The sequence below is a fragment of the Lampris incognitus genome, chromosome 16 (genome assembly GCF_029633865.1).
Source record: "Lampris incognitus isolate fLamInc1 chromosome 16, fLamInc1.hap2, whole genome shotgun sequence".
Classification (NCBI taxonomy): domain Eukaryota; kingdom Metazoa; phylum Chordata; class Actinopteri; order Lampriformes; family Lampridae; genus Lampris; species Lampris incognitus.
The window spans coordinates 10698318-10800180 of NC_079226.1; the positions used below are offsets into that span (position 1 = coordinate 10698318).

Sequence of the window (101863 nt, forward strand, 5' to 3'; positions counted from 1 at the left end):
TTCCGGGAGGAAAAGACTCTCACTAAAATCTCCAACTTTCCCTCCTGTCGTAAAGGTCAACGGTTTTCCTCCTGCTTTTTTTTTTTTTTGACTACATGGCAGAGGTGGAAAAACCCGGTCCAGAAAGTAAAAACCCTAACTGTGTCTTTACTCCACCCATGTACTAAACCATCAGATTGCACTGACTAGTTTCCCAAATTAGCTGGTTTAATACATGGATGGAGTAAAGACACGGTTAGGGTTTTTACTTTCTGGACCGGGTTTTTCCACCTCTGCTACATGGAGGTGACGCAAAGGAGCGCCATTTGGAAAAAGGTGCCACACAAAATGATGGGTCAGGACAGATTCAGTAACACTGTTGTTCAGAGACTTTTATTTCTTCAGAATGGAGGAAAAATCTGAGTCAACGACATGACCAAAGTATCTCTCCTCCATTTCCCTCCATCCTCTCTTTGTTTTCTTTTGAGTGGCACGTTCGGGTACAGAGAAACAACACATAAACGCACACGGTTAACATCAGATTAGATTGACACGAACAATATCACAATAAAATCGAACCACAGAAACATGTACTCGAACAATTGAAGTAGCTATTGAGCAATATACTTCACAACCTTTTATTACAGCTACAAAAAAAAATGACGACAACTGACTGAGGAACTGCTATATCCCACACTGGAGAGATTTAAAAATTCAAATGTAAATATTCCAAAGGACACTTTTTTTAAGAAATATCTCATTGCAGATGCTGGTTTTCTAAAGTCACTTTTTGGAAATACATTGTTTTGACTCAGGAATTCATTTTCAAAAAGAGGAATGTGCAAAACGAACAGAGTTCCTGCATCATTGCTTGGTGTACTTATGGGTTTTTGTCTTGCCTGTCTGTCTTCCTGTCTGTCTGTCTGCCTATCTGTCTGAAGTGGGCGGGACTTCCTGCTTGGTAAGGTAAAACAGGTTCACTCCAGAGGTTCGCTGTCTTCTGTGAACAGGTCCGCCAGGTCCGCCACTGTCAGCACAGCCGCCTCCGAGTGCTTCATGGCGGTGGTGCTGTGACTGCAGAATTTAGAAAAAAAAAAGAACAAATCCATTTTAATCAACGACATGATGAACAAATTTCTCCAGGTTACAGTTTACGCTTCTGTCAAGTCAATCTATTTACATAGCCCTAAAGCATAATTCAGTCTAAGAGAGCTTTACAATCACTTTACATTCTCCAACAGATGTAAATAGATGAAATGACAACGTATGGCACACCCTGTCATTTGACCCTCGATTCAGAAGCGGAAAAGCTTCAGCAAAAAAAAAAAATAAAAAAAATAGAGAAACCTCAGGAAGAGCGTTACACTCACCTTTTTTCGGCAGTCTTCAGCATTGCCTGCATTCTCTCCTCAATTGTGGATTTGATGAGGAATCTGTGAACAAAAGTGGGTCTGGTAGATAGAGAGAAGAAGAATTAGTGGATTGTGTTAAGACGCCATACAATCCAGAGCATTAGTTGGTCTAGATCAGTGGTTCTCAATCAGGTCCTCATTTAACATCAGTATGGCTGGTTTTCTCATTCTTCCAGGTAGGTTCATTACATTCGCCTATTGTTATGGGTCTAAAACCTGCTGATTAGACTGCTATTGCTATTGAACACCTGGCAAAACCTCTCAAGAGAAGCCATTTTACTTGGTGGCCATCTTGGAAATGCTCCCGGTCAGTAAGTTCTTGACCAAGACTAGAACTCTATTTTTCACAATGGGGAGTTGTATATATCTCAAGTTCTGAGACCGATATTATCATTTCATATGGTCAGGGAGAATACTTGTCTCTGATTGGCTAGAGGGTGTGCGTTGAAACCATATAATACACACACAGTTCAGATAAAGCTAAAATCACTGTTCTAAATTCATGCGCTGGCAACAGTTCTGCCATGTAATCATATTAACACACTGGATCAGTAGCAAGTGCACTGAACATTCAAAGTTAGCTCAGCAGCTAACTTTTAAATCATTTTGCGGCACAGTGGCGCAGTGGTTAGTGCTGTCGCCTCACATCAAGAAGGTCCTGGGTTCGAACCCCAAGGTTGTCCAACCTTGGGGGTCATCCCAGGCCGTCCTCTGTGTGGAGTTTGCATGTTCTCCCCGTGTCTGTGGTGGGTTTTCTCTGAGTGATGCGGTTTCCCCACCATCAAAAAAGACATGCATGTTAGGGTTTATACTCCTGTCTGTCCCTTGACCGAGGCATGGCAAGACGAACTGGAGTTGGTCCTCGTGTGCTGCACGGTGGCTGCCCACTGCTCCTATCTACACAGCTAGGATGGGATAAATGCAGTGTAATTTCCCTACGGGGGTCAACAAAGTATCTAAAAAAAAAAAAAAAACTAAAAAAAAACCCCTTTAATTCTGAGTCCAAAATATTAAACAAAAAGTGACTTTTTTTTTGGAGGGGGGGGGTTCCTCCTTTTTCTCCCCAATTGTCTCCTGCCAATTTCCTGACTCTTCCAAGCCCTCCCGGTCTCTGCTCCAACCCCTCTACTGATCCGGGGAGGGGTGCAGACTACCACATGCCTCCTCTGATACATGTGGAGTCGCCAGCCGCTTCTTTTCACCTAGCAATGAGGCGTGATCCTGGATCACGCTATTCCCCCCAGTTCCCCCTCCCCCCGGAACAGGTGCCCCGACTGACCAGAGGAGGCGCTAGTACAGCGACCAGGACACATACCCACATCTGGCTTCCCACCTGCAGACACGGAAAATTGTGTCTGTAGGGACGCCCGACCAAGCCAGAGGCAACACGGGGAATCGAACTGGCGATCCCCGTGTTGGTAGGCAACAGAATAGACCACCACGCAACCCGGACACCCAACTGTTTTTATTTTAATTCTTCGGTAAGTGACCATGGTGTAAGTGGGATAATAACTCCAAGGTGCTAGTTTCAGGATATTAACACACACCGCTGTTTGTCGGGCGGTTCTTTGCCTCTGCATCAAGCATTAAAATCCTTTAACGCACACCTCGTCGTTGCATCCCTCACTTGCATTTCATAGAGTACAGTAACCCTGGCAAATTGTACACAGCATGGAGTGTTAAAGTTTGCTCCATAGAATGCGGTTGTCCAAGAAAAATATATTTTTTCCACCTTACCGATGCTTGTACGTATGCATGCGCTATCCGCCACCTCAGGAATCATTGAAATTAGGACATTTAATTCAAGTTTAGTTTATGGCACTGCGTCTGCATGAAACTGAACATGTGATTTGTGGATTTTCTTTATGGTATGCATACAAAGGTGGCTGGATTTGACGACCGTGCCCTCATCTTAGTGTTTCAAATTGTCCTGATAGAGAGCACCACTCGTCTCCAACATAATTTAAGTCGTCTCTGCCGGGTACAGGCTCTGCACAGATACAACGCCATTTTGGATGGTTGTCCTTTTCTCTAAAATCCCTGCTTTCAAACCTTCCCTACTAGATAAGACTTTCGTAGATTGGCAAAATTCAGGTATTTCAACGTTAAATGATGGTGTCTTCCTCTCTTGAACGACTTTGCTCTCAAGTCAATCTGCCTACAAGTAATTTCTTTCCTTATTTACAAGTCCAAGATTCTGCACGTAAAACACTGCCCCAGTTCCCTTCTCTACCGCCATCCAACCCATGTGATGCTCTGTTAGAGCACTGTGGGAAATAATTTTTTTGAAGTATTTACAACCAATAGGCTTATTTTTATACAATGTATGATTCTTTTTTTTATTAACCAAGAATCAGATGCTGGATTATAATGGTAACTATTGTAGGTAATCAATTATTTTTCATTAAATATGTAAGAAGCGTGGAAATAATGGTGTAAAACATAGCAGGATAAGAATTGTAGTATAATGTCAATACCACTAGATAGCAGTCTGTGTAACAGGCCACATTGCCTAAAAAGATTGAGACGCCATATTGTTGTATCATTTTGTGGATTATTAACAGTAAACCTACTCACATCAGACTTGTAAGTATTGGACATTGATTGATTGATTGATGCTTGAACCTTGATTGACTGACTTTGACCCACAGCGTGTCGAGAAGAAATTCTCCCACATTTAAATGGCAAGCCAGCCAGGAAGGGTTCGGGGAAGCTGGACAGCGTGAGCTGTAGCTCAGAACAACAGGGCCCAGCAAAAAGAGGTAAAGCAGAGCCTACTTACAAAATCTGCATTACTGGTTGTTTCTGAGAAGCGGTGTGTGGCCGCCTGGATTAAAGCATTACTTGGCCTCTCCTCTAAACGAGCCTAAAATTGCTACAAAATAAAAACTGGTAAGGCTACTAAAGAGTCTGATGTGATAGTGTGTGTACGAGGGGAAGAGAGAGTCAAGGCCAGAGCAAGCTCAGGTGAAGGGGGTGGGGGGGGGGGGGTGAAGAGATAGATGACTGAGCAAGCATTGAAGGTGTTGCTAGTTGGATGGTTGTTTCTCTGTGTTGTGTTTGCTGGAGAACTGATACATTTGGCCTTGAAGTATTACTGGCAGTGAGATTAGTGTGGATAGATGGCTGTGTTATTCGCTGTTGTCCTGCATTTTCTTGTGTGTGTGGAAAACTGTAGATGTCTGCTTTTAGCCAGTGTAGCCCCTGTATATACCGTTCTCTGTGTTGGGGGAGCCCTGATAGGGATTCGAGCTCTCTCACTCTCTGAGTCAGGGAGCGTGGTTCCCTGACCGGGATTCGAGCGAACGGCTCTCTCTGAGTCGGAAGGCATAACTCCCTGACCGGGATTGAACGGGCAGGTGGCGTAAAGAATATAAAGCATGTGGATACCACTCTTTTGTGTGACAGAAAGAGGCCTGAATGGGCAGGTAGATGATTAATAAGCAGAAAGAAGTTGGACTCGATGCGTGTGTATGGGAGTCAGCCCAAATTCTTGTGTGGGCAATTAAAAAGATAAGAGTGACTGGGCAAGCCGAATACACTAATGATACACTAATGATACACTTTGATACATTTGGCCTTGGGGCAGTGTAATCCGAGACAGGGAAAAATAGAGGGAGAATAAGGCCGTGTTGGCCTGAGTCTGTGTGGAAAAGTGATTGTTTTTTTATTATTACCCCCCCTCCCTTCTACTTCCCCCTTCAATTGTACTTGGCCAATTACCTCACTCTTCCGAGCCATGCCGGTCGCTTCTCCACCCCCTCTGCCGATCCGGGGAGGGCTGCAGACTACCACATGCCTCCTCCCATACATGTGCAGTCACCAGCTGCTTCTTTTCACCTGACAGTGAGGAGTTTCACCAGGGCGATGTAGCGCATGGGAGGATCACGCTATTCCCCCCCCCCCAGTTCCCCTCCCCCCGAACAGGCGCCCCAACCGACCAGAGGCGGCGCTAGTGCAGCGACCAGGACATATACCCACATCCGGCTTCCCACCCGCAGACACAGCCAATTGTGTCTGCACGGACGCCCGACCAGGCCGGAGGTAACGCGTGGATTTGAACCGGCGATCCCCGTGTTGGTAGGCAACGGAATAGACAAAAAGTGATTGTTCTGTGTTCTGTTTGTGAATAAATGTTTATGTATAAAGAAGAAGAAGCAGCAGAAACACCACTCCGTTTGTGTCGAGGAAGTGTATCAAATAGAGACCTACTTGTGTCGAGGAAGTAGGTGCCAGAAAGCTGGTAATCAATAAAGTCATTAGGAGTACCGGTGACACTGGCCAGAGATCTGAGGAGTACTCAGAACAGTGTGCATGTGGAGCGAATGTGCTAGCAATATGCATGAATGGAAAGTGAGTCTTGTGCATTGAACCAGCTGACTACTTGGATATCTGAGACACTAAATTGGGACAGGGAAAAGTGTCAGCCTTCATTTGGAGTCATAACACTAAAATAGTACATGAGGAGGAAAGATTTCAGGATGGGGGTTATTTCGGTCAATAGAACAAGGGTTGAATTTAGGCTAATTTGGGAAGCAATAGTGAAAAAAAATCACAAAGAAGGGGAAAATACAGACAAAGAAGAGGCAGTAGTAAACACTGTAAGGATTGGTGTGGGACATTGCACAATTTGGAGAACTCGCGGAAAACGAGCAGAAAAGGAGCTGACTTTATTGAAAGAAGGACACCCCGATAAATTTTTATTCTATACGGACGACATACCGTGGACCCCATTTAGTGAGATTCAATAGGAAAAGTGTGTGGCCTCACTGATGGGACTGAAGTGTCCACATTGCAGTGCGAAACACATCTACTGTTGTGTGCCTGAATGGTTAGAAGAAAAGTGACATGAACGGTTAAAGGGAAAGGCATATGATTGGTAGAAGAAAAGGGGGTGAAATCAAACAACAAAAACTAAACAGAGAACTTATATTGTTAACTGCTTTTGCCATTGCAGTCGTGGTAACGTGTATAGCAACAATTAGGTGGACAATAAAATACAGATGGGAGATCTAGAGACTCAAGGGATTAGAAGATGGTTTTGGTTAGAACGCACATACAAACATTCAGAAGGGGAAGAGGATTGGCAGGGCGAATTCTTACTCGGGTTGAAACTGGCAGATCACCTCGTGGGTTAACTTAAAACAAGTTCAAACCGAATTCCCTGCCATACGGTGGGAACACCTTTTGCGACAATTGTGGACAGTTGAAACATGGTGGAAAATATTAGAACGCCTTTGCAAGAACCGAAAGGAGGAGGTAACTCTCCCGTTCAATCCGTTTCTTGGGAGTCCCCGAGGGATACGCGATGGACGGTCCGAACAGACAGCTAGTAAATCCCAGGTTGGTAATTAACATAGTCCCTAGGACAGTTAAGTGGGAAACAGGAAAGTGGGGAGACATTATTAGGTGGGAAAGACCTGACAGCGCAGAGGATTTCACATCAGCAGAAAATATAAAACTGGTGTCACAGCAGAGAAGATGAAAGTGTTAGTCAGGACACGGGAATCAAACGAAGAGCCAGAAATCCCCAGATCACTAGCGAGTAGTGCAGGACAGGGCTACATTGGTGCAAACAAGAAGGAGGTGTGATGGGCGTGATGAAAATCACCCCAAGGGAGGTGGTGATAAGACGTCACCCAGAAGGTAAGAAACAAATCGAGAGATGCATGACAAAATGGAACAAGAGAAGGAAAAGGGCATCTCAATGGCCAAGAGAGGCACGTTTGAGCTTGCCTGCTGTGAGGAGGTGGAAGCTAGCATCAAACACCACAAAAGCCAAGATACCAGCGATAAGCGTGAAGGAAAAAGGGCAAAGGTGTTAGGTTGGCTCTGAAAGGAGGGAGAACAATACACCCACCAACTTTTAGAGATATCAACACTGCATAGTAAGTTTTCTCAGGTACAGTACTCCTCTTCCTCAACAAAGACAGACTGGGAATTAGATCTGTGTGAGGTATGACAGACGAACTGTAGCAGTCCATCTCAAAAAGAGTCCATACCTCTTCAGTTTGTGCCAGGGATGGTCTAATGCAGTAAAAAAAACAAAAAAAAAACATACACCGCACCCACTGGACAAAACAAAAGTTGTCAAAATACTTCCCAGATGTGAGCCCTGCCTGCAGTCATTGCAATTTTATTCCAGCTACTCATGCCCTTATGTTTTGGTCATGTGGTGAACTTGAAGAACTTTGGTCTCTTATATTTAAAACTGTTTTAGATTGCCTGAAAAAAACCCACTGCTCCATGCTCATTCGTAGCTATCTTTGGGGCTCCTCCAGACACACTCATACTGTTACAGGCAGAGGCCGACTGTGGCGACTTTGTCACCTTGCTTGCCAGGCGCCTAATATTACTTAGATGGAAAGATGCCCGCCCACCCACCTCTGCACACTGGAGACGAGACGTACTCTATTTTTTGAAACTAGAGAAAATAAAATAGTCTTTGAGAGGCTCCATAAAGACATTTTATAAAACATGGAATTCCTTCCTGAACCACATTAAAGAAAAGATTCAACTGCCTGCTGTCCCATTGTCAATATGTTTAAGCCCTGCCCACACAAATTTAAAAACCACCATACTTGATTCTCCCTGATTTCAACGCATCTCTTATGACATTGCCTATATGACTTTTTTGTTTTTGCACTTTTACTTTATCGGGGTATTACTGTTATATTGTCATCTTTTTTGTATTTTTTTGTGCTATTTTACCTGTTTATATACAGAACGTGATCTTGAACGTGTTATATTTTTTTATCAGATTTTGAGAAAATCTTAATAAAGTATAAAAAAAAAACCTTGTGGTTGCGGTGATTCAAAACCTTTAAAAAAAAAGTTCTCGCTACCGCCGCTCCCTCTCTTCATTCACTCTCTAGCTTGCTCGACCAACGCTGCCCTCTGTCGCTGCCCGATCTAGATCAACCATAGATGTGAGTCACAGATGCGCACAGTCGATTTAGATCAGGAAGCAACAGTGTCAAAACATTATGCATTCGGTTATGAGTCTTGAAAGTAAACGAGAAGTCGATCATGTTTTGCAAGTCAACATATCATTCACTGCTGATCTCAGCACAGGAGAACTGGAGGAAAACTGGATGAACCAAAAATAATAACTTCTCTCTTTATTTTCATAATATAACAAAGCTGGGTAAACCATTAACACTCGCGCATGCGTGACTCACATCTACGGTTGACTCAGATCGGGCACCGACATGATCAACAGTTATTAAAAGAATTTTGATAATCAAAAAAATGTGAACGTTAATAAGGAACAACATCCTCTAGGTTGCAGTCAAAACAGGAAGTGGTGCATATTCTTGTCGCTGCCCGATCTGAGTCAACCGTAGATGTGAGTCATGCATGTGCGCGCATTAACGGTTTACCCAGCTTTATTATATTATGAAAATAATGACAGGCTTAGGATGAGACCCAAATGGTGGCATAGCAAACCTTTTCTTTTTGGAAAGTCCAAGTTCATATTAGACTTGGTCGCATTCATGTGAGGGTCCACCTAGGATGCTGTGCATCCACAGACTGACAGACAAAACGTTTTTATTAGGTAGATTTTTTTAGTTTGAGTACTGCATATTAAAAACTTTTTTGTCCATATTTCCCGTTCAGTCGATTTGAATGGTTTGGATCCTTCCCCAGGCCTGCGTTGCATCCCATCCCCTCCATCTTCTATCACTTTCTATTTCTGTTTCTGTTTATAGAAAAGCAAAGATACATCAAAAGAGAAGCCTTGTCCTGCCGGGAGAATTTCCTGGGTAGATTTATAAAAAAAAAAAAACCTACCACATTTCTGCCCACCGATGTCTACCAGACTCTGGTACTCACTTGGTTTGGCCGATGCGGTGCACCCTGCCGATGGCCTGCAGCTCATGGGCCGGGTTCAGTATGGGCTCCACCAGTAAGACGTGCGTGGCCTCGATAATGTTGAGGCCATTGGAGCCCGTGTGGAGAGGAAGGAGCAAGATGTTGATCTTGTCCTCGTATTTGAAAGAGCTCAGATTCTCCTGGAATGTTCAAATGAGCCAGTGAGAACGATAACCCTGGTCATGTGGCGTTTCTTTGAAATTAAAAACAAAAAATGTTTAAATGAAAAAAGAATCTTGAAACCTGCTTGAAAAGCCAAATATGTGGCTTTTGGCAAATATTGGGTAATAAATATTGGGTAAATATTTGAGGGTAAGAACTTTTCAATGAATGACAACATACAGGACACAATCTACACCTCTCTGGTACACCAAACGGGTTAAAACAAAGCACCAATTTGAAAATATTACTTGATAAATAGGCAGTTTGAAACACATTCATTCAAACTTTATTTCAGACTCAGGGTCCAGATAAAAAAAACGGGACATAATAGAATATAATACATAGGCCCCATAAGAGATCAATGTTTAGGAAAAAATATATATTTTAATGTCCTACAAAGAGACAAGTATACCAATGCCTCCACAGCTGGGATTAGTAGGGTGGAGTAATTTGATAAAACCAAGATGATCTCATTTACAGAGGCACTAAGCCGGCAAAAAAAAAAACCAAACATGAGATACAGAAACACAGATTTGATACTAAGACACAAACCCACAAAAGAGGAAATGAACTATGTAAAGACGTGTGTGGGTATAGAGATGGTTAGTGCATAAAAACACACCTGGAATTTGTGAATCCCGTTGATCTGTGAGAACTCCATGGTGTTGTCAAATAACGCCTTTGCAATAATATCCAGGACACTCTGCCACTGGAAACAGAAGGAAAAAAATAGAAATAAGCCTGATGTTAAACCAATGAATTTTTTTTACATTTCATGGCATTTATTTTTCTTTTTACTTATACTTCCTTTTATGTGAATCAAAGTGAATGTGAATTCACTTTTGTGTTCACACTTCATCCTCCTGGATGCAGAAGGGTGGCACTGGAGTGGGAGTGGGGGGGGGGGGTCCTGGTGGAACAGGTTTTTCAAACCTTGCATAAAACTCATTCAATTAATCTGGGAGGTTGTGGTCATTATCTGGAGGGGAGCAGGGGTGTTTTTTATAATCTGTCATTTCCTCAAGGTTTTTCCATCTTGATCGGGAGTTGCTGGAAGAGAATTGTCGTTTAATGTTGTTGTGTAGCTGCACTTTGCTTTTCTTATTGCAGCACGCAACTTACACTTGGCTGCTCTGTATTGATCCCTGTTTCCGTTTTTGTACGCCCAGTTCTTTTCTGTGTGTAGGAGATGTAATTCTTCACTGTTGTGGTAGGGATGCACATTTCCTCGCAGAACTTGATGTATGACGCCACTGTGTCAGTGAGTTCATCCGGGCAGTCACAGGCTGCACTAAATATATTCCAATAAGTGCATTCAAAGCACCCTTGAAGCATTTCAATGGCATCCATGGACCAGGACCTGACAGATTTGGATGTTTTTGTGTGTATTTTGGGATGAGGAGTAACACAGCGTGGTCAGACTTCCCCAGTTGAGCCCTTGGGAGTGCATGGTAAGCATTTGAAATTGAGATGTAGCAGTGATCCAATGTTTTGTTTACTCTTCTATGGCAAGTGACTTGTTGCTTATAGTTCAGGAGTTCGAGGGACAGGTTCATATGGTTGAAATCACCAACATGACCGACGTGTCAGGGTTGGAGTTTTCAACAGAGGAAATGTGTTGTGAGAGTTCACTAATGGCTGTGTTAGCATTAGCTTGTGGTGGAATGTAAACACCAACTAAATGCAATTGAAGCGAATTCTCTCGGAAGATAACATGATCCGCATTTCAAACTGATGAATTCAAGATCATAAGAGCAGTAGCGATGAAGGATTGTTCAGTTGTTACACTAGTGCCGATTGACCATGAGACACATACCCCCGCCTTTTGACTTGTGAGATAGTTTGGATGACCTGTCAGCTCTGAAGATAGTGAAGCCGGGGGGGGGGGGGTTACTGCTTGGTCAGGGACCAACTATTCGAGCCATGTCTCGGTAAAGCAGAAGGCTGAGCAGTCTCAGTAGTCTCTGTCGGTTTGTGTTAAAGACAAAATACCCAAAGACATAGCTATCGCTACAAAAGTGAACTTTATTATCTCATTATAGTTAACTGTATATCACTGCAACAAAGTGTATTATTCAGGCATTTTCAGTGGTGTAACTGGGAAACTGGGCATGCTTTTGTCATCATAGAAATAGATAATAATTGTGGTGAATGATTGTGGTGTTTTCGAAATTTCAGCATAGAAGACTGTGACATTTATTGCAACTTAAGCAATCCTGCTTCCTTACATTCGAAATACAGCTCTGCTCGCTCACCAGAGCTGTTCCAGTCTGCATATGCATGTTGATAGGCTATTACTCGTGACGTGTAACCAATCAAACCGTGCTGTGGGAGGGACACTGCTCGAGATCAGAGTAGTGACTACAGTAAGAGAGAGAGGCGGCTGCATTAGAGCTAAAGTAGCACATTTTTAAATGAATTTATTTCATTGGCAATTGGATAAAAAAACATAACGATTCAGATAATCATAAAAATGCTGAATATCGGCTCTGATAATCGGCCAGGCCGATAATTGGCCGACCCCTACTGCAATGCACTCTTCATCCGGATTCCTGGCAGGAGTCTCCAGAAGCTCCAGTACATCCAGAACAGCGCTGCCAGGATTCTGATGAGAGTGCAGAAACACCGCCACATCACCCCCATCCTGGCTTCCCTGCACTGGCTCCCCATCTCCCACAGAATCAACCTCCAAATCATCCTATTAACCTTTAAATGCATCCACAGCAATGCACCACCATACCTCAAAGAACTGCTCATCCCCCACAACCCTTTCCACACTCTCCAGTCTGGCAGCAGCTTGCTCCTCCACATACAGAGGACAAAGTTCTGTTCAGTGGGAGCCGGGTATTTTACTCTGCCACCCCCATCTCCGGAACGCCCTCCTGCACCACCTAAGGGATCCCCAGACTCTGGCCTCCTTTAAAACAGGCCTTAAGACACTTTTATTCAGACAAGTCTTTAATTTAACTGAGCAGTATTTTTGTTGTTGTCTGTTGACTGTCAAGCACTTTGAGATTGTCTCTGACAATGAAAGGTGCTATACATATAAAATGTATTATAATAATTATTTTTATTTATCCATGTTGCAGATAGAAAGACAAGGTTGAAAATGGACAAATTTGCCCTTTAAAGGTTACCGTGGAGAAGACGAGGCACTTGGCTCCAGGGTCAGTCGCTTGAATGTTCTTCAGAGTCCTCACCACTGCCTCCACTTTGGTGGAGTGACTTCCCTGACGGACAGAAACAGAGGGAACATTCAGCACAAAGCTTGGATGACAAGACATCAATATAAAGAAGACTAAACTGCTTTAAATCACCAATCACTGGAGTCTGCTCTACTCAGGACCATCAATGCTGAAGTGTTTTTACCATGGGTATAGCTTGGGGTACATTTACAGTAGATGTAGACCAATATGATCTACATCTATGGTCTACATTAATGAAACTACAAAGGTCTTAACTTCAGCTTTAAAAACAGTTGTGTAAATACCATCTCATTCTCTTTGTTGTAGTGATGTCAAAATCCAAGTGAGTGTAACACAAGACACCTCAATTTTTTATTTATTGGTGTGTAAATGCCGTAGTCCTTCATAGAGTCCCTGAGACAAGCCAATATTAGAGCTCGATAGGGCTGTCAGCGGTTACTAATAACGAGGCTCATTACACTATACTCTTACATGGCCTCTACAGATCATGTGGCTGCGATTATCCATTATTTGCTCAGGGACGTTTTCAAAATTAAGCATCATATGTGAAAAATATTTAGAATTTTAGCCAGTTTGAATATTCTCAAAAATCAAATTCCAGCCACAGATGAAATTAAAGACTGAATAATAAAATAGCCGATCAATAGCTTCTGGAAATTTGCCTTGAAATAGTAAAAATGCATATATGATATAAAAGCTTAGTGTCTCATTAGGCACCCACAAAAAACTGAGTGAAAATAAATATTCATAACTATTAGATAACCTAGTTCAAAAAATAGCTCATTTTGCTGTGTGGACCATTTCTTAAGACCGTGTAGGAGTGACAGATCAAGTTTTGATAGACATCTCCCTCATTTTGATTGACATCTCCCACCTGAGGTACATAATTTTTCCACCTGAAAACCGGTGCAGTGTGCATGTAAACAACTCTTTTCTAGTCTGGACCTCCATCTTGACCAGGCTCACGTGGATCCCCCATGCTCCAGTGGCACCACTAACGGCATCTGTTGTGCTCCAAAGGCTGACGGAGCGGCAATGGGGGGTTTCCCCCTTCCGGTGCGTTCCGGATTTGGGGCTTAGTCCCGAACAAAACTCTCGAAACCATATTCTTAAGTGCAGTGTGGGTCGCCTCGCCCTGACGTCCCCACCGCGCTTCTGGGTACTCTCCTCTAATGCCTCCCCATGCTGCGGCCCCAGAGCGCTCTAGCTAATTGCAACAGGCTATGTAGAGATGAGTTGGCTCCAACTTACGTGGATTTTTTTTTAAGATTGGTTCGTGAAAACAATAGCATCATTTTCGTGATAAATGTCCGAGCATTTAACCACAACATAAGATGGGACACATCTGGGCGAAGGAGAAGGAGAGGGGGAAAGCATGTCCAGAGGCAGCTAGAGAGGAGGAAGGGTAGGCATGTGGAGGTGAGAGTTGGAACTTTGAATGTTGGCACTATGACTGGTAAAGGGAGAGAGCTGACTGACATGATGGAAAGAAGAAAGGTAGGCATACTGTGTGTGCAAGAGACCAGGTGGAAGGGGAGTAAGGCCAGGAGTATCGGAGGTGGGTTCAAACTCTTCTACCATGGTGTGAATGGGAGGAGAAATGGGGTAGGGGTAATTCTGAAGGAAGAGTATGTCAAGAGCGTGCTGGAGGTGAAGAGAGTGTCAGACAGAGTGATGAGTATGAAGCTGGAAATTGAAGGTTTATTGCTGAATGTTATCAGCGCATATGCCCCGCAAGTTGGGTGTGAGATGGATGAAAAAGAAGAATTCTGGAATGAGTTGGACGACATGGTGGAGAGGGTACCCAAGGAGGAGAGAGTGGTGATTGGAGCGGACTTCAATGGACATGTTGGTGAAGGGAACAGAGGTGATGAGGAGGTGATGGGAAGGTATGGAGTCAAGAAGAGAAATGTGGAAGGACAGATGGTGGTCGATTTTGCGAAAAGGATGGAAATGGCTGTGGGGAATACATATTTCAAGAAGAGGGAGGAACACAGGGTGACGTACAAGAGTGGAGGAAAGTGCACACAGGTGGACTATATCTTATGTAGAAGGCGCCATCTAAAAGGGATTGGAGACTGCAAGGTGGTGACAGGGGAGAGCGTAGCTAGGCAGCATCGGATGGTGGTCTGTAGGATGACTTTGGAGACCAAGAAGAGGAAGCGAGTGAAGACACAGCCGAAGATCAAATGGTGGAAGTTGAAGAAGGAAGACTGTTGTGTGGAGTTCAGGCAGGAGTTAAGACAGGCACTGGGTGGTAGTGAAGAGTTGCCAGATGGCTGGACAACCACTGCAGAAATAGTGAGGGAGACAGCTAGGAAGGTACTTGGTGTGTCATCAGGACAGAGGAAGGAAGACAAGGAGACTTGGTGGTGGAATGAGGAAGTACAGCAAATTATACAGAGGAAAAGGTTGGCAAAGAAGAAGTGGGATAGTCAGAGAGATGAAGAAAGTAGACAGGAGTACAAGGAGATGCAGCGTAAAGCAAAGAGAGAGGTGGCAAAGGCAAAGGAAAAGGCATATGGTGAGTTGTATGACAGATTAGACACTAAGGAAGGAGAAAAGGACTTGTACCGATTGGCTAGACAGAGGGACCAAGCTGCAAAGGATGTGCAGCAAGTTAGGGCGATCAAGGATAGAGATGGAAATGTGCTGACAAGTGAGGAGAGTGTGCTAAGAAGGTGGAAGGAATACTTTGAGGGGCTGATGAATGAAGAAAATGAGAGAGAGAGAAGGTTGGATGATGTAGGGATAGTGAATCAGGAAGTTCAGCGGATTAGCAAGGAGGAAGTGAGGGCAGCTATGAAGAGGATGAAGAATGGAAAGGCAGTTGGTCCTGATGACATACCTGTGGAGGCATGGAGATGTTTAGGAGAGATGGCAGTGGAGTTTTTAACTAGATTGTTTAACACAATCCTGGAAAGTGAGAGGTTGCCTGAGGAGTGGAGAAGAAGCATACTGGTACCGATTTTCAAGAACAAGGGCGATGTGCAGAACTGTAACAACTACAGAGGTATAAAGTTGATCAGCCACAGCATGAAGATTTGGGAAAGAGTAATAGAAGCTAGGTTAAGAGGAGAGGTGACGATCAGCGAGCAGCAGTATGGTTTCATGCCACGAAAGAGCACCACAGATGCGATGTTTGCTTTGAGAATGTTGATTGAGAAGTATAGAGAAGGCCAGAAAGAGTTGCATTGTGTCTTTGTAGATTTAGAGAAAGCTTATGACAGAGTGCCGAGAGAGGAGGTGTGGTATTGTATGAGGAAGTCAGGAGTTGCAGAGAAGTATGTAGGAGTGGTGCAGGATACGTATGAGGGAAGTGTGACAATGGTGAGGTGTGCGGTTGCAATGACAGATGGGTTCAAGGTGGAGGTGGGATTACATCAAGGATCGGCTCTTAGCCCTTTCTTGTTTGCAATGGTGATGGACAGGTTGACGGACAAGATCAGGCAGGAGTCTCCATGGACGATGATGTTCGCGGATGACATTGTGATCTGTAGCGAGAGTAGGGTGCAGGTTGAGGAGAGCCTGGAGAGGTGGAGGTATGCACTGGAGAGAAGAGGAATGAAAGTCAGTAGGAGCAAGATGGAATACCTATGCGTGAATGAGAGAGAGGACAGTGGAATGGTCAGGATGCAAGGAGTGGAGGTGACAAAGGCATTTGAGTTTAAATACTTGGGGTCAACTGTCCAAAGTAACGGGGAGTGCAGTAGAGAGGTGAAAAAGAGAGTGCAGGCAGGTTGGAGTGGGTGGAGAAGTGTGTCAGGAGTGATTTGCGACAGAAGGGTATCAGCAAGAGTTAAAGGGAAAGTTTACAAGATGGTTGTGAGACCAGCTATGTTATATGGTTTGGAGACAGTGGCACTGACGAAAAGACAGGAGGCGGAGCTGGAGGTGGCAGAGTTGAAGATGCTAAGATTTTCACTGGGAGTAACGAAGAAGGACAGGATTAGGAGCGATTATATTAGAGGGACCGCTCAGGTTGGACGGTTTGGGGACAAAGCAAGAGAGGCAAGATTGAGATGGCTTGGACATGTGTGGAGGAGAGATGCCGAGTATATTGGGAGAAGGATGCTGAATATGGAGCTGACAGGGAAGAGGAGAAGAGGAAGGCCAAAGAGGAGGTTTATGGATGTGGTGAGGGAGGACATGCAGGTGGCTGGTGTGACAGAGGAAGACGCAGAAGACAGGAAGAAATGGAAACGGATGATCCGCTGTGGCGACCCCTAACGGGAGCAGCCGAAAGTAGTAGTAGATAAGATGGGACACATCTATGACTGACACATTCATACAAAAATGTCTTCTCCACATCTTTCTGTAGCCGTTTCAGCCATTTAAGGGTCTCGTATGGGGACTGACCTTTGACCTTTGTTTGCTGTTGACTGACCTTGACTGGGATTTCTTGGTCCTGGCTGGAGGACTGGGCGGTGAACACATATGAGATCTCGGTGTGCGACGTGGTCTGCCGGCAGATGGCGCATTTGATGGCGCGGCGCCGTGAGCCCACGCTGTACTGCTCTACGATGATGGCGATGCACTCATTACAGAAGCAGTGGCCGCAGGTCAGCACCGCCCACTGGAAACACAGATTAATATTTAATGATGATCATCAATATTATTCTTACTGGACCCTGAGATCAACATCCGAGACAAATCCTCACCATCGATAGGGCGCTGACACTTGTCTTGAAGCTGACTTTTTTGCGAAACTACAGATTCGATGTCTACTTTTGTCAGTTGTCGTTTTGTCAGTCCCCCTACTAAACATGCAGGTTCACCCTGCATGTTTAATAGGGGGACTGATGTCTCAATACAAAAGAGGAGACCCCCCCCCAGTCATGCACAGACTACCATGCACATTACACATGACGTGTCAGATACAAAATACACTTCTCTTGACGGAGAAGGAAGGAGTGTCAGACCAGAAGTGATTACAGTCCCTGACTCTTTCATCTTCCTTTCACCATCAGCCATTCTGTGTCTTGCCTGTCTACCGGGAACAGGTTTTTATGAGCGCCCATAACTTCAGGTTTGTCAAGGCAACTATAAACCCTTCTGTCATGATGAAGAGAAACGAAAACAAAGGGGGGTATGACCGTAAGTCTGCGATCAGGATATTTCAAATGGATAACAATACAGATAAAAAGTAAGACTCTTTTTTTTGGGGGGGGGGGGTCGTTTCTCCCCAATTGAACTTGGCCAATTACCCCCCTCTTCCGAGCTGTTCTGGTCACCACTCCACCCCCTCTGCCAATCCCGGGAGCGCTGCAGACTACCACATGCCTCTTCTGATACATGTGGAGTCACCAGCCGCTTCTTTTCACATGACAGGAGTTTCACCAGGGGGACGTAGCGCGTGGGAGGATCACGCTATTCCCCCCCGACCAACCAGAGGAGGCGCTAGTGCAGCGACCAGGACGCATACCCACATCCGGCTTCCCGCCCGCAGACACAGCCAATTGTGTCTGTAGGGACTCCCGACCAAGCCAGAGGTAACACGGGGATTTGAACCGGTGATCCCCGTGTTGGTAGGCAACGGAATAGACCGCCATGCTACCCGGACGCCCCAGTAAGACATGTTTTAAACAGTAATTACTCTGTAATAGGAACTTCTTCTTTGCAGCTTCAACGAGGCCCACGCTGTTATACTGCATACAAATTAATTCTTGTTCCTGCTTGTTGGTGAGGTTATTATTGGGTTAAAAAAACCCTTTCCCATGCTGAGGTACGGAGGCTTTCCCTTCCATTAAAGTCCTAATCATGAATCCCATTAACGGACTCTAAAGAATCATCATTAAGAGGCTCTCCATCTTCCGTCCAAGTGGACACTCACCTCCTGCCCCAAAGGACGAGAACAGATGGGGCACGGCTCGGGGTTCAGCCCTCCTGTCGACTTGTCCTGGGACTGAAACAAAAAGGAATCAATACCATTTTGAGTGAATTCAGGCCTAAGGGGGAGATTCATTTTCTTTTTTAATTAATCAGTGTAGGGTTCCTAGGCAATCGGGGGTCAACAACAATCCCAACCCCGGCTCCCTGACTCAACATCAACCGCCGGCACACTCATATGCACTTACAGACATCAGTACACTGAAACAGACACTCATCGACATCAGTATACTCACATACTCTCTCACATGCACACTTACATTATATGATTGATTTTGATTGGCTGGTTAATTTATACTACTGTGATGCCTTTTTTTTTTACCTTCTCTAAATTTGTAAGATAAAGAAACTGGCCAAGTTTCTTCTGGAGCTGGGACTTTGCCATCGCTTGGTCATTCAACAGCTTGACCCGGTTCTGCTCCACCTGGAACCAAAACGACCCGCAGAAAGAAGTCAGGAATGCAGTGAAACGGCGTTATGGGGAAACATCATGTCCTCAGAGAAACTTAGCAACAGTGAGCCAATTGTTCCCAATACTGGGTCAGAGTAGCATTTGAACCTATGACTCAACCAGCTTTGTATCAGGAAACAAACAGCCGTATTCCACCAAGCAACACTGTAGAAACAGCGATTCAGATTGGAGGTCTTAAACCCGAAGAGAAACCAGAGTTTTGGAGGGGGTGCCGAGATCAGCACATGAACACTGAATGATACAAATGAGATGGAAAAACCAGTAACGCTTTAAATTTCAGGCCATCCATATGCAGAAATAACAGTAATATACACATAAAATGGATGCAATCAAACTGATGAGTGGTCATTACTGAGTAATATATAAGTAAAATATGGGCTTCTCTATATAGTTTGATTCCATGCCATCATAATGTGCTATTTAATCTATATATACATAATCTATATATATTCTACATCAAACATTGTATGAGATGAATTCATAAATCATACTGTACCAAACACAAGTATTTTATCTGTTGAACTTGACTATAAGGTGATTATTGAATGCCATGCTGAGTAACATAACCATAGTAAAGATAGCAGGACATTACCACTCATTATAGTTCAATTATGTATTTTACTCTTAAGTTACTCAATCATTTCTGTGTAACCAAAGCCCCATAGTTTAAAAGGTTACCAACAAATCTTTTGCTTTCATTTGTGGGTTGAGTTAATACTGGTCTGGGGGCAGGGCTGTCTATTCTGACCAGAGGCACATGTAACTGACCCTGTTACAATGGTTCTACGACTCACTTTGGGCCAGGAGCCGCTGACTGTGAAACCGCAGGCACAGATTTGTCACCCAGCTCACCTCATGTGGCTCGATGATATGCAGCACTTTGGGTTTGGGCTCATCGGGCAGACGCACGCGGAGTCTCTCGGTGGCCATACCCAGCTCGTCTATGGCCGACACGTGGTTCCGCAGAACCATCCAGTACTCGTGCAACACCTGAGGAAGCACACAGTCCAGTACAGCACACAGCGTGTTCAGTATTACCACTAACTGTTCTTTTTATGAAAACGGGCCAACTTTGTGAATCCAATGATTCAGTATTGATTTCACTTATCAAATCCCCTGTCATTTAAAACCACACTTTTTTTTGGGGGGGGGGGCTTTTCTCCCCAATTGTATCCGACCAATTACCCCACTCTTCCGAGCCATCCCAGTTGCTGCTCCACCCCCTCTGCCGATCCGGGGAGGGTTGCAGACTACCACATCTCCTCCGATACATGTGGAGTCGCCAGCCGCTTCTTTTCACCTGACAGTGAGGAGTTTCACTAGGGGAACGTAGCGCATGGGAGGATCACGCTATTCCCCCCCAGTTCCCCCTCCCCCCTCAAAAGGCGCCCCGACCAACCAGAGGAGGCGCAAGTGCAGCAACCGGGACACACACCCACCACATCCGGCTTCCCACCCGCAGACACAGCCAATTGTGTCTGTAGATATGCCCGATCAAGCCGGAGGTAGCACGGGGATTTAAAACCACACTTCTGACCACATTACAGGTCTCTTACAGCAACATCACCCCATTCAAGTTACAAAACTTATTGAAAAAGTCTGACAAAATGAGGTGAAATTTTCTGCACTGGTTTCACTTCCTGTCTAAGAGGAGATTCAGATGTGCAGCAGCGTCATTGTGGGCACTGAGCATTACCTTACCTTGTACTCTTTCTTCCAGTTTTCAAACAGCTCCATGAAAGTGTTGCCCTCCTCCACCACCTCTGGGTCCATGCGTTTGGCCTTAGCAAAGGACAAGATGGCCTTCAGGGTGCGCTCGGTCTCGCTGGCCGCCCACAGACCGCGGCTGGTGGTGGGGAGGCGGTCGTCCACGAGCCCCTCCTCGTCCTCGATCATCTCCTCAAAGATGGCCATTTGACCTTTCACCCTGTGATAGGGGGGGCAACCGCGAGACTTTTCAGGCCCTCGGTTCAATCAACCGTGTGCTGAATATTTAAAGATTTGTCCGATCTTTATTTTGAGCACTTACGTGTGAGAGAAAAGCTTCGACTCGTAATCCGTGAATAGCTCGTCCGCTTTGCAGAAAACACAGCTGCGGTGTATGACAAGAGAACACAATGAACCACAACTGAAAACAAGACTGAGATGTTCCGTTAGGTTTGACGAGAAGACACTATAGAATTCGATGTTCATGTTCTACAGCTGACCTTCATATTTCTTCAGGTTTTCAGGGTTTGCAATTTACAGAACACACCTCGTGACTGCAGGGCTTATAAAATCAGAACCAATCTGTCACGCCAGTCAGAGATGCACGGGCATCCATCTAAACGACAGGTTTCCATCTGCATTCCTGAAAGGTTACTTATTCTGGCGCAACGTTTTCCTTTAACAGTCGCAACAAGCTGACCAGAAAGAAAAGCTGTTTCTAGGCGTTTCGGGTGTGACATCATGTCATCACAGCTCAAGTGTAAGTGTCATGTCTTGGGTTCAAATCCTGTGATGCGTATCTTCCTCTTTCTGCACCCTTTCTTTCCTGAAAACATGCATTTACCCCCCCCCCCCAAAAAAAAACAATAAAGAAAGCAAGCTTGTTAGTGTGCAGGAGGTGATGGAGAAAGCTTTGCTCTTACTTGTTGAGGGGCAGGCGTACAGGCCTCAGGTGACACAGGGTGGCTTCTTCGATGACCTCTTGCGAAGCCGGGCCCTCCAGCCTCTTCACTGCATCCTGTACGGTCTTCTGGGATTTCGTCAGACTGTCCATTTGTGTGGAAAGGAGAAACTGCAGCCCGTGGCCGTCACGGAACCTGCGCACATCATCATTCCCTTTACATCCTCGTATACATTGTGGGTGCAACAGGGTTATCAAATCAGTCTCATAAATTTACCAACCATTCATTTTGATGTTTAATATTTTATAATTAAACCATTAAAACTGATCAAAGAAGGTTGAATCAGTTCATCTGGATACAACGTTTATTGACGGATACGTTTCATCCACCCATCCATCCATTTTCCAAGCCGCTTATCCTAATTAGGGTCACAGGATGCCGGAGCCTATCCCAGCAGTCGTTGGGCGGGAGGCAGGATATGTTTCATCCCTCATCTAAGTGACCTCTTCAGGCTCAACCATTTATTAACCATTAACCACTAATTTTGGTGTTCAACTGTTATAATTGAACCAGTGTTGTAGTACTCGTGACTCGACTTGGACTTGAGCACGGATGACTCGGACTCGGACTCGAGCAATGAACTGCATTCGGACTCAGAAGTTGGACATGAGGACTTGGACTTGTTAATTGATAAAGAGGGTTTTTTTGTTTTTGTTAGTTTTTTGTTTGGCTATTGTGTCACAAAGTCAATAAACTCCCTTTGAAATGGTGACAGCTGTGTCATGTTTGTTTCATGTAGAGCTTTTTTATTTGTATGTCAGCTTTTTTACGGTGCCAGAGTGGAGCACTGGAGCCCATCTTGGAACTTGACTCGGACTCAACCTTGATGACTCGGACTCAGGTAATGGGGACTTGACTCGGACTCGACTCTGACTCTTCTTTGGAGACTCAGACTTGGACTCGGACTCGAACACTGGGGACTCGAGACTCGACTCGGACTCGAGGTTTAGTGACTCGACTACAACACTGAATTGAACCATTCAAGTTGATGGCCTAATCAGTGCTGCACCAATTGGAGTACTTCACTTGGCAGAGGACGGCTCCAGTGAGTACTGTCACAAAACAGGCAGGGCAACGACTTACTTCAATGAAAACAATTTATTAGAACAAAAAAAAAAGAAAATCGACTAATACTAATCAGTTACAATCAATAATTGAGCAGCAGTGTGATGACCAGGCACAAAAGGTGAGGCTAGTAAGGCTGTGCAAATATTTTGTGCATATGTGTGTGCATGTAACAGTGTGTGTGTGTATGTGTGTGTGTGGGTGCTGCCGCACAGTGAGGAAATGCACCAAAAAGAGTGTTTGTGTATGTTAGGGGTCGACCGATATGGTTTTTACAGGGCCGATACCGAAACCGATTATTAGTAGGAGACCGATAACCGATACTTGCAATCAATACACATTTGCAATAAAAATGAAAATCTTGGGTGTCAAGATTTAGAAAAACACAAACTCCAACACAAAGCTTTGTTGAGATGCCTTCGAGCATATACGTTTAATTAAAAGAGAACTTTTCATCATCTTAAAACAAAAAGACTCAACGTTAGCTTACGCTATTACGACCATCGGCCACCCAGCTAACTAACATGGAGGGAGTCTCTGTCTGTACGTCTGTCCTTGGGTTTCCACCTCTATGTGGTGAAATAAGGGACGCCCGCCAAGCTCCCCTCCCCCTGCTGCAAGTCCTACGTCCCCCCCCCCCCCCGATGATGTAATGACTTTTTGGGAATCCAATACGCCGAAACACATGGTTTGAAGATCTTTACTGCATGACAAAATAACAAAAGTGCTCAGAATTACAAGTGTAACAAAAAGATCTGTATTGTACTTTGGATTTGTAATAGGGACTGGTTTGACACAAACCAGATTGAAACATCACAAACGTAACATTGTGTCCGCCACAAACAAATGGAAACCATCAGTAACTGCAAGCAACCGAGGGCGACATTTTTAAGGGTACAAAAGAACCAGCTAGGCTTAATGGTACTGATGACGTCATGACGCTTACAGGCAATCACACACAGCTTGTCGGTCTGTAGCTCACCACAGAAATTACACTTGTCCACTTCCTTTGTATAACCGGTTTGATTTGACTTGATGTTATGTTATTCTCAGCCCTTTGAAGACCTAGTGCACATATTGTAGCGAATTCAGGGGGGGCTGCCGGGGAACCGCCACAGCCGGGACACGAGCCCGCGTCTCCCGCACCATGGGCAACTACGTTAACCGGTCGACTAAGGGGTTCGACCCGTTAGCCAATGGCTAGCGAGTCTACACATCCGTGGTCGTTACACTACCCCCCCTCCTTCGGGCAGCATACCAGCTCCCTCACACCTCTGGGTGCACGTGCTTCCTCACGGTCTCACCGTCCCACTTCTGACAACAATGTAGCGAATTCGGGGGGGGGGCATCCCGGAGGGGAGGGGGGGCATCACGGATGACTTCAACTAAGAGATCGCTCTTTCGCGGCTACAAGAGTCCTTGTTGTCCAGCGGACAGCGCGGGCTGCAGGTTCGGGTAAACGGTTTCTGTTCCTGATCGTCCCGCGTCGAAGTGCGGCTCCACAGGACAGCGAAGTCTCCCCTTCTTCCCGGGTGGCTCGCCAGCTGAAAGATCTTCGATGCTCTGTCGGTTGTCGGATGATCTCGAAGGAGTCTCAGCTGCGATCGCGTCGACCTCTAAGAAATGAAAAGGGATCCAGTCGCCTTCTCTTCCTGGGAAAACTGCGTGGCTTGCAGGAAAAGTTAACCGCTAATCCCAGCTGGTTAGCGGATGAACAAGACTAGGTTATCTTCCATCTGGAGCGGTGTTTCTCAACCGGGGGTCCGCGGACCCCTAGTGGTCCGTGGTGTAATTGCAAGGGGTCCGTGAAAATAAAATATCTTTAAAAAAAAAGATCCTATGACATTTATAGAAATAGGATTATTTTACTCAGATGTGACTGAGACCTTTATCTACCTAAACTATAAAGGGTAACGGGACTTTTTTTCTAATTACATCTGTTTCACAAGTGTAATTTATTGTATTTTAGTAAGAGATCTCGCTCCCGTTTGCATTGTTAAAAGTTACTGCATAAAAATTCTGTTTTGTTACATATATCTGAAAGTTACTGAATACATATTCTGTGTTGTTACATATATCTGAAAGTTACTGAATACATATTCTGTGTTGTTACATATATCTGAAAGTTACTGAATACATATTCTGTTTTGTTACATATATCAGAAAGTTACTGCATAAGAATTCTGTTTTGTTACATAATATCTGAAAGTTACTGAATACATATTCTGTTTTGTTACATATATCTGAAAGTTACTGAATACATATTCTGTTTTGTTACATATATCAGAAAGTTACTGCATAAGAATTCTGTTTTGTTACATAATATCTGAAAGTTACTGAATACATATTCTGTTTTGTTACATATATCTGAAAGTTACTGAATACATATTCTGTTTTGTTACATATATCTGAAAGGTACTGAATACATATTCTGTGTTGTTACATATATCTGGAAGTTACTGCATAAGAATTCTGTTTTGTTAACTATATCTAAGTTGCAACTGAAAGCTCTTGTTTTTGCCCCAAAGAGTGAATAAATGCTATAATGCAATTTAAAATGCAGTTTCTACTGTTTCTATCCAATTGCAACCCCCCTCCCCCAAGATCAGGTGGAGGGGTCCTCAGGGTAGATCAAAAATACGCAGGGGGTCCAGGACCCCAAAAAGGTTGAGAACCACTGATCTAGAGACACCCTCTCCTGTACAGAGGGTGTCTCTAGATGTGTGTATTGTGCACGGTTCCACACGAGAGAGATCGATTTTCAATTCTACTGCGGTTTTAAGGGCGAAACTGCATCACCGGATACAGTATTGCTGGAACCAATACTGAGCACAGTAAAGGCGAGAAGATGGATGGAGATTACCTGTGAGGTTGAGCAGGGGGTTATGGGTACTGTAGGCTATGGGCAAAACAGCCCCCTACGACGTCTTTAGAAGAGTAACCACATGACACTGCTGTTCAGCTGAAAGTCAGTAAATTTAGCTTTGCTTATTTGAAGAACGCCAACCAAATGTAAAATCCTAGCCTCAATGTGCATGTCTTACTCATTTGATAGTTTTATTGATATTCTTAGATCACGCATGGTCGAGCAAGCTCGACCAATCTCGCAAGTTGATCGCGTTTATCTTTCTCAGAGATCAGGTCTGGCTTCCCTCTCATTGTGAGCGAAACGCCATAACGCAGCAAAAAAAGTTGATGGTCCAATGACAGACTGTAAGATTGATCCACCAGGCCACATAGTTGAGACACAACACAGCAGAATTGTAAGCAATGGCAGCGGTGGTCAGAAGAGTTAGTTGTGTCGAGGAATCCACATCATAGAATCAATCACATGAAACAGCCACAGGTCACAGCATGCGAGCATGTACTGGCTGCTGATGTGAAACTCAATCAGCAGTGTGAAATGTACGATTGTCTCTGCAGCCATTTTCGTTTACAAATCTACTGCATCGTGTCACAACAGCCATCTTCAATCAGTCTCCAAAGCCGCGATTGGCCCGTCCACTTTTTCGAAGGGCCCACCTTTTTGAACTCACTCTCAATTTAAGAGGGACACGGTCCTATTGAAAGATCACCAAAACTGACCCACAAGATTGGTCTGGCTCACAAAGCTAGGCTGGGTGAACCTTCTGTCTTGCTTTGTATTTGGTTCTGACTGTGTGTTTTCAAACAAGATGTCAGATATGGAGCAATTAACAATGAAATAAGGGCGTCACTGCAATTTTCATTGTATCAGATTTAATAAAAAGGAAATTACTTGTCAGCCATGGAGAACTTGTGCGCCTCTTGTTTATAGCTGGAGGTAAGCTCGTTCTGGATACGAGACACCAGGTCGTCGTCTATGGAGCACTGGATGGCCCGTGATATGACATCCAGCCACCAGGGGGAGCGCAGGTTGACCTGGAGGAAAAAAAATGACAAGGGATTGTTTTATTAAAGAAAATAATTGGAGTTTATCTAATTTTCTAAATGGTGGGCATAGTCATGAATGTTGTGGCGTTCCGGCTTTGTCATGAATAAAGCTTGAAAAAAGTATCTAGAGTGTATTATCACTTAAAATGTTCCAACACATCATGTTCTTCATAAATTTTATGTCCATTATAATTCTGTTATCCTCTTTCAATGTTGTATTATGTAAATTTCCTGAACACAACATCCATTGCACGCTGTCCGTCTTGGGAGAGAGATCCCTCCTCTGTTGCTCTCCCTGAGGTTTCTTCCTATTTTTTCTCCCTGTTAAAGGTTTTTTTTAGGGAGTTTTTCCTTATCCGATGAGAGGGTCTAAGGACAGGATGTTGTGTTGCTGTTAAGCCCACTGAGGCAAATTTGTAATTTGTGATACTGGGCTATACAAATAAAATTGATCTGATTTGATTTGATTTGAACACATCAACTCTGCCAAGGATAGAACCAGTATAGTATGGTTAACACCAGTATGTTACAGTGGCAGTGCAATTAAGATGTTCCCAGAAATATTATCTCAATTAAACATCATGGGGATAATAATCAGCTTGTGAAAATATAATCATATTAGGAATGCTGCAGAAATGGCAATAATGCAATGAAAGTGTTACGAGAATAGTCAAAACACGGACATTTTTACAAACATTTACAGGTTGCTCTTGGTTTCAGCTGAAAATATCAGCTGTTTACCATTTGGAGTAAAGCAAAATCCTAAATCTCAAAAAAAAAAAAAAAACAACAACTATGAACCGCTACACTAAAATTAAAGCCTGGGCGAATGACGGACAGAAAACAGACTTCACAAATATATCTTATTAACTAATTAAGCCTCGACAACCAGGCAACATCATGTAAGACAGAATGATATAATGGGTTGGATCCCACAACATTTCTACACATGTAGTAAAAATATTCACGTGATAATATCGTAACATGATATTATTAAGGGCTTCTGACTTTGCGTTTGAGCTCTCGGATGTTCTGCAGCACCGGCTGGAGAGCCTGGTGGGCGTCGGACACCTCGGAGTTGTATTTGGTCATGTAGTGCTGTCGCAGCTGTTCTGCCTGTAGCAAACAGAGTGACAGATGGAACAAGTACCACATGATTCACTGAAAAGAGTCAAGACCAGAATGATTTAGACCCGCGGTCAGAATCGGTTTCATCGGCCAAGTGAGTTTATCCATTCAATGAATTCGGGCTCATTGGGCTGTCGCAAAATAAACACACAAGAAGTAACATGAGATTATAAAGTCAAACATCTAGAATAAAGTAAATGTATGAAGTAATACATTTCTCCTGTACAGGGGGCAAAAGACATTTTCCTGAATAGAAAACGTTCAAGGATTGTGGCTCTATAGTACACTGTATATTCACATATGACTATTGCTATGATGAGAAACATAACAGGAATATATTCAGATTCATGGAAAGCTGACATACGCCAGTAAGCAGTTTTAATTGCGGTGTACATATAAGCACAGAAATTTACATTCATTGCATTCAAAAGTTTGATTACAAAAACCAGCATTTAAAGGTTCAAGTATGACGCGAAGCCGTCACAGGTTCGCAGTATTAACGGGAGAAAGTTCCTCTCTGCTTGTGACTGACGACTGATCAGTTTATAGATTACCTCCTCACTCAGACGGTCATCTCTCAGTGTGGGAGGTATCCCAGGATGCTTTGCGTTCAGCAGTTCCATCAGATTGTGGGTTGCGTGAAGCCTCTGTGCAACAAAGATGGTGAAGAAGAAAAGTTTGACCATGTGATGGCCCCCTGGCCTTTTATATAAGCAGTAACTTGCCATACAAAATATCTGGCTCTCTCCATCTGAGAAACCTAATCATCCCCTGTGTAACTGGCTCGATGATTCCTCCCTCTCCACCTCAAGCTGATGTGTGGTGAGCGTTCTGGCACAAAATGGCTGCTGTGCACCACCCAGGTGGCGCTACACATTGGTGGTGGTTGAAGTGAGTTACCCCCTTCAATGTGAAGCACTTTGGGTGTCTAGAAAAAGCCTAGTATAAATGTAATCCATTATTATTAATCATTTACCATGGAGTATGGTGCAAGGGTAATTACAATATCCTGTGTTTTGGCGAATGCACTCTCGTAAACGACAATCTTTAAACTGCCATCACTCAGGACCACAGTTAGCTACCGTCTTTTCAGAAAGCATCAGAAGGACTTTAATTTTGTGGTTGTCCTTTCGTTCATGCAGATGATTGTTCTATGAACTTGTGGCTGTCTTTTCACATGTTAATTGGGGACCAATGAGATGGACATGGACAAGATGGGCCTCTGTGTACCTGTAAGGAATCCGTCTTCAGCTGTCCTTTGTGCTCCTCTGACGAACGCAGCACTTCTCTATACATCTCCACCGCCTCGACAAACTCATCTGCAGGTGGTAAAGGCAACGGCCGTCATTACTGACACTCAGCATCACACACTGAGTTAATGAGGTCTGCTATACAATCCACCCGATATACATTGTAGATGTACACAAAACACTGTGAAAGACGAGGTGTTTGGGATGCAGCAGAGTGGTCATGGATCTTGTTTGTCTGGATTGTTTCCCATGGGAAACACTGAGCGAGGCGGGATGGTGGGGGGGTGTTTTGTGTGTGTGTGTTTTTGGACAGAGGAGTGGGTTTCCATACTTCTGATGATGTGGATTCCTGCAAGGCCGTTGAGAGCGCACACCAATTGTCTGTGGGCTTCTTCACACTCCACTCGACATTTCTTCTGCAGCGACTTCAGGAGCTCCTCCATCGTCATGGTGCTGAGAGGGGACATGGGAGGAAGGGGGGGGACAGAGAGCAAGAGAGAGCTCAACAAACTCTCTACCAGTGTGCAATACAAAGCGGGGTTAATCTATAAATAAACAAAGGCCTCCACCGTTGTGACTGACAGGGTTTACGGCGGTCTATTAGGTGCACTAATCCTGCGCTTTTGTGTTTAGATTGGCTCTGATTGTTACACAGGTCATGCAGACGCCATGAGAAGAACCCCTCTCCTCTTAATCCTCAGAGAGCACACTTTCTTCTATCGGGCTCCTTATGCAAATTTTAAAGGTGGAGAACAAAAAGAAGACAAATGGAAACCACCAAAATTTGCATAAAGAAACTTTTTAAGACTGATGGAATACGAAAGTTTTTGTGCTCACTTGAGGTGGAAGCATTAACCTCTGCAAAAAAAGACAAGTTTCTCATGAGATTTTATCTTGTTTTAAGTCTCATAATGGTTATTTCAAGATGTTGACAGTAAAACGTTCTGACCCCGCTGGCAGATAATGTTGCTCATTTCAAAAAGTGTAGGCTACTGGATTCATGATAGTAGAATTTGTTATATGGACTTTTCACTAAACAAAAGAAATTTAAAACAAGAAACTTGATTTTAGATAGTCTTTCTTGTTTTTGTTTTTTTAGCATAAATATCTTGAAACAAGGGCGTCTGGGTGGCATGGTGGTCTATTCACATCATATTTGATGCTTACCTGAACCATCATATCAACTCCACACACACACACACACGTGTGCCTGATTTCTCTGTATTTTCTGTTTTTTGTATGTATTTAGAGGAGTATATATATTTTTTACTATCTGTTTTTTTTTATATATGTGAACTGCTCTTTCTTATGTAACAAACAGGCTATATTTAAAGCTGAAATCCTTGATTTTCCTCCATTAATAACCGTTTATTGTCTCCATGTGTATGATGGAGTCAGGCTCCATAACACTACCAGTCATCTTCACCATGGTTGGAGACACTTTCCAGTCTCTGTATACTGCTGCTGAGATGTTCTGACCGAGTAGGACGAACACTGGTGCCGCAGCAAACATGTCCGTGTTGGAAAAAAGACTGAGATGTGATGCTGATGTGTCCGTGACAACCAATATGACTGTACAGCAGTGTTCCCATATAGTGTGATGTAATTTGTAATACTGTCTGCATTAGCTTTGGTCCCAGGATCCATTTTTACAAGGGTGGGAACTGTTTCCTGCTCAGCTGATGGCATACCAGCCACAATGGCTGCGACACTTGGTGTGTAGTCCTGCTACATCTTGTTTGTAGTCGTGACTGGCGGAGGGTGGGAAAGATCGGGGAAATCATGGATTTCAGCTTTAAAGTTTGATCGATTGACTGACAAACTGATTAATTGATTGACTGATTGATCGCTTAATGGATTGACTAAGTTTCTGACATTAATATTGACTGATGGATTGACTAATTGATTTACCTTTTCTGCAGGGGCAGGAACTCTCCCCTGACGGCCTGTGGGTGGCAGCAGGCCTGCCGGAGCCTCAGCAGCGGGTACAGGATGGTTGTGACCGTGCGCCGGTCTAGACTGCCCAGCTTTAAGCTCCAGTCAGAGATCTTGCGGAGCTTAACCAGTGCATCCTGCGAGCAGACCTCATGCTGCCGGTGGTAGAAGTGACCCTCCACAGGGGAGAAACGCAGCCAGTGCACTTCCTCCGTCTGAGGGGGGATCTGGATCTGGATCAGACCCAGAGAAAATAACGATAAATAAAAATGAGACTATTCTTTAAAGCCCTTGAAACTTTGTCACCTAATTTTATGCACCCATATTTCGGCAAAAGGAAATGGGTATTATTATCATCAATCATTATTATTATCATTGTTATTATTATCATTCCAAGGGGACTCCTGAAGGATTAATAACTGTTTCCTCCTTTAACTCATGAGGATATTTAGTGATTCACAATAAAGATAGATACAAATAAATACAGACGGATAGATAATAAAGTAACAGATTAGTAACTGAGAATCAAGCACTTGGTATTTTAGTAGGTATTGCAGTAATCCTACCTGATCAATGACATCTTTTTTAGCTGACCGCCACAGTAGCTGACCGATCAGGTTGTAAAGCGACTCAGTGTTTCCGCGGCGGTACGGGCGATAAAGCAGCTGATCCCACCAGTGTTTGACCCAATACGGGTCAACACCCAGGAACAGAACCAAGCCATACAAATCTGCACACAGGAAACCATTCTGTATAGATTAGCTCTTTAGTAGCAGAACAGGAACCACTTTAAATCACTACATTTACGCACACAAACCAACATTAATGAATCATAATACATTTATCAGTTTTCCTGTAGCTGCAAGTGAGACACACACAAACTCATGTGGAGTCCTAAGTGTGGCGCTGCTGGACATGTCTTTGGTGTCCAGTGCCTTACTTTGACAGTAAGCCCATACACGTAAGTGACATTGTACTTGAGTGGAAATAGCACAGGTGGATGCCATAGAACAGTGGTTCTCAGGTAGGTCCTCGGGTACCACCAGTAATGCTGGTTTTCTATTCCAGTGTTTCCCAACCCAGTCCTCAAGGAACACCTATCCTGCAGATTTTCTTTGCAACCCTGAATAGGTACCTGTTTGTAGTTATTCAACCAATCAGCAATGAATTATGTCAACTGTTGCGCACCTTGCATAATTAAGTGCTGTAAGATGATTGGATGAGTAAGTACAAGCAGGGCTACCTATGCAGGGTTACAATGAAAATCTGCAGGATAGGTGTTCCTTGAGGACTGGGTTGGGAAATGCTGTTCTATTCTACCAGGGAGTTCATTGCATTTACCTGTTGTTCCAGTTATTCCAGCCACCAATCAGGGAGGCTGTTACACCTGGAACAACAGGTGAATGTAATGACCTACCTGCTAGAGTAGAAAGCCAGCAGTCATGGTGGTACCCGAGGATCTGATTGAGAACCACTGCCAAAGAGAATGAAAATCAGACAGACTTTCTCTGCTCATTTGTTTGTGTTGTAGCAAGAAGTTATTTCTATGCAATGAATTCCTCAATAATCACCCTCCAACCCTCTCTGGACGGGAGTACCGCTGACACACCAGCGGTTAATCGACGTGAGCCGCAGCGCCATTTCTGCAGCCTGACAGGAGAAAAGAGCGCAGTTCAAAATCAAACAGTTTTGTTACAGATTTATAATACAGATTACATAATAAAGATGTCTCAACCAATTTCTGATGCTAGAACTCACTTTAGCAGTGGTGCATTCGACCATCTGAGCCTCATCCAGACAGATGCGCCACCACTCCACAGCCACCAGGGGGCTGGGAACCGCCATGTAGCGCTTCTGGTTGCGGAAACGGCGCCCGTCTTTGCTGTTGCTGTGCGGGATGTCGACATAGTTGAGCTCTGACCGCAACACATCATAGGTGGTGATGACCATGTCCTGCTCAGCCAGCATTCGAGGCTGAATGAATCCATGCTTCTTCACGCCGTGGTAAATCTGAGAGGAAGTGGATGGATACATGGACATGTGTTAGCAATGAGATGTTCAAGAAAACTGTTTTTGTTTTTTTTGGGGGGTGGGGGGTTAACAATAGATTTTTTTTTTTTTTTTGGGATCTTAACTATGGTCCTTAGTTCCCCCCACTTTGCTTTCCATTCTAATCTTCTATCATTTCAATTCCAGACATCTAACTGGGGAGTTTTTAGACATGGGACAACAGGTAAATTTAACCAACCATAAATAAATACCATTTTATTTAAATACCATTAAATAAATAAATACCATTTTCCACCAATGGATTTCAATGACTTTTCCATGACCGCTCCATAACTTCTACCTTTATTTCCATGATGGAAAAGAGTGTTTTTCAGCACTGCCAATGACATGGTGTTTTTGAACACTTTATATGAAGTATAACTCAGTCTATTTCAAAATATGAGCCACTATATTTTTGCACTTGTCGATTTGAAGTCACTGCACTTGCCCGGTATACTGTCAACAATACAGCTAGCTAACTGATATGTAGGCTAGCCAGCAGAGGCAGACGTTAGCATACCGACAGTGTTCCTCCTACTGTTACTTTGTTTTCAATTGATCGATCAATCTTAAACAGAATTGACACTGCTTTTGTCCGATTTCCATGTCTTTTCCAAAACTTTTATGAAATCATAATGTGCCATAACTTTTCCAGGACCTGGAAAAACAGCACTTTAAAGGGAAATTTCACCTCTAGGAATCTGTACATCCAGTAAGTGCTAGTGGTCTTTCTAGTATTTTAAAAATATAACCACTTCAGGTGCAATTCATTTTGACAGAGAAACTCCTACTCTCCTACTCACAGAGCTGCTCTACATTGACTACATGTACCAGAAAGCATTCCATGAGAATTTCTAAATGGCGGCAATTAGAAAATGAACATTTCAGCCAATCAGACTTGTAGTTCTGTCATCCACTGACATCAGTGGATGACAGAAGTGAGCAAGTTTACTATAGCAGGCTACAGAAATACAGACAACATTGACAAGTACTATGTATGTCATATAGATGTCACCGCTATGATTAATACATGGAAATATGGTTGAAAAATCGGCAAAATTTCCCTTTAAAGCCTTTGGAATAAATAACCCAACAATACGGTTGCGTCACATCACATCCAAGTAGCGTCTCACCAGCACTCGCAGCGAGGAGGACCTGATGTGTCGGTTGATCTCTTCCACCCACTGGTGGCAGATGGAGCTCGGGGAAATGATGAGGGTGGCGCCAGTGGACACGGGTGTCATGGCAACCAGGCAGTGGGGACAGTAGAAGGGAGTGGTGTCCACACTCTCCTCTTTGTAGTTTACGCACTCCGCATGCTGCCACAGCTGGCAGTTCATGCACTGCACACGGGCCTTGTAGTCGATGATTCCCAGCTCACCACAGATGCACTCGAAGCGGTAGTCTGGCGTGTTGAAGGGCACCACAGACGCCCTGGTGGGGAGAGGCGGAGTGTCCTCTCCGGTCAGGTTGAGTGACGGAGCTTCGTCCTTTTCTTCAGCTGGATTATCACCCAACCTCTCTGTTACCCGAGTTCCCGGCTCTCTTTTATCCTTGGACGCCTCTGAGGTTTCTTCACTTTCAGGTTCAGTGTTCATTGTGGAGCCAAGGGGTACTTCCTGCGAGGAATCAGGTTTATCATCCATTTGAACTGCTTCATCTTTAAGCCTTTCATCCACTTTCTTCTTTGACTCCTTGTTCTCTGGCGCGGGGTGGCTTAGATCTCCATGGTCCTCTGAAGGAGAAGTTTGCGAAGCCACTTCTGTCTTTTCCTTTGCTCGTCTCTGGGAAATTCTCCTGGGCATGTTCTCTTTGCTTTTTGAATTCTGAAAGAAAAATAAAAGTCTTTTAGAGAATAGAGTTATGCAACATCTGTGGCAGAAACACAGATCAAGGCAACAGGGAACCAACTGTCCTGCTGAGCAGACAGACCTGTCTCACTACCCTCATATGCAGAGATTTGACTGCATTAAATTTATGGTCACAGAGGCTAGAACACCAAACTCATGTAAATATTTCTACTACTATTTCCACTTTTTATTTTACATTTAAAGGTCCCATGAAACAGCATTCAAAGCAATGAACATCTGGAATTGGACATCTATTTGAACGCAGAATATTCGCGATTTTGCTAGGGGAGGAGATTAATTTGACTGACAGCCAATCACGGTCGGGCATTTTTAGAAGCCTGTGGACATCGATATGCTGTTGGCTAGTTTCAGTTTGGTGGTAGAAGATCACTTATCATTTCTCAATGCCGCTCCCATTCATTCATTGGACATTTTTGTTAGCTTGCGTTCACAAGTGCAGGATGACGATACAAAAAATGGTTTTGTGAATTTCCCAAACACAGTGTTCAATAGATTAAATTAAGCGCAGATAAGAGGTATTACTTTAATGCTTTGTGGAGGAGGGGTGTTGTTAGGAAGTCATCTGCAGACTAAGAGCATAGGAGTTAACTGCCGGTTGGTAGCTGCAGTTAGATGATTGACAGCTAATCTATTTCTGTGTCTGCTTGCAACAAAACTGGGACCAGAGTTTGACTGGAGACATACAGAAACAGAGAACCAAGAGATCTCTGAAAAGGATTCGGTGTGCTGTAGTGCCTGAGTGACTGTTTTGTGGGTGACCTGTATCACTGTGTGCAATAAGCAGCAACTGTTTTCAGCGACATATCAAGTCATATCCAGTTATGAGATGACTTAAACTAAATAAAACCTGTTCTCATTCATGATTCTTTGTTGATTCTTACCGACTTGGTTGCCGCCAATGACGTCCTCTTGCTTTCTTTGTAGTTCTTTCCCAGTTTAAATGAGCCAGCCAAACCGCGCCCTTTTACCCGGTCGACCAGACCTTCATCAATCAGCTTTGCCAGGGTCTTCCTTATGTGGTTGCGATTCTTCAGGAGGTCATAGTGGTAGGTGGTGCGGATGTAAGAGAAGATGGCGTTGACCGATGCTCCTTTGCCGGACCTCATCTCTTTTATTGCGGTAAGCAGCATCACGCGTACAGCTGCATGGAGAAAAACAAAGAAAAAGCGTTACCTCCATTTCAAAACCAATACAGTCACAGAACAGATATCTGTTCAAAATGGTTTTCATGTTTGATTACTTTGATAAATATGACACAGGAGATGATTTATGCCCGTTGTGGCTGTTATGAAAACCTGTGCTAACATGGATGTGCATTGAAAGTGGGGTAGAATGCTACAGAAGTAGAACAAAATTCACAGCTGGTAGAAATGGTGACTTTAGGGTAGAAATCTACATTGAAGATGACAACATCATAGCCTTTCTAAATATACTTCATTAATCTCCCAGGGGGGTAAATCCTCTTTTGGTTAGCCAGTCAGAGTGGCACCTCTTGACTAAGCAGGATTAATCATCTTGTTAGAAGATACTTTGCCAGGTATGGCAATGAGGGAATCAAACCTTGGACCCCCAGTTGGGGAATGACCACACAAACCAAACCAGGCCATGTTGCTGCTCTTATTATGAGCAGCCAGTCGCTAATGAAAGAATATCTGCAATATGCAACAGTAATGTGAGAGACTTACTTGGGTACGATATCTTAACTTTGGGTGGAACTTCTGACTTGAGGTGGATGACTTCATCTTTTTCCATTGGCGGAGGGGGTATGAAATAATTCACAGATTTTCCCTACAAAACAACAGAAACTTGGCAGTAAGTTCAGATTTTCATTATTTACATGAGACTCTCTTACAGACACCACCCGCCTAAGATATGACAAGAGGTCAGCTAAGATCAACCCCAACCAAACCAACCCCCCTCCACTAAACCAGGTCTGTATGCTGTCCCAGCACTGTATGTCAACACACTCACATACACACATACTATGTGTGGTCCTCATCCTAACCAGGGTTCATATTCACCCTCTACACACACCCTTCTCCTTTGTGTAGGTATGGAAAACACACTGGACTACATTTTTATGTGAAATGTGCTTTATTAATAAAATTTGACTGATTGATTGAAACAGTAAAAATGAACTGGTTAAAGCCACAATCCCCAGACAAGAGATGGAACAAACGTCCTACTGTCCTTTGAAGGATTACGCTAGATAGAACATGCTGGACGAAAATTAATAAAGGACAAAGGCAAACTGGTATTCATTTTCATCAACATTTTCATCAGCAGATTTTTGGTGCCATGGCGTTTTTTTAAGTATTATTTTTATGTCCTATTCTATTGTATTGTTTTATTAAGACAGGGTGGTGAAGGGGGTTTAGAGAGAGGATGTGATGTAACACAGGTCCTAGGCAGGTTTTGAATCCACAACATGGGATGAATTTGATCTATTTAAAAAATTTAAGGAGTCTTTAACACCTGCACCATATGGTCTGGAGTGAATAATCTCTTTGTTTCAGGATCTCTTTAACAGGTCTTGAAACGCCACGTGTTTTGGTGCAGCCCAAAACATTCGTGAAAAATCAGGAATCTGAGTCCACTTCCAAGCCGACCACAGTTTGGGCCATTGCTGGTAGGAAAGCAGTTTTTTTGTTGGATTTTCACTCTTTTTCTCTCCAATTGTATTTGGCCAATTACCCCACTCTTCTGAGCCGTCCCGGTCACTGCTCTACCCCCTCTGCCGATCCAGGGAGGGCTGCAGACTACCACATACCTCCTCCGATACATGTGGAGTCACCAGCCACTTCTTTTCACTTGACAGTGAGGAGTTTCACCAGGGGGACGTAGCGCGTGGGAGGATCACGCCATTTCCCCCAGTTCCCCCTCCCGCCCGAAGAGGCGCCCTGACCAACCAGAGGAGGCGCTAGTGCAGCAACCAGGACACATACCCACATCCGGCTCCCCACCAGCAGACACGGCCAATTATGTCTGAAGGGACGCCCGACCAAGCCGGAGGTAACAGGGGGATTCGAATCAGCGATCCTCGTATTGGTAGGTAACGGAATAGACCTCTACGCCACCCGGATGCCAGGGAAGCAGTTTCAATGGTGTAACTGTCGGTATACTCTGCAGAATGTTTCAATTCTTTCAAAGATCCAAAAACCAGAGAAACAGAACAACAACAACACATCCTGTTTTCCAAACGATGGTTTGGATCTCATCTGTAAGGGGTGTTTGGTATCGGGCAACATGAGCCGTATTAATACAATATTCATGTCGCTGAGTCTGCTTCCGAATTTGTAAACAGAGATACATGAGAACATACAGAAAGCGTGTAGCAATTTTCTTACCACAGGAAGTGTAAGGATGTCCTGCTTCAGATCCTGACGGGTGTGAAAAAGGATGAGAGCCAAAACCTCCACTGTCTTGCCGAGTCCCATCTCATCCGCCAGGATTCCCCCAGGCCACTCCACTCCAGCCAGCGGGAACTCCCGGATCAGACTGAAACAGTCAATATTGTACACTGATCGATGATTTTTAGTCACATGACACAAGGCAGGAAAAAGACTAACCTGTCCAAAACTCCTAAAATCCGGAGGGGGGGGGGGGAGTTTAGGCTTCACTCATCTTTGATATTAATGACAAAAGCATTCATTACCATTTTATTTAAGTAGCACATTTCTGAAATAATATTTTCAAAACTACTTCAACACAAACAAAAGACAAAAAAAAAAAAAGCCACTGCTTCAAAAGAGAAGGATTAGACTAAAACCAGAAAGGCATAGCAGATAGATAACTGTCCCATCACTCATCAAACACGCAGTAAGAGGATCAGCAGCCAAAGGTCTTACCAGCCGGTAAAGGGGTTGTAAAACAACTTCTTCCCACACAAAGTGACCAACTCCCGCCAAAGAAAATGTAGACACTGTTCTTTAAAGAGAAAGCAAAATAGAAATAAAAATAGATTGTATATACACACCATTAATACTCACTACTAATACCACCATATGGGAGTTCTTCTGGTTCGCTAAAAGAACAACCACATGATGTGAGTCACTGTTAAAACCATGATTTTTTTTTCCAAAAAAAAATAAAATAAATAAAACTTGAATTTTGTTGTCAGATATTAATATTTCAAACATCCTCTCATCCCTGTTCCCAATTCCTAACTGCAAAAAATGTCTAATCTTCTCCAAGATATTGCCGGCAACCATACTGTATATGTTCTGTACACATAAATCCGGACCAACCACTCCAGGACCACTAAATATGTCCTGGACATAAATAACAACATAAATTACAGTTAATAATAAGGGAATAAATCCAAACAAGCCCAGGGGAATCACTACGAGAATGTACAGCTATGCCTTTCCCACACACAGGCCTTCCAAACAGGATGTATTTGGAAAAAAATTCACAGTTTGTGACATCCCTGGAGGTTGGTTCGCACATGTTGAATAATCCAAGGCCTGACACTGTACATACCTTTGGGCAACGTGTTCCTGTATTTCTCCCTCCTCAGCATCCAGTTGACAGCCTGGCTCTGGTAGGGCCGGAGCACCGGTATCAGAGCTTTGTGTTGGACGTCGTACGTCACCTCCGGCCTCTCCGCCTGGTGAAGGTGCCTGACATAGTCATAGAGCTCTTCCACATTCTGCCGCTCCAGATCCGTGTCGCACTCCTCCTCTTCCTCGTTCTCTACAAGCTCTACAGGGAGACCACACCGGTGAAAAGAAAGCAGATTATGGTGCCATTGTTTATCCTTTTATTTTCTAAATCAGTAAAATATGACATTTTTATAGCACCCCGCTTCCCATCCAGATTAGAGCTGCCCAATTCAACAACCTCCATTGAGGATAATGGTTTATCCAGACCTTTCATACAAAGGTGCGTTCCAAAATGGAGACCTTTAGTTAAAAAAAAAATTAAAATGAATTTTTCCCCCACTTTTTCTCCTCAGTTGTACCCAGCCAATTACGAAGATTCTCGACCGACCAGAGGAGGCGCTAGTGCAGTGACCAGGACACATACCAACATCCGGCTTCCCGCCCGCAGAAATGGCCAATTGCGTCTGTAGGGACGCCCGACCAAGCCGGAGGTAACACGGGGATTCGAACTAGCGATCCCCGTGTTGGTAGGCAACGGAATAGGTAGCAGTCTATGAAATGAAATGTTTTTTGACCAGGTAGGACGAACACTGATGCAGCAGCAAACACGTACGCGTTGGAAACAACTCCAGCAGGGGGAAGAAAAAAAAAAGAAGACTGAAACCTGATGCTGATGTGGTGTCCATGACAACCAATATGACTATACCACAGTGTTCCCATATAGTCTGATGTAGTTTGTACTACATTCTAGGGGTGGGGCGATACTGGATCGAATTCCGAATCGTTCGATATGGCCCTCACGGTTCAAGACGCTGCCAATTTCGGGAGATCGTGCGTTATCAACACGAGAACGACGGGATTTCAAACGACAATGGGCAGTTTTTAAACTCTAAATTCTGTCAAGATAAATACCCAATTGAGATATTAACGCATTGCATATATTAGTATGTCTGTTAGGATACGGCTGACACCAAAATTAACATTTTAACACTGTAGCGAATTCAGGGGGCAGCTGGGACTCGAACCCGGGTCTTCCGCACCACGGGCAACTACGTTAAGCGGTCGACTAAAGGGCTTGACCCATTAGCCAGCGGGCTAGCGAGTCTACACATCCGTGACCGTTACAATACTGTTTTTCAAACAATTTAAAATTGTCCAACGCCTGTAAACACTGCAATGCCTTGGTGGTAGTCATGGTGCGTCTGAAACGGCGTCTGTACCCAGACATGTTGGAAATAATACCTGAAAAACCAAACGGAAAACACATATTGCTAATCTAACAAATGTAACAAGGCCTATAAAACGTGAAATGTAAAACAAAAAAAAACAAAAAAAACTGAACATTGCAAAGGAAATGACGTGACCAACACGTCATGAATAGTGACATGACGCGCACGATGACGCGCAAATTACGCGCGATCATTTTGACCGCTCATGGTCGTTTTAGGTCGATCTTATCATAACCTTTTCTGTGCAATTGATCTAAAACTCATTTTAATGCAAATATATGACATTTTAGGAGCATTCAGGGGGCGGCAGGTCTGTATCTTATTTTTTTCACAGAGTTATTAAACTTTGAAAATCCAAAACTGTCAAAATGACCGCCTTGGTCGTTCTAGTAGTTTAAAGTAAAGCAATTGTGTTACACGACAAGAAAAGATGGCACAACATTTTGTTACAACTTTTGCACTTGCGTTACGTTTTTTTTTTTTTATAACTTTGTTTATTGAATTTTCCGCATAATCAACATTTACAAAATAATTGTCCTCGTAAGTTGTACAGCATGAACACAAAACACATCCAACAATACACTAACACACCAGAATACAATGAGGAATAAAAACACACCCTCAAAGGAGAAAAAAAAATCAAATCAAATCAAAACAAATTAACTAAAATAATTAAAAAAATAAAAAATAAATAAAAATAACTAAATAAATACAAGTACACATATTCCAATGCACTTGTCCGCAGGCCAGCCAACCCAGCACAGTCCCTCACAGACATCATGTACACATACACCCTACCTCCTTCATCACCGGAGCTTGCCACGCCCCCACCTCCATCCAACAAGGACATCAATAAAAAGGAAAAAATATGCATATATATATACACACACATCACTCTGGAATAACAGGGAAATGAAGTCGCTTAACATAAGAAAAGAAGGGGGTCCACATTGCCCAGAATTTGTTTAGGGACCCTTTGAGGGTGTGCCTAATTTTTTCCAGCTTTATACAATTTAAAACAGACTTAATCCAAAGAGCATGAGAAGGGGGTGCAGAGGATTTCCAACTAAGCAAAACCAATCGTCTCGCCAACAGGGTAACAAAGGCAATAAAATCCTTATTAATATTGGTCAGTTGCAATGTGGGCGAGGGCACCCCAAATAGCGCAATAAAAGGGTCTGGCTTGATCTGTGTGTCACATACTTCTGAAAGTGTGCTAAAAATATCTTTCCAAAAACCATCAAGAGATGAGCAACACCAAAACATGTGCACATGGTTAGCAGGAGACTGGTTACACCTCACACAGTTAGGATTTATGTCTTTGTAAATTTTCGCTAGTCTCGCTTTGGTCCAATGAGCCCTATGAATGATTTTGCATTGAATGAGACCATGTCGGGCGCAGACCGAAGAGGTATGTACCCTTCCGAGTGCCCTCTCCCACAGCCCATCAGATATTCCCTCCCCCAGTTCCTCCTCCCATGAGGATTTAATGTCATTAAGTGAGGCAATTCTTAAAGAACAAATTTGTCTATAAATTATTGACAAGGTACCTTTCAGAGTGGGAAGCGGGGTAAGAAAGGTGTCAAACTGTGTTTCACCAGGAAGGGTGGGGAAATGAGGATCCAAATTGCGGACGTAACTCCGGATCTGTAAAAATCTAAAAAAATGATGCCTGGGAAGACCAAATTTAACTGCTAGTTGCTCAAACGTACTAAATGTATTGTCAATGTAGAGATCTTTAAACCTTTTTATACCAAGACTAGACCATATTGAGAAAGCACTATCAACCATAGATGGGGCAAAAGCAGGGTTCGAGGCCATCGGAGCAGAAAGAGAGGTTGTCTGAAACCCAAAATGGCGTCTAAATTGATTCCAGATCCTCAATGTTGTTTTGACACACACATTCTTGGTGAAAGAGGAATAAGGGCCTGTAATGGAGGAGTGAGCGAGGGAAGACAATGATGCCGGTACAGACGAAGCAGCTTCCATCTTTAACCAAATTGGGGACGGGGACATCTCTCCACCTCGCAACCAGAACTGAATGACCCTAAGATTAGCCGCCCAATAATAAAATCTAAAATCTGGTAGCGCCATACCTCCGTCTGACTTGGGTCTCTGCAAGAGCTGTTTTCGTATCCTAGGAGTCTTCTTATCCCATATGAAAGGTAGAATTAGGCCGTCTATTTTTTTGAAAAATGTGTTGGGAAGAAAAATCGGTAGGCACTGAAAGAGATATAAAAATTTAGGGAGTGTGTTCATTTTAACAGAATTAATTCTCGCTACTAAAGAGAGGTGCATCACTGACCAGCGTTCAAAATCATCCTTAGTGCGGGTTAAAAGCGAGGAAAAGTTGGCCCGAAAAAGGTTTTCAAATCGACTCGTGACCTGTACACCAAGATAAGTGAAACAACTATGAGCAACTTTGAATGGCAAGGTATGTAATGGGAATTTTTCCGCAGTCACATTAAGCGGCATCAATTCGCTTTTACTGAGATTCAGTTTATACCCTGATAAATGACCAAAGGATGTAATAGTAGCAAGGGCAGCAGGAACAGAAACAGAAAGATTAGATGTGTATAGCAATAAGTCATCTGCATATAAAGACACCTTGTGCTCATGTCCGTATCTAACTATCCCTTTGATAAGAGGGTTGGAACGAAGTGCTATTGCAAGGGGTTCTATGGTGAGAGCAAACAATAAAGGGCTTAGAGGGCAACCCTGGCGTGTTGACCGTTGCAGAGGGAAACAGCCTGACTGAGTGTTATTAGTCCTGACAGAGGCTTGGGGGGACGCATACAGAAGTCTTACCCAAGTAGTGAATTTTGAACCAAAGCCGAATTTATTTAGTGTATAGAAAAGGTACTTCCACTCCACCCTGTCAAACGCCTTCTCCGCGTCCAGGGATATAATGGCCTCCGAGGTGTTGGTGTCAGAGGAATTGTACATGATATTAAATAGTCGCCTAAGATTGAAGAATGAATGTCTATTTCTAATAAATCCTGTTTGATCAGGAGAGATAATCGATGGGAGAACTGTTTCCAGGCGTGTTGCCAGAAGTTTGGCTAAAATCTTATAGTCAACATTTAACAGGCTAATTGGACGATATGATGCACATTCAAGAGGGTCTTTATTATTTTTAAGAATTAAACAGATAGTCGCTTGAGTGAGAGTCTGTGGAAGAATACCATTAACAAATGCTTCATTATACATTTCAATTAGAATAGGGGCTATTTTGGGGAGAAGCTTTTTATAAAACTCTGTCGAGTAACCGTCAGGCCCTGGGCTTCTCCCGGATTGAAGGGATTTGACAGCTCTAGACAGTTCTTCAACAGTGATTGGTTGTTCTAATTCTTTAACCAAATCCTGGTTGACTAAAGGTACATCAAGGGAGTGGAAGAAGTCATCAAATTCTGATAAATCAGCATCACCTTCAGAAGTATATAGAGACTGGTAGAAACTTCTGAACTCATCATTTATCTCCCTAGGGTCTAATGATATTCCGGATGATGTATGAATTTTGGGAATTTGATGTGATGATGAAACTTGACGCAACTTGTGTGCTAATAACTTACTGGCTTTGTCTCCCTGTTCATAGTAGGTGCTCCTAGACTTGACAAGCAGCTCAGTAACTTGATCTGTTAGCAAAGTGTCAAATTCTGCTTGCAAAGTTAAGCGCTCCTTATAAATATCTGGAGATGGTGAAACGGAATATGCGTTATCTAATTGGGCAATGCGGCGTGTTAGCATGGACAATTTATCTTTTTTAAGTTTGTTCTCATATGTGGTGTAGGAAATAATTTCACCTCTAAGATAAGCTTTCAAAGTTTCCCATAGGGTAGACGCAGAGATACCTGGGGTTCTATTTGTATCCATAAAAAAGTCAATTTGGGCCGAAGCAAAGTTAATAAAATTTTCGCTACTGAGTAATTGAGTGTTAAGCCGCCAAGGCGGTCTCTGATTATTAGCTGTTTGAAAGACTACTCCCATAGTGACAGGGGCATGGTCCGAAACCACAATTGGATTATATAAGCACGAAGATATGGAATGGAGAAGTCTATCATCTACAAGGAAGTAGTCTATGCGCGTAAAAGTGTGGTGTACCGAAGAGAAAAAAGAGTATGCCCTCCCAGATGGATTAAATGTTCTCCAAGGGTCTGAAACAGCGAAATCAGACATAAAGGTACGGACAACCCCAGCTGAGGTTGATAAAGTAGTAGATTTAGTGGAGGATCGATCCAAATGTGGGTCCAACCAGCAGTTAAAGTCACCGCCTATGATCAGCATATGGGAGGACATATCAGGGAGTGTGGAGAAAACCGATTTGAAAAAATCCCCATTGTCCCAATTAGGACCATAAACATTAACAAGAACCACCTTCGTATCGAATAACCTACCACTGACAATTACATATCTACCATTGGGATCAGCTATCACATTAGAACATGTAAAAGGTACTGATTTGTGAAGTAAGATAGCCACCCCTCTTGACCTACTCTGAAATGAGGAATGGAACACCTGACCCACCCATCTGCACCTAAGTATTGAGTGTTGTGGTACCTTGAGATGAGTTTCTTGGAGGAAGATAATGTGAGCTTTCAACTGATGGAGGTGGTGGAGAACCTTACTGCGTTTAACTGGGTTGTTAATGCCCCTACAATTCCAAGTGAGAAAATTAAAACCATTCCCTCCAGCAGGATGAGCTACGTCAGGCTGAGTCATGTCTTAAGAGAGAGAGTACATGTTAAGGACAAGGCATAATGCAAATTAAATATTTTGGCTGACCTCAATAGTGCAAATTCAAAAAACAAAAACAAGTGACAAAACACAAGAAAACAAAACACAAATACAGAAGGAAAAAAACCCTCCCACAAAATCCCTCTTGCCGAAGCATCTCCCCAACTGAGATGCAAGCAAACCCCTAAATACAAAAAACCTTTAGAGCAACGCATACCAACTTAGCTAGCTTACTCTTAGCTACCTGAGATTTGTGACCATTGAACTAGAATAAAGCAAATGTGCATAAGTCGGTCTCCAATAACATTAGGACCCGAGGAAAACTAACTCAGTTAAGAGAGGTACAAAATCTATAAAGTGGCAAAATTGAACTTCAACCATGTAAACAACCAAATACTGGCAGTGCAGGCAGCTCAGATCAAAACAAAATGAAATGAGAATGACACAAATAGTAGGCAGTAATGTAAGTGGAATAAAATATATCTCCACATTATATCACCTTAATGTGAGTAGTCCGCTGTATACTCATCAACATGTATTGAAAATAAAAATAAAAAACCCCACTACATTCAAGTGTCAACAATGAGCACTGCAAGGCTAGCTTCACTCTCCAACATGTGCTGAAAATAAAAAAACAGCTGCGTTCAAATGTCAACAATGAGCACTGCAAGACCAACTTCACTAGCTAATCTGCCTACCAGCCAGCCCGCTAACTAGCCTGCTAACCAGACCAGCCAACTGATATTTTGAGCTACAGACCCGGCGGTGGCATGACAGCTTTTTTCACCCTGTTTTTGATGAAATCGGCCGCAACAGCCGGGTCCTCAAACCTGTGTGTGGAGCTGTCCGGCAGGGTCAGTCTCAGAACCGCAGGGTAGATGAGACCATATTTCACGCCGGGACAGGCGCGCAGCTGGCGCTTAACATCTCCGAAGCTAGCCCGCTTCTTGGCCACAGCCGTGGTGTAGTCCGGAAATATCGAGACTCTTCTGCCCTTGTAGAGGAGAGGAGACGCATCTCCAGATCTCTTCAGCATGTCGTTCCGGACGTGAAAGAAATGCACCCTGATGACAAATGGTCGCGGAGGTTCACCCTCCCGGGGTCGGCTCCGCAGGGTGCGATGGGCCCGGTCTAGCAGCGGCTTCTCATCCAGGCCGAGCAGCTCCTGAAGCAGCCCGGCTACGAATTCTGTCGGTCGCGGGCCCTCCACTCCCTCCGGTATTCCCAGAAGACGGATGTTGTTCCTCCGCATTCTACCTTCCAGGTCCTCGCATCTGTTGTCCAGGTATGTCACCCTAGTTGTTAGTGAGCCGACGTTCGCCTCTAGCTCGGTAATCCGAGTGCTGTGATCTGTAGCACTGCGCTCCAGCTCTGATAAAACGACTCCATGTGCGTCGAGTTTATTCTGGATCCTCTCGATAGATCTTTTAAGCTCGTCTTTGACCAGTATAATCTCTGATCTGAGAGTGGTAGCTGAAGTGTCAATCTTACCGAAAATATCGGTTTTGAGGGAGCCCATCATGGATTGTAGCATTTCCGCGGTCAGTACTGTCATGCTGTCAGCACTAGCTGTAGCACCCGATGTTGGGAGCGGATCAGATTCAGGAGAGGGCGCAGGCTTATTGCGGCCTGCTCTTGCAGACTCCGTTTTCGGTCGATTAGATGTCATTTCACCTTCAAAGTCCTCAAATATAGTGTGAATCGTTTAAAGGACTCTTTAGACGCTTGACCACCAAAGACATGCACGATTTAGCGAGATTAAATATATAAATTTGGTCACTAACTCAGGAGCAATAGAGAAACGTGTCCTACATCCTCGACGTCCCGGCCACGCCAGTCCCACTTGCGTTACGTTTGAATACGTGTCTTGATAATGCCAAAATGTTGGGCTTAATTCTTAAAATAAATGAAAAGTAGAGAACGGCAATGGTGTTTTGTCACTGCTTACCAAGGCATCCACTGTATCGTATTGAATTGTGAGACGTATCGAACCGTGAGATTTGTGAATTGTCCCACCCCTACATTAGACTGACTGTTAGCTTTGGTCCCAGGATCCATTTTTACAAGGGTGGGAACTGTTTACTGCTGAGCTGACAGCACACCAGCCACAATGGCTGCTACACCTGGTTTGTAGTCCCAGAACATGAGAGTCAACAGGTCTGTTTCTCTCTACCTCCTACATCCACTATACCACAACACGGTGCTGGAATACTGACTGTCTGTCCAACACAACCACCACATCATTGTTCTATTCAAATTGATAACACAACATCATAAAAATGGCAATAAATAAAGATCGCAGCTTTAACACCATCACCTCTATCATAGTCCTCCCTGGTCTCCATGTTGTCAAAGAGTCGCAACGTGCAACTACGCACAAACAGTAGCATCACATTATCGAGCCTGCACCCTGACCATGCATGCCAACAAACCCGCCTGCATCCTTGAACAAAAGGAGAAAAAAAAATCACCCTTTGCCCCTAAGTGTTGTGCGACTTGCGGGCCACCTTGCCCTGTGCAGTATCTCTACCTCGAGAGCATCCCAACAGCAGATGTTAAGAAAAGCAAAGAGCTTAATAAGATATTGATTTTTACTGTGAGTTGGTGTCAAGGGTCTATTTGAGCACTTGGATCATAGGATGGCTTTTGAGTGAGACACTGACCTGGGATAATGAAGTCATAGAAATACTCCATTAGCTTCTGCATCAGTTGATTTGCTTTCCTCAGTCGAGCATTGCCTTCACTTAGGAACTCCGGCTTTGCCAATCCAGTTTCCAGCAGGTATATCCCCACCTGCCACAAAACATGATGCAATAGTTTGTGTTTAACTTAAGAACGCCTTTTTCATCTACAGCCATGTCTGTTTGTTTGGCACAACAACTTCTCTTCTGTTTCAAAATCACTGCTATCTGCCTTCATCTTCCTCATTTGGCTGCTATGAGGAAGATGTCAAAAACTATGCACCCTACCATTTTTCCCAGGAAAGTCCGATCGGACATTAACCATTAAATTATGCGACTAAAAAAGTGTTCATGATTTGGATTGTAAAGTGGTTATGTTCATACACTGCCCACTGTTGACATCTGAAATGTTGCACCTTTTTTTGATTAGTCACTGGTCCATAATACAATTTACCAATAAGGACTGTTACAGTTTATCTTATCTCATGAGTTTGGATTTTGTGAAAAGGATGGAAATGGCTGTGGTGAATACATATTTCAAGGGAGGAAAACATGGACTATATCTTATGCAGGAGGCACGAGCTGAAAGGGATTGGAGACTGCAAGGTGGTGACAGGGGAGAACGTAGCTGGGCAGCATCGGATGGTGGTCTGTAGGATGACTTTGGAGATGAAGAAGAGGAAGAGAGTGAAGGAAGAACCAAGGATCAAATGGTGGAAGTTAAAGAAGGAAGACTGTTGTGTGGAGTTCAGGGATGAGTTAAGACAGGCACTGGGTGGTAGTGAAGAGTTGCCGGATGGCTGGGCAACCACTGCAGAAACAGTGAGGGAGACAGCTAGGAAGGTACTTGGTGTGTCATCTGGACAGAGAAAGGAAGACAAGGAGACTTGGTGGTGGAATGAGGAAGTACAGGAAAGTATACAGAGGAAGAGATTGGCAAAGAAGTAGGATAGTCAGAGAAATGAAGAAAGTAGACAAGAGTAAAAGGACATGCAGCGTAAAGTGAAGAGAGAGATGGCAAAGGAAAAGCCATATGGTGAGTTGTGTGAGAGGTTGGACACTAAGGAAGGAGAAAAGGACTTGTACCGATTGGCTGGACAGAGGGACCGAGCTGGGAAGGATGTGCAGCAGGTTAGGGCGATCAAGGATAGAGACTGAACTGTGCTGACAAGCAAGGAGAATGTGTTGAGAAGGTGGAAGGAGGACTTTGAGGTGCAGATGAATGAAGAAAATGAGAGAGAGAGAAAGAGAGAGAATAGAGGGGATAGTGAATCAGGAAGTGCAGTGGATTAGCAAGGAGGACGTGAGGACAATTATGAAGAGGATGAAGAGTGGAAAGGCGGCTGGTCCAGATGACACACCTGTGGAGGCATGAGGATGTTTAGGAGAGATGGCATTGGAGTTTTTAACTAGTTTGTTTAACACAATCTTGGAAAGTGAGAGGATCGGAGAAAAGGCATACTGGCACCAATTTTCAAGAATAAGGGTGATGTGCAGAACTGTAGGAACTAGAGGTATAAAGTTGATCAGCCACAGCATGAAGATATGGGAAAGAGTAGTAGAAGCTAGGTTAAGAGGAGAGGTGATGATCAGCGAGCAGCAGTATGGTTTCATGCCATGAAAGAGCACCACAGATGCGATGTTTGCTTTGAGAATGTTGATGGAGAAGTATAGAGAAGGTCAGAAGGAGTTACATTGTGTCTTGAGGATTTAGAGAAAGCATACGACAGGGTGCCGAGAGAGGAGGTGTGGTATTGTATGAGGAAGTCAGGAGTGGCAGAGAAGTATGTAAGAGTGGCGCAGGATATGTAAGAGGGCAGTGTGACAGTGGTGAGGTGTGCGGTAGGAGTGACGGATGGGTTCAAGGTGGAGGTGGGACTACATCAAGGATCAGCTCTGAGCCCTTTCTTGTTTGCAATGGTCACGGACAGATTGACGGACGAGATCAGGTTTCTCCTATCAGAGATCAGGAGTCTCCGTGGACTATGATGTTTGCGGAGGAAATTTTGATCTGTAGTGTGAGTAGGGTGCAGGTTGAGGAGAGCCTGGAGAGGTGGAGGTATGCAGTGAAGAGAAAAGGAATGAAACAAGAGGGAGGACAGTGGAATGGTGATGATGCAAGGAGTAGAGGTGACAAAGGTGGATGAGTTTAAATACTTGGGGTCTACTGTTCAAAGTAACGGGGAGTGCAGAAGAGAGGTGAAGAAGAGAGTGCAGGCAGGGTGGAGTGGTTGGAGAAGAGTGTCAGGAGTTATTTGCAACAGAAGGGTACCAGCAAGAGTTAAAGGGAAGGTTTACAAGATGGTAGTGAGACCAGCTATGTTATATGGTTTGGAGACAGTGGCTCTGATGAAAAGACAGGAGGTGGAGCTGGAGCTGGCAGAGTTGAAGATGCTAAGATTTTCATTGGGAGTGACGAAGAAGGACAGGATTAGGAACGAGTATATTAGAGGAACAGCTCAGGTTGGGCAGTTTGGAGACAAAGCAAGAGAGGCAAGATTGAGATGGTTTGGACATGTGCGGAGGAGAGATGCTGGGTATATTGGGGGAAGGATGCTGAAGATGGAGCTACCAGGCAAGAGAAAAAGAGGAAGGCAAAAAAGCAGGTTTATGGATGTGAGGGAAGACATGCACGTGGCTGGCATGACAGAAGATGCAGAGGACAGGAAGAGATAGAAATGCATGATCTGCTGTGGCGACCGCTAATGGGAGCAGCTGAACGCAGTAGCAGTATCTTATTTCATATTAATCTATGAAGAATGTCACACACTGCTTCATTCTTCCTATTATTTCTCAAACCATGAACAACATTTCTGTTCAAGGTCTTCCATCAATATGATGGAGGGCGAACCTTTGTAAACAGATTGACAACTGATTGCAATGTCAGAAGCACTGTGCTGCCTTCTTCAGTTTAAAAACATATACGACATGAAATTTCCTAAACACCTGGATAGTTTCTTCTTTTTCTCTGTGGCAAAGCTGCACCACCCTCCGCTTCTGCAGCCAGTCCAGGTCCTCTAGTGGGATTCTGCCTAGGCTGCACTCCACTGTGCATGTGTCCCCACCAAGCTTTGGCTGCAGTCCTAAGCTCTCTTCCCGGCTGGCGTACACGAGACAAAGCTGTTCTCCTGTCCGGATGAAGGTGAAAGCAGACTGCTCCCAGTCGGAAGGGACCCACGCCGGCCGAATGCTAAACTCTCCAACCAGAGACCTCCAGACGTGACCCAGGTTAGCGACGGGCACCACGGCGAGCGCCAGGGACGCTGGAATGAAGCTTGTGTCTGATGATGTACCTGGAACCTCATGTGCCAGATCTACAAATGGGGTGATGTTAGTGCTGCCAGCCGGTCTCGTTTGGTCCGGGTTGGTGGGGAGAAGGTGTCCAACAGGCGGCATCAGATCAGCGGGTAAAAGGGAGCAGGTTGGCGTCTCCTCATCACCCTCCTGCATTGCCTCCTTCCACCGGTCCTCCAACATGTTCCACCTCAGCCGTTTCTTGGCCTCCTCGTCCACCCGGACCGGGGGAACCTTCTTTCTACGGCTGCTCATTTTCAAATCCTAAAAGAAGAAACACAATGGAAAAGTATACATTTAAAAACTTTGAAATCCTTTATGATAGATGATACAGCCAAGTGTTTGGCAGTATGGGAACTATTAGCACAATAATTATAGGGAATTGTACACTATATTAATGTACATCACAATATCTTCTTACATTTGCCAAAATACAATGCTTAACAATCCAACTGAGGTTCGGCACATCGAACTGTTTGGCAATTTAAAGTACAATTAATAAACCAAAACTAGTTTTCAAATAATGCTCCCTCAAATATTCCAGACCTAATTTTGTGAGAAACGCCAGGTCATAGATTCTCATTATCGCTTAGTTAAACAGCAAAATTGTGTAACATGATATGACAACGTCTAAGTTCATCCCAGTCAAATACCACAGAGAGAAAATAAACAATATTATTGAATTATTGCCCAACTGCAACAAAGCCTGAGATGCACCACAATCTAATGCATGTGGATGAAGTCAACTTCCAAAGTAATGGCACTTGGCAAGGTGAAAAGAGATTTGTTTGGTTACCCCCTTCAATGCGAAGCGCTTTGGGTGTCTAGGAAAGGGCTACACTATAAATGTAATTATTATTATTATATCTAAATGGTGACAGAATGTGGAAATTCTTTATGCCAAGCTGCCCCGTCTGTAATTACTGCGCTTGCACACATCTGCAACAAACTCAGTGTGCAGCAGCACACTGGCACAGCATGGCAGCAAGGTACAGCAGAAGACCCAGCATTACTAAAGCGCCCCTTCGCAGCCTAACCCCAACAACAAATCCCCTCTAGTCGCAGCATACGCACAGTCAGCAGGTCTACGTCGCTCAATAACGACACTCCTCGTGTAATTATTCCCAAACTTTGACAGGAAGAGGGGCAGCAATGGGAAATGCTACCAACGCCATAACAAAATCCACCACTTCCACACTCTGTGATGCCTATCCGGGTTCACTGATTATCGGATAACGAACGGGGGGGTGGGGGTGTGGGTGGGGAATAAACGCATCTACTTTTAGTGGCTTCAGAGCAGGCACACCGGCGTCCTCCTCCTCCCCATCAGATGCCTGTGTTATTCTGACAATCCCGGTCGAACCATGTTGGTCATCGTCAACAGACTCCGGCGCTGCTCTGCGCCATTTTTAAATACGGGAAGTGACGTCGAGAAGCGCAACATTGCGTTTTTTCCCTCTCTCCCGGACGCAACGGCGCAGTACCAAGATCGGCCGCGAGATGGCGGCAGAGTCCGCCTGTCGCTATTCTACTGGTGCGGCAATGCGTGGCGGAGTGCGTCGATATCCAATTGCCTCTCAGAAAGAGTAATGTCGTGTAATGTGAGCTCAGGAGTTTAGGTCCAGTCAAGTTAAATAACAATCCTATTGCTTTCTCCAACAGTTATAAACAGAATTAATACGACACCCCATAGCTTTATGGATCCCCCTTTTTAAACAAGGGAAAAACCTTATCAGGGGAAAAAGAATGGGAGAAACCGCAGAAAGAGCATCAGGGGGACGAGGGGTATCTCCTCCAGGACGGGGGAGGGGGGGCATTTATTAGAGTAGACAAGGAGTGACCGGATGCGATATCCACACCATTAAGTTTTTATTTAACAGGCTCTTTGACTTCTCATTGTGACGCACACCTCGGTCTCCTCCAGCATCGCCCGGTGCGTGGCATCATCACGTCATACACTTCGGCTCTCCCCAGAATTAAAGCAGTCCCACGGTGAAGGGTGCGAGAATTGTTGCTGTTGTGTTGTGTGTGTGTGTTTTTTGTGTCTCTCGTCGCCGCTGTTTTACACTGCGAGCAGCACTCAAGTTGTAAACGGGGGCACTGCAGTCGCCGTGACCCGTTTTCAGGATGCGGGGGTGAAGAGGAGAGGGGGGCAGCTGACGATCAGCGGAGGAGGAAGAGAAGGAACGAAGCCAGCGCGTGTGTCTGCGTGGGGGGTTTTTCTTCTTCTTCTTCTTCTTCTTCTTCTTCTGCTCTTTCCTTGCCGGTCGGAGCTTCAGTCCAGTCCGCGAGATTCGGAAGACTCGCGTCCACATGGATGCCCGCCGCAGGTAGGTGATGTCAATCAGATGCGATGCGTTTGCGGCGCCTGCTGCACTGGCACCTGCACAGGAAACGCCGCCCTAAAACCAACACTTCGCCCAGTCAATTAAGTCGGCATAATTAATTAACACGCGTGCTTTAATTGGCACTGTAACGTTACGATCCTTTAATTGGCTTGTTGGGCGGTCGACGCTGAAGGCATTTTGCTTGAGCGCGTGGCGGCGGTGGGTGTGACTGGGCGTGAGCGCGGCCAGGCGGTAATAACGCGTGTATAACAACGCTATTATTCCGTTCGCCGTCGTCGTGAGTGTAAAGTTGAAGCACTCGCAGGCGGTCGCCGATCCGCGCGGAGGACACGCGGCCGGCCGGAGCTACAGCGGGCGGCTCGAGCCGGCTACCGGGGCTCGGACGCACCCCCCGACATACAAAGTCTTAACTTTCCACCTTTCCATCTGCCCCCCCAGGCTGGAGTCATGGGGGGGCAGATGACGTGTGTCTCTTTTGCATGCGTGGCGCTGTGCAGGTTGTTGTGCACAGCCTTGTTTTAATTTGCTCGTTTTGAAACGATTCTGATGCAGCCTTTCGTTTTTCTGCAAGAAAAAAAAAAGGAAAGAAAAGTGGTCAGACTGGGAATGTTCCCGATCTGAATCGGTTTAGTGACCACTGTGCGCATGCTCAATGAGTTGAAAACGGTACTTTAATTGTATTAAGTGGAGAATTGCGATGAGCCACACGTAAAGAAGGTGCCTTGTTGTTGTTTGCAGGGGGAGCGTGCTCGAGTCCGCCTGCACGTCATAGGGAAGCGGATGCATGGACCTCCGCCATGGTCAAGTGGACGTGATTCTCTGGTCAGCGCCCGTCACACAATGTGGACTATGATTCGCCTGACTGCGATAAGCGCCCTGTATTTCTCCGTCTCACTGTTCGAGGCCTTCGTGTCGTCCCATGGCAAATACGAGAGGTCGCTGGTGCCCCGGGCCGCCTCCCGCCTGGTGGCCCGCATGGACGGCGACATCATCATCGGGGCCCTCTTCTCCGTCCACCACCAGCCCTCCACGGAGAAGGTGGCGGAGAGGAAGTGCGGCGAGATCCGGGAGCAGTACGGCATCCAGCGGGTGGAGGCCATGTTCCACACCCTGGACCGCATCAACGCCGACCCCAACCTGCTGCCCAACATCACGCTGGGCTGCGAGATCCGGGACTCGTGCTGGCACTCGTCGGTGGCGCTGGAGCAGAGCATCGAGTTCATAAGGGACTCTCTGATCTCCATCCGGGAGGACCGCGACGGGTCCAGGTGGTGCATCGAGGGAGTGCCGTCCAGCCAGCCGCCACCCTCCAAGAAGCCCATCGTGGGGGTCATCGGGCCGGGTTCCAGCTCGGTGGCGATTCAGGTCCAGAACCTTCTGCAGCTCTTCAACATCCCGCAGATCGCCTACTCCGCGACCAGCATTGACCTCAGTGACAAGACGCTGTTCAAGTACTTCCTGCGGGTCGTGCCCTCCGACACCCTTCAGGCCCGGGCCCTGCTGGACATTGTCAAACGCTACAACTGGACCTACGTGTCGGCCGTGCACACCGAAGGTAAGGCCCGTTTGGTTCGACTGGAATAAGCCAGTACCCATACGCGGGTCCAAGGTCCGGAGGAGAACCGGCTGCCCGCTCCTCTGAGCATATCCTCATGTTTTGGGTTTGGGTTTTGGTTTTTTTCAAGTATCAAGCATCAAGTAGGTTTTATTTTCATCATTAATATTATTAATTTATATTTTATTAATTTATTTATTAAGAATTAATGTATTCATATATTTCATTACCATTATTTATTTCACTTTTCTAATGCATTTTCAGTAAAAATGCATATCAAAATAGCGCGACAGCGTGCTTGACATTGCAGATTTTCCAGATGTTTCCATCACATTATGCTGAGCCCCGTCTCAGAACATCCACCGGGTCCCAGCCGGACAGCAAAGGGAGGGAGGAAGATCAGAGAACAAAGGACAGAATACAAATAACAAAAAAACAGAAACGAAAAGAAGGCAGAAGGTTGGTCAGAAGGTAAAGTAAAGTGGGTTAAAAGGGGCTCCTTGATGCTCTCGGCCTCAAAGAGAAACAGAACATCTGGACAGTGGCAGGAGGGGGCTGCTCAGGCTCCACAGCAGTAAAAGTCTACTTGCAAGTCTTTGGGAATCCCACATTTGAACGGACACGTTTGCAGACCGGTTTTAAGTGTTGTAGACCAACGGGTCCCGGTCTGCACACAACAGAAGAGCACGTGTTGTTTGGAGACAGAGAAGTAAATGCATGCAACTGCACTGTTATATGGTGAGACCCGGTTAGACGTCGACGTCTCGTCTCTGGCACGTGGCCGTCAGTGGGCGATGACTGAAGACTGAGAGGGGGGGCGCTGCAGTGACGAACAACATAAAGGAGACCGTTAATTAGCTGGCTTTTGGACCGGTAACGAGGAGTTACTGCTTATTTCACTGCACCACATATCAGAGGGAGTGTCAGCACGGAGAGGTTTGGACCTCTGATTTAGACATAATCCTAAAAAAACACAAACACACACAGCAAGAATTCTGACCGTATTACACAGGAATTATACAATTCTAGAACATTTCGCTTTGCATGAATGAATTTGATAAAAACAAAAAGTAAACTGTGTGAAGCCTGCACAGAATGTTGTAGAACGATGTGCAGCCTTATGTCTTCGTTCCTGCTGCGATCCGAATGTATTTTGGTTGTTGTTGAAATGACAGACAGACAGACAGAGAGAGACAGACAGACAGAAAGAGAGAGACAGAGACTGAGAGAGAGTGAAAGTGAGAGAGAGAGAGACAGAGACTGAGAGAGAGAGAAAGGGAGAGTGAGAGAGACAGTGAGAGAGAGAGACAGAGAGTGAAAGTGAGAGAGACAGAGAGCGAGTGAGTGAGTGAGAGAGGGAGAGTGAGAGAGAGAGGGGAGTGAGCGGGAGAGTGAGAGAGGGAGAGAGAGAGAGGGGAGTGAGCGAGAGAGACAGATTGAGAGAGGGAGTGAGAGAGACATGAAGTGAGAGGGAGTGAGAGAGAGACAGAGTGAGAGAGGGAGAGTGAGAGAGACAGGAAGTGAGAGGGAGTGAGAGAGACAGGGTGAGTGAGAGAGCGAGACAGAGTGAGAGAGACAGAGTGAGAGAGGGAGTGAGCGAGAGAGGGAGAGAGGGAGAATGAGAGAGGGCGTGAGCGAGAGAGAGAGGGAGTGAGCGAGAGAGACAGTGAGAGAGGGAGTGAGCGAGAGAGGGAGAGTGAGAGAGACAGAGTGAGAGAGGGAGAGTGAGAGAGACAGGAAGTGAGAGGGAGTGAGATAGAGTGAGAGAGACAGGGTGAGTGAGAGAGTGAGAGAGAGACAGAGTGAGAGAGGGAGTGAGCAAGAGAGGGAGAGAGGGAGAATGAGAGAGGGCGTGAGCGAGAGAGAGAGAGGGAGTGAGCGAGAGAGAGAGTGAGAGGGAGTGAGCGAGAGAGGGAGAGAGAGAGTGAGAGAGACAGAGTAAGAGAGGGAGTGAGCGAGAGGGAGAGTGAGAGAGACAGGAAGTGAGAGAGGGAGAATGAGAGAGGGAGTGAGCGAGAGAGAGAGAGAGGGAGTGAGCGAGAGAGAGAGAGTGAGAGAGGGAGTGAGCGAGAGGGAGAGTGAGAGAGACAGGAAGTGAGAGGGAGAATGAGAGAGGGAGTGAGCGAGAGAGAGAGAGAGAGAGAGAGAGGGTGTGAGCGAGAGAGAGACAGAGTGAGAGAGAGTGAGAGAGAGAGAGAGAGAGAGAGAGAGAGAGAGAGAGAGAGAGAGAGAGAGAGAGAGAGAGAGAGAGAGAGAGAGAATGAGAGAGGGCGTGAGCGAGAGAGTGAGAGAGGGAGTGAGCGAGAGGGAGAGTGAGAGAGAGTGAGAGAGAGAGTTTGTATGTTATAAACTCTACTGTACTGCTTTGTACCACCAGGTGCTTTGGCAATACTGTGTAACTGAATATGGTCATGCCAATAAAGCCCTGTTGAATTGAATTGAATTGAGAGACAGGGCGTCAGAGACAGAGACAGAGACTGAGAGAGACAGAGACACACACACACACACAGACTGAGAGACTGAGAGTGAGAGACAGAGAGAGACAGAGTGTGTGAGAGAGAGACAGACAAAGCGAGAGAGACAAGACAGAGAAGAGGAATGGAAGTCACTAGGAGCAAGGCAGAATACCGATGTGTGAGTGAGAGGGAGGACAGCGGAATGGTGAGGATTGCAAGGAGTGGAGGTGACGAAGGCGTATGAGTTTAAATACTTGGGGTCAGCTGTCCAAAGTAACGGGGAGTGCAGAGGAGAGGTGAAGAAGAGAGTGCAGGCAGGGTGGAGTGGGTGGAGAAGAGTGTCAGGAGTGATTTGTGACAGAAGGGTACCAGCAAGAGTTAAAGGGAAGGTTTACAAGATGGTGGTGAGACCAGCTATGTTATATGGTTTGGAGACAGTGGCACTGATGAAAAGACAGGAGGTGGAGCTGGAGGAGGCAGAGATGAAGATGATAAGATTTTCACTGGGAGTGATGAAGAAGGACAAGATTAGGAATGAGTATATCAGAGGGGCAGCTCAGGTTGGACGGTTTGGAGACAAAGCAAGAGAGACAAGATTGAGATGGCTTGGACATGTGTGGAGGAGAGATGCTGGGTATACTGGGAGAAGGATGCTGAATATGGAGCTGCCAGGGAAGAGGAGAAGAGGAAGGCCAAAGAGGAGGTTTATGGATGTGGTGAGGGAGGACATGCAGGTGGCTGGTGGGACAGAGGAAGACGCAGAGGACAGGAAGAGACGGAAACGGATGATCCGCTGTGGCGCCCCCTAACGGGAGCAGCCGAAAGCAGTGATAGATTTAACCCTAAACCAAAACCCAGCTGTTAGGAAAACTTCTCTAGGAAAACGCCGATACACAAAAATATCCACTGAAAACAAAAACCATCTCCATGATTCAGGTGGTCAGCCTGGTCATTATGTTTGTTGCCAGTAAAATAAAAGGGGTTATGACTTACTACATTAAGGTATTTACATTCAATAGTTAATCCTGGTTTAGAAGTCCAGTTTGCAGTATTGTAATCAGGACTGCTTCTGACTTTAAAGGAGCGCTGTGCTTATAGCGCGGTTCCATCCATGGGACCATTCGCCTCTTCAGACCTTTACTGGTCCAGGCGATGCGAGTGGCGTCGGCTGCTGTTGCCAACTGAATTTGACCTCTGTGTACGAGACAACACACATTTTGGTCCGATTTCCCAGCATATGTTTATAGGATCAGATGCAACACGAGTCTCAGGTGAGATGGGAACCGGAAATGTGGTTAGGTTTGAGAACATATGCCTTTCAGACATACTATGACAACTTGCAAAGAATGTTTTAAATGACAGATGCAGTTTAAACACATCTAAGAGTTTTTGCACTGAGTTAGATTATAACAATCAAGCATTAATATGTAAATCCAGAATCTGTCTGCAAACGATGGGCGTCCGAGGAGTTGTGATGGCCTTGTCAAAACCCAATTAATATCCTCAGTGAGCTCGTAGTGAAAACCTGTGGTACTTCTACAAGTTCTTCTTCCCACTGCCTTGCTCAGGGACCCAGGCAGGAGTATTAACCCTAACACGCATGTCTTTTTGATGGTGGGAGGAAACCGGAGCACCCAGAGGAAACCCACGCAGACATGGGGAGAACATGCAAACTCCACACAGAAAGGACCTGGGACAGCCTGGGGTTCGAACCCAGGACCTTCTTGCTGTGAGGAAACAGTGCTAACCACTGGGCCACCGTGCTGCCCCTATACTGTTCTATAATAACTACCTACAGTACATCGTCATGATTACTGCTGGAATACTGAAACTGTATAAACATTTTTCCTTTCAAATGAGTCAGGTTTATCAGCAGCGCCGCCGCCGCCACCACGTACACCTGCATCACACGCTGTGCGTAGGGCACCAAGTACCAGAGGGGCCACCAAAATAGCCTATTGATCATCATAATAACCATAATGATAAATTGTTTAAATTAAAGATGAAACACAACTAAAACAGGCAGCATTAGTGCACATCCTCATCCTTGAAAGAGTGGCCACTGGCCTGTAGATGACTAGACTGTAGAGTCCTGGCTTGATGCCTTAGCTCTTGTGCTGTGCCATCCTCTTGACCAGCGTCTGTTTAGTTTCCGCAATGTACAAGTCACGGCAATCCTCCTGGCACCATATTGCTCTGTTACACAACCATAAGTTGTGTTTTTCTATGAAATGATCAAGTCTTTGAACAGAAAGTTTTTTTCTCCAATTTTTGAGAACTGAGGAAGTAGACAAACTGGTCTGTAGTGTGAAAAAAGTGCCTATGACTTTTACTATTTTCATTTTGTTGGGCAATACGCCTGTCTGGAGAGACTGCTTATGGATAGGAATCAGGAACATTTATTTGTTTTTTCATTTCAAGCACTTGCATACATGAAATGAAACAAAATACCGTTTCCCCCAGCCCACAGCAGTGCAACACAGACAAAAGCACATATCCAAACTGCAAGAACACATATAGAACACCGGAGGGTGCGCTCCAATTATCGGGGCATCACACTGCTCAGCCTCCCTGGGAAAGTCTACTCTAGGGTGCTGGAAAGGAGGCTCCGACCGATTATCGAACCTCGGATCCAGGAGGAACAATGCGGATTCTGTCCTGGCCGTAGAACAACAGACCAACTCTTTATCCTTGCGGAAGTGCTGAGGGAGGCATGGACATTTCACCGGCCAGTCTATATGTCTTTTGTGGACTTGGAGAAGGCTTACGACCGTGTGGGGGGTACCGCGGGAGTATGGGGTACCGGAGCAGATGCTTCAAGTCATCCCGTCCTTGTATAACCAAAGTGAGAGCTGTGTCCGTATTCTCGGGACAAAGTCAAACACGTTTTCGGTGGGTGTCGGACTCCACCAAGGTTGTCCCTTGTCTCCGATGCTGTTTGTGATATTCATGGACAGGATCTCAAGGCACAGCCAAGGTGAGGAGCGTGTCCATTTTGGGAACCTCACAATTGCATCTCTACTCTTCGCAGATGATGTGGTTTTGTTGGCTTCATCAGAATGCAACCTCCAGTGCGCACTGGGGTGGTTTGCAGCTGAGTGTGAACTGGCCGGAATTACAGTCAGCACCTCCAAGTCTGAGGCCATAGTTCTCTACCAGAAAATGGTGGACTGCTGCCACAGGGTTGGGGATGAGTTGTTGCCTGAAGGGAAGGAGTTCAAGTACCCAATTTCCCCTCAGGGATGAATAAAGTATTCTGATTCCAATTCTGATTCTGATCTCAGGGTCTTGTTCATGAGTGAGGGTAGGATGGAGCGGGAGATTGACAGGCAGATTGGTGAAGCATCAGCAGTAATGTGGACGCTGTACCGGACCATTGTGGTGAAGAGGGAGCTGAGCAGGAAGGCAAAGCTCTCAATTTACCAGTCAATCTTCATTCCAACCCTCACCTATGGTCATGAACTTTGGGTAGTGACCGAAAAGGGTGAGATCGCGGATACAAGCAGCTGAAATGAGTTTCCTCCGTAGGGTGTCCGGGCTCAGCCTTAGATAGGGTGAGGAGCTCGGACATCCGGAGGGAGCTCGGAGTGGAGCCAGTTGAGGTGGTTCGGGCATCTGATCAGGATGTCTCCTGGGCGCCGTCCTTTGGAGGTTTTCCAGGCACGTCCAACTGGGAGGAGACCCCCGTGGTAGACCGAGAAATCGCTGGAGGGACTACATGTCCAATCTGGCCTGGGAACATCTTGGGATCCCCAGGAGGAGCTGGAGGGCGTTGCTGGGGAGAGGGACATCTGGAGTGCCCTACTTAGCTTGCTGCCACCGCAACCCGACCCCCGAGAAGCGGCTGATGATGAGATGAGATGAGATGAGAGGAACATGTATTCCAAACTACAAAAAAACTACAAAAACACATATATCCAACATATCTACAAAAAAAACAATCAATGTCCAAGAGAGCGAACGCCAAGATGACTGTCGGAACTGCGGGTCTGCATGGGCTAGCAGTTAGTTTAGCCTGCCCCGCTTCCGTGTCCTGTCAGACCGCCCTCGGTGTTTCCTCTTCGAGCACAGCTCCAGGCAGGGCCGTGGTCCCTGGGCCCACAGGACGCAACAGACCAAGCTCCCCCACCCGATCCAGCGCCAGCTCTTCCAGCCATCAAACGAAGACACAAACTTAGACGCAGACGTGGACAAAGACACTGCATGGGTGGTACTGGGTGAGGCCACCGCAAACGTTAAGTTCATGCCAACATCTTCCCACACTGGTACTGGGTGAGGCCATTGCAAACGTAAATTCACGCAGCCACCTTCCCACACCAGAAGCGGAAGTCAAAGGTTTCTCTATCCATTCCATTCATTCCATTATCCAAACTGCTTATCCTGCTATATACTCTTAATATTTTTTTACTGATGTCATGTCAATATCAGAATATCAGTACAATTAGTGGAGTTTCGATTCTTAAAATTGTATACCACATCAATTAGTTCCTTCACTTCTCCTCAGGAAGATGGTGTTGGAATTCATATCAATGCCTCATCATCTACAGCCTCCTTCATGTTACTGGGTCCACAATATCATTTGCTAAATTATAGCCTACGTTCACAAAGTAATCATTAAATTCATTAGCAAAATCTGTTTTTTCCTTTGAGTTTGATTGGTTGATTATTTTCAGTAAAGTAATTAGGATAATTTTTTAATTATGCTTTTGATGTAGTACCTTGTATATTACTTCTATGCTGTTCCAATAGTTTGTCGTCATAATGAACATGGTGTCTAATATTGTTGATTCACATATTCAGGAACTGTCTGGTAACACTGCTAAATAACAGTTTGTTTCTGTTTAGTCCCTACATGTTCCCTGCTAACTACTCAGAATTTTGTGTGCAGTATTATAAAGGTTTATCGCTTTAATGTAGGAATGAACCTCAGTGCCGGGCTCTCCTGCTCTGTCCTCAGGTAACTACGGGGAAAGCGGGATGGAGGCCTTCAAGGAGCTGGCCTCTCAGGAGGGCCTGTGCATCGCCCACTCTGACAAAATCTACAGCAACGCTGGAGAGAAGCACTTCGACAGGCTGCTGAGGAAACTACGAGAGCGGCTGCCCAAGGCCCGCGTGGTGGTCTGCTTCTGCGAGGGCATGACGGTCCGCGGCCTGCTGATGGCCATGAGACGCCTGGGTGTGGCCGGAGAGTTCCTCCTGATTGGCAGGTCTGTTATCCAATCCCCCTCCTTCTCATTCTCCTCCTGGCTATTAGAGTTATCACTTAAAAAAAAAAATTCATCCACAGAATATGAGCACTTTAGGGGTCAAAAGATCTCTTTGCTGTTGAAGATCAAGCAGACGATAAAAATTGCTGCACCGACAGAAAGGTGAATAGAACTGGTAGAAGTAATACAAAATAATAAAAACAGATTTTTAAAATCTCAAGATTTTAAATTCCCATAAAAAAGCTGGAAATTACACTTGTGTCATTTTCATGATAGCAGTGCCACAGAAGGATGCTATCTGCAGGAAGTCACGACGACGTGACTCCTGCAACTGTTCTTCTGACTGACGTTGACCTAAGATTTTGAATTTGCTATCTTTTCTTATGCTGTGGGTTCTCGTAATTTTATGTGATTGATTTTGTGTAGGCGTGTGTGCACAGGTCTCCCTTGCAAAAGAGATTTTGATGTTAATGGGGCTCACTTATATAAACAAAGGATAAATTAAATGAAATTAATATTAGGAAAAGTAACTATGCACACCACCTTTTAACTGGATTAGCACTGCTGATTTTGCAACCCCGTCTTTTGACGCTTGGTGAGACTCACCGTGCTTCACAGAGTTCAGGTGAGACCAAAATAATCATTTTCCTTCCTTCTCCTCCTCCTCCTCCTCCTAGCGGGAGTAGACCTCCTTCTGAAAGCAAATGGTGGAGACGCTTTAAGTCAGGCTCAGTCATGAATTATTCATCCACGTGCAGCGAGTGCTGTGTCAGATCACACACACAGGTTGGGCTAATATGGGACGGCACCTCCAGCGTAAGCCGGAGAACAAGGACGAGCGAGCATCAAAGCTCATATCAGCACCTCTACCCACCACCACCACACCTCTCTCTCGCTCTCTCTCTCTCTCACACCTTCGGTCCATGTCAGGAGAAGTGAAACAGGGGAGACGGGGGGAAAGCTAGCGGTGATAGATATCCAGAGAATATGTAAAGGGTAATGAAGGAGGGTATTATTTCACAAAGGCAGGGGAGCGTGCAGGGCTGATGGGAAGGAGGCGGTGTCAGCCATGCGTGGTTAACACTTCAGCAAACCTCCTGACTCCATCCAGTCCAATGTGAACTACCAGCCCAGGTCTCCGAAGAGGAGAAGGACGAGAGATCGGTGTGGCTGTTTTCTGTGTGTGTGTGTGTGTGTGTGTGTGTGTGTGAAAATGTTGCACTTGTGTGTGTTTCTGTATGTATCATGTGTGTGTGTGTGTGTTTTTGTGTGTACATGTGTATGTGCCTGATTCTGAGTGTGCGTGCATATGTGTGTGTGTGTGTGTGTGTGTGGTATGTGTGTGCCTATGCCTCATTGAGTGTGTGTGTGTGTAGTATGTGTGTGCCTATGCCTGATTCTGAGAGTGTGTGAACATTTTCACACTTGTGTGTGTTTCTTTGTGTATCAGGTGTGTGTGTTTTTGTGTGTACATGTGTACGTACGTGCCTGATTCTGAGTGTGTGTGCATGCATGTGTGTGTGTGTGTTTCAGTACTCGTGTATCTGTTTCTGTGTGTGTGTGTGTATATATCTGTATGCGTGTGCGCACTATGTGTGTGCCTATGCCTAATTCTGAGAGAATGTGTGTGTGTGTGTGTGTGTGTGTGTGTGTGTGTGTGTGTGTGTGTTTCTGGGTCAAGGAGACTACAGAAAAGAGAAAATGTGTTTTACAGCATTGCAGTAACAGACCATCTGAGCCGCTACAACAGACAAATCAGGATGGCCGAGGTGCTGCTGTACACCATCCATCCCTCCATCCATCCATCCCTCCATCCACCCATCCATCCATCCATCCATCCATCCATCCATCCACCCATCCAACCATCCATCCCGGCTGACGAGAGAAAAAGGCATGTTGGGTAAGGAGAGAAAGAGACCTATAGAGTTAGGAGAGAGAGATGCAGTTAAGTCCTGAGGCAGACCTAAAACCACCAGGCCTTGCTGGTGCCATGAGAACAGTCTGAGCCACAAGGCTGGAAGTGATACATGATCTGGAGAATGATGAAACTGTGAAATCAACAGATGATTTTTTCCCCCCTCATGCAGTCCTGGCAAACATTTGAATGAATCCCGTGTCCTTTTTGTCACATTTCACCCCAAAGTTAAAACGATGAGCCAGTTCTGTGGCGCTGCTGTGAGAGTCTTTACCAACACATTCACATTGATCGAGGTTTGTACCTCCAATGTGCGATGATGTCGGAGTTGTGGATTCTCATCTGTCAGTCAGACAATGAAGTGAGCTCATCAGCATGGTGCCAGACATGGAGCTCAGGGTTTGTATTGTGTACTACTGCACCGTACTACAATGCTACAGGTACTCTGCTGGTAAGACCCCTGGCAGAAGTCTTCTGGCCACTGTATACAGGTTTACTAAACAACACGTCCACAGAAGCAGTATGTCTAGCAATGCTTTTTGGGACAACTCGGCTAAAGATCAACAGTCAACACACACACACACACACACACACACACACACACACACACACACACACACACACACACACACATTATACATTCTGCAGCATCTATCTTCTACAAATCTCATTAGTAGAGGAACCGTTGTGTTGTGTTGTGTTGTGTGTGTGTGTGTGTGTGTGTACGTCAGAGTTGCGGGGTTCTGCCAGAGAGGCTGTTGGAACAGGACAGTGGGATGCTGGGAAACAGATGGCAAGGTGCTGCCGAGGTTGTCACACAGAAAACAGTTTATTCTTTAAATGCCTGCTCGACAAAATGTGGACAGTTGGCGTACGACACTGCCCAGTGTCAAGAAGTTTTTAAATCCTTGGTTTTCAAGTAACCGAGTCATGTACGAGTAAAGTCGATGGAACTATGATGAGTGTAATTACTGAGTAGCATAGAGTAAAATAGGGTCTTTTCTATATCTCTAGTTTGCTTTCTTGTCATTATAATGTGATGTTAAATATAAATACTTCAGACACTGTATGGGGTAAATATAAATACATCAGACACTGTATGGGGTAAATCCACACTTCACATGGTACCAAACACATTATGAGTCCTCTGTGTCACAGTGATAAATAGTAATTATCTGTTAAACATGGATATAAGGTGAATATTGAATGCGGTGTTATTAAAGGGTCGGGCCCTGTAGTCGACTGGTTAACGTGGTGCGAGAGACCCGGGTTCGCATCCCGGCTGCCCCCGTCCGTAGGGTTTAGTGGTTGTGTCAGGAAGGGGCATCTGACGTGGAATTTTGCCAAATCATTATGCGGGTTGACAAGACCGCCATCGGTGCTGTGCCCTCACAGGGTACCGATGGAAACTATCAAATCAGCTGGGGCAACCCCCGGGAAACGGGGAACAAGCCGAAAGAAGAAGAAGATTGAACGCAGTGTTATCTTTACTATGGTTATGTTACTCAGCAGGGGCATTTAATACTCACCTTATATTCAAGTTTAACAGATAATTAATATTTATCACTGGGACACAAAGGATTCAAAATACTGTTTGGTACAACGTGATGTGTGAATTTATCCCATACAGTGTCTGATGTAGAATGTATTTAACGTCACCTTATAATGACAAGGAAGCAAACTATAGAAAGAGAAAAGACCCTATTTTACTCTGTACTACTCAGTATTTACCACCCATCATAGTTCAGTTACATCTATTTTACTTGTTTGTTGCCTGGTTGTTTCTGTAATGGCCCGTAATGTAAAGTGTTAGCTAACGTTTAAATGTCCTATGAAAAGGCATTTAGAGCTTCTCAAACATAATCTGATGTTTAGCCAAATTAAGCAGAATGGGGGGGGGGGGGTTGGTTTGACTGACAGCCATTCATGACCAAGGATTTCAGAAGAAAGTAGACATCTATATGCTATTGGCTAGTTTCAGTCTGGTGGTGGAAGGTCACTCGTCTTCTCTCAATCTCATTTCCATTCATTCGTCGCACATTTTTTGCGTATGAACGCTAGTGCAGGACGACGTTGCTAGAAAATATTGTGTTTGTTAGAAAGAGAAAAACATGACTCTTATGAACACAGAAATGATACCTTTTTGTGACTTTCTAGAACATGGTGTTAAGTAGATGTAAATCAAATGCAGATTAAAAGAGGTAACAAGCGTGAAATTACATTTTCTATTCCAGCCCTTCATAATGGATAGTACCTTATAGGAAACAGTCCAGCAGTATTTGGAAATCAGTGGCACATGAACATTTCTCTCAGATCCAGCAAAAGCCTTTGTCAACATGATCTGCTGTGAGTAGATTAACTGCAAAACTGAATCAGGTCTAAGACTTTTACAGATAGCTCACCTCACGGCCTGTGCTCAGAAAACCATCCACTGTACTGTGAACCGGAGACAAGTCCTTCTCAGACTGATGCCTTAAATTCTTCATGTCAGTCTGAAGGATGGGATGGCCAGATTGCTGACCGGATCTGTGAATTCTCACTGGAGTCGTGATTGTGTCTGTGGACACTGAGACTTCTTTTTTTCCTGCAAGTGGTGTGAGCAGTTCTGTGATGAGCCATACTGGTAAAAACTGAACGGGAGACAAAGAGTGTCTCTTAAATGTGAAATAAACTTGTTTTTTTTTCCCATGCACTGATGTGAAAACATGCTGGTATTGATCTAGGGTGGTAGAATCGCTTGTCTTCATGATAAATTTAAAAAAAAAAATTACATGCATCACACGTTGGAAGTTGTTCCTTTATAACTCACAATTTTTGGATTGTCAAAATTCTTTTAATAACTTTGGATCATGTCGCTGCCCAAGCTGAGCCAACCGTAGATGTGAGCTGCGCATGCATGCACGTGGTTGGGTCAGATCGGGCAGCGACAGAGTGCAGCATTGGTCGAGCGAGCTAGAGAGTGAATTAAGAGAGGGAGCAGTGGTACCGAGAACAAACGTCTTTCTGAGGTTTTAAATCACCACAACCATGAGAGGTTCTTCATCATGGTGTAACGTGCATGGATAAGTACACACGTTGGTCCTCGGCTAACGGGTCTGGCGCTTTAGTCAACTGGTTAACTTTGTCGCTTGCGGAGTGGGAGATACGGGTTCGCGTCCCGGCTGCCCCCCCGAATTTGCTGCATTGGTGCCAGAAGTGGGATGGTGAGACCGTGAGGTCATCGGAAGCGCGTGCGCCCAGAGGCGTGAGGGAGCTGAAAGAGGGGGGGTACGATCTCACCATCCCACCTCTGACACCAGTGCAGCAAATTCCGGGGGGCAGTCCGGGAAGGGGGGGCAGTGTAACGTACACGAATAAGTAGACTCGTTAGCCCGGGTCAGACTCTTTAGTCGACTGGTTAACGCTGTCACCCGAGGTGTGGGAGACATGGGTTCGCGTCCCGGCTGTGGCGGTCTGGCCGGGCTGCCCCCCCCCCCGAATATGCTACAATATACTCCTAACTGTGTGCTGAGGCATTCACGACTGCTACGTGTTAGTAGTCTTATTTGAGTACTGTAACGTGCATGGATAAGAAGACACGCTGGCCGCTGGCTCGGGAGTCTGACCCTTTAGTATAGCGGTTAGCGATGCCTCCTGCGGTGCGGGCGATACAGGTTCGCTTCCCGGCTGCGGCAGTTCCTGTGGTTGCGTTGTCCCCCGAATTCGCTACAATACGCATTCAATTTTTTTGAAATTACTTTTAATGTGGGGAAGAACACTGATCAGCAATGTCAAATTCCTAATTAGAGGAATTTGACATTATAACGTTACAGGTTAAATGACTGAATATGGGTCACCTTCCGATTGAGGATGCGGTTCGTTTCCCATATTACCCGGGTTACGAACGAGTTCAGTTTTTGAGTCTGTTCTTGTGTCAAATTGTATGTAAGTCGGAACAGTTACATACACGTCTAGCGTCAATTAATCAAATGTTTGTCTTAGTATACATTTTTCCTAAAACATCATTAATATCATAATGTAGTTGTAGTGGACTTATGGATTATTTGCGCTACTCCCTCCCGGACATAATTTACCATTGCTGGCTGTTTATATGAAGTTGACGCGCTCACTTTAAGGGCTTAGGGCGTGGCCACGGGGACGCGGGGCCATGTGATTGGGCGGGGGCGGTGCTTATAAGGAAACAAACGATACGCGGGGTGGTGGTCAAAGAGAGAAGCTCGTCTGTCTTGTCCCAACTTCCACACAGTAATAACAAATCTAACTACAGTACAGTATTTAATAACAGAGAGAGAGAGAGAGAGGGTGTGTGTGTGTATAGGTATAAAAAACTTGAAACATTTCTTACATTTCAAACTCCTGCCCTGCCGCCGTCCCGGTCCGGCGGAGGCCGGCCGTTCGTTCGACGCCAGAGACGAGAGCCCGCTCAGCGCTCGCCTCGCCGGGTAAGTGAAAAAACAATAGGAGCGTTTCACCTCTCTCTCAACACTTTATTATTCCCACTTTTGTTTCAGTCGTGATCGTTTTCCTTTTCTCCGGCGCATCACCGTCAGATTTACGCTTAGAAGCCACGATTATGAGGGTAAAAAACGAACAACTTTTAGGTGAACACGCAACGTACGCAACAACGTTTACGCGACCCGACTTAAAATGGCGACGGTGGCGTTCTTCTCCCTCGAGCCGACGAACCGCCGGAAACGCGCAGTGTTTTGAGCGTCGCGCAAAGTAGTCCGTCCCGTTCGTTAGTACGAACCATTGTGTGTAACTCGATTTAAAAAAATAAAAAGAGGCCGGTTCGTGTGTCGGGCGTTCGTAACCCGGGACTATCGCGTTACAATAGGCGAACGAGTCTTGCTGAGCACAATTTAACTGACGTAAATGGTTAGCGTAGATATTAAACACTGTATTTAACAAGTCTTAAAGACAAGTTAAAGGCTTTAAGGAAGACACTGTGTCAATGTGTTCTGTTTTCAACAGCTGCCATCACGCAAGTCACTCGTTAACCCGAAACACAGGGATCGTGGGAGTCTTTCCTTCTCTAATTGCCTTGAATTCTGTTTATTTAACGTCATTGTTCAAACAAATCTGTGTAGGAACCACAGCGCCCCCAGCTGCATATCTGCTGTAGATGCATTGCCATTACTTTATTACTGCATTGCTAAAACCACAGATGAAAAATTAGTCTACAACTATGCACAGTGTTGACTAGTGGGTTTGATAGTTGACTAGTCGAAGTCCTATTGTGTGTAGCCCTTAAAGTGCACCAAAAATTGTAGGCTGATAGGTTCAGTAGTTTGAGAGATTAGGCACATATACACACACACACACTCGACTAAATGCATAATCCCCTCCAGATTTATCCACCTGGGGGGAGGGGGAGAGAGACATAACAAACTGTATTGACTGGAGGCACCCTGTGGCTCACCTGGCAGGGTGCACACCACATATCAAGACTGAGTCCTTATTGCAGTGGCCTGGGTTTGAATCCGGACCCTGCTTTGTCTTTTCTGTCGTTGTCAAAAAAAGATGGAAAATTTCAACAACAAAAAAAAATCTTTACAAAATTTTTTTGACTCTAAACAACAAATCACCATGATTTCCAATTGACCACAATGGGCTCGTTAAACCAATCTTTACGATGAAACGAAAAGCAAACCATAGTAAATCTCTCCACATGGCAACAGGGTTGACCACAAGCAGAGGTGTGATGGAGGAGAAAGGAGAAAAAGATGAGGAGGGAAAGAAACAAAGAAGGACAGCTGATATTAGTTACGTTTCCATGCAACTTCTGAATAAATTTGCATGGTGCGTTTCCATCAGACTTGTTTGAGGATGAAACCCCGACTGTAGTTTTACGTATCCTACCTCATGTGTCCATACGTCGACATCCACCAGTAAGCTGGACCAGTTGAGATGAAGGAACAGATGATCGCATGATGAAACTGTAGTCACTTTTCATTTTCTATTTGCCAGACGTGATTCCACTGTAATATATCCCATTTCTTTTTAGCGAATAAAAGTGCTCTCTACCTCAAACGAGGGTGCAAACGTTAATGCAAAATATTGGACATCTTGTTTGATATTTGCCATTTCCATAATCTAATTATAATGAAAATGGCAAAATTCGCATGAAAACACTTGGGAATTTGGTTAATGTCTTAGAAGAGTCCAAAGTCTGCGAGGAAAGAAGAGTGGGGAGCAGAAAAAGAAGAGAAAGGAGACGATTGTTTCTGTAAGAGGAGGAGGAAAGGAGGTGAAAGTAACAGTAAAGAACAAAGAGAGGCAAAGAGAGAAAAACCTAAATGAATAAATAATATTGCATGGCGTCTTCCAAAACCACCAATACGTTTTCTCCAAAACAAAACAAGTGGAGTACGCTCAGGGGTTAAAGTGGGATTTGGTAAGTGGGGGATCTCTGTATTAGAGAGGTGGGCAAAAGTGCTAGGTAGCTAACGTTAGGCTAGCTAACCACTGGTGCGGTAGTCCCGACGTTAGCATTGTTAGCTAATAATAGCTACCGGTAGCTAACGTTTGCTAGCTAGTTAGTTATTTGAATGAAAATATTGCATGGCCAGAGCTAAGGTTGGACAAACATAACTAGCTAGCTACCGGTAACGTTACCGGACGCTACCGATAGTTAGCTTGGCTAGCAGCATTCAAACAACTAGCCAGCAACGTCAGCAACTAGCTAGCAACGTTACCGGGTGGAAGATAGCTAGTTAGCTAGCTAGCTAACGTTTCGTTCGCTAACGTTAGTTGCTTGAATGAAAAGCACAGCAGAGCTAGACAAAACTATTGGAAATACTATTGGAATACACTGAAGATACTCACTCTTTATGCCCCCCAGTCCAGGATAATAGCGCAGGTAGCAGGTTGACGCTATCTCGAGTCTTGTCTGCCTGGTGCGGTGAACTGACCCTGACCCTTGAGTGTGAAGCCAGTCTCTTCTGACGTCATGTCTGGTCAAGCCAGACAGCAGGCAGGTGCGGGTGACGTGAGGACGCGACGTCATTCAAACTTTTAGAAAAAGTAAAGTAGTACAAAAATAGAAGAGCGACTTTATTGGCGATTTATTTTGTAATGCTTGTGAATTGGCTGCATCATGTGTTTTGTTTTAAATTTTACTGTGACAAAAAGGTTGATATTACTCCTGTCTACAGAGTGCCGGATCTCAGCTCCGGTTGACTCGGGGGGGGGGGGGGGGGGGGGGAGGAGGAGGGGAAGTGTCGGGATCCGGGGAGCTCCGCCCACTTTAATCACTGTGTACGCTGACTAATAAGACGATGAAAATTCAGTAGAATGAAAATTAAAAATGAGGAAAGAATCTCACAAAGATATGAAAATGAAGATGTTTGAATATGTCAAAGACTGCACACAGAATATATTTGCTCCTATCAAAAACCTCTCTGAACCAAATCGCTTTCTTGACTACAGAGTTTTAATCCGGAGGCCATTCTCTAGATGCACTATACTGAATAACGTTTCCCCCCCTGCAGTGACGGCTGGGCAGACAGAGACGAGGTGGTGGAGGGGTACGAGCAGGAGGCGGTGGGCGGCATCACGGTCAAGCTGCAGTCAGAGGACGTCACCTCCTTCGACAACTACTTCCTGAAACTCCGTCTCAGCACCAACACCCGCAACCCCTGGTTCCCTGAGTTCTGGCAGTACCGCTTCCAGTGCCGGCTCGCTGGACACCCGCAGGAGAACACCAACTACGCCCGGAACTGCTCAGGTAGCTGACATGTTGGTCTGACTGCTGTGATGTCATTTCCTGTAGCCTGTTTGTAGCATTTCAAAATAAGGTGTACTTTACAGACTTCATAGAACGGTGAATGGGTTCGTCTGGACACAACGTTTATTGAGAAAAACGTCTCATCACTCATCTAAGTGACCTCTTCGGTCTAAACTGACAGCAGGTATCCCCACCTTTATAAAGAATACAGTGGCATAACGACCGATCAGCATAACGATCAGTTTCATATGCAGATCGGCATGACCATTAACTAGAGTTTCAATGGCCATGTGTACTACTCACAGAGGATTGGGGAATAGTTGCAATCACAGCATTGTAAGATGGTGACAGATGTACTCTTAGACCCCCCCCTCACTTCAGGGATGGTGGTTCCCTCTTAACATAGATGGCCTCTTTGACCCCCCCCCCCGTTCAAACCAGCATTCCTCCCTAACAAGGATGTGCACATCCTCATCCTTGAAAGAGTGTTCACTGGCCTGTAGATGGTGTAGACCAGTGTTTCTCAACCGGGGGTCCGCGGACCCCTGGTGGTCCGTGGTGTAATTGCAAGGGGTCCGTGAAAATAAAATATCTCTAAAAAAAAGATCCTATGACATTTATAGAAATAGGATTATTTTACTCAAATGTGACTGAGACCTTTATCTACCTAAACTATAAAGGGTAACAGGACTTTTTTCTCTAATTACATCTGTTTCACAAGTGTGATTTATTGTATTTTAATAAGAGATCTCGCTCCCATTTGCATTGTTAAAAGCTACTGCATAAAAATTCTGTTGTTACATATACCTGAAAGTTACTGCATAAGAATTCTGTTTTGTTAACTATATCTAAGTTACAACTGAAAGCTCTTATTTTTGCCCCAAAGAGTGAATAAATGCTATAATGCAATTTAAAATGCAGTTTCTACTGTTTCTATCAAATTGCAACCCCCCCTCCCCCAAGATCAGGTGGAGGGGTCCTCAGGGTAGATCAAAAATACGCAGGGGGTCCAGGACCCCAAAAAGGTTGAGAACCACTGGTTCGTGTTGACGTGTTGGCTCTCCTGTGTTGTGCCACACTCTTGGCCAGCGTCTGTTTAGTTTCCCCAATGTACAAGTCACGGCAACCCTCCTGGCACTTACCAGGGTACACTATATTGCTCTGTTTGTGCCGGGAGCCCGATCCTTGAAGTGGACCAACTTCTGGTGCAGCGTGTTTTGGGGTTTGAAAGCAACTGAGTCACAGTTTTTGGAAAATATATAAGCTCTATAAAATATAAGGGTGGTGATACCTGCAGTCAGTTGAGACGGAAGAGGTCACTTAGATGAACTGATTCAACTTTCTGTGATTTTCTTACCTGGGTTATTGAGCATGCATACAGACACTTTATATATAGAGTTATTACATGGTTACTAATTACTTTAGAAATGGTTAATAAGTCATTTATTAATGTTATAAATCTGTAATCTAGTATTACAAGTGTTTTTCAGTTGTCAGGTCTGGGGTCCACATTTTATCAATACAAGGGAGACGTTCTCTTATTCATGGACATTCTCTCAGAAACCACATGATTAGTCAGACACGATCAAACTGCTAGCCGCCACCTAACCTTAACCCCCAAATTTAACCGCTAGCTGATCTCAACCCTAAAATTAATCAATGTGACTGTAGCTGCTGTCACCAGTGTATGAATTGTATGACATCTTCAGGTTGTGTTATTTGGGAGCCATTCGCTGAAAATGTGAATTCGCAGTCTTGCCAGTCAAGTGGTTTCTGAGAGAATATCTGTGGAGACTCTCATATTGATAAAATGTGGGTTCCCAACCGGGCAACCCAAACTATACTTTATTAATTCAGTATCAAAATTATTATTGATTTATGACACATTAATTAATGAGTTATTAACTATTAGTACAGGGATTACAAACTATTAGCACAGGGATTACAAACTGTTAATGAAGTGTGGTATTGTAAAGAACAGGTCAGAATCGGTTTGTCTTGTGTGACTCGTGTGTTCAATACCCAAAGGATGATGATGCCAATGGGCCTCGTAAAGTAGAGCGTTGTCTTTAACTATGAACTAGACTGATGCAGGGTCAAATACCCTGCAAGACCAGCCAATAATGCAGATGTTTTTTCCCACACTGTTCATTTCTGTGACTTTTGGCTCGACAGAGGATGACCTAGGTAATTTATATTCTTTTTGCTTTGGCACTTAGAGGGGATGAAAGCAAACCCATCGGTTTTGAATTCATTGTTTTCTAGAAACAATGCTCAGTAAGCATGTTTCTGCAAAAAAAAAACTTTTTCACATTTTCCTTTTACATATCCTTCTTTTTAAAATACTGGCCTATATATTTACGTTTTCAAGCTAAATGTTATCAGGCTTCAGCTGATGCCTGTCCTGCATCATCAAGCAGATGGACAGGTAGGTGTGATGATGACAAAACGTAAATATAAAACGATGCATGCAGCAGCGCTCAACACACAAACCATCCATGAGCATTTCAGCTGAAGAGCCCAAACTGCAGCGCCTCAAGTGGATGAATATTGTTTTTTTTTAGCCATCAATTTTTCCCTTGCAGCTGTTTTAATCTGACGTCTCCTGCAGCGTTTGAACGTTATTTGTAAATGCAAAGCTTCATCGCCTCCTCATGGTCACGCCACCAGCTTTCATCCATCCATCCCTCCATCACTTTATTTCTTATGCTGGTGTTAATGCGAACTTTCTCTCTCCTAAGCGAAAAATAGAGATCCAGTTGTTGTTGGCTGTTCTGTCACCTCTGTTGTTTTGTGTTGTTATTGTTATTTTGTGGTGTAGAGCTCCAAGATGGTGAGTGTATTCTTCCCGAATGGACACATAGATGCACCTCACTTTGGCACTGAACATAGAGGTCCACTGATTTTAAGCTGTTTCCACATCAGGGGGCTTAAGAAGCCCATTGACATCCTAACCATCGTATTCTGATATTGATAATAATAATAAACACGTTATTAATTTCAGTTGACCTCTAATATAGTATGAAGCTATTGGGATGTTTTTCTTGTTTCTTTTTTAAAATAAAAAAAAGACTGCCGTGAGAGCACAGCGTTTGGTTCTGGTTCTGGTTGCTCTCACATCCCTTCAGACCTGCGTGCAGCTTTGCAAAACAGCCCAATAACGTGGGAATGAGGCGCCGGCGAGCTGGTTTGGCTTCAGTTGCATGCTGGCACAGAATAAGTGGAGCCACTCTGAAACAACACACCTGCTTGAATTTAGACCCAACTTAACTCCTTTATAACATAGTTTCACCAAGGCAAGAGAGTGGGTTTTTTTTTTTTTTGTAGTAGCCTAAATGTGTCCTGTAGATCAAACCGGCCCCTGGGGGCCCCCAGTACTCGCTGGTTTTATATTCTGCTGAAAACCTTGGCTTTAGAATAGACACACAGGGTTCAGCACAAGACTCAAAATCACTATTAATATTGGTGTTATTTGGGGCGTCCAGGTAGCAAAGCGGTCTATTCCGTTGCCTACCAACACGGGGATCACCGGTTCGAATCCCCATGTTACCTCCGGCTTGGTCGGGCGCCCCTACAGACACAATTGGCCGTGTCTGTGGGTGGGAAGCCGGATGTGGGTATGTGTCCTGGTTGCTGCACTAGTGCCTCCTCTGATTGGTCGGAGCGCCTGTTTGGGGGAGGGGGGGTAGCATGATCCTCCCACATGCTACACCCCCTGGTGAAACTCCTCACTGTCAGGTGAAAAGAAGCGGCTGGTGACTCCACATGTATGGGAGGAGGCATGTGGTAGTCTGCAGCCCTCCCCGGATCGGCAGAGGGGGTGGAGCAGTGACCGAGACGACTCGGAAAATTGGGCAATTGGCCAAGTTTAACTGGGGAGGAAAAACTCCATTTAAAAAAAACAATTTTTTTTTTGGTTTTATTGGCCATGTAAGCTGTCACATGACAGGATTTGGATTTCACTGTGATGCTTAGACACGTCGCAGAAAAGCAAAAGTTATCCAAATACGTATACATACTATGTTTGTAGACATATGTGTACAACTTCATTGTTCTCTGACTGGAATTTACAATTTATTATTGGAATATGATGAGTAGAACATGGATTTCTGTGTGTTTAACAGCTAATGCATGCACTAGATACTGTCCATGAAGTCCACATCTGTCACAGATAAGACAGGTTTGCAGCAGCAAAGGAAAGGCTATGCCGTTGTATGGAGGCGCTAGTATGAAAAGCTTACGGAGGTTATTATCCACGTCTGGAAGTGGTCACGTGAAACGTTGACATCACGCAGTTGAAGTCATGGCATTGAAGGCACAATCTGACATGGGGAAAGTAGGCGGTCTGTTTGCATGCCCCATGTTTGCTGATGACTTCAGCTCCATCCTCTGTGTCGGTGAGTGAGGAGAGGGTCAAACCGAAGGGGAGGTTTAAATGGGCCAGTTCTCCTCTCCCACCTGACGCTCACTCTGCTAGCCAGTGCTACCAGTGAAGCTATCATTTTGTGTTTGTCTGCATCGGCATTCAGTACGCTGTTGGTTCCCTCTGAAACGACATCGGTTGGTTTAACGTGCAACAAACACCTCAGCCATGGATCATGCACGTGAGGCATGTGAGCTCTTGGATATCTTGATCAACCACCGTGTAGTCTTTCCAGTTAAGTCTTATTGGATGCATTTGGGAATCAGTTCTTACTCTGTTGAAGAAAATAGAGGCACTGTGCTGTTGCTATAGAAATAGAGCATTGCATGTTAAAGAGGGGCGGAACGGTGGGGCAGTGGTTAGCACAGTCGCCTCACAGCAAGAAGGTCCTGGGTTTGAGCCCCGGGGTAACCTAGGGGGTCATCCCGGGTCGTCCTCTGTGTGGAGTTTGCATTGTTCTCCCCGTGTCTGCGTGGGTTTCCTCCCACAGTCCAAAGACATGTAGGTCAGGTGAATCAGCCGTACTACATTGTCCCTAGGTGTGAATGTGTGTGTCTTCCCTGTAATGGACTGGCGGCCTTTCCAGGGTGTCTCCCCACCTGCCGCCCAGTGACTGCTGGGATAGGCTCCAGCATCCCTGCAACCCTGATTGGGATAAGTGGCTTGGATAATGGATGGATGGATGGATGGATGTTAAAGAGGAATTTGGGGAAACCTTTATGTGGTAGATGCAGCAATGGCAATATTACAATCATTCAGTTTTTTTTTTGTATATTTACACTAAAGGACCCTCCTGAAATGCAGAATTGCACTTGCTGGTGTAAAAATTAAAGCTGGCAAGCAAGCATGTTTGATATCATTTGGATAATTTTTCAGACAGTTGTCCATTAGAGTACCCACACTGTGATTTCATTGTTCATATTTGGCCATGCTTCGAATATACTGTAGCGAATTCACGGGGGGCGAACCCGGGTCGGGCAACTGCACTAACCAGTCAGCTAAAGGGTCCGACCCGTTAGCCAACTGGCTAGCAAGTCTACTCGTTCATGGTCGTTGCAATACCAGTTGTGTAAATTGTTTAGAATTTACTAGCTGTTTCATGAGTGGACACAACCTGTTATTCAGAAAGGTGTTTTTGTTTTTTTAACAAATGCATCCAATGCTCTGGAAACTTTGCACCAAGGGATTGGGATTAAAAAAAAAGAAAGAAAGAAGTATTTTCATCTATCCAAGAAGCTGTTAACCTTACACACATGGTCCGTTGTTGAGCTGAAACTGCTACATGTTGACGATAATGTTGACTGATTCAAGTCATTTACAGTCACAAAGCCACTAGTTATGTGCTTCTACCGCTGCCAGCTTCATTACACTGAACTGATAGGGTGTGTTTGACTGTCACTCAAAGTCTGTATCTTGATTATCAAACAGTTTCGTCTCATTTCATGTTGTTTGTTTGGGGGGGGACCAGGGAACACAACAGTGTTTGAATGAGTCGTGGGAAACAGCTTTCGTCCTTGTACGAGTTGATATGTCAGCAGCATCATGTTTTCGACCCTAATTGAGCCCTGAATGGTGAACAGATGGTGAATAGTGGCTCTATGTTGACAGGCTGTCTTTGAAGCCACTTTCTAATGATCTCAGATCTTTGATGCACTTCACCACAGAGACGAGCATATAGCCTGTTACCGTATCCCCGGAATTATTATCATAATGCATCTTTGAACACCCTATCACTCCTTTGTAATATACTGTACCCTGCTGCATAAACCCGTATGGAAGGCCCACAATTTGCAACTTGTCTAGCAACACTGTGCTGCATATAGGCCTAATATAGTAGTATACATAATATGCTAATGCTTGCAGCAGTGAACTACCTCCCGTCATGCACTCTGCAGGTTTTTCACTGCAACAATGTATGTCGTTATCTTTATCGTTATCCGATATGTTTACAGGTTATGAAAGCCTGGAGGACAACTATGTTCAAGATAGCAAGATGGGATTTGTCATCAATGCCATCTATGCAATGGCCCACGGGCTGCACGACATGCACAGTCACCTTTGCCCCGGACACGTGGGGCTCTGTGATGCAATGGACCCGGTGGATGGGAGTCACCTTTTAGACTTTCTGCTGAAGACGTCCTTCACAGGCGTGTCTGGAGAGGACATCTGGTTTGACGAAAATGGAGACTCGCCCGCGCGGTGCGTCAAATGTTCCTTACCATTACCTCTCGGCTGTAATTCTGAATAAGAAAGTGATTTGTGAAATAGTGTGGGTAGCGATCAAAACAGGGAAAAAGATGAATTTTATAAAAGTCCATCTTAGAATATTTTGAATTTTTTCAAGTATTTGGGGCATTTTCTGGCTCTTGTTTAAACAGGAAAGAGAGTTAAGAGAGGTATGGGGGGGGGCGTCGGGGTAGTGGTCTATTCCGTTGCCTACCAACACGGGGATCACCGCTTCGAATCCCTGCATTACCTCCGGCTTGGTCGGGCGTCCCTACAGACACAATTGGCCGTGTCTGCGGGTGGGAAGTCGGATGTGGGTATGTGTCCTGGTCGTTTCACCAGTGCCTCCTCTGGTCAGACGGGGCACCTGTTTGGGGGACTGGGGGGAATGGCCTGATCCTCCCATGCACTACGTCCCCTTGGTGAAACTCCTCACTGTCAGGTGAGGAGAAGCGGCTGGCAACGCCACATGTATCGGACGAGACATGTGGTAGTCTGCAGCCCTCCCCGGATCGGCAGAGGGGGTAGAGCAGCAACCGGGGCGGCTCGGAAGAGTGAGGTAATTGACCAAGTACAATTGGGGAGAAAAATGGGGATAAATCCCCCAAAAAAAAGGAGGTATTGGGATACAACACAGGTCCTTAGCAGTATTAGAGACATGGCTGTTAGTATGCCTCTAAAAATGTCAAGAAGTTCTGTAGATGTATTGATATGGGGACCAGGTCCAGTTTAAAGAGTCTAAATACGGGTTTTGCAAGGTGGTTAGGGATGCTAGATGACTGTACTCTGAGACTTCAACAGTAGTTCTCAGAAAATATTTCAGCCTCTGTCTGGAAGGGCCTCAGACAGCACCAGCTACAAACCAAAAGCCCCCCCACTCCACAACTGATTTGTGGCTGGCCAACAATCTGAATGAGTTCTATTGCCAATTTGAAAGATAATGGAACAGTCCTAACTCAATCCACCAGCTCCTGACCCACCAGCTCCTCCTCCCCAGTCTCAGCAGGAGCCTGGGCCTCTCCATGACTGCCCACCTTAGAGGCACCCTCCTCCCCTACCACAAGGATGACTCTCTCTATCCTGAAGGGGGACGTTAACAGACTATTCAAGAGACAGAGCCCCCACAGAGCTGCTGGACCAGACTCTGTCTCTTATTCCACCCTGAAGCACACCGTGAAGCAGCTGTCTCCGGTGTTCACAGACATTTTTTAACACCTCATTGGATTCATGCCAGGTACTAGCCTGCTTCAAGACCTCTACCATCAACCCCATCCCCAAAAAACCAAGGACCACAGGACTAGATGACTACAGACCTGTCACCCTGACCTCTGCAGTAAGGAAGTCCTTTGAGCACCTTGTTCTGTCCCACGTTAAAACTATCACTGACCCACACCTGGACTCTACAGTTCACCTACAGAGCCAACAGGTCTGTGGATGATGCAGTAAACATGGTGCTCCACTTCGTCCTCCAGCACCTGGACTCTGCAGGAATCTACACCAGGATCCTGTTTGTGGATTTCAGCTCCGCCTTCAACACCATCATGCAGGACAAGCTCTCCCAGCTGCGCATGCCTATCTCCACCTGCAGGTGGATCACCGACTTCCGATCTGACAGGAAGCAGAAGATGAAGCTGAGGAAACGTGTCTCTGACTCCCAGACCATCAACACCGGTTCCCCTCAAGGCTGTGTCCTCTCTCCTCTACTCTTCTCCCTGTATATGAACAGCTGCACCTCCAGTCACCAGTCAGTCAAGCTCCTGAAGTTTGCTGATGATGCCACCCTTATTGGACTCATCTCTGATGGGAATGAGTCCACCTACAGGTGGGACATTGACCATCTGGTGTCTGGGTGCGGCCAAAATACTTGGAACTCAACATTCTCAAGAAAGTTGAGATGGTTGTGGACTTCAGAAAGTACCCAGCCCCACCTGCCCCCATCAGTGGCTCCCCAGTCGACACTGTGGAATCCTTCCGCTTCCTGGGTGCCATCGTCACCCAGGAACTCAAGTGGGAACTGAACATCATTTCCCTCACCAAGAAGGCACAACAGAGGATGTACTTCCTGTCGAACTGAAAAAGTTCAACCTGGCAAAGCCAATAATCATGCAGTTTTACACTGCCATCATTGAGTCCATCCTCACCTCTTCCATCACTACCCGGTACGCTGCTGCCATTGCCAAAGACAAGGGCAGACTGCAGCATATCATTTGCTCTGCTGATAGGGTGATTGGCTGCAACCTGCCATCCCTCCATGACCTGTACACCTCCAGGACACTGAGGCATGCAGGAAAGTTCATGGCTGACCTTCCTACCCAGACCATGGTTTTTCAAACACTCCCCTCTGGCAAGAGGCTAAAATCTATTTAAAAAAAACAAACTGAACTTCACGCCACAAGAACAGCTTCTTCCCTGCAGCAGTATGCCTTTCTAACAAGACCCCAGACACCCACAGATCCTGACATTGCTGCCCACCCAGCCCCCCTCCCCCTTTTATCTTCCCTACTCTGCTCTCTGTATATGGACACCCTGCATAAAACCTGCACTACTCTGTAAAAAAACTCTTATTCTGTAAACAACTTCTTAAAATTCTAATTTAAGTTTTTGCAAATACAGCTCCTGCCCCCCAGTGCTGGGAATCGGGGGCTGCCATGTTGTCTCATGTTCAACTCTGAGCCGGTGTTGATTGCACCTTATGTTCATTTTTATTTATTTTATCTTGTATATTTTACTTACTATTGTTTTCAACGTTTATCTTTACTATTTACTGTTAATTTTTCCCTCTTGCGCCAACATACCAAGACAAATTCCTTATATGTTCTTGTACTTGGCAATAAATCTGGTTCTGATTCTGACATGGTTATATAAAAGATAAGGCCACACTCACTACAACTGGAGACATTCTGAATGAGTCTTAATAGTTGTCCGTAAATTTGTTTTTATGTAATGAAAGTTGCTTTATATAAGTCTAATTCATTAAATCTTTTCCTCCATTGTTCAGCCATGTGAATAACAAGAGCAAATTATGAGACAAAACAAAAAAAAATTAAATAGAAAGATAGTGGCAATAGCTCTTGTTTGCCGTCATCTGTCATTTTTTAATGCCCAGAGTGTGTCAAGTTTTGGGGGGGCAGCCCGGCTCAGTCTTTGAAAGTAGAAATTTGGGGAGTGGGAGGGGGGTGTAAGTCATTTTCTTTGTTTCAGGCATAACCATTCAGCAACCCTTGATGATGTTTTTTATTCACGTTATGCCTCAAGAAAACAGACATATTAAATGTGGCACCTTTTAAGACGTGATTCACAACTTTCGTTTGTAGGTTATTGTGAATGTAATTGTTGCTTTCTGTTGAAAACCAGGTATGAGATCATGAACCTGAAGTATATTGAGCCAGGGGTCTTTGACTACATCAACATCGGCTCATGGCACGAGGGCGTCCTTAGCATCGATGACGACCTGATACAGATGAACCTCAGTGAGATGGTGCGCTCTGTCTGCAGTGAGCCCTGCTCCAAGGGCGAGATCAAGGTAAGCTGCAATTTATGTAGAAACATATATATGTAAATGACAAATATATAGTTTATATAGCCTGTTCAACATCCATCTAGGTAATACATCTTATCACTGAACATTTGAGCATTACTGAGCTGTGTAGTTGGCATGAAAATGAAAAGAATTAGCTTTCTTTTTTATTTGAAGATAATTTTTTGGCAGTTTTGGCAGTATTGGAGAGATCAGTGAAGAGAGCATGGCTGGGTGGGATGGAAAGAGACAGGATGTCATGCAAAGAGAGAATCTGGGCCAGGTTTGAACTCAGGACATTGCTGGCAGCCTGATCTGAGTTAAGCTGGCTGAGCCAAATGAAGTTTCGTTTTCTCTCCTCGTACTTTAATTTACTCAAACCTGCAGCAGTTTTCTCACAAGGGTACATCATTTAGAATTTTACTTTGTGATAATTGTACTCGATCACTGACGGACAGACAGACAGACAGATGTTTGTCCTCTTTGTCTTGCCTTGCCATCATCCTTCACTATCCTAATTCCTAAACCTTAGATCCAGAAGGTGGTTTTAGTTCTCAATGTCATGATTGACTGTACTGGTATTCAGACACGGCTGCTGGGAATTGTTGTTTGTAGTATTCTGAGTTTCTGTCTCTGCATCCTGTTTGGTGATCGTCCAGGTGATCAGGAAGGGGGAAGTGAGCTGCTGCTGGATCTGTACAGCCTGTAAGGACAACGAGGTCGTCCAAGATGAGTTCACCTGCAAGGCCTGCGAGCTGGGCTGGTGGCCGGACGTTGAGCTGGAAGGTACAGAAACCTCTGTTTTGTTCGTTTATGGCTGCTGTTATTGTCATTGTCATCGCTCCCTTTACTGCTGAGTGTTTCATCGCTTCTGTTTACGGAAACTTCTTAGATTTTTGACCTATCTATGTATCCACAACAAGACTAGCATATGAAAAACACCTGCCGTTGTTCAAGTGACGTAGGTATCGTGACATCAAGAAAAACTACAGAATAGCTTAGCTTGAGCTTTTAATTTCCCCTCTCATTTAAAGACGCCGTTCAAAAACACATCCTGATCCTCACAGCTGAGCTATGTTTTCAATGGTGGAAAAGACATCCTAAGCTATGTTTTCCATGGCAGAAACAATGTCCTAAGCTATGTTTTCCATGGTGGAAATGACGTCCTCGGCTATGTTTTCCATGTCAGAAACGATGTCATAAGCTATGTTTTCCATGGTGGAAACACCGCCCTAAGCTATGTTTTCCATGGTGGAAACGATGTCTTAAGCGCTGTCTTCCATGGTGGAACTGACATCCTAAGGTATGTTTTCCATGGCAGAAACAACATCTGTCAAAACTTGCACAGAGCCATTAATTAAAGACTCAATCTGTGATTTATTTTTGAGATATATTTACATACCTAATTGAAGAGTTTGAGTTGTAAATTAAAATAAAGCATTTTGTGTCTTTCTCACCAGATGATAATAGAAAATATGAGTCCGTTTTACTTCAATCCAATCAACCATTAATAATGTGAATGAACCTTTTACAGCATCAGAAAACATTAGGAACTCAGATTTAGTAGTTGTTACTGTTAGTCCTTGTATTAAGAGACCTATCAATCAGTCTGGGAGTGACAGCTGCTTCCTGTGCTATGGTTTGTAGTTTGGTAGCACGACGACCCTTTTGTTTTCATTTTAAATCAAGGATTGTACCTTTTATAAGGCAAATTCATATAAAGTAAATACATGTATTCAACTGAGTAAGCACATACTACTTTTCTAAAAGTCTGGATTGACAAGAATCGGATTTTGGCTCCTTGATCTCCGAGAGAAGCGGAGGGTGTCTAGCCATACTTAAGCCAATGAAGAAAGTTAAGTTCCTCAAAGACTTGACCCGCTCGTCCCTCCTGTTCTGTACAGTTTGTCCTGCCGTGAAGCTATTTCACAAACCTGTTCCGTCCTACTTTCCAAAGCCTTCCCATGACACCTGGGTACCATTCATCATGTTCACCACGTCTGCGACAGCGGCCTGCTTCCCTGCGTGCTCCTCTGGCCCACTTTCAGAATGCCTCCTGAAAGACACTGACACTTTCAGAGGCCTCCTGAAAGACACCAACACTTTCTCAGCCGGCGTCTCCTCCCGTCCCACACCTTCACACCAGGATGAAAATGCAGAGCATCCTGAACACGGGGCTGTCACAAATATTGTTCTGCATTGTCTTTTACTTTTTTTTCTTGCCACAGTTTGGGTAAAATACTGCTGAAAATCTGGAGCCACACATTTTTCTGTGAAAAGTAAAATGTCTCATGTCACATTACATTTGGGAGCAGCAGGATGGCCTGATTGTTTTTTGAGGTTGTTTATCCTCTGAATGCAGGGTCCTTAAAAAGTCTTATTTTGTCTTAAATTCAGTTATACCAGTAAAAGGCCTCAATACGTTTTAAAACGTCTTAAATACAATTTTACAAAGTCTTAAATATTTAAGCTCATGATATCAATTTAAAAAAATGCCTGATTTGAATTAGGATGTGACTGAATCACTTGTGTAATAGTTTCGAAACCCTTGCGGAAAAGGGCGGCAGGCGTTAAAACAGGAGAGATGGTGGTGTTTTATTCAGTAATAAAATCAAGAGTATCCTTATTTTCCCTCCATAGTTGAATAAATAAGGAGTGTAATTTTCCCTGTTTACTCAGGTTTGGGATTATTTCAAAGGGCATTGTTTTTTTGTATATCTTTACTGCAGATTTGGGATTAAATTTCATTTGAAATGGAATGAAAAGGTGTTAAAAAATAACTGAATTCGAGGGCAAGAAACCTGCAGACAGTACTACTGTGACAGGACTGATATGCAGTCATATCAAGTTGATCAAAATGTGAAAATACCAAGTGATTCTGCACACTGTTAAGTGGGCAAAGACAATGAATAAATGAGCACGGGACAATTGAAAACCATTTAGATAAGCCATTTGTTCAAATGCTCTTGACATGAACGTATCTTTTCTGCTTGGAAAACCGCCAAAGAAGATCATTAGTTTTGTTCTGCTGCAACCCCCCCCCCCCCATTTCCTTTCTTTGGCTCCTCTCCGCAGCCCAGCATGGCCTCGCTGACTAGAAATGGGGGTTTATTTATAGTTGAGCTGAAAACCTACTTTGGGATTGAGTGTGTTTTTAAACTGCAGCCATTGGTCCAAAGTACCGATGTGCTGTTTTTAATTAATCTCAAATTTTTCACTTTTTTTTTTGTTTTGTTTATTCCATTTTGTTTTCATACAGAAATCTTTTCAGACTCGACAAACCTCTAGATCATAACTGAGAATCGAGCTGATATTGAAAATGTGTAACTTTCATTTCATTACATTACATTGCAGTCATTTAGCTGACGCTTCTATCCAAAGCGACTTACAATAAGTGCATTTAACGTAGGAAATCAGGAGAACTACTAGTAATCAGGGGTCATAAGTGCATCTAAACAAGCACCTAAGAGCAAAACCAGTGCTAAAGTAAAAGTGCAAGAAAGATTTTTTTTTAATTAGTGAACACAATAAGTGCTAAGAACAAGTAACAGGGTAGTAGTTCGACTCCACTGTCCTGACATCAGTGGGGAGTTCACGAGTTATGTTTTGTCTCTCTTTTTGTTCTGCAGGCTGTGAGCCCATCCCTCTTCGGTATCTGGAATGGAGCAATCCAGAATCCATCGTCCAGGTGGTCTTCTCCTGCCTGGGAATCCTGGTGACGTCGTTTGTCACCTTCATCTTTGTCTTGTACCGCGACACACCTGTGGTCAAGTCCTCCAGCCGGGAGCTCTGCTACATCATCCTGGCCGGCATCTTCCTCGGGTACCTCTGCCCTTTCACCCTCATCGCCCGCCCCACTGTTGCCTCCTGCTACCTCCAGCGGCTCCTGGTTGGACTCTCCGCCGCCATGTGCTACTCCGCCCTGGTTACCAAGACCAACCGCATCGCCCGCATCCTAGCAGGCAGCAAGAAGAAGATCTGCACCAGGAAGCCGAGGTTCATGAGCGCCTGGGCCCAAGTGGTCATCGCCTTCATCCTGATCAGCGTCCAGCTGACCCTGGAGGTGACCCTCATCATCATGGAGCCTCCTGAGCCCATCAAATCCTACCCCAGCATCAGGGAAGTCTTCCTGATATGCAACACTAGTAACGTGGGCATGGTGGCTCCTTTGGGCTACAACGGCCTCCTCATCATGAGCTGCACATACTACGCCTTTAAGACGCGCAACGTGCCCGCTAACTTCAACGAGGCCAAGTACATCGCCTTCACCATGTACACCACCTGCATCATCTGGCTGGCCTTTGTCCCCATCTACTTCGGCAGCAACTACAAGATCATCACCACCTCCTTCTCCGTGAGCCTCAGCGTGACAGTGGCCCTGGGCTGCATGTTCACACCCAAGATGTACATCATCATCGCCAAGCCCGAGAGGAACGTACGCAGCGCGTTCACCACCTCGGACGTGGTGCGCATGCATGTGGGCGACGGCAAGATGGCTTACCGGAGCAATAGCCTGCTCAACATGTTCAAGAGGAAGAAGACCACGGGAAATGGAAGGTATGTCCCGGGGGGGGGGGTATTTGAGATAAATGAGCCCTGTTCCTCAGACACCTCGGGGATGCTGGTTTTGCATTACTGTGATTCGCTCTCATAGGACCACCTGTTGTGTTACGGTAATTCACTCTTATAGGAACACCTGTTGTAGGCCGAGACGGATATAGGTCAGCGCTCAGCAGGCGCAGACGTTTCAAGCTTTCCTCCGTTGATTTAATTAAAACGAGCATCCCCGTGTGCTAAGGAAGGACAAGTAGGATGACACAGAATATTTAAGTTACGTATATATATATATTTCGTTGATAAATAAATCGGTGTGTTGGGAGTTTGCAGTGCTCATTCACGTGTCATGGGGAGGACTCTTTCTAACTTCTGCAGTGCAAGTTTTTTTTGCACGAATTGTGAAAAATACGATATGAAGAAAAATTACATGCACACTGATTAATATAATTAAGATCGTGTGTGATGGAAATGTTGAATAAATCATAAATCCGGGGCATATAGATTATTTTTTCCCATTTCATTGTGCCATAATACTAATCCAACACCCGCTAAAAGACTTTTGGACGTGCATGGATTACGCTTTTCTAAGTTTCATCGTGAACTTTATGAGATCGTCCAGCTTTCTGATCAAGCAAAGCTAAACTAATTTGCTTCGAAAAGAGACACGTTCATTCCTTCATTCATGACAACCCATCGATCACATGCCAGGCAGAGCTGATAAACCACTTGCTGTCCCTACTTGTGAAATAAATAAAAGAGCCGACATCTTTACTCTTTGTCTTGGCACACTAAAAAAAATATTTGCGCCACAACTTTGTGGTGCCACAAATTGATGTGACTGGCCAAGGGGTCAATGGATCAACCAACCCCACATTTTTTTTTATTGAGGCTTATAAATGTCAAATTCTGGTCTAAGGTCAATCAGTGCATCGCTGTTGGGGTTTTTATGAAAACCTGCATACACATGGCTCTCCACGGCACATGATTGAGCAGCACTCTACACCTAAAACCCTAGATTTCAAATTTGACAATAATGTCACATGAATGAATTCATGATGTGTTTTTACACGAACCAGAAATGCTGTTTGCTGTCTCCACTTTTCTGGGTTCCTGTGAAATAACGTCCGTCTTTATTCTGTTCATAGTTCTAATGGAAAGTCTGTATCATGGTCTGAACCAGGTGGTGCAAGACATCCTCCAAAAGGGGATCACATGTGGCACAGACTGTCAGTGCACGTCAAGAGACAGGAGGCAGGCTCCAATCAGATGGCTGTCATCAAACCCTTAACTAACACCTACCATAGCACTGCCCTGGAGTTCTCCGACCTCAGCACCAAGACTTTGTACAATGTGGCTGAGGAGGACGAGAGCGACATCAGCAGATACAACCCTCCTGTCACGTCCCCCATGATGGCCCATGGGCAGATGCCCGCGGCCGGGCCGGTGAAAGAAGCGGGTGTGGTGGCCGAGCTATATGCCCCCGAGTCCCCACAGCCAAACAGTATTATCCCCCAACATCTCACCATGGACAGTCTGCGGGAGGAGGAATTTGATGTGGGCAAATTTAGCGCCACCCTCCCTGGCATGGATGATCTGGTTATCATACCGGAGGCTAGTGGCGCCGTCCTACCTGTGTACCACCAGGTGCACCCCGTTCAGCCACATCCGGTCCTTCCCCTTCAGCTTCACCCTTTCAATGAGGAGTCCCGCTCCCCTTTGGGAGAGGAGGAGGAAGAGGAGATAGAAAATGAGCAGTTCGGCCTCCTTCATGGGTACATGTACGACAATGCCCAGATTCATGAGGAGGACGAGCTGATCCAGGTCAAACTGGCCATGGATGAGCCGCTGGCTCTGATGCCCCCCCCTTCCCCATTCCGTGATTGCTTGGGCCCGCCGGTGAGCCCCTTCCCAAACTCACCCATGTCCGAGTCCATTCTGTGCACACCTCCAAGCGTTACATATGCCTCTGTCATCCTCAGAGACTACAAGCAAAGCTCCTCAACGCTGTGATGAGGGATGCTCAGTAGGAAGTAAGAGCTGTGCAATACGATGTAGATGATTGTAAACTGCGTTGTCGTATATTATCTCTTTCTAAGTGTTCGGAAGTGAAGAGGGTAGGTATATTAAAGAGGCGACCCAGTCTCGCAGAGGAAACATTTTAATACAACTTACTTGCAGTTCCCAGTACATGATGCAAGGGTTACATTACCAGAATATTCCTTCATTTGCTGACTTTTAAAAGCCAGGTCACGGTTTTCGAAGGTTGCAGATTTCGGTATTAAACCTGCAAGGTGATCCGGAGGTAGCGCGCTTATTGTAGTGAAACAAGACTGATCAACGTGTCATCCGACGTGGTAATATTGAGCAACACATGAATCCACATAAAACATGTAATTCAACCTGGGTAAAAGTTGGATAATGTTTAGCTCTGTAGTTCATCGCCCATCGCTTCTTCTTCTACATTTCCTTTTGTGGCAGACTCGACACGTTTCCTGTGCGGCTGTCGTTACGCTTGAATACTGGGCGGGACGGGCAGGCCCTGCTGGCATCAATGAAAAATAGTATGTAGACAGCAAATACAGACCGCTAATGTAGCGAAAGGCTACTACTATGAAAATAATTCAGAAAAAAAATATGGATTACATCCTTTTAAAGCTTTGTCAATATTGTTGTTGTGAACATGTGAGGTTCCAGAATGAACAAATTGCCATTTTTGTAACCTTTCTATAACTTTTGTATTGTTGGTATAAATAATTCTAATCCACACACATGCAAATGCAATGCAAAGTACAATATTTGTAAACATGGAAACAGATGTGACGAGTAAAAACAAGACTACGGTGGAATTTCTGCAACCTGGTCCATCACAGTGACGGATCACTGAATACACATATACACTGACATATACATGAGGCCTGTCAACGTGCACACCACCTTCTGTCACGTGAAGAAGAGGCATCTCAGTGTGTGGCTAAATGAGGACGTTGTCCAACGACATCCAATCATCTCCTTTAATTATTAGATTAGAGATGATTAAGTTTAGGTGTAAACTTAAGAGTTTGTATATGCAGATAGTGAATTAGAAATGGATAAATTTAGGTGTCGGTAAGGTCAGGGTGAAGTCCTGGGAGGTGTTAGACGAGGTTGAAAGGCGATCTCTGGGTGGCCTCAACTACGTCCTCATCTATCCATACGTTGGCCATCGACGCATGGGGACCTGCAAATCAGTTGTATACGAACGCTTTCTCGGTAAGACTGGACTGTGAAGGGGCTATGCGGACTGTGAAGGGGCTATGTGGCCCGCCCCCCTCGGCTGTCCTGAAACGGGAGTTGCTGCTCAGTGGCAGTGAAGGAGAGCAGACGACGAGTGGCGGCGCCATTCCGCAGAATGCGTCGTTTCAAAATGGTGCTGCGCGATTAAACTAATCGTAATCGCGATGTCAGCCATGGCAATTATACACCCGCAAAAGGCTGGTATTTAAAAAAATTTTTTTTTTAAATGTGCGCGTGCCTGTGTGCAGTCTGCATATCCACGCCCCTAATTAAGAGGCGACCAATCAGTCTCCTGCCGAGGCAGCGCAAAGCGTGTGCGGTCTACGGTCACGTGGCTACCCGGTGTGTCGCGTGCGGGGGGGGGGGAAATGGACGCCGATGAGCTGGTGGCAAAAAAAAGGCGACCTCTGTTATATGGCGATATTTTGGATTCAAGCTCAGCGACATTGAGCAGAAAGGGGTAACTGTGTAAAACACGTGTAAACTACTAGCAAGACACGTTAGCCCCTAGCTAACGGGTCTCACCCTTTAGCCGAGCGGCTAGCGACGTCGCCTTGTGGTGCAGTTACACCCCGTATCGAATCCCGCACCGGGCAAGAAAATAACCGGTTACACATGCAAAGTAGAAGTCGCGGCACCACGACAAATTTGTGTCATTTGTATGTGTACAAATGTGTGTATTATATCGCAGTATTGTCCCCAATAATTGCAACTTTCCCCCACCAAGTCGCGCAGCACTATTTGAAAACGAGCCCCAGGCTGGCTGAACTGTCTTTGTCACTGACACCCCACCCCCCCCACCGACAATATGTGACACGCAACTCACAGCCCTCAGCAAACCGCAGCAATCACAGTAAAGTGACCCGATTAAATATCCCGGAAGATGTCGGGATATTGTCCCCGCCCACATCGCAACAAAATACGATTGGCTAAGACAGCTGTCAAAATCAAATTCATGCCCACGTACGCAGGCTTTCGGTTAGCTGCGGAAGGTCCGGGCACGAGGGAGCCCCTGATTCACCCAGATACTCGGAAGAAAAATTGTGATTGGTCCATTTGCCGTCCATTATGTTAACCCTCTGTTTGCCAAGACGTATTAGTCCAAGTTTATAACGACGATCTAGAAATTATTACTATTATTTCAGTGAATAAAAATAATCAAAAGATACTTATAAGGAGTACAAAAATCCTTTAAATATTCTTTCTTGGGTATTCACTGAATACATTGACGATCCAGACCAGAGGGTTCCCCTCGTCGTGAATACTATTCAGATTCACGACACTGTCGTGAATAGTAAAGCGCAGCGCTGAGCAGCCGGTAGAAGCGCCGCATAGCCTCTTCAGGGGAACGTGGTGGAGAGCTTTTCCACGGAGTATTTTCACATTTCTGTTATAAGTATTTTCAATAGTAATGAAACATGCCTGTAACGAACAGATATTTATGTTCTAGCTTAAGATTTTAAACTTATTCTGGACTTTGTGCTTATTGGACAGTTTAGTATTGTCTGTGTATTTCCACGTATGAGCTGAAGTCTTAAAAGCAGCATACGAGTCAATAAGAAAACAAGCGGCTGGCTTGTAGATTTCAGTCCAGCCACCTTAATACTGAATGGTGCGTGTGTGCAGTGCCAAACAATCCACCCTGTCTGCAATATTTAAATAGAGAAATGTGTTGTTTTGTTACACATTGTGTTTGATATGCTTTGTAAGGAGAAAGGGACTGAATCCACGGTGTGTTTTTATCCAGGTCCTGAATGAGAATGTTCCTCTTTCGGGGACTTTAAAAAAATGCGTTATAATGAAACAAGCAACAAAAAAACAAGCAACAAAAAAAAATTGAATTTTTGAATTTTGGTAGTGTGAAGAGCACTGAATCAGGAATGTAGCCGAGGAAATGTTCAAGTGCCACCTTTTTCATGACAACGAGACTTTCTTTGGTTTGGTTTACACATTTATTCCATTTGTAAAGTCTTGAAATGCAAGTTAGCCTCAACTAGATCCAAGTTTTTACCTTTTCTAAGAACTCATCCGTATTCCTTACTGTGTAAATAAGTAGGTTATAAAATGCCCATATGTTTTGTGAATGTAAAGGTTGTGAATCATATTTGTATGCAGGCGATGTTTATAGACGCACTACGGCAACACCGACTAGTTCCGCTTCTCCTGTCACGACTGCGGCCAAGTTGGACCGCCTTGTCCAGCGGATGGAAGCGCCGCTGTTACCATAGCAACGCCCCGGATGCGCGGCTTGACGGACGGCAAGCTGAACTATATAAAACCAGTCTTTGTCAGTTTAAACCAATACTAGCTGTAGATCTCTTGAAAGATACCCGTGTGATTGAAGTAAATTAAATATTTTCATGCCTTTGTGTTCTGTCTTTTATCATAGGTGGGGGGGGGGTGAAGGTTAGGAGACTTTTTGTCCTTCTTAAATCCAAACCTGTGGTTTAAAAGACAGCAACAACATGGACCGAATCAGACTGTCCGTAATTACAAATGTAACAAAAAAACATAAACAAGTGTGGTCACAAATGTTTTCTCGATGCACACAAATGTTTCTCATTTTAGATAAATTTGGGGGAAAAAATCTACAAATACAATTTAGAAAAAAAAACCCACTCATTTTGAAGTGATTGTACCTGTAAAACGTGAACGCTGCCAGATTCGTGCAGGCCTGCAGATTGTCGAATCTGCGTTTGAAAATGCACACTGGAAGAAAAATTAGAAGCTGGATTCACAGACATGCCAAGTGGTTCCGCGAATAACTCCGTAATATGGGCTCAAGGAGTTCGGATTTGTTCAACATAGTCGCATAGACCCGCTTGACCTAACGTGTGTAAGTAAACCCAGCATGTCTCTCTTAGTGTGCATGTTTCTGACACCTCTGGGCACAGGGGCCACGTGTGTAACCCGCGCTAAACCCAAATTTGGACATCGTCATCAACGCGGCACTACGATAAGACGACGCAAAACCAAGAAGACGATTAGAGCTAATTGCGTTTTTGATAAATGTCTTATAGACCGACTATTTTGAAGGAAAAAGCATTATTTCTTCATATTTTTATGTACCCCTGGCATGAAAAAAACGCGTACCGGATGTGGCCGATTTCACACGTTTTACCGCGTTTGTTGACACGTGGTGTGAGTCACAGGGTCCGGGGGCCTCGCGTATCAATTGTTATTATGCGCAGATTTGCGCGTACACGCCCATGGGATTTCTTTAGCCCTGAGGTTTGTCTCACAGACCGGTGTAGAACCCCTGCATCTGGACACCCGTTGGCTAACGCGGGTGTCTGTGCAGGCCTGGGGGACGGATGGCTCGTTGCAAAGAGGTGTAGACAGCAGATGTCAGGAGGAAGGAATTGCAATTAACCGTCATGCTTTGTCGCAGCCTGTCAGGCAGTTTTGAGGGCTAAACAACTCCGTGGGTGTGTAAGGACAAATTTGCCCATTGATGCACGAGGCCGGCCGCGGGTGGGGGTACCTGGGCATGGCTGTGTGCGCGGACCAGCTGTTTAAAGTGCTGGTCATCGGAGAGCTGGGCGTCGGGAAAAGCAGCGTTATCCTGCGTTATGTCAAGAAACGCTTCAATGGCACGTACAAGGCGTCCGTCGGAGTCGACTTCGCCATGAAGACCGTCGACTGGGACCCGAGGACGGTGGTGAGGCTCCAGCTTTGGGACATCGCAGGTGAGGGTTATTCAACCAATCCGCAATGAATTTTGTCAGACGTTGCACACCTTGCATGATTAAGTGCTGCGAGATGATTGGTCGAGTAAGTACAAGCAGCGCTACCTGTGCAGGGGTACAATGAAAATCTGCAGGATAGGGGGTTCCTTGAGGACTGGGTTGAGAAACACTGCGTATGGGCTGATAGCGATGAAGAGTCGGAGCTGGTGTCTACCTGCTGGCCGGGTGGGTGGGGGTGGGGGGGTCTCTGACGGTTCGTGTCGTGCACAGTGGCGCCCCCAGAAATGTTTCATCGGGGTGGCCACTGAAAATCTTGGGGTGGCACACCTAAAACCAAAATCCATGACTGAATTTCGGGAATTCTATGCTGCTGTTGTAACGTGTACTGTATAGCCTAGTGGAAAACTGTCAAGATGAGAGTTAAGAAAAATATACATTATTGATTTAAATGAACAGCACCTGATGTAAGATGTCAGATAGAAGCATATTATGCATAATCAGAAGCATATTCTGCATATGCGACTCGTGGCTGGGGGGGGGCAGAGGGGGGCCAGGGATAGTATCAGAGGGTGGCCGTGGCCACCCCTGGCCACCCCTTGGGGGCGCCACTGGTCGTGCATCAAAACTGTGATTGTGATTATTCACATGTTCGAAGTATCCATTCAAAGTGCACTTTGGCGCTGCGGCGGACGTGAAGTTCGTTTGATTCGTGCTTTAATTTAACCGCAGCGTGCAGAACCAAACGGACTTCCCTCACTCACTGGTCCAGCAGTCGTGTCGTTTACCTCCAAATTGGGGCGTTTTTCGTTTTCTACCGTGTTTCTTCTTCTGTTATTTCTTGAAGGTTTTCTGTGATCGGCGTCTTACTAGTGTATCCGTTGACAAACTAACGTTTGTCATCTGGTTTGAGGATTTGTCTTTAAAAGTCCCCTGACGACACAAGAAACAACAGGGAGGTCATTTTATTCTCAGCTCACTCACCGAAAGTCTGGAAATCTTTTAACGCAACAAATTCTTGCTACCATCCAGCAACTGGTGTCCTTCTACCTATACTACACGTTATATACTCTTATTACAACATGTCTCATACACTGAATGTGTCACTGTAATAAACTTTATCGTTTGATTTTCCCCATTCACTGCCTCTATATACTCTACATGATGTACTCTTGGCTATGACATGAGTACTATGTGGCAAATGTACTATTACTACTACATATAATGCTACTATGTCATGATTATAATGTAGCTAATTCACAACTACTACTACTACATATAATGCTACTATGTCATGATTATAATGTAGCTAATTCACAACTACTACTACTACATATAATGCTACTATGTCATGATTATAATGTAGCTAATTCACAACTACTACTACTACATATAATGCTACTATGTCATGATTATAATGTAGCTAATTCACAACTACTACTACTACATATAATGCTACTATGTCATGATTATAATGTAGCTAATTCACTACTACTGCTACATATAATGCTACTATGTCATGATTATCTACTACTACTTTCGGCTGCTCCCGTTAGGGGTCGCCACAGCGGATCATCCGTAATTTATGATCCGCATATTTGATTTGGCAAAGATTTTATGCCGGATGCCCTTCCTGATGCAACCCTCCCCATTTGTCCGGGCTTGGGACCGGCACTAACGATGCACTGGCTTGTGCATCCTCAGTGGCTGGGTTGCTACTATGTCATGATTATAATGTAGCTAATTCACAACTACTGCTACATATAATGCTACTATGTCATGATTATAATGTAGCTAATTCTCTCCTACTGCTACATATAATGCTACTATGTCATGATTATAATGTAGCTAATTCACAACTACTACTACATATAATGCTACTATGTCATGATTATAATGTAGCTAATTCACAACTACTGCTACTACATATAATGCTACTATGTCATGATTATAATGTAGCTAATTCACTACTACTGCTACATATAATGCTACTATGTCATGGTTATAATGTAGCTAATTCACAACTACTACTACATATAATGCTACTATGTCATGATTATAATGTAGCTAATTCACAACTACTACTACTACATATAATGCTACTATGTCATGATTATAATATAGCTAATTCACAACTACTGCTACATATAATGCTACTATGTCATGATTATAATGTAGCTAATTCACAACTACTGCTACATATAATGCTACTATGTGATGATTATAATGTAGCTAATTCACAACTACTGCTACATATAATGCTACTATGTGATGATTATAATGTAGCTAATTCACAACTACTACTACATATAATGCTACTATGTCATGGTTATAATGTAGCTAATTCACTACTACTGCTACATATAATGCTACTATGTCATGATTACAATGTAGCTAATTCACAACTACTGCTACATATAATGCTACTATGTCATGATTATTATGTTGCTAACGCACTACTACTACTCCATATAGTACAACTATGATATGATTACTATGTAGCTAATTCGCTATCACTACTTCTTCATATAGCGCTACTATGATATGATTACTATGTAGCGCTCTATGATGCCAGTTGGTTACACTCGAATTTATCTGCACATCGCTGACCGCATTTGATAAATATACGTAAATGTATCTCATTTAAATAAGTTAGGAGAAATGCTCTGTCATTATATGAAATTCAAAGCAGGTTCAATGTTTATTTTCTCACTTTATTCCAACCCACACCAACCCCTGCAAAAATATTTCTAGTATAAGATAGGTGGAGCACAACCTACAGTAAACCTGATTCCGTCTTTCTCCAAGGCCAGGAGCAATTCAAGGAGATGTCCAGGGTGTTTTACAAGGGGGCCATGGGAGCCTTGGTTGTCTTTGACCTCTCTAAAGGGTCCACCTTAGAGGCTGCGTCTGCGTGGAAGCAGGATCTAGACAGCAAAATCCGGCTGGAAAGCGGAGGCCCCATCCCTGCTGTACTGCTAGCCAACAAATGTGACCTGGCAGAGTGGGACCAAAACCTGTGCTCCTCCTTGGACCACTTCTGTAAAGAGAACAGCTTCCTCGGCTGGTTTGAGACCTCAGCAAAGGTGTGTCTGCTGTGTTATTTGTTATAAAAGAAAACAGGTAAACGGTGTCTACAGGGCAGGGGCGGATCTACAGGGTGGCAAGGGGTGGCAGCTGCCACCTCTGGGACACAGTCTTGCCACCCCTGTTGCCACCCCATTTATAAATCAGATAATGTGTTTTTAAAGTATATTTTATGTACATGCATGGTGAAGGTCAGTGAGACCCGCACCAAACTCATCTCAAACAGAAGTCGCCGATTTAGAATCCCCCTCCCCCTCACAGGCGCGGATCTACAGGGTGGCAGCTGCCACCTCTGGGACACAGTCTTGCCACCCCTTTGCCACCCCAGGAAAAAATCTCTAGATCCACCACTGCTACAGGGTGACCATCTACTCATTTTTTGCAATTTGCAAAAGGTACCACATGAAGTATATCTTCAAACTTTAAAGGGATATTTCAGTTTCCAGGGTTTTTACTATGTGTCCTACTTACATAGAGTTAGGCAAACTATATACCTGTGTGTGTGCAGTTTGGTGAAGGTAGGTTGAATGGTGAGTTTAGCCTAGCTTAGCTCAATTACTGGATGTCTATTGGGATCGCTAGCAGCTCCGCTCAAAAAAGGGAGGGTACACTTTCTTTGAAGGCGGTCGTCAATACTTTTTACTCGCTAGCATTGCGTTACTATTTTTTTTTCTTAACCAAAATTTTCACAAGTACATGCAAAATTTAAACTATTTTCCCATAATACACATATCCATCTTCTAATGCGGAAGTTTTGAACATGTTTTGTTCTATTCGTATCCATCTACTTCTATGGTGGAAAAAGACAGATGTGCATATTATGGACAAATAGATCAAAACCTATAATCTACTTTTTAGGATTTTGCATGTACTTGTGACAAATTGTGAATGCGAGGCTAACGAGTAAGACGTATTGACGATCAGCTTCAAACAAGGTGTATTTCCTTTCTTTTGAGAGGAGCTGCTAACGGTCCTGGTAGACATCCAGCAATTGAGCTAAGCTAGGCTAAACTCACTGTTCAGCAGACTGTGCATACGGACATAACAAAGGTACCCATGAATGGGTTTGACTCTATGCAAGTAGGACACATAGATAAAAGCCTGGAAACCGAAGAATTCCTTTAGCGCTGCAGCTATACCCATAAAGGTGTGTTTCCAAACATCAACATATATCTCTGCAGCGCCACAGCGAGATAACAGAAGCTCTCGTTTGCTGTACTGGATGTAGACACAACAGCGATGCTACGTGACGGTCTGTACTGGTCTGTCCAATGGACAGCGTTGGGGAGTAACGGAATACATGTAACGGCGTTACTTATTTAGAATACAAAATATGAGTAACTATATTCAAATACAGTTACAATTTAAATGTATGTTAATCAGGATACAGTTACATTCTTGAAATTAATGGATTACTTAAATGTTTTTTCTTTGGTGCCATTCTTATTTTAAGAGGATTGCGACACAAAATGCAGTGAAAGTGAAACCTAAATGTTAGTGCAACAGTAAATTCAGTAAAACAGTACGCTATATTTTCATCTTTGTCTAAGGTTTTTCATTCTAACAGCTATGGGAATAAAGAAAAGGACGTGGAAAAGTTCTCTTCTTTCTTCTTTTTTTTTTAACCAGATAAAAAACCATAGATCTTTTGTGTTTACATACTCTTCTAGCCTTTGCTAATATATATTTGAGATGACTCAAATGCATTCGGCCTGTTGATACAATAGAAGGAACAGAATAGTCTCCTCAAGTTAGTAGTATTGTGTGAATGCTACATACACTGTTACACAAAATGTGAGAAAACATTAAAGTAATCCAAAGTATTTAGAATACGTTACTCACATTGAGTAATCTGACGGAATACGGTACAAATTACATTTCATGACATGTATTCTGTAATCTGTAGTGGAATACATTTTAAAAGTAACCCTCCCAACACTGCCAATGGAAACCACCACAGCATGTTGTGCTCTGTTGGAAACCACCAGCATCAGGTTAATGGTTTCTGATGGAAACCACTAAAACCATTGACTAAAAACACACTGGTTTGATGGTTTCTTCAAATGGGATTCATCAGGGCTCTTCTAATGGCTTCTGGTGGTTTTCGGCAGGCGTTGATTGAACAGGCACATTGTGCTCTAACACATATCCCATTTCCCTCGCCGCTTTCTAGGACAATGTAAATATCGATGAGGCAGCTCTCCTCCTCATCCAGCACATGATGCAGTGCAGACCGGGCCGGTCCAGCGAGGACGACCGCAAGGACGGGATCAAAGTGAACCTGGTGCCAGAGGAGACATGCCACAGCCAATCACAGTGCTGTGTAACACAGCGGTTCTGAGGGACAGAGAGGGCTCATGGGTAAAAAGCCGCGACGAAACCATTCGTCTGAAAGCGAGCCGCTGTTGTGTAGCAGCGATACGTCACAATGCTGCCGGACCGTGTGTCCAGCTGAGGGGCCTTTTTTCTGTGTTTTTTGTGTTTCGGGTCACAGCAGCCCATTTCCTGGTTAGTGTGTGTGTGTGTGTGTCTGTGTCTGTGTGTGTTTCATAAATACCTCTGTGGACACAGTTGATCTCATTTGTGTGATAATCTTTTACAGTCAGCAGGCTAATAAACCCACCAGCATGATGCAAACACACACACACACACACACACACACACACACACACACACACACACACACACACACACACACACACACAGTCATGCTGCTGGGGGAGAAAAAAAAAGTGTCACACTTCCTCTACACCCTAGACACGGTGAAGGATGACCTACTAAAACCAAATAGCAAAATCACGACAAACTGCCACATTCTTAAGCAGCCAGAATATCTGGAAAACAAATGTTGTTCCCACATTTCATGATCTGCATCGTCGAGTGTGGTGTTATCTCCTCTCTCGTTATGCCAGGGTGCACGCTGCGGGCAGAGCAGCCCGGCCTCGCCCGGCCGGGAGAAAAGAGAGGAAATCAGCTCGACCTGCTTTTTGGCAGACGCTCTCTTAGAGGAGATGTGTGAGGTTGCAACTCGCCGCTGCACCCTCCGGAGGAGACTGTGCTATTGAGCGCGGTATATTTGGACACGGAGGACTTACTTCCTGTTGGTTGCCTCAGACGGAGGACACGTGTGGGAGAGCCAAGTGTACTGGTGCCATTTTCTGATGTCTTATAAGCAGACGCCTGCAGTGTGGGATCCGGACGCTTCCAGGAAACCACTCCCGTTTGTCAGTTCTGTGCCCTGAGACACCAATACACATGCATGGATGGATGGATGGATAGGTAGATAGATCTTTATACTTTATTATTGCCACACAACAATGCTGGTGGTCACTTGTTTTGACTGCACACACACACACACACACACACACCATTCACAGCAAAGGGAATCTTTTGGTGACGACTCACCGAAACCTGAATTCACGACTTTTGAGCTGTGGTGCAAATTGTTCATCGGTATCTGAGTTCCTTATCACAGAGCTACATGTGGTCAACGTGAATCAGCTGCTGTTGAGTCAAACACTGTGGACTTCAGATCTGACAACTGTATGGTGCACAAAAAACACTGCGACTGAGACGATGCATTCAAAAAGTCACTCTTTATTGATATCTATATGGGTTTGTTGTCACAAACGACATATAATGTCATGCTATCTATCTATCTGTCCATCTATCTATCTATCTATCTATCTATCTATCTATCTATCTATCTATCTATCTATCTATCTATCTATCTATCTATCTATCTATCTATCTATCTATCTATCTATCTATCTATCTATCTATCTAAGTGATCTCATAGATCATATGTTGCAGCTCGTCTCACCTGTGTCGTCTGACATGTTGGATATCTGAGATATTTTTACGCGTCCATCTGCTTGGCGTTGCCATGGCGTCCAGGGATCTGCTCCACATTCTGCTCACTCTGTCCACTTATGACTGCATTACTACTAATACTACCTAATACTACCACTGTTACAACTACCACTGTTACAGCTGTCACCATTACAGCTTGATGACTGCATGTAAGCTAGCTGACCTACCTGGCCAGGTAGGTCAGCTGTACCACTACTACCACTACTGTACCGCTACTACCACTACAACATCTTTACTACTACCACTATTCCCACTCCCATACCACTACTACAACTGTACTACTGCTACTACTACCACTACTACTACAACAACTGTACTGCTACTACTACTACCACTACTACATCTTTACTACTGCTCCCATTCCCATACCACTACTACAACTGTACTCCTACTACCACTCCCATACCACTACTACTACTACCATTTGTACTACTCGTATTATTACCATTGCTGCTGCTACTATTGCTGTTACTGTTGTCAGTATCCTTGGAGGAGCATGTATGTAAGGCAGGCTGAGAACAGAAATATTGAATTTTGCAGGTCTGTTATAAATGAGATAATGACGGAGACCTTTGTGCTCAGAGAACGTGGTGTT

At 44.7% G+C, this 101863-nt stretch overlaps 3 protein-coding genes across 4 annotated transcripts; 2 read left to right on the forward strand and 1 right to left on the reverse strand.

Annotated features, from left to right (window-relative positions):
- Positions 1-359: 359 nt before the first annotated feature.
- On the reverse strand, positions 360-52803 carry shprh (SNF2 histone linker PHD RING helicase). 2 transcript variants are annotated; one of them, XM_056295507.1, is made up of 30 exons: positions 52697-52803; positions 51069-51680; positions 48105-48234; positions 39357-39578; positions 38723-38801; positions 38222-38372; positions 36560-36662; positions 35756-36015; positions 34137-34829; positions 32713-32964; positions 32526-32604; positions 31521-31684; positions 30931-31187; positions 29351-29472; positions 29000-29088; positions 28324-28416; positions 27650-27757; positions 26487-26629; positions 21626-21799; positions 21025-21087; positions 20697-20922; positions 19848-19985; positions 18846-18947; positions 18468-18539; positions 17022-17210; positions 12566-12658; positions 10051-10137; positions 9228-9406; positions 1350-1430; positions 360-1053 (listed from the first exon to the last, which is right to left on the reverse strand). In XM_056295507.1, the coding sequence occupies exons 2-30, from the start codon at positions 51669-51671 to the stop codon at positions 957-959; spliced, it is 5049 nt and encodes a 1682-aa protein (XP_056151482.1). In that variant the 5' UTR covers positions 51672-51680; positions 52697-52803; the 3' UTR covers positions 360-956. The 2 variants fall into 2 exon arrangements, with proteins under 2 accessions (XP_056151482.1, XP_056151483.1); XM_056295508.1 differs by lacking the exons at positions 360-1053; positions 1350-1430 and having other exon boundaries at positions 9289-9459.
- A 1801-nt stretch (positions 52804-54604) lies between these two features.
- grm1b (glutamate receptor, metabotropic 1b) lies at positions 54605-89359 on the forward strand. Its single transcript, XM_056295832.1, has 8 exons — positions 54605-55319; positions 62733-62982; positions 72391-72626; positions 79002-79248; positions 82630-82798; positions 83452-83578; positions 86422-87349; positions 88495-89359. The coding sequence occupies exons 1-8, from the start codon at positions 54605-54607 to the stop codon at positions 89357-89359; spliced, it is 3537 nt and encodes a 1178-aa protein (XP_056151807.1).
- A 4753-nt stretch (positions 89360-94112) lies between these two features.
- rab32b (RAB32b, member RAS oncogene family) lies at positions 94113-100460 on the forward strand. The gene is made up of 4 exons (XM_056296331.1): positions 94113-94311; positions 97117-97394; positions 99569-99718; positions 100308-100460. The coding sequence occupies exons 1-4, from the start codon at positions 94113-94115 to the stop codon at positions 100458-100460; spliced, it is 780 nt and encodes a 259-aa protein (XP_056152306.1).
- The last annotated feature ends 1403 nt before the right edge of the window (positions 100461-101863 follow it).

Bases quoted from the DNA above. Each gene is read 5' to 3' on its own strand.
- shprh (XM_056295507.1), bottom strand. From the start codon at position 51,671: ATGAGCAGCCGTAGAAAGAAGGTTCCCCCGGTCCGGGTGGACGAGGAG. The intron at 31,685-32,525 runs GTGATTATTGAG...TCCTGTGTGCAG, and splicing joins CGTCCAGAGAGGGTTGGAGG to ATTTGTATGGCTTGGTTCTG. The intron at 20,923-21,024 runs GTAAGTGCTCAA...CCCCTATCACAG, and splicing joins TCGAAGCTTTTCTCTCACAC to GGTGAAAGGTCAAATGGCCA.
- grm1b (XM_056295832.1), top strand. From the start codon at position 54,605: ATGTGGACTATGATTCGCCTGACTGCGATAAGCGCCCTGTATTTCTCC. The intron at 83,579-86,421 runs GTACAGAAACCT...TTTGTTCTGCAG, and splicing joins GCCGGACGTTGAGCTGGAAG to GCTGTGAGCCCATCCCTCTT. The intron at 87,350-88,494 runs GTATGTCCCGGG...TTCTGTTCATAG, and splicing joins AAGACCACGGGAAATGGAAG to TTCTAATGGAAAGTCTGTAT.
- rab32b (XM_056296331.1), top strand. From the start codon at position 94,113: ATGGCTGTGTGCGCGGACCAGCTGTTTAAAGTGCTGGTCATCGGAGAG. The intron at 94,312-97,116 runs GTGAGGGTTATT...TCTTTCTCCAAG, and splicing joins CCAGCTTTGGGACATCGCAG to GCCAGGAGCAATTCAAGGAG. The intron at 99,719-100,307 runs GTAACACAGCGG...TCGTTATGCCAG, and splicing joins ACAGCCAATCACAGTGCTGT to GGTGCACGCTGCGGGCAGAG.